Source organism: Mytilus trossulus, unplaced genomic scaffold (assembly GCF_036588685.1).
Source record: "Mytilus trossulus isolate FHL-02 unplaced genomic scaffold, PNRI_Mtr1.1.1.hap1 h1tg000122l__unscaffolded, whole genome shotgun sequence".
NCBI lineage: Eukaryota > Metazoa > Mollusca > Bivalvia > Mytilida > Mytilidae > Mytilus > Mytilus trossulus.
In genome coordinates, this window is record NW_026963298.1 from 1,193,255 (window position 1) to 1,337,433 (window position 144,179).

At 32.4% G+C, this 144,179-nt stretch overlaps 5 protein-coding genes across 10 annotated transcripts; 2 read left to right on the forward strand and 3 right to left on the reverse strand.

Annotated features, from left to right (window-relative positions):
* Positions 1 to 5,239: 5,239 nt before the first annotated feature.
* LOC134700098 (uncharacterized) lies at positions 5,240 to 23,526 on the reverse strand. Of its 2 annotated transcripts, XM_063561466.1 has the most exons (14): positions 23,418 to 23,526; positions 19,848 to 20,008; positions 17,569 to 17,744; positions 16,325 to 16,505; positions 15,845 to 15,956; positions 14,891 to 15,077; positions 14,086 to 14,266; positions 11,158 to 11,440; positions 10,510 to 10,699; positions 9,417 to 9,585; positions 8,001 to 8,076; positions 7,666 to 7,727; positions 6,588 to 6,693; positions 5,241 to 5,944 (listed from the first exon to the last, which is right to left on the reverse strand). In XM_063561466.1, exons 2-14 carry the CDS (start codon positions 20,005 to 20,007, stop codon positions 5,674 to 5,676), a joined length of 2,154 nt encoding a protein of 717 aa, XP_063417536.1. In that variant the 5' UTR covers position 20,008; positions 23,418 to 23,526; the 3' UTR covers positions 5,241 to 5,673. The 2 variants fall into 2 exon arrangements, with proteins under 2 accessions (XP_063417537.1, XP_063417536.1); XM_063561467.1 differs by lacking the exon at positions 19,848 to 20,008 and having other exon boundaries at positions 5,240 to 5,944; positions 23,418 to 23,510.
* Positions 23,527 to 33,129: 9,603 nt separating this feature from the next.
* Positions 33,130 to 87,729, reverse strand: LOC134700147 (cingulin-like protein 1). Of its 4 annotated transcripts, none has more exons than XM_063561511.1 (17): positions 87,652 to 87,729; positions 79,070 to 79,220; positions 58,186 to 58,287; positions 55,297 to 55,405; positions 54,548 to 54,663; positions 51,921 to 51,932; positions 49,161 to 49,181; positions 48,502 to 48,595; positions 48,004 to 48,065; positions 46,202 to 46,299; positions 43,451 to 43,603; positions 42,545 to 42,648; positions 40,531 to 40,602; positions 39,690 to 39,779; positions 38,974 to 39,083; positions 37,512 to 37,611; positions 33,130 to 34,495 (listed from the first exon to the last, which is right to left on the reverse strand). In XM_063561511.1, exons 2-17 carry the CDS (start codon positions 79,189 to 79,191, stop codon positions 34,187 to 34,189), a joined length of 1,674 nt encoding a protein of 557 aa, XP_063417581.1. In that variant the 5' UTR covers positions 79,192 to 79,220; positions 87,652 to 87,729; the 3' UTR covers positions 33,130 to 34,186. The 4 variants fall into 4 exon arrangements, with proteins under 4 accessions (XP_063417581.1, XP_063417580.1, XP_063417582.1 ...); XM_063561510.1 differs by lacking the exon at positions 87,652 to 87,729 and adding an exon at positions 87,405 to 87,520; XM_063561512.1 differs by lacking the exons at positions 51,921 to 51,932; positions 87,652 to 87,729 and adding an exon at positions 87,405 to 87,520.
* On the forward strand, positions 87,524 to 91,757 carry LOC134700148 (N(6)-adenine-specific methyltransferase METTL4-like). Its single transcript, XM_063561514.1, has 2 exons — positions 87,524 to 87,603; positions 90,093 to 91,757. Exon 2 carries the CDS (start codon positions 90,224 to 90,226, stop codon positions 91,625 to 91,627), a length of 1,404 nt encoding a protein of 467 aa, XP_063417584.1. The 5' UTR covers positions 87,524 to 87,603; positions 90,093 to 90,223; the 3' UTR covers positions 91,628 to 91,757.
* Positions 91,758 to 101,546: 9,789 nt separating this feature from the next.
* LOC134700110 (uncharacterized) lies at positions 101,547 to 118,903 on the forward strand. Of its 2 annotated transcripts, none has more exons than XM_063561482.1 (4): positions 101,547 to 101,665; positions 105,393 to 105,476; positions 115,367 to 116,265; positions 118,525 to 118,901. In XM_063561482.1, exons 2-4 carry the CDS (start codon positions 105,451 to 105,453, stop codon positions 118,704 to 118,706), a joined length of 1,107 nt encoding a protein of 368 aa, XP_063417552.1. In that variant the 5' UTR covers positions 101,547 to 101,665; positions 105,393 to 105,450; the 3' UTR covers positions 118,707 to 118,901. The 2 variants fall into 2 exon arrangements, with proteins under 2 accessions (XP_063417552.1, XP_063417553.1); XM_063561483.1 differs by lacking the exon at positions 101,547 to 101,665 and adding an exon at positions 103,937 to 103,980 and having other exon boundaries at positions 118,525 to 118,903.
* Positions 118,904 to 131,396: 12,493 nt separating this feature from the next.
* Positions 131,397 to 142,260, reverse strand: LOC134700080 (uncharacterized). The gene is made up of 8 exons (XM_063561451.1): positions 142,257 to 142,260; positions 139,965 to 141,110; positions 137,702 to 137,808; positions 135,415 to 136,659; positions 134,804 to 134,834; positions 133,545 to 133,813; positions 132,657 to 132,684; positions 131,397 to 131,707 (listed from the first exon to the last, which is right to left on the reverse strand). Exons 1-8 carry the CDS (start codon positions 142,258 to 142,260, stop codon positions 131,397 to 131,399), a joined length of 3,141 nt encoding a protein of 1,046 aa, XP_063417521.1.
* Positions 142,261 to 144,179: the final 1,919 nt, after the last annotated feature.

Here is a 144,179-nt window from a genome sequence, read left to right on the forward strand (position 1 = left end):
TGAGGAGGAATAAAACCATTTAAAAGAGGACTAATATTGTAAGTGACAGTAAAGGGAAAGCCGAACTTCTACTAGAACAATTCAAGTCCGTATTCACATTAACATCAGACACTAACCTACCAACAACAAGAATACAAGTTAAAATCAACACAACACCAATAACGATCGACCAAAAGGGACTGGAAAAACTATTAAAAAACACAAACCCAAACAAAGCCTCTGGACCAGACAATATTTCAAACTGCATATTAAAGGAATGTGCTGAACAGCTATCACCCATCCTTCAAATTATAATACAATGCTCGCTAGACACAGGTGAACTACCAAAAGATTGGAGAGGCGCGAATATATCCAGTATCTTCAAAAAATGAGACAAACATCTAGCAGAAAACTATAGATCTGTATCCTTAACACCTGTCATAAGCAAAATTCTAGAACATATCGTATGCAGACACATTCTAAAATATCTGAAGAAAGCAAGATCCTAACCATTTTCAACCACGGCTTCAGGTCAGGATACTCATGTGTAACCCAACTCATAACCACCATCAACGACTTCCTACAGGAACATGACCAGGGACATCAAATCGACGTTTGCATATTAGATTTCTCAAAAGGTTTCGACACAGTACCACACAACAAATTATTACATAAGTTAGATCAATATGGAATTAATTAAGGAAACACAGACAAATGGTTTCAAAACTTCCTAACTGCAAGATCAATGCGAACCATCGTGGAAAGCGAATCATCTAGCGAAACAACAGGTGACTCTGGGTCCCCCAGGGTACAGTCTTAGGACCAATCATGTTACTGTGCCACATAAAAGACCTATCAGACAGCGTAACATCATCAGTAAGACTTTTTGCGGACGATTGCCTACTGTACAGGACAATTAAAGATAGTCAAGACCAACACAAACTACAAACAGATTTGGAACAACTAGAAATCTGGGCCTACAAATGGGGGATGCGATTCAATGTCAAAAAGTGCCATGTCTTATCCATAAATAAAAAAGCAGACACATTCTATACGCTTATTAACACATCATGCAAGAGGTACAAGCGAACCCATACTTAGGACTCCAAATATCAAACGATCTAAGATGGAGTATCCATATAAACTTTGGGCTTTCTTAGAAGGAACTTGAGGTACGTACCAGAGACGTGTAACGAAAGTAGCATACATATCCCTAGTAAGATCGACAATAGAATATGGCACAACAATTAATTTTGAACCCATAATATATGAAAGGGGATATTGACAAACTAGAACGTATACAAAACAGAGGCACATGAGTCATTAAATTTTTTTTACAGGAGTCAAGAAACAGGGTCCATAACTAATATGAGACGCCAGCTTGAAATGGACACGCTAGAGGAAAGAAGATGACACAGCCTTGTATTATCCTGATTTACAAAGTGGTTGAGGGTCTGGTGCCGGTTCTACCAGCCGACAATTTTGTCATACCAGCACGACCTAAAAGAACTATCAAAGCCAAAACATATTCAAACTGTGAAACTGACAATACCAGAACGTCAAGTAATCAATAACACCAGAGAACTTAAAGTACCAAATAGCAAAAAACTACAGTACAAACATTCATTTGTTGTGGAAACAACTATTCACTGCAACCAATTACCAGATAAAAGTTGTGCATGCAAGTTCCGTAGAGGAATTTAAGACCGCTCTACAAGAATACTGCTAATACCAACGGCGCTCTTCTCCGCCGTGTATAAAAGCCTAAACAGGATTCGTCACGTACCACTACAGATACAGACAGATGTACACCTTACAGTCAATCAATGTACATATATAGTTGACCTATTGCTTATAATATATAAGAAACAATTTTAACCATGAAAACTTAATCTTTAACCAATGAACCATGAAAATAGGTCAAATCTAGATGATACTTACCAGCCAAGACTTATACACCATACAATCATTCAATACAACAATTAGACCTTATAATTTAATAAAACAGACCAAAATACAGCAAGAGTGCACACGCTGAAATGTCTCACCTTCTTTACTTATCATTGATATTATGTTGATAGACCTAAATATAAAGCTTTATCACAACTGTCACATAAACTAAACATTAACCAAGAAAAAGAAACATTGATCGATGAATCATGAAAATGAGGTCAAGGTCAGATGAACCATGCCAGGCAGACATGTACAGCTAACAATTCTTCAATACAACAAATACAGTTTACCTATTCCTTATAAATTAAGAAAAACAGACCAAAACACACACTCAACACTTACCAATGGACCGTGAAAATGAGGTTATGGTCATATAAAACCTGCGTAACAGACATATAGATCATAAAATATTTCCATTTCTCAAAAACTTAACTTTGACCACTGAACCATGAAAATGAGGTCAAGGTCAGATGACACCTATCAGCTAGACATGTACACCTTACAATCATTCCATACACCAAATATAGTAAACCTATTGCATATAGTATAAGAAAAACAGACCAAAACACAAAAAATTAACTATAACCACTGAACCATGAAAACGAGGTCAAGGTCAGATGACACCTGCCAGTTGGACATGTACACCTTACAGTCTTAAAGACATATATTGCTTATAGTAACTGAAATATGGACTTGACCACCAAAACTTAATCTTGTTCACTGATCCATGAAATGAGGTCGAGGTCAAGTGAAAACTGTCTGACGGACATGAGGTTCTTGCAAGGTACGCACATACCAAATATAGTTATCCTATTAAGTACTTATATTGAGAGAATTTAACATTACAAATAATCTTAACTTTTGTTTCAAGTATTCACTGAACCATGAAAATGAGGTCAATGACAATGGACATGTGACTGACGGAAACTTCGTAACATGAGGCATTTATATACAAAGTTTGAAGCATCCAGGTCTTCAACCTTCTTAAATATAATATGCGTTTAAGAAGTTAGCTGCTGCGGGATCACCATCCCTATGTCGAACTTTCTGCAACAAAAGTCGCAGGCTGAACAAAAATTAGAACTGAACCCCAAAAACTTTTTGAATCGATATCCCCTCCTTGGATCGATTACCCCCACACTCGATCTCAGCCTTCCTTTGTAGCATGAAACATTGTAGTACCATTTCAGAGAGATCCACAGACTTGCACAGAAGTTATTGTCTGGAAACTTTGTTTAACAGTAGTTTTAATTAAGGTTTGTTACAAAATCAAAATGGGGTGCATAAGGGGCACTTTATTTTTTAGATCTGTAACACCCTTTTTAATATTTTTTTAATTTGACTTGTTATAATTCTTGCAAAGTTTTGAGGAAAATGAAACTGATCTCCCCACCAAGCTCCATCTGATTAGCAATCATACCACACCGTCTTATTACTCTTATATGGAGTTGTCTAACAATTGGGTCCATTTTGAATTACCTGTTGATGTCTTGTTTTGCTGATAACTTTTTGCACTGTTCAAAATTTTGGCAACTAGAAGATGGGTTGCTGTCACAAAGACAAAAACTAAACGTTTGTCTATACTTGAATTTTTTATTTTGTCCTGACAGTCACTGTTTAAAAGCATTGAATTTTTGGCTACTTTCAAAATTACAGACATAAATCATATCTATATGTTAAACTTATATAAATACACCTGTACATCACGAGAAGAAAATTGCAAAAAAACAAAATTTCCACAAACTTGATTAATAGACCAATCAAGAAATATAGTATCCTCAAAAAAAAGTTGTTTTTACAGTGACTATAATGTTTTTAATTATAAGACTAGAAAAGTAAACTGACATATTGAATTCTAATCTTACTTGTCTTTGGTCACATTTCATTCAGCTATACTGGTATATTTTATACATACTTTAAGGTGGTACCTAACACTACAGGGAGATAACTCTGTAATATCAGCTAAACGTTTTAATTACGTTGCGTTGTGAATGCAATAAAAAGCTTCTCAATGATCAAAATAAGTGTTTGTCAAACTGGTCTATAACCAGTATAATTTTTCTGATAAAACGCTTGGTTCAAATTTTTTGAATTTTTTATATTTTTGTAAAAGGGTCAAAGTATATACTTTGTCAAAATTTTATGAAAATTAAACGAGCCAAATCAATTTTAGTGAAAGTGTTGGATACCACCTTAATATAGAATGATTAAATCAAACAAGAATGTGTCTGCAGTACACAGATGCCCCACTATTACTTTAATTTTAATATGTTAAGTGCACAGTGATATTAAGGGTAAAAAATATAATTTGGCATCTAAATTACAAAGATCTTATCATAGGGAACATATTTTTTACATATTTATAGAATAACTAAATTGAAAAATTTAATATAGAAACAAATGACAAAACAACACATTGGTTCAAGAACATAATAAATGTGTGTAATGCTTGAATCAATTATTAGTGTTTAGTTACGAGTTGAACATCTTTTTATATCTAGTTATTTACTCTTTTTATTAAAATGGCTATGGGCTTTTAAATTGAACTTAAAATTAAAACACAAGGTACTACATCTTATCTACATGTTCCCATTTTGTTTCAATGTAACATCACTGACAAAGTCTTTCATTGGATTACGTCAAGCGTTAAATTATGTGTTATTATTTCTAATCTGGGAAATCACAATAATTTTTTTTATAAATGAAATACAGTATAACCTTCCTAATCTGACATCTGAATATTCCAACATCCTGTTTTAACCGAAACATTTTCATGGTCCCAAAATAGACCTATCCTTGCAATAAAACCTGAATATTCCAACATCCTTTTTTATCCAACATTTTTTTCTGGTCACATAGTGTGTTGGATTAGGCAAGTTCCACTGAAACAATATTTAAGTCAATATATACACTTTTTACTATTTTACTAATTCCTATCATGCAAGTTATATTTTATTCAACATTAAATCATACCCTAAGATCTACTACTTTGTGTCTGCTCATATGTCTAACAGAGAACCATGTCTGGTTTGTATTATGCAACAAACTTTTATCAATATCTTTACTATTGCGCCAAAAATAAAGTCTTCCATTTGTGCCAATATTATATGTAAATACAGGTAAATAATAAAGTTAGGAATTAAAACAGAATCTTCTAAAAGTATTATCAAACACTGAGCACTATAAAATCCTTGCATATCTGGTAAAACGTCATGTTGTAGGAACATCTTGCGCAACATTATTATAAAAGTAAAAGTTGTAGAAACATCTTGCGCAACATTATTATGAAAAAAAGATATTTTTTTTTAGTTCTTGATTGCCTCAGAAATTAGTCATCATAAAATCATAAAAGTAATGCTTAAAATTAATAAAACAGTTCGGACAAATTAATGTGATCATAAAACCTTATAATAAAACTCAAACCAAAGCACTATAAGAATTTCACTTGTGAGATGTGAGTTCTGAGCACTATACACAACAGTAAAGTTATACTCTCTCCATATCAGCTGTAATTGTGGATTTGCAATTTTATTTATGGTACACATAGTTGACTTGTCTCTATTTTCATTTGAAACCAACTAATTTGTTTATTCTTTATCATATGACAATCCGTTTTGATCCAATGGCCATGGTTAGGCTATATCATGCATCACTTATGACCAATGAATCAACTTTTCCTTGAACCAAGGAATTTGCTTATCCTATATCATGTGACAATCAGCTGTTAACCAATAGCCTTGCTTATGCTATATCATGTGACACTTTTGACCAATGAATCAATCTTCCATCCCTGATAATATAAATATCTCTCTCAGATAAACACTGTAAAATCCCAAGTGTGAATCCAACATTAAAATCAGCCGTAAGTTCAAGGTCATCTGCAGCTAGTAAGATAGTTTTATGTAAATCCTGTTTGGCAAGATATTCAGCAAATGTTACCACTTTAGCAGTCCTATGTGTTACAAGTATTTTATTATGTTTACAGTTTCTACACACATCAGCAATGTTCTTCCTGAAATTAAACAATATATAAAATCAGGTAAATATCAAAATAACATATAAATTTGGAAAAATGAGTATGTTGGAAGTAACCTCAAAATTATTGCAGATATTATGACAACTTTTTCTAATGTACTGTCAAACTTCTATTGAGCCTTGGTTAAATTTCCATTTGTTTAATGCATTCCCAACTGTGATGGGTCAAACTAAGTTGATTGAAGACCTTGGTTAACTTGACCATATATACTGGAGGTGGGTAAAATAATGTTAGTTTTTGTTGTAGTTTTTTTAAATATATATACTTAAAATGTTCCCTTTCAGATTTTTGACATATGTGAGTAATAACACTAATGTTAACTTTTCTTGGAAGAGACACATTATCAATTACAAATATTAGTTCAAATATTGAAATCTTTCTTTTTAATCATGAAAGAAAAAAAGTTTTCCTGATAATCGTGGGTTAATTTAAAACTGTTCATATATATAACAATTGGAACGGAAAATATTCGTCAGCAAGATCATAGGGAATATGTATCAATTGGCGATAAACACAGATTATTGGATTTATTCAACTTAGAACACTAAATTATTCAATTCTAAAGTCTAAACCTCAGCTAGTATTATACGATTTGGACATCAGGAAATTAAAAACTTACATATCATCTTCGTTTAAGTCCTGAGCATTCTGACTGCAAGCTTGGATTATTGTTGGTTTTGTGGCGGCTCTTTCAAGAACTTTGATCAATTCGTCATTCAGTGTTGCTAAAATAAAAAAAAACAAGTGAAACTGCAAGCTACTGCTCACTGATGATACCCCCGCCGCAAGTGGATAATATTAATAGTGTAAAAATATGCAAGTGTTCGGTAAACAGGAAGTTGTCGAGTGATGAATCTGAAAACGCATCACACGGTATAGCTGACTTATATAAATCCTGAAACCAAATTTCAGAAATCCTTATATTGTAGTTCCTGAGAAAAATGAGAAAAATGTGACGAAAATTTTCAACTTGGCTATCAAGTGTAAAATCATACAAGTGTTTGGTAAACAGGAAGTTGTCAAGTGATCAATCTGAAAACACATCACACGGTATAGCTGACTTAGATAAAACCTGAAATCAAATTTCAGAAATCCTTGTATTGTAGTTCCTGAGAAAAATGCGACGAAAAATATTCATGGGACGGACAAACTGACTGTTGGACAGAAGGACGGACAGACAGAGCTAAAACAGTATACCCCCCCTTTTTTAAAGCGGGGGTATAAAAAGTGTTATCTGCTTTACTGCTTTACTGTCGCCACATTCTTTATACATCTGATGCTTTTTAAGTTAAATATATGCATGTTTTTTTGCTTATTGTAGAAGGTTGTACAGTGACCTAAAACTGCTTACATCCACTGTGTTTGAAGTCTGTTTAATGTTGTCTAATTAGAAATGATACCACATCTTTTTTTTTTATATGTATGTGTAAAAATAAGAAGAGGTGGCAATAAGACAACTCTCCACAAGAAGCAAAGTGACAAAAAAATAAACAGTGGTTTATTTTTAAGGGAGCTGGAATATATAGATTCATCATTACATGAAATAAATTTTCATACAACTGAATGGTCAAGTTATCATCTATAATATGTAGTACAGTATTATGGTATTATAAGTCTATTTTTGTCTTTTAATCTTTTACTCCATAGAAGCACAGGCACATGTTGAATTTCCCCTAAATAATAAAGTAGATGTTTACCTCCGGCTTGAATTACTGTCAGGCCCTCACTTGTATCAGGCAAAATTTTCATTCTTTTCCCACTGAAAGTAAATTAATATACAATGTAGGTCTTAATAATTTATAAAATAAAGATATTTTTCTTAAGATGTATCAAATTAGAAACAAATATAATTACTTAACTTGGTTTAAAAAAAAATAAAGCCTCTTGTAAAAGTTTCAAAAATCGTTATACATTGATTTTTTAATTTCCCTGGAACCCATTTTCATGGATGGAGGAAAACTTGCTTCTTTGACATTTGATTTTGAGGTTTACACTTAACCCGCTTTCATTCGTCACAATTTTATAACTTTACCTGGTGTCCTCTCTTGATTCTTGATGTGAAAGATCAGAGACAGATCTTTTATTACTAGTCACTGGCTGGTTCACTTCTGAAAAATAGGGGACATTAAAATAGTATAAAGACAAAGACTCATTATTTACATAACTCATTACAGAAAAGTTGACTTTAGTATAATGTAGCAAAAATTTTAATCAGAAAATGAATAGTTCTCAATATTGTTTAGGAAGTTTTTCGCCATCTTGGTTTACAATGATTTTATAGTAGATTTTAATTTTTGTTTTTATTTGGTCGGGTTGTTGTTTCTTTGACACATTCCTCATTTCCATTCTCAATTTTATTCATTGTTTTGCCATGGCATTGTCAGTATGTTTTCATTCTATTGCCATGACATTGTCAGTATGTTTTCATTGTTTTGCCATGGCATTGTCAGTATGTTTTCATTATTTTGCCATGGCATTGTCAGTATGTTTTCATTGTTTTGACATGGCATTGTCAGTATGTTTTCATTGTTTTGCCATGGCATAGTCAGTATGTTTTCATTCTATTGCCATGGCATTGTCAGTATGTTTTCATTGTTTTGCCATGGCATTGTCAGTATGTTTTCATTGTTTTGCCATGGCATTGTCAGTATGTTTTCATTCTATTGCCATGGCATTGTCAGTATGTTTTCATTGTTTTGCCATGGCATTGTCAGTAAGTTTTCATTCTAGCCACGGCATTGTCAGTATTTTTTCATTGTTTTGCCATGGCATTGTCAGTATGTTTTCATTGTTTTGCCATGGCATTGTCAGTATATCTTCATTGTTTTGCCATGGCATTGTCAGTATGTTTTCATTGTTTTGCCATGGCATTGTCAGTATGTGTTCATTCTATTTCCATGGCATTGTCAGTATGTTTTCATTGTTTTGCCATGGCATTGTCAGTATGTTTTCATTGTTTTGCCATGGCATTGTCAGTATGTTTTCATTCTATTGCCATGGCATTGTCAGTATGTTTTCATTCTATTGCCATGGCATTGTCAGTATGTTTTCATTGTTTTGCCATGGCATTGTCAGTATGTTTTCATTGTTTTGCCATGGCATTGTCAGTATGTTTTCTTTGTTTTGCCATGGCATTGTCAGTATGTTTTTTTTTTTTTTTTGCCATGGCAGTGTCAGTATGTTTTCATTGTTTTGCCATGGCATTGTCAGTATGTTTTTATTGTTTTGCCATGGAATTGTCAGTATGTTTTCATTATTTTGCCATGGCATTGTCAGTATGTTTTCATTGTTTTGCCATGGCATTGTCAGTAACGTTTTCGTCTTATGATTTTGAATGACCCTTTGTTATCTTTAACCTCTACTAAATAAAGAGTTTTCTCTTATTCCTGTTTTGAAATTTATCAATTTTTTTCCTTGGATCAGACACCAAATTCCCATTTAAACTTACCCTCATTCCTCTGAATCTCCCGTAGTTTATGAAACACTTTGATCATATTATTTCTGTCATTGACTGTATAAGGTCTCAGATGAACTACAACAGGCAGGCTGTCAGCAGGTTTAAACTGAACTGTCAGTTGACTTTTACATGTTACTTTTATAATAATTCCTGTAGAAATCTGAAAAGAAACAATGCTCCATTACTATTATTGATTAAAATGCTACATTACTATAACAAATTATCTACCGTTTTGAAAACGAGAAGGATTTTCTCAGATTGTCATCCTTTGAAATCATAATTTGAACTGTATTTGAGACAATGACCTTTTTCAGATGCCATACACTATCTATCACCTTTTTTCTCTGCACCATGAAAGTCTTATGGTAAGGATTGACCTCTCTGATGTCAACTTTTTCTTACAAATAACACTGTGGTATCAATATTTTGTTAATGGTCTATCACTTCTCTGTTTATTTTTAACAAAACCTGATTTTAAAAATTTGTGAACAATTTCAACTGTTGAATTGGGGATTTGAAGAATCATATCTCCAATATGACAGTCTCAATTTTACTATTTCCTCAATCAACGTAATATATATGTTAATTTTTAAATCACACATACATAGATATAAGAAGATGTGGCATAAGTGCCAATGAGACAACTCTTCATTAAAGTCACAATTTGTAATAGTTAACCATTGTAGGTATAAGAACAGTCTAGTTCACACCAAACAACAAGTTATAAAGGGTACCAAAATGACAACTGTTTAAACATTCAAACAGGTAACCAACAGTAGAATCTATATAAAACAAGAATGTGTCCAAAGTACACGGATGCCCCACTTGCTTTATCATTTTCCATATTCAGTGGACTGTGGAATTGGGGTCAAAACTTTAATTTGGCATTAAAACTAGAAAGATCATATCATGTACTAAGTTTCAAGTAGATTGGACTTCAACTTCATCAAAAACTACCTTGACTAAAAACTTTAACCTGAAGTGGGACAAACTGACGGACGGAGGCACAGACCAGAAAACATAATGCCCCTCTACTATGGTAGGCAACATAAAAAACAACATGGTACACTTTTGAACCACCTACATTATATTTCATTATTATCATTCCATCTCCTATAACATAGTAATTTAAATCCATTTTCCATGATCCATCTACACACTTCATTTTTAGCGTTCCATCATCCCTCCATTTAGGCAAACATAACTCTTCTCCAACCAGCTTCATCTTTCCACTACATTTCAGTTGGGTTTTCTGTGTAAGGGGCACCTTGCTACTGTAGTGAAAATGAAAATTTCAAATGTAGAATTAAACGTCAATGTAAATCCAAATTTACCGTAATGAACATGCGAGATGACCACAATTTCATGGTTAGTGTTACTATTGATTGCCTGCAATTTTCTTAAAGCGTAACTCATAAAACTTAAATGATATTACTATTGTCAATTCTTAGGTTTTCTACACATTGATATCTTAAAAATAACAGCTGAGAGCCACTATGTGCACCTTTTTGGCTAGTGACACAGCAACAAAGCTTCACATTGTATCAAGCGGCTGATATTTTACACCTTTACCAATAAAACCTAATTATCTGTTTACTGGAAATTCAGAAACTATTGCGATGTTTGGTATGTAGTTGTATTAGCATTGGCACATCTCATTACCATGGAGATTATTTGTCCGTTGAAATGAGATTTTGGCATGTTCTTTACTACATATATAAATATATAATACCTAGAGTCTGTGTCCGTTGAAATGAGATTTTGGCATGCTGGGATATTAGATATCTCTGTGTCAGCTGTTATCTCAGTTTCATATGGCGAAATTTCAACGTGTTCTAGCGCTTCTTTATCAAGATTCTGATTTAATGTAATTTCCATTGGAGATGTTCTTTCTGGCATTGTTGTAACTTTTGGTTGTCTTGGAGATATTCTACCTGGCTGAACTTTATTCTTGGTTGGTTCAATTTCATATTCCTTAAAATTCTCATCTTCAGAATCAGACATATTCTTTATTACTAAAAATGAAAACATAGGATTATCAAATACATCAGATTTAAAAGACTGTTTCTTAAACAATGCAGAATGCTATATAGTACTTAACATTTGAATATTTAAAAAAAAACTTCCCAAGTCTGGAAAAATCAGAAATAAATCCTCAAACTATTCCAAAATAGAAGGTGCATGTCTTAATCAGCATGTGTGCAATTGTCTTGTCAAGTTTCAAGATAGAAAACTTCAGAGGAGTTGATTACACAAACAAGTTACCCACTTGTATCTGCCCATTGTCAAAATGTCTTCAAATGTACAGTCACAACTTGTTTTACCCTGTATTCATATTCTCTATAATGTTTAGGCCAAAATAAAAACTATTCTACTTAAGGGGGTTCCCATATAAAAATTAAAGAAGAATGTGTCTCAGGACATCATTGCCCCCACTCAAGCTTTGAAATTTTTGAAGTAAACATACATGTGATGGACTGTGAAACTCAGATCAGGAGATTTGGATATTTTGGTCAGGAGATTAGGACTCAGATCAGGAGGTTTTTTATCGACATAAATGTTGTCGTTAATGTAACCATATGAAGTAGAAATTGTGTTTTTTCTACAAATTGTAATATGTTTAAAGTACCCTTATTGCCTTTCTATTTGAATAAAATAAAATATTAAGAAGAATCTGTTTCCTTTTTAGTTTTGTTTTGTTTTTGATAAATGTTTGTTAACTGCTTGCAAATAAATCATTTTATCTATCTATGTTATCTGTATAGATTTTTATTCATGTCTCCATCTCCTTATCATTGGTAAATGTATAGACAAATAAGAAAGAAATAAGCTCTACATGTTTGTTTGCAACATCATAAATTAATTTAAAAAATAACAAACACTAACAGTAGTACTGCATGGCTTTTCAGCATTATGAAAGTCATATTTGTAGAACACTTAAAAAGATTTATTTACAATTCTCAAACCTAAGGTTTTATAAACTAACTGAAACTTTTAATAGTCTAAATGTACATGTAGTATGTTCCACTCACTTAAATGTCTTATTCTTATTCTTAATAATATATGGAAGTGTTTAACGACCTTGACTGGCTTTTCAGCCCTCGCACGGTCGGCTCGGTGCCCGAAGGCGTTTGGTGAGCTTTAAATGATTTGATGCCATGGGTCAGGAACAAGTAGTGGAGGTCGCAATATGGAGGCCGCCATCTTGGTTTTGGTTTTTTACTATTTTGGTCTTTATTCTTCACAACGGCTGCTTTCAGGGCCAGTTTGGTCAGCTTGGCAGCCCGCTACCCTCGATGAAGGAGTACTGGTAGATGATCTCGGACGTAGTTCAGAAGATGACAGGAAGCGTTATCAGGACCAAAGCCGTGAGGCAGTGAAATGTAGGTCGTATCACCCAACAGCCTAGGATACAGCCCTCGGACGTTAATCGGCATGACACTCCCCATAATAGACAATGGTTTTGGAGGCATGTTAACGCGGGTACGCCAACTACTACGTCTCTCTGTACGGCATGGATTGGTTTCTGTCATCTTAAGTAGTAAGTCGTTGAACATCTAACTGTATACCCTCATCGAAGATAGCGGGTAAAGGAGAGCTGACCCAGCACGTCCGTTCAGCTGTAAGGACTGAGACGTGACTGATGGATGCTTATTCTTAAATGAGATTCAGAAACAGATTTAAGATATAAACTTCAATTTAATCCTTGAAAGGAGGTCTAGATTGCTTAAATAATTTGTAAATTTATATTTTTTTATTTGTCCCAAAACATTTAAATTCATTTAATCAATATCCTTTTATGATTATTTGATTAAAATATTAATCATTTATAGTCTTTTCACAATTTACATTTTTAAAAGCAAAATAACTGAAAACCGGATAAAACAAAGGGAAGTAACAAAAATGTATTTCAATATTCCCAATACACATCGTTTTTATAACACAACGGCAGTTAGCCAGAGGTAATCATCGTTGATTATCAGATATGTTTGACACCCCAGCTGTCAAGTGAAGCCAATTAATTATACATCTTCTTTTGATGTACAGGTAAAATTTAACACAGGTGTCAATTACACCCGTACAGTAGTAAGAAATGATTAAATATGGCGTCTGAAAATTTTCATTCAAGAAATATTTCATACACGGGAGTTTTTTCTCCTAAACGGGAGGACGGGAGGAGACCCCTGAAAACGGGAGTTTTGTACTCCCGTCGGGAGGTTCACATGTATGAGTAAAAAAGGGGCATAACTCTTGAACAGTAACTCATAACACAAATTTGAACTCACTCTGTGTGTTGCGGTTCTTATATTTTGTATGAATTCATATTCTATTCCTGAGGCAACAGAAAGTTGAGCAGGGAACCAAAATTCAGAAAGAAAGACAGTTAAGGGTAATATTTAATGTCCCCATAGGCTCCAGTAGGGAGATATAAATTCTGCGTACCTACTGTAAATTCAGAAATTATTACGTGAATTTTTTTAGAATCATTTAAAGACTAAAAAGCAGTCTTAATTTTTGCAATGTTGAGAAAAATACTGTTTAATTCATAAAAAAAAGAAGAATAAAGCGAGTTTTAATCATTGCAAATATAACCCTGTCACATTTTTGGCAAAAATAAAAACATCCTACTTATTCAAGTAAACATTGAAAGTGACTTTACCTGTAGGAACAGCGTTCATCTTCTGAATTTCCAACAACTTTTCATAAATATTCTTCATTTTCTCTTCCTCAACAGATTTCATTGGAATAAGATGGAAATATAAAAAACTCTTTTGACCAAGTTCTAAGGTTAATCTTAGTTGTGTTAAACAGTCAACGGTTTTAACAGTATCTGGTCTGAGCTAAGGGAGAAGAAAAATAACATTAGTGTAAACATATTATATTATTAAAATAAATTAAAGTTAAATCATGTACACAATTTACCTTTTCAAAATCTAACCTAAAGGACTAATCCATTGTTCGTACACCAAAATGGAAATAACATTATTTCATTGGTTGAATTATCATTGGTTTTTTTAATTAGTTGTTAGTGGCTTTGAAGTAGCTGTCAGATAACTGTGAGTACTCTCAGATCTGTACCTAGTGTCTTTTCATTATTGGGATGTACAGGAACCTGGCCACATCCAATCTGTGTTTTTGTTAGATGTATTAAATTTCTATTTGTATCCATCTGAAGAGTTTAACCTTTTTCAACTGATTTATATTGTACGGTTACAACACTTTCCCAGGTTTAGGGGAGGGTTGAGATCACACATACATGTTTATCCTTGACACTGTCTATATCTATGTGCATGTATTTCAGTGATTGTCATTTGTTACTTATAACTTTGTTTTTTATTCATTTTTTTGTTTGTAAATTAATAAGGCATTATTTTTTCTCGTTTGGAATGATTTTAACAACTGGTTGATAGATTAATGTATGACTAATGGCAAATATTTCTATTAAAGCAAAATATTAAAATTACCTCGTAACATTTCTGTGTGACACTTTGTCTGATGTCATAGTCCAAGGTCAAGGTCCATTTGCCTTGATAAAGTTCTACACTGAGTGACCCACTTCTCCATGGTAACTTGGTCGGGTCACTTCTAAAACATTTAATTTTGCCTCTACAAGCCAATGGTGATAGATTGTTTTGGGGTTTTTGCATTTGGCTGAAGAAGAAAAAAGTTATAATTAGTATCTAAAACAAGAATGTGTTTATCGTACACAATGATCATCATCAGTCAATAACTCTATAAAAGTTTACCTTTTCTCCAGGTGCAGGAATTTCTCGCTATATTCAAGACCTGTTGGTGACCCTCTGCTGTTGTTTTTTCTATGGTCGGTTTGTTGTCTCTTTTACACATTCCCCATTTCCATTCTCAATTTTATAATTTACATTTTTTAGTTATGTTGATAATAATAAAAAAATCATGTCCAGCCAATAATTTTTACTTTTTTGAGTTTTTATCTAAAAGTTCTAAAATTATAGTTTCAAGATAATGGCCAAAACATGGTTAAAAATTCATCAATTGGGCAATAGCTTTTTAAATAGTATTTCCAATGTGGTACTATTTTTGGGACAAATCATATCAAAACTATCAAAAGTTCATGAGCTCTTTACACATATTGGCCAAATTTGTGTTAAAGAGGGTCTCAAATTCAGTATGACAGCTTCAAACATACTATTTTTTTTACCTTTTTGAAATCTTTTCTTTTACTTCATTGTACTTTGAATTTCATGAATCAAATTTTGTTATAATAATTTCTTAAACCTATCTTACAGTTTTTAGGCTTAACATGGCATAATATATTGTGAAGTGTTATAACCAAAATTTGCAAGTACTACTCTGTCAACACTAGGGACTATATTTGTAGACAACAAAAATGAAAATGATTTACCAGCACAATAAACACCCGTGTACATTTGCCATTTTACCTTGTACTTGTTGGTTGTTGTTTACTTTGAATGTCTCGTGGTTTATCACGGTTTTCATCAATCTGTTTAAATGGTGGTCTGTTGGTCAGTGTTATATTTTTAGCTGGCTGTACTAAAAAAATAAAAGAAGAGTGTTGATTAAACAATAAATTCAATATCTGTTTGTATTCAGCCTGTAATTCAAGGGTTGTCGTTTGTTGCTATGTTACATATTTATTTATGTTCATTTTTATATATATATACATTTATAAGGATGTTAGTTTTCTCGATTAGATTGTTTAGCTTGTAATTTCAAAGTCTTTTATAGCTGACTATGCAGTTTTGTCTTTGATCATTGTTGAAGGTCTTACAGTGACTTTTATCTGTTGATTTCTGTCATGTTGTCTGTGTAATGTAGTCTCTTGAAGATAGTTGTCTCCTTGGCAATCATACCACATCTTCTTATTTTCTTGTGAATTGATATTCATCCTTCGAACCTACCACCCTTCTTCTTTTGTATCTGTAACAGTTTCTTATACACCTTCCTCATATCACCTTCCCCTTTATTGGCGTGTGGTTTAAAGTCGAACGTCATACAATGTTGTGTAGAGCCTCCATTTGGACGTAACTGTATCTTTAGTTCAGAGTTACAGGAGAGGTCACATATAATGTTTGAAGATAGCTAAAACAAAAACAGTGTAATTCAGTAAAGATTATGTACTGAACAAAATCGCCAAAATAAATTCCTCCAATATAAAATGGCACATGCAAAGGGATTGATAAAAGTTTTGAATTCGCCAAAATAATAACTGCCAAAATATTTTGTATACATTATTTACTGAAAATTGCAAAATTTTACATCCACGAAAATAACACTCTATAACATGTATATGCATGGCATGACATAATTTTTTTCAAAGATGTTTAACATTTCACAGCATTTTTATATTTCTAGTTTTACTCTAATAATTCATCGCTTATTTTTAAAACAAAATTCATTCGTTCATTGTCATGAGTGTGTGTTTATTTGTGTCACTTTGTTTTTTGAACGAGTTAAGTCATTCCAATTGATATTTTATAGTGTGTCTTTCTATGTTGTGATGTTATACTACTGTTTCCATACCCGTAGCCAGGGGGGTTCGGACAACCCCCCCCCCCCCCCCCTTGAAAACAAATAAGCACTGTTAAAGCCTATGTACTGTTCGATTTGTGAGTTTGTGAGTCCAATGAACCCCCCTTTGGAAATTCCTGGCTACGGGCCTGGTTTCAGAAAAGGGAGAATGTTTGGAACCATTACAGTGAGTTGACTATGGGTGGTACTGTAAAACTTTAGCTCAACTTGTTTTTATCTTTATATAGATCTAGACCGTTGGTTTTTATCTTTATATAGATCTAGACCGTTGGTTTTTATCTTTATATAGATCTAGACCGTTGGTTTTTATCTTTATATAGATCTAGACCGTTGGTTTTTATCTTTATATAGATCTAGACCGTTGGTTTTTATCTTTATATAGATCTAGACCATTGGTTTTTATCTTTATATAGATCTAGACCGTTGGTTTTTATCTTTATATAGATCTAGACCGTTGGTTTTTCCCATTTAAATGGTTTTACACTAGTCTTTTTTGGGGCCCTTTATAGCTTACTGTATGATGTGAGCCAAGTGACTTGGATGGAGAGTTGTCTCATTGCCACTCATAACACATCTTCTTATATCTATAGTATAAGCCATAAAATCTACCTACTGCTACATATTTCTGTATAGCTTCATATTCTACGCTGATTGTCCATGATCCATTTACAAGCTGGAGTATAATTCTACCATTCTTCCAAGTGTATTCTCCATCCTCATTACAGAGTCCGCTATCATTGACTTTACCTCTGCACATCAGACGTGTTGGATAATTTAAAGGCATCTCATCTGAAAAAGTCAAATAATCATTAATTTCTGAAGTTCTGAACATTAAGTGGAAGTTAACCCTTATAGAGTTATCTCCCATGTGAGTCACAGTGACTTACACTCCCCATTTAATATGATTAAGGTGGCTCGGGCTTATTTGAAGTTTCTATCATAAGTGCTGTATTTTTTGTTATTTTATTCTTTACACAAAGTGAATCACATTGGTCGAAAAAAAAAAAATAGGGGTCAAGGACCATTTAAGCACATAATTTTACTTTTAAACAGGTATGTAAAAGGGACCATTTTTCAATGAAATGATAGGAAAAATAGAGGTGTTGACATATTTTTATCGAAATATCAAAAGAACTTTCTATGACACTTGGTCCAAAACTGCAATATAAAAAGCTGAAATATAGCTTCAAAGAATGAGCAAATAAAAAACATACGTCACAGATAAGGAAAAATAAATGTTTTGCCTTTAAACCCAAATTTTGCGAGAAAATGGTTAAAATGGGTGAAATGTCATATTGACCCTTAAAAAAATATGGATAACAACAAAAACATTTTATTAGTCACATAACTACAATGATTTAACATTTATAATCAATCAAAATATTTTAAAAATTATATCCAATTTACGACAAATACTTTTGTAATTCAAGCTTGAAATTATGCGCAGTCAAATAGTCCCAAGCCACCTTATGAATATCAGGAATAAGAGCGGGAACACAGATGAGGTGAGATCAGTTTCACAGCTTCTAAATTTTATATTAGGTCCTCAACTAACATACTAAGAAAATCAATCATTATTAATAACCTCATTTTGCACATGTTGATTTGGACTGTTCATTTGTATAAATTCTTGATACTGAATATTATCTACTACTGTGAAAGTACTTTAATTCGTGGGTATCAAATTTCGTGGTTTGAGCAATTTTTACATGTTCGTGGGTTTTTAAATTCGTGGATTTTAGTTTTCTTTAAAAAAATTTAAAAAATTAAAGCCTTTAGACACGAAGTATACAAATAATGATAAATCTTGATTGAAGGAAATAATTGCAAAGTAAACATTGACCCGTGTAAATCGCAGTGACAACACTTATTAACCCAAGATAAAGTGATCAACAGATTAAAGACCATGAAAGGTGTTAATTAGGCCATAAACATGTCACCTAAAGGAAACAGCAACATAAACAAATGCTATATACGTATTTTGAATTGTCAAATAATTCTTATTGAAATTAAGTCCAGCATGAAATTATTATTTCCCATGTGTACGAGAACTATAGGGATATAAAATGAACACTTTATCATACTGGCATATCAATACCGGAAATCTGACTTTCATCGTTTAAAAATATTTTTATTAGAATTAAAAGATCAAAAGTTGTACAGTTTATGTTATTAACGATAAAACTGTATAAACTGCATGCAGGTGTAGTTCTGTGACTGCTGTTGAAATATTCTCAGATTTGGCGATATTAAAAACATGCTCTTGATCATATCAGTAGTCAAACATACATGGGGATCATTCCATGTCTTGATTTGGACAATGGTTGTTTTATTTCGTTGGACACTTAAATTCGTGCATAAAGTCATCCATGAAAACCACGAAAATTGGTACCCCACGAATAAAAGTACTTTCACAGTATACAATGTATACATGTATTACATTTATTAACAGATGGTGTTAAGCCACTTATGTCATTGCCAACTTTACATTTGGGCCAGGTGAGCTAAAAATCATAAATTCATATATCGAAAAGATTAAAACAAATACATTGACCCATTTTTAGTTCTAAAATTCGAAAAGCATCTCCATATGTGAAGCAGGATCTGTTTACCCTAATTGTCTTGTTTAGTCTTTACTTTTTTATTTTCTATTTTGTGCGCCAGTGAATTATCTTTTCATTGTATTTTGTTTTTTTGTCATGTCATTGTTAAAAATAAAATTGAGAATGAAAATGGGAAATGTGTCAAAGAGACAACAACCCGACCATATAACAGACAAAACAAGTGAAACTGCGAGCTACTGCTCACGGATGATACCCCCGCCGCAAGTGGATAATATTAATAGTGGAAAAATATGCAAGTGTTCGGTAAACAGGAAGTTGCCAACTTTACCTTCACTCTCAGATAACCTCTCATTCCCTTTATGATGTTTATTAACTGCTGGTTTGGAGCAAGAAAGTTGGTTTTCTTTGATTATATCTAGCTTTTGTTGGTTCATGTAAGAGTACTTCTTTGTTTGGCAAACAGTCGGCTTTCTTCTTTTTCTTGCCATTCTGAAAGCAAAAGGCAGACTGACACTATACATATACTTAATTTAACATATAAACAAACTTTAAATCTATATGTTAAATAGTATTTATATGCATAACTCGATTACATCACTATCAGTAGCAGTGCCTTATTGAGGTACATGTACATTTGTACCTTTAAAGTGTACATGTAGTCATCTTACCATAACCTAAGAGTGCCTCTTCAAGTACTGCCAATCACATGTACAGGTCTTTAAAATGTACCTGGAGTCATGTTACTCGAGGGTGCCTCTTCAAGTACTGCCAATCACAGGTCTTTAAAATGTACCTGGAGTCATGTTACTCGAGGGTGCCTCTTCAAGTACTGCCAATCACAGGTCTTTAAAGTGTACCTGGAGTCATTTTACTCGAGGGTGCCTCTTCAAGTGCTGCCAATCACACCTTTAAAATGTACCTGGAGTCATCTTACTCGAGGGTGCCTCTTCAAGTGCTGCCAATCACACCTTTAAAATGTACCTGGAGTCATTTTACTCGAGGGTGCCTCTTCAAGTACTGCCAATCACACCTTTAAAGTGTACCTGGAGTCATCTTACTCGAGGGTGCCTCTTCAAGTGCTGCCAATCACACCTTTAAAGTGTACCTGGAGTCATCTTACTCGAGGGTGCCTCTTCAAGTGCTGCCAATCACACCTTTAAAATGTACCTGGAGTCATCTTACTCGAGGGTGCCTCTTCAAGTGCTGCCAATCACACCTTTAAAATGTACCTGGAGTCATCTTACTCGAGGGTGCCTCTTCAAGTGCTGCCAATCACACCTTTAAAATGTACCTGGAGTCATCTTACTCGAGGGTGCCTCTTCAAGTACTGCCAATCACAGGTCTTTAAAATGTACCTGGAGTCATGTTACTCGAGGGTGCCTCTTCAAGTACTGCCAATCACAGGTCTTTAAAATGTACCTGGAGTCATGTTACTCGAGGGTGCCTCTTCAAGTACTGCCAATCACAGGTCTTCAAAATGTACCTGGAGTCATGTTACTCGAGGGTGCCTCTTCAAGTACTGCCAATCACAGGTCTTTAAAATGTACCTGGAGTCATGTTACTCGAGGGTGCCTCTTCAAGTACTGCCAATCACAGGTCTTTAAAATGTACCTGGAGTCATGTTACTCGAGGGTGCCTCTTCAAGTACTGCCAATCACAGGTCTTTAAAATGTACCTGGAGTCATGTTACTCGAGGGTGCCTCTTCAAGTACTGCCAATCACAGGTCTTCAAAATGTACCTGGAGTCATCTTACTCGAGGGTGCCTCTTCAAGTACTGCCAATCACAGGTCTTTAAAATGTACCTGGAGTCATCTTACTCGAGGGTGACTCTTCAATCACAGGTCTTTAAAATGTACCTAGAGTCATCTTACTCGAGGGTGCCTCTTCAAGTGCTGCCAATTGCTCCTTTAGTTTAAAGTGTACATGGAGTTATCTTACCTAAGGATGCCTCTTCAAGTGCTGCCAGCATGGCCAATTGCACTAAGAGTGCCCTCTGAGAAAATCAAAGTGCTTGTAGATGTTAGCACTAAAGGGTAAAGATTACTTTAATTTATCAGAAGTAAAATTAAATATTGTATTGGTTGAAGTTGATTCATTTACAATTCTGAACAAAGAAAGATAACTCTAAATTTTAAAGATGACATCTGTAGATTAATTTCGGTTGAATTGTGTACTGTGATTGTAAGTTTGACTAAGGCGTTATAATAATAGATAAATAAAATGTATGTCTTGCATTACACCTTTCTTTTCAATAAATGTAATGGTATCACAATAGCGCAATGTCACACCATAAAAAGGGTATATTTAATGTATGTGCATTTCTTAACATTCTGGGGCCGCAGAAAATGATATTTAATTCAAATGTGAAATATAATTTGACCAGGTGACATTTAAAAAAAATTTGAGTTGCGGACTATAATTATGTTCTGGTTATCCTTGTCTCGTGGGTTTTCAATCTGTTAATTAAGAATGCATCGTGCATGTCATGGGGGTCTCATTGGGGGGTTCTGATCCCGGATCAGGCTTACTGATTGAGATGGTCGCGCCCTGCAGCACGCTTTATCAAAAGCAACTACTCAAGAGAGTCTGGAACAGTTACAACTCTTCTAGAAGAATTGAACCTGACACCTTTAGAAACCAGAAGAAAAATAGCACATATAACACTCTTTCATAAAGCCATCCATAGAAAGGTTGTTATTCAAATTCCATCGCACATTTTAAAACCAAGAAGAACTTTGACTCAAAAAAACTTAAACAACAATAAAACATCATTTCTATCATTGTCTATTCTAAAAGTGTTAGAAATATACATTCCCACACTGCAACAAGTGTATTACGATATTTCTCCACTCTAGACCTTTTAATACCAAGAGGAACTTCAAGACTCCATCAACTGAATACTTAAAGATATGTACAAATCAGGCCAAACAAAGATATTTACAGCTTTTTTCCTTGGACCAATAGAGACTGGAATAAACTACCAGACAAGCTATTAGAGATTGAGAGCAGTGAGGATTTCAAGACGAAACTAACCAAGCTCCTCTGTAGTGGCTTACCAACACAATCAAAAGATAGATGATGTTTTAACCAGCACCTGTACATAAATTATGAGCACAATTTGGAACTGTTTTTATTAAATGTTATTAACAAAGTTTTGTCATGTTGTAGCATGTTGGAAGATGTCAAAGTAAAATTTTATACTTGAGTGATAGGTAGAAGTACCCTTTTCCAGTGACGACATAGCTCTATGTTGTTACGTAGATGTACTGTTTTGTCAGATTCCAGTATCAAGTATGTAAGCAATTCTTTTTTTTTTGTAATTTATTGTGTCCCGCTAGACTTCATTTCTCGTTTTCACAGCAACATAATTTGACTTTCACGTGTCATGCTTACAAAAATATCGGCAAGCCCGCTTAAAGCTTAGACCCCACTGAGACCCACTAATGGCACTATCATCATGATTATGACATTCCTATTTCCTTGGAAAAGTATGCATAGAACGAATTCATATGAAGTATAAAAATATATGATCTGACCATTTTAATATTCATACGAATTCATATGATTTGACCATATATATTCATGTCATAAAATGATAAAAATGACAATTTATTTTAAACAAAAATAAAACATCATTTCTATTCTTAAAGTGTTAGAAACATATTTTTTCAACTGTAAAAAGATACAAAATATACAATAAAGAAAAAATACATCAAAAAGACTTTTAATTCAAATTTATTATGTAAATGTACATGGCCAAAACTAGTGAGAGATTACTCCGTCTGTGAGGACCATCGGCCGTTTTGCCAGACAAACTGGGGCCGTGGGGCAAAGCTTGAAAGACTTCTACATAAGAAATGATACAGCCTGACTACATAAGAAAAAGAAAATACTTACGTGTGCTGTTTAAAATCGGAAAAAAACAATCGGGGTCCGTGATAAAAATTCTTGTTTACGTTTCAATTTGGCGGGGAATTAATTTGGGTTACCCTAAAGCCCTGACCAATCCCCTGACTACAAATCCCGACCGATAGGAAAACTTTTTTTTATTCGAGATGGATTTTCTTTGAATTTGAAATAAGCAACATGCTAAAATTTTGAAAGATATTAGAAAAAAATGTAAAATTCAATTGCAAGGGTTTAAAAACTTTCCCTGACTTTATTCTGACCAGTATTTTTAAGTTAAATACTCTAAACTTGAAGGAGGATTTTGAAAATAAATAACTCAGCCTTGATAATCACAAAAATAAATTGTTGTTCTTTGGTAGTTTGAAAATAAATTACCTGACTTGCAATGTATTGTCAAGTAATATAGCTGTAATGTCAGAGCTTGGTAGATTTCCTATGTATTTTACTATAATTTTATCAATGTTAAAATATTGTCAAAGACTGGAACGTTTGAAATAAGGATTATTATTTGATGCATTTATATGTTGTGAACAGTTATACAGCTCTAATGTAAATACATGGTATTCTAGTATAGATTATATTCAGAGAGAAATTGAATTACCAAATTTTGACCAATCAATTGGTTCTTTAGGCAGCAACCATTTGATTTTTTTTTTTTGGGGGGGGGGGGCTATGGTTATTTTCTGTGCAAACTTTTATTTTCTCGCATTTTTAGCATTACATATAGTGGCAGCTGAGGGTGAAACAAACATTTTTTTTTCTCAGGGTCCAAAACAAATTATTTTTTTCACCAAAACCTGGAAACAAACTTTTTTTTCCAAAAAAAAAACATAGCCCCGGGGCCCCCTAGAAAATCAAATGGTTGCTGCCTTATGTCAGTATGTTAAAAATAAACTATGTAAAAGTTATGTCACATTTTGGAATAAACTGAAGTATCAAACAATTAACTCCGAAAAAGGGAAGCTTGGTACTTATTTTTCTATAAAAAATTGTTTTAAAAAAGAAAAATATTTAGAATTGCAGGACTTCAAAAAAAGGCAGTCAATTTGTAAATTAAGAATAAGTGCTCACTCTTTAAAAATTGAGACAGACAGATATTCAAACTAGAGGCTCTCAAGAGCCTGTATCGCTCACCTGAAACAACCTGGGTTTTAGAATTCATAAAAAAAAGTTAAAATTTGGCTACAACTTAACAACACTTGGACAGAACCTCACAAGGAAAGGAACATTTATGCTATGTTTGGTTTCATTCAACTCAGTGGTTCTCTAAAAGAAGAAATTTGTATGTATTTCTCATAGGGTCCTATGTTAAATTAAGTCCCCCCTATGGCGACCATCTAGGAAGTTGGATTGGCGACAAAGTAACAACACTTGGTCGGCATCTCATTAGGAACATTCATGCTATGTTTGGTTTCAATCCATTCAGTGGTTCTCTAGAAGAAGTCATTTATATGCATTTCCCATAGGGTCCTATGTCAAACTAAGTCCCCCGCTGGCGGCCATCTTGGATGATGGATCGGCTACAAAGTAACAAAACTTGGTCAGTACCTCATAAGGAACATTCATGCCATGTTTGGTTTCATTCCATTCAGTGGTTCTCTAGAAGAAGTCATTTGTATGCATTTCCAATAGGGTCCTATGTTAAATTAAATCCCCTGCTGGCGGCCATCTTGGATGATGGAACCGTTACAAAGTAACAACACGTGGTCAGCACCTCATAAGGAACATTCATGCCGTGTTTGATTTCATTCCATTTAGTGGTTCTCTAGAAGAAGTCATTTGTATGCATTTCCCATAGGGTCCTATGTTAAACTAAGTCCCCGCTGGTGGCCATCTTGGATGGTGGATCGGCTAAAAAAAAAACCAGAAGCCACAGACTTAACTGTGTGAATTACATTTTTGCTGTATCATAAAATTGAGAATGGAAATGGGGAATGTGTCAAAGAGACAACAACCCGACCAAATAAAAAACAACAGCAGAAGGTCACCAACAGGTCTTCAATGTAACGAGAAATTCCCGCACCCGGAGGCGTCCTTCAGCTGGCCCCATAACAAATATATACTAGTTCAGTGATAATGAACGCCATACTAATTTCCAAATTGTACACAAGAAACTAAAATTTAAATAATACAAGACTAACAAAGGCCAGAGGCTCCTGACTTGGGACAGGCGCAAAAATGCGGCGGGGTTAAACATGTTTGTGATATCTCAACCCTCCCCCTATACCTCTAACCAATGTAGAAAAGTAAAAGCATAACAATACGCACATTAAAATTCAGTTCAAGAGAAGTCCGAGTCTGATGTCAGAAGATGTAACCAAAGAAAATAAACAAAATGACAATAATACATAAATAATAACAGACTACTAGCAGTTAACTGACATGCCAGCTCCAGACTTCAATTAAACTGACGGAAAGATTATGATTTCATCATATGAACATCAGGCACAATCCTTCCCGTTAGGGGTTTAGTATCATACCATCATAACATATATGAGGAGAACATAACCCGTGTCATGCCAACAACTGTTTTTAGAATAAATGTGTTTAGCTCAGACGCAAAGACCTTATCAGTGACTCAATATTAACGCCAAAATATGCAATCTTTAATGACTTGACAACAGTATCGTAATTATATCCCTTCTTTATAAGTCTATTCAAAGGTTTTGTAAGTTTATGAGTTGAATACTGACACCATTGTGCTTTATAAAGAATATTTCCATAAAAAATTGGATGTGAAATACCTGAACGTATAAGAAGTCTGCATGTTGAGCTATATTTACGAATGATGTCTTTATACCGATGATAAAATTTAGTAAATGTTTTGACTAGTTTGTGATATCGAAAACCCTGGTGTAATAATTTTTCAGTAATACATAAATTTCTCTCGTTAAAATCTAAAATATTGTTACATACACGAGCGAATCGTACAAGTTGAGATATATAAACACCGTAAGATGGTGACAAGGGAACGTCACCATCTAAAAACGGATAATTAACGATAGGAAATGAAAAATCCTCCCTTTTGTCATAAATTTTAGTATTCAGCTTTCCGTTAGTGATATAGATATCAAGATCGAGGAAAGGGCAGTGGTCATTGTTAGTATTAGCTTTATTTAAAGTAAGTTCACCAGGATAAATTTCATTAATATACATACTGAAGTCGTCATTATTGAGAGCCAAAATATCATCCAAATATCTAAAAGTATTATTAAATTTGTTTATCAGATGTTGTTTTGATGGGTCTTTGCTTATTTTTGTCATAAATTGTAACTCATAACAATACAAAAACAGGTCCGCAATAAGTGGTGCACAGTAAGTCCCCATTGGAATTCCGATAATCTGACGATATACGGAATCCCCAAAGCGAACAAAAATGGTATCTAGTAAAAATTCCAGGGCATATATAGTATCAAAGCATGTCCAATTGTTATTTGGATGGAGAGTTGTCTCATTGGCACTCACACCACATCTTCCTATATCTACCAATTAACATAGTTTTTTTGTTTATTGCTACTAAAAAATGACCTAAAAGAGTTTGAACATATATATTCACATTCTGATTTTTTGAATGCCCATTTAATTAGGTGTGTGAATTTTTTCTTAATGAGAATGTGAGGCAATGTGGTATACAGGGTAGAAAAATCAAAACTTTGAACAGATTCAAAATCACCAATATAAGCATGCAATTTATCAAGTACTTCCAACGAGTTCTTGACACTCCAAAAGTAATTTATTCTACTATTTTCGAAGGTCTTATTTGAACAATTTATTATAAGGTTTTTAATTGTACCAAGTGTGCTGGTAAGAATAATAGACAATTTAGTAGTTGAACAATGGCTTAAAGACGAAATAAATCTATATTTGTAAGGGGTTTTGTGTAGCTTCGGAAGCCAATACATAGTTGGAACTTTCATTGTATTTGGCTTTGCTTGTAAAGCGGTGGCTAAAAGTTTAAGTTTGTTACAGATTTCGTTTTCTGAAAATGGAGTCAGTTGGAATGTTGGTGAATTGGTGATTTCCTTTTTCAGAACCTCAATGTAAAATTTACGTCAAACAATAATAATATTATTAGCAGCTTTATTGGCCGGGACAAAAACAAATTCCTTGGCTAGTTCATGCATATTAGTCTTTTGATGTTGTCCCTAAAAGCTTAAGTCTTCCTCTGAATCTATACATTTAAAATGCTTTGAGACCAAAATATTGTCAAAAAATTATTCAAACAGAATTTTCAGATTAAGAAGGGGTCTGGGAAACACCCACAAAACATAATTATGCATCATTTGTTCTATAGCTTCTTGGGGGCTTTAATGGGTCCAAAACCCTTCAAAAAAAATTTGATCGGCGAAAAAAAAAGAAAGTTTCCAATACTTTAAAAAAAGGCTAGATACAACCAAACTTTAATACTTTGTATGTAGCCAATACATATATGCAGTTGGGAATATAGAATGGTACATAATGACTTGACTATACATGAATTATTTATAATAAACAAATAATTTCAAAATTGTATTATAGTTGTGAAAATAAATAAACAGTCCCTTGCTTTAATGAAAATGAAAAATCTTGCTTCAATAGTGCAGAAAATAGATAACCTGTCCTCTTAGTTTACAAAAATAAGTAACCGATCCAAAACAAATCTTCCTGCCCCCCCCCCCCCCCCCCGAATATCAAATGGTTGTCCCCTTATTTCACAGTATGTCTCAGATCAGGACATCCTGGCATTTACATTTTTCAGGGGGTGATGCCAATATGGGAATCCTTTATATTTTTCATCTATTTGAAGGTGATTACTGATTATTTGTATTGCCGATTATTTTTAACCAGAGGTTATAGTATTTAAAAATCAAAATGGAGATATACTATAGTGTCTTTAACAATATTAAAAGAGTAAAATTACTATATTCAACTGGTAACGATATATTCATCAATTAAATTAATTTGCATTAAAGTATATGGAAAATTTAGAGGATTCTTATCCGCATCACCTCTCAACATTGTTTACATAATAACAAAATTCTTCAGCCCATTGTATGAATATTCTCGTATAATTACAGCTTTTTGCCACCATAGGCTGTTCCCGCATATCGACAATTCTGAAGATCATAAACGTCATTTTCTAAAAATTAGATATATAAGCAGAGGTATTGATTTTATCAACTTATCAAGTATATTTAATGACTCTACCGTTCAAAACTTCATACCTCCCTATTTTGATAATATAGAACCACCTATAATTTCATACACATACAAAAAAAATCAGCAGAAGTTTAATTTTTAATTATACGTCGGTTACATCAGACGTGAATATAGATATCAATACCCCCTTAACTTGAAACTGTGAATCGTCGAAGTTAAGATATGTTCCTTTATAATGGCCATTTTATTACAGGGGACCTCAATATCGACATTTTTAGACATATAAACCAAACTTAGGTCGCCACTTCTAGACAGATACACCAAACTTAGATCCACATTTCTAGACATATACACCAAACTTAGATCCACATTCCTAGACATATACACCAAACTAACATCCACATTTCTAGACATACAAACCAAACTTAGGTCAACCTATTCCTAGACATATACACCAAACTTAGGTCAACCTATTCCTAGACATATACACCAAACTTAAGTCGACATTCCTAGACATATACACCAAACTTAGATCCACATTTCTAGACATATACACCAAACTGTTATCCACATTCCTAGACATATACACCAAACTTAGATCCACATTCCTTAGACATATACAGCAAACTTAAATCCACATTCCTAGACATATACACCAAACTTAGATCCACCTTCCTAGACATTTTAATTTTAATGTGCGTATTGTTATGCATTTATTTTTCTACATTGGTTAGAGGTATAGGGGGAGGGTTGAGATCTCACAAACATATTTAACCCCGCCGCATTTTTGCGCCTGTCCCAAGTCAGGAGCCTCCGGCCTTTGTTAGTCTTGTATTATTTTTATATTAGTTTCTTGTGTACAATTTGGAAATTAGTATGGCGTTCATTATCACTGAACTAGTATATATTTGTTTAGGGGCCAGCTGAAGGACGCCTCCGGGTGCGGGAATTTCTCGCTACATTGAAGACCTGTTGGTGACCTTCTGCTGTTGTTTTGGTCGGGTTGTTGTCTCTTTGACACATTCCCCATTTCCATTCTCAATTTTATATACACCAAACTTAGGTCAACATTTCGAGACATACACACCAAAGTTAGATCCACATTCCTAGACATATACACCAAACTTAGATCCAATTTCCTAGACATATACACCAAAGTTAAATTCACATTCCTAGACAGATACACCAAACTTAGATCCACATTTCTAGACACATACACCAAACTTAGGTCGACATTTCTAGACATACACACCAAAGTTAGATCCACCTTCCTAGACACATACACCAAAGTTAGATCCACATTTCTAGAAATATCCACCAAACTTAGGTCAAAATTACTAGACATATACACCAAACTTAGATCCACATTTCTAGACATACACACAAAAGTTAGATCAACATTTCTAGACATATACACCAAACTTAGATCCACATTTCTAGACATACACACCAAAGTTAGATCCACATTCCTAGACATATACACCAAACTTAGGTCGACATTTCTAGACATACACACCAAAGTTAGATCCACATTCCTAGACATATACACCAAACTTAGATCAACATTCCTAGACATATACACCAAACTTAAGTCAACATTTCTAGACATATATACACCAAACTTAGGTCAACATTTCTAGACATACAGTCCAAACTTCGGTCGACATTTCTAGACATATACACCAAACTTAGATCCACATTTCTAGACATATACAACAAACTTAGATTCACATGTCTAGACATACACACCAAACTTAGATCCACATTCCTAGACATATACACCAAACTTAGATCCACATTTCTAGACATATACACCAAACTTAGGTCAAAATTACTAGACATATACACCAAAGTTAGATCCACATTCCTAGACATATACACCAAACTTAGATCAACATTCCTAGACATATACACCAAACTTAAGTCAACATTTCTAGACATATATACACCAAACTTAGGTCAACATTTCTAGACATACAGTCCAAACTTCGGTCGACATTTCTAGACATATACACCAAACTTTGATCCACATTTCTAGACATATACAACAAACTTAGATTCACATTTCTAGACATACACACCAAACTTAGATCCACATTCCTAGACATATACACCAAACTTAGATCCACATTTCTAGACATATACACCAAATCTAGATCGACATTTCTAGACATACACACCAAAGTTAGATCCACATTCCTAGACATTTACACCAAACTTAGATCCACATTCTTGACATATACACCAAACTTAGATCCACATTTTTAGACATATGCACCAAACTTAGGTCAAAATTCCTAGACATATACTAGTATACACCAAACTTAGGTCAAAATTTCTAGACATACAGTCCAAACTTAGGTCAACATTTCTAGACATTTACACCAAAGTTAGATCCACATTCCTAGACATATACACCAAACTTAGATCCACATTCCTAGACATAAACACCAAACTTTGATCCACATTTGTAGACACATACACCAAACTTAGATCCACATTTCTAGACATTTACACCAAACTTAGGTCAAAATTACTAGACATATACACCAAACTTAGATCCACATTTCTAGACATATACACCAAACTTAGGTCGACATTATAGACATACACACCAAAGTTAGATCCACATTCCTAAACATAAACACCAAACTAAGGTCAACATTTCTAGACATATATACACCAAACTTAGGTCAACATTTCTAGACATACAGTCCAAACTTAGGTCAACATTTCTAGACACACAGTCCAAACTTAGGTCGACATTATAGACATACACACCAAAGTTAGATCCACATTCCTAAACATAAACACCAAACTTAGGTCAACATTTCTAGACATATACACCAAACTTAGATCCACATTCCTAGACATATATACCAAATTTAAGTCGACATTTCTAGACATACACACCAAACTTAGATCCACATTTTTAGACATTACATCAAACTTAGGTCAACATTTCTAAACATACAGTCCAAACTTAGGTCGACATTTCTATACATATACACCAAACTTAGATCCACATTTCTAGACATATTCACCAAACTTAAGTCAAAATTACTAGACATATTCACCAAACTTAGGTCATCATTTCTAAACATATCAACATCAAACTTAGGTCACCATTACTAGACATATACACTAAACTTAGGTCAACATATCTAGACATCCACACCAAACTTAGGTCAACATATCTAGACATTTAGACCAAACTTAGGTCGACATTTCTAGACATATACACCAAACTTTGGTCGACATTTCTAGACATATACACCAAACTTAGGTCAACATATCTAGACATATAGACCAAACTTAGGTTGACATTTCTAAACATATTCACCAAACTCAGGTCGCCACTTCTAGACAGTGGTCAACTCAGTCACAGAATTGATGACAGAAAAGACAATTTTGAAAAATAAAAAACATAAATAATAAAATACCAAGTCCCTTATCAAATGGCAAATCAAAAGACCAAAAACATATCAAACAAATAGATAACAACTGTCATATATTTTTCTCACCATAGCAGCATAATACCAATTTCATTGCATATGAAGTATACATTTCTTAACTCATACAATATTCAAGAACTTTCAGCTGCAACTAGACTTTGTAAAACATTATTGAAGTTGGAGCACAAAATTAGTGAGTAAAAGAAAGTCTTGTTCTTCTTCTCTGCAATTTATTTGGAAAGTAACAAGATCTAATTAATATAAATATTGTGTCTTCTTCTTAAACAATGCAAGATGGGCTAACTATATTGTATGGGCTTTGCTCATTGTTGAAGGCCATATGGTGACCTATAGATTTTAATTTCTGTGTCATTTAGGCTCTTGTTGATAGGTGTCTCAATGGTAATCATACCACATCTTCTTTTTTATATTAAGTTATAGATTCTAAGTGCTGAAGATGTGTATTTTTTTAGTTTTGCTCTTATTAGTGTTTGTGCTATGATGTTCCTTGACGATTCTTGACATAACTCAATATTTACACACATCATGTTTTTGGCTTTGGGCCTTCCTCAAGTACAAATTCCAACACATCAGGTTTTTACAGTGTTTTTTTCATTTCCTTTACCGTACCCTTTTATTTATATGTATTTTACTTGTATTTACTTGTATTTTACAGAAAATATATACTGTACACTGTATCTACTATCAAATATTTTGCATCTTTGTCGGATTTTTTTGTATGAATTTTTAAGTCAGTTGTGTTTTATGTCTGTGATGTATATTACATGTATTTGGCTGCTGGATCTAAATTACTGTCGCAATAATCACTTATGTCTGTTTGGGTTACTCACCCAATCTTGTTAATATAACAGAACTATAAACAAATGTCATACAAGTGGGAGGTTTCATTAGATATAAAATCAGAATTAACCTGCTATTTTCTACCATATAATCCTGTACAAAGCCAGGAATAATTTGTTCTAACGGTTGATTATTTAAAGTCCAACATTTAATTTTGATAGTTTTTATGTACTTTCGTTTTTTTTTATATACCTTGGAGTTCTGTTCTTTTGTAAAGATTTTTTATAATTAAAAATGAACAAATATAAGTTTCATATTCTTTTATATTAAGACATAAAATGACATATAAAAATAAAATTGTCAAAAATTATTATCACAGTTGAATTACAATAAATCTAAAATGCAAAAATATCTATGTAAAACTGATTCCTTAAATAAAATCTATAAAAAATGGAATGTTAATGTTAAATCGGAAGGTTTTCAAAGTTAATTGCCATGACAGTTTCTAAGGCAACCAGTACATATATTACTATTACTATCACAATTGTAATAACTGTTATAAGGCAACTGTAATAACTGTTACTAAGGCAACTGTAATAACTGATACTAAGGCAACTGTAATAACTGTTACTAAGGCAACACTGATATATAACTGTTACATGTACTAAGGCAACACAGATCACTCTTGTTGGAATATTTTTCTTAATAACAACATAAATTAGAACAGTAAGTGAATTAGAATGTCTAAATGAGAAAACCATTGGGCACAAAAAAAATATTATTAAATACATTTATCATTATTTCAAATACTGTGGATTCATTAATATTCGTTGCCGTTGGAAACCATTTTTGCGTGGCTTTCGTGGGCACAGGAGAACTACGAATTCAAATGTTCAATGAATTACATATTTTCTAAAGGAATGAGTGTAGACTTTGCCAAAACCACAAAATCAAATATCCACAAATAACTAAGTTTTCCTCAAACCACAAAAATTGATACCAACGAAAATAAATGAATCCAGAGTAAGGAAAAATACGCCAATTTAGAAAGACTAGTATTTCATAAATACTCTTCAAAGATTTCCTCCAAATGCCATAAAACAGACAAATTTCTGTATCACTTTGTTCAAGATGTGGTATGATTGCAAATATGACAACTCTCCACAAGTTACCAAATGACAAAGAAATTAACAACTATAGGTCACCTTACAGCCTTCAACAATGAGCAAAGCCCATACCGCATAGTCAGCTATAAGAGCCCCTTAAGAGACACTTATAAACATTACATCTAAACCACATTGTATTCAATAAACTAGACAGCTAAACCGCATTGTATTCAATAAACAAACATTAAAAACTTTACTAAAACAATTCGTCTTCGTCATTCTCATCTAATACTGTCTGTTCTATTTCTCCTAACAATTCCTTCCTCATTTCTTCTATTTCCTGTCTTGACTCTGGAATTATGGGATCAGCGAGAATAAAATCGTCCTCATCGTCAACATGATAATCTAGTTTCCCGGACCCTTGATATGCCAGTTCAGCCTCTTCTTGAGTGATTGGTGCACTAGAGCGTCTATATTTTAATGTCTTGATTGATTTTTCTTCTGGCGTCAGAATTTCTCCTGGTGTGAAACTGACGTCAGCTTTATGCTTAGATTTTAACATGCTCTGTAAAATGTTTAAAAGTAAGATATAAGACCATGGTTTTGTTCAGTTTTTTAAATCAAAAGAGGTAGAATATACCAAAAACAAAAACAAACTGACCACACCATAGAAAAAAAAAGAAAGAAAACTATAGATTTTAAAAAACAATATATATAACATATGATAAAAATAATGTCAATGGTAATAAATTAAGATTTTATAGATTGTTTAAAACTTGTATTGGTACGGAGCCTTATGTAAAGGTAGTTAATAATAGATGCCACCGACGTATTTTGTCACTATTCAGAGCTGGTTCGTTACAAATTAAAGTTGAAACAGGTCGATATGCTAGACCACACGAACCTCTACAAGACCGTTTATGTATTTTTTGTGATAGTAGCCAAATTGAAGATGAAAAACACTTTCTTTTTAATTGTTGTTTTTACTCTGATATCAGACATGAATTATATGCCAAAGCCTGTCTTTTAAATGTTGATTTTGAGAATTTATGTGATGTTGAAAAACTTCGTTATCTTATGTGTAATGAGAATATGGTTCCTCTTTTAGCTAGTTCCCTTTATCATATGTTTTATCGACGAAAACATGTCATCTAGAAATTATATATGTTTTGTTATTTTTTATTTATTTTTTTAATTTACGAAATACATTTTAAATGTATCAAAGCTGTCCTTTTATGTATGTATTAGATGTTTGTTTTAATGATAGTGTCTCAGAAGTCGTTTTCGGCTAGCATCCTTTTACATAAATGTTGGGTTCTTATGACTTTATGTGTATATATATATATATTGATATTGTAATGGATGGTGACACTTTAATAAAAAATCTCTTATCTTATATAACATACAACAACTGAACAACATGAACCCCATTAAAAACCATGAGTTATCTCTGGTAAACAGATCTAGCTCCACATGTGGCAGCAGTAAATTTGCTGATGGTAGCAACATTGGGTACTAAATTTTTTATTCAGTAATAAAATAATATATTGTCAAAGTAGTGAAAAACAGGACATCAATTAGCTAGTACCATAACTGCCAATGACCTTCAGATGTCTTGTGGACTTGTTTTGTGTATTTACTTTCCTGTTTTATCCATGTATACTCAGCATCTTCTTTCATTAAAACAAAACATTGTTTGAAATTAATATTTAACCAAGGGAGACAACTACTTATTTTGTATAATCTATAAATCTCTTGTTTTTTAAAAGATATTAATGCATTTATAATAAAAATTTATCTTGTGAAGAGTTGGTTCATTGGCAAACATTTAATTCATAATACTTTTTGTTGATTTTTTAAATTTTTTGTAAATTTCAATAGGCTTGTTTACAAATCTTTGTAAAACCACAAGATCAAATATCAAGGATACAATTTTTCCTCTACACATGAAAATTAGTACCCACGAGAATAAATGAATCCAATGTAATCCATAGACTTTACTTACATGCATGACTTCTTTAGCAGACCACACCCTGATAACTCTCTAGACTTCACTTTCATGCATGACTTCTTTAGCAGACGACACCCTGACAACTCTCTAGACTTTACTTACATGCATGATTTCTTTAGCAGACGACACCTTGACAACTCTCTAGACTTTACTTACATGCATGACTTCTTTAGCAGAAGACACCCTGACAACTCTCTAGACTTCACTTTCATGCATGACTTCTTTAGCAGACGACACCCTGACAACTCTCTAGACTTTACTTACATGCATGATTTCTTTAGCAGACGACACCCTGACAACTCTCTAGACTTCACTTACATGCATGACTCCTTTAGCAGACAACACCCTGACAACTCTCTAGACTTCACTTACATGCATGACTTCTTTAGCAGACGACACCCTGACAAATCTCTAGACTTTACTTACATGCATGACTTCTTTAGCAGACAACACCCTGACAACTCTCTAGACTTTACTTACATGCATGACTTCTTTAGCAGACGACACCCTGACAACTCTCTAGACTTTACTTACATGCATGACTTCTTTAGCAGACAACCCCCTGACAACTCTCTAGACTTTACTTACATGCATGACTCCTTTAGCAGACGACACCCTGACAACTCTCTAGACTTTACTTACATGCATGACTTCTTTAGCAGACGACACCCTGACAACTCTCTAGACTTTACTTACATGCATGACTTCTTTAGCAGACGACACCCTGACAACTCTCTAGACCTTACTTTAAGTTACTTACAAGCATGACTTCTTTAGCAGACGACACCCTGACAACTCTCTAGACTTTACTCACATGCATGACTCCTTTAGCAGACGACACCCTGAAAAATCTCTAGACTTTACTTACATGCATGACTTCTTTAGCAGACGACACCCTGACAACTCTCTAGACTTTACTTACATGCATGACTTCTTTAGCAGAAGACACCCTGACAACTCTCTAGACTTTACTTACATGCATGACTTCTTTAGCAGATGACCCCCTGACAACTCTCTAGACTTTACTTACATGCATGACTCCTTTAGCAGACGACACTCTGACAACTCTCTAGACTTTACTAACATGCATGACTTCTTTAGCAGACGACACCCTGACAACTCTCTAGACTTTACTTACATGCATGATTTCTTTAGCAGACGACACCCTGACAAATCTCTAGACTTTACTTACATGCATGACTTCTTTAGCAGTCAACACCCTGACAACTCTCTAGACTTTACTTACATGCATGACTTCTTTAGCAGACGACACCCTGACAACTCTCTAGACTTTACTTACATGCATGACTTCTTTAGCAGACGACACCCTGACAAATCTCTAGACTTTACTTACATGCATGACTTCTTTAGCAGACGACACCCTGACAACTCTCTAGACTTTACTTACATGCATGACTTCTTTAGCAGACGACACCCTGACAAATCTCTAGACTTTACTTACATGCATGACTTCTTTAGCAGACGACACCCTGACAACTCTCTAGACTTTACTTACATGCATGACTTCTTTAGCAGACAACACCCTGACAACTCTCTAGACTTTACTTACATGCATGACTTCTTTAGCAGATGACACTCTGACAACTCTCTCCTCATCAGCTGATACTTTTTCGTCGTATAATTCTCCACATTTCTTAACGTATAATCTCCTGTAAAACATTGTAAATCAATTATACACATATGGCCAACGATACATTTTTATCTGCAAAAAAGAATGTGTCCATAGTACACAGATGGCCCACTCGCACTTTCATTTTCTATGTTCAGTGGACTGTGAAATTTAGGTCAAAAATCTAATTTGACATTAAAATTAGAAATACCATATCATAGGGAACATTTGTATGAAGTTTCAAGTTGATTGAATTTCAACTTCATAAAAAAATAACTTGACCATAAAACTTTAACCTGAAGCGGGATAGACAGACAAACAAACAAATGGATGGACGCAAACCAGAAAACACAATTCTCTATATATCTATAAACCTAAAAAATGTTTTTTCAAATGACGATACACTCTCACTATCTATGAAATCATCCAATCTATCTAATCCATGTATGAACTTAAACCTGACAACAAATATGCTGTCAGGACTCATCCAGAAAGGCATTACAAGGTGTCTTAATTGAATGTTTAACTCTATTTTCAGGCCTATTGGCTATCTCGTGGCAGACAGTTTTTATTAGTAGATGTTACTGGAGGGCCAAAGACCTTTGACAAACTGACAATCATATTAAATTCAGATTGGACTTAAACACACCTGCGTAGTTTGAACTCACAACCTTACTGTAGACCGGCCACAAATATAGAAGGTGAACTACTTAGACCACTCTGCCACCAGAGCCCTAGGTGTCTTTAAATGCCATTCTATAAAAATGTCTAATGGTTATTGGTCTGTGTTATCTTTTAGTCATTTGGTACTTATTATTCTAATTAACGTCAGTAGTTTCAACATTAATTGTTAAAATTATCAGATTACCTAACAGAAAATAAATTGTAAGCCATTTTCAGTCATAAATAATTACATTAGATGTAGGTTTCATTATAATACTTAATTCTGATTGGCTACACTGCAATCTCGCGTTATTCCTAAATCAACTTCATTACACAATAAAAATTATCTTTCATGATGACATGAGGTCCCACAAAAAAGTGCACAGGTAAATTAAATAAAAACTAGATAAAATCATGTTTTCAAGATCCAAGCTAAAAAATGTAATTATAAGTATTGAATGCTTCTTTTTGTAACTTCATAGGGTTGTAAAAGCATTGACTGTGCACACTTTTTTAGAATGAAGTGATTTCGTGCTTCATACAAAATGTACTTTGGTCAACGCTTTTACACCCAAATAAAGTACAAAAAGAAGCATTCAATTCTTAAATATAATACAGACATGAATATGTGACATTGGTGCACTTATATTCTATTTCCTAATATTTTATCATCAGGGCCTGTCAATGATAAAGATTGCAGATTATTTTATTGATTGGTACTGTCTTAAATATTACCTACCTTAATTCCACATTTTTAGTCATTAGACTGTTGATTTGATCTTTATATTTGTCGTCGACTTGTTGAACTTTTTCTTCAAACTGTTCTTCAAAAGACATTAGTTTAACTTTCTGAAATAAAAAAAACCCCAAAATGTTATGTTTGCATGTTTTTGGATAAGAAGCAAACTTTATTGAACCTTTAAATGATACAAAACAAATTTCTGATTATAATCTTATTTTCTAACTTTAATATTTGTGCATTCCCTTTGTTTAATAAGGAGATATTTGTTTATAAAGTAAAGCAACAAGAAGATACAATTCAAGATAACAAACAAAACTGAGGGAATTTAACAATCTCCTGATGGGTCCAAATCTTCCATACCAAACTCTCTATATATTTTTTCCGGCCACATGTAAAACATAAAATGCTTACACTTCCTCCCCTAGCTATCTTTTTTTATTCTTATATTTGTGGTTTTACTTTTAAATACTGGTAAGTGAAATAAAAAAAAACTGTGTACTAGCTGGTCATTATGTGTATGTGACTTTGACACACCTATATATATATTTATGATTTTATTTAGAAGTACAGCAAATATAGCGTAAAACTTGGGTTGAGTTGTAAACTTGTAATATAACTGTATATATGTAGTTTTGAGAATACAAAATAATGACAGAGATATCGTTTTAAATTTTTAATAATCCAAGCCAGCATTACACAGATCTATTACTTACCGTATCGGCTAAATCTCTAGTTGTTGTTGCTAATAATTTACAGGTCTCATTATAACTGTTCTTAACTTCTTCCAATTCCGTTTTTACTTCCTGAATAAAATGAAAGATGAAAAATTAACTTTAGAATCAACAGTTTGTTGATAAAGTCTTAAAATTGTGATTTTATGTATTTGGATGTTTTTACAAGGTTCAGGCTACATATACCATGTCATAAAAAAGATGAATGTGAATAAATAAAATGTTCTTAACATAATTGAGGTAACAATGTAAAATAAAATGCATTCAACCCTTAATGTGTTTTCCTGTTTGAATTGTTTTACCTTTTTCATAGCATGGCCTTTTGTAGCAGACTGTTGGTATGTTTTTTTTCTCACATTGTTGAGGCTATATTAGACATAAATAAGGTCGTCAGTTTTCTCGTTTGAACTGTTTTACATTGACATTTTGGGGACTTTTATAGCTGACTATGCAGTATGAGCTTTGCTTATTGTTGAAGGCTGTACGGTGAACTTTAGTCGTAAATTTCTATGTCATTTGGTCTTTTGTGGAGAGTTGTCTCATTGGCAATCATACCACATCTTCTTTTTTATATTTATTTAAACCTGTTCATTGCTTGACTTTTTATACCTTATACCATATTATCATTTATGGATTTGGTGTTGAAAGGTTGTTAAATATTTGCTTTTCTGGGCTTTTTATTATGGTGGAATGTTGTTTCACTGACCTTTATCCTTTAAATACTTTGATTCTTATTTTTAATATGGCTTCGTTTTTCTGACCTATTTATTTTTACCTTGTCTGTAACCTTCTTTCAGCTCAGCCATTAAGGAGCAAAACTTACCTTTAACTCGGCTGTTGTTCTTTTTAACCTTTCTAGATCAGCAGCAACATTAGAAAATCTTCTGACTAGTGCCTACAAAGATATCAATCTTGAATTAATATTCTATACACATGTGTTTCTAAGTATAATAATCCTAGAACCTATCTTATTTAAAAAGAAAGGGGAAATATAGAAAAAAATTTGTAAGGGTTCCGCGGAACCCAGTGTCTCGCCTACTTTTGCTGAAATTCACAGGCTCAACAAAATGAGGAAAAAAATCAATAAAAATATTCCTCTTGATACTATCTTTTGATTTTAAGTAGCTTCTGTCCAAGTTTAGTAAAAATCCAGGATAGTTTATGAATCTAATAAATGTTTAAAAACTTTAACTGCAGACTGTATGTAATGTTAACTGGAAGAAAACTTAGTCCATTTATCATGTTTATAAGTAAAATACAGGTACACAGGTACAAAATATTATCAAAATTTCCTTCTAAATACTAGCTTATGATCTTAAACAAGCTTCTGTCTAAGTTTGGTACAAATTAAAAGTAGCAAAAGAAAGTTTTGGTTTTTTTAAAATTTAACCACAGAGTGAACATGTTATTTCCTGGCAGAAAATCTAAGTCCATTTAAAAGTAAAATACGGAAAAAATGGATTTATTTTTTTACAAAATTTCCTTATGCATATTATCTTTTGATCATAAACTAGCTTCTGTCTAAGTTTGGTACAAACCCAGGATAGTTTAAGAAAGTTATTAAAATTTTTAAAACTTGAACCACAGAGTGAATGTAATGTTTCCCCGCAGAAAAACTAAGTCCATTTATAAGTAAAATACGGAAAAAAATGGAATTTCATTTTTACAAAATTAACATTTGGATACTATCTTATGATCATAAACAAGCTTCTGTCCATGTTTGGAAGTAATCCAGTATAGTTTAAGAAAGTTATTAAAATTTCAAAAACTTTAACCACAGAGTGAATATTTGTGGACGCCGCCGCAGCCGACGGAATGTAGGATCGCTTAGTCTCGCTTTTTTGACAAAAGTCGAAGGCTCGACAAAAATGGGGTTGTTAAACTCATGTCAAAAACAAACTGATTTAATGGGAGAATTCAAGTATATAATCTCTGCCAGTTTTAGCAATAAGTTATGATATAAAAATTAATAATAGAGTCCCCCTTTTCCATGATAATCAAAATTTATTCTGAGATTTGGCTGAGGACTGACAGCCTTGTTGGAGATTTGTAGGGGTCAAGGGTCAACTAAGCACAGTCCTTAAAGAAAGCATGGCAATTGTTAATGACAAATGACTCAACAGATAAACCATACATCATTTGGGGGATGGAGGAGGATGTTGAGGGTTAAGTTAAGTCCTTGTCATAATCTTTTTTTCTCCTCTTAACTAGCTTAATCATTGAACTTACGATTGGAATCATCCTTTGGTTGTTATGTTTATTAGTGTTGTTTGACCCTTTTTATACTTTAATCTAGCACCTTTTATAAGTGAAAATGCTATATTTTATTATCTATGAGAAAAATGTTTTTTTTTTATAATTCATACTTCTGATTTTTGTTGCATGCATAAACACCTATTGATTTTGTGACAGATTGATAATTATTGTCATATAAAAATAAGACAAAAATAAATTACGTAGATTCACAGCCTAGATTGTCTTTATTCATTATTATTATAATCATTGATTTTGTGCAGACTTCTAATTCTTTTATCTAATTATAATAAATTATGTTACATACATCAAGTTCTTTTTTATGATCTTTGCGTAGAATGTATAATAAATTATGTTACATACATCAAGTTCTTTTTTATGATCTTTGCGTAGATTGTCTATATTTTATGTTACATACATCAAGTTCTTTTTTATGATCTTTGCGTAGATTGTCTATATTTTATGTTACATACATCAAGTTCTTTTTTATGATCTTTGCGTAGATTGTCTATATTTTATGTTACATACATCAAGTTCTTTTTTATGATCTTTGCGTAGAATGTATAATAAATTATGTTACATACATCAAGTTCTTTTTTATGATCTTTGCGTAGAGTGTCTATATTTTTCTGATGATCTTTCTGGACATTTATCCTCTCAGAATTTTTCTCTTGAATAAACTTTGTTCCTGAAAAAATACAATTGCATAAATAGTTATTTGAAACAAATACCATATGAATTTTTATGTTAAGTAAAGAATTCACCAAAGTTTCAGCTAAAATGTTCGAAACATTTTTGAATTGTAGTCAGAAAACATGAAAATCATCCATTTGGTATGAGTAAAATCTCATGTAACTCAGAAACATAAAATCCTAAACCCATAAATTATGAAAAAATAGCTTATGTCAACAGATATAAATGATTCATCAATGTTTCATGAAAAAAAAAAGAAGATTTTGTGAGTTATTGTCAAAAGCTTTGACCATGGATGAATGGACAACGGTATACCTTAATTTGTCCTGTAAACAGGTGTATAACAATATCTTATAACAGGAAACAGGTGTCTTAACAGATCTGAGAAGTGATCACATATTACAATTTATCTCTGTTTATCTGCTGACTGAATAGGGTTCAGTGGTGTCTGAGAAGAGTATGATAAAAATATCTGTTTGACCACAAACAGTGTAACGGACAATTGGCAAGTCAAGGGAATTAAAATATAGCCCTAAGTCCTAGCATGCAAAAGGTTGGGTCAAAAGTTTGCAAAATTCAAGCTATTTTTTAATTATGTTAAAATGACAGTCTCCCTAAAGAAAGCCTTGAAAACAAAAAGTAGATTTCTGTTTCATGCTTTTTCCAGCCAGACAATGTCCAGTTTATTTATAATTGTCCTGAATATTTGACCATTTTGGAAGCCATGAGTCCTACTAGAGTTGGGGAATAATAATATTCTTATTCAGTCCTAGAGTTGGATATAATAGTATTCTTACTGATTTCATGCATTGCTGTCTGTTTATTCTCCTCCATCAACATGGTCATGTCATGTTCCCGTTTTTTCCATTTTTCATCCTGGTCAAGATGGACGGTGGTTTTATATGAGGCAAATGAACCTTGCAAAAATTCAATTTCTTTTCTCATTTTTTCTGAAAATAAAAATAAAACTTAAAATTACAACAAGCTATAAAGGCTAGAAAATGAGTAGTGTAAAACAATTCAAACAGGAAAATATATAAGTATTTTTGTATAGGTTATCATCCTTATTGATTTCTATATACTGTAAATTCAGAAATTATTGCATGCATTTATTATTGCGATTTTTAGAAAAATCCTGTTTAATTCCTATAAAACATATCAAAATGCGAGTTTGAATTATTGCGTTTACAACTCTGTCGCTTTTTTCGCAATAATTAAAACCTCGCATTAATTTCTGAATTTACAGTAATTTAATTTTGGATGTTACATGTTTTCTGATTGGCTAACATTGTTTTGTTTAACAGCTCATAGACATAATTTAGTTTATATGTGACAGTGATTAAAATATTGAATGCCAAATATGGAGCAATTAATGTTTTTATTTTTATAAACTTGATTGTATTTTCATTTTACGCCCTGAAATTGCCAGTTATTTTGACTTAGTTTTGAATATCAAATTGGTATCTTCATGGTTTATAAACTTCAGTAGTAAAGGTGGCACTGAACCAAAAGGGATATTTATGGGATCCACCTGGGAAACATTGACCATTAACAGTTATTTGTTCAAAAAATAAAATCAGTCTACCAATTTCCTATCTTTCTATTTTGCATTTCTAAAAGTCATTCCCTAATTGCAATGACTTTCAAATTTTGCATTTGCATACTTATAGTTATCTCTCCTATCACAATAATATTATTTTTTCTTTACTTTATGTTAATGAAGATCACAATTTTTTTTCCCCTACAACAAGGTTCATTTAAGGTGGTATGGGAGTCTAAAATAAAAATGATAAAATTTGTTCATACTTTGCTAAAACGTAGTATCTATTGATATATGTTGAAAAATATAGTAAAAATGATAGGTCACCGTGCATTTTCTCAAGCTACAGGACATGACAAAATGACATATACAGGAAAAAACACCATATTGTGATTAAAAACTATGATAGAATTGTTAAAAACTTAAGGAAAAGATAGTTTTCAGATAATGCTTTGAGAATATCAAAAGAAAAGATAGGGTCACCATACATTTTTTCAAGCTAAAAAACAAAATAGGAAAATTTCATGTAGAATCCTTCAGAAAATGCACTGTTTTAGAGTGACATCCTTCCCCTTGAAATGCCAATTTAATTTTTTTTTATAAACAACTAAAACTAATCAACATTGACAAAAATATGAATATTTGTAAGTTATATTCTAATAAATTAGTTTTTTTAATTCAAAATCACATTAAATATCTGCATTCCTGCATCACATTTTGCTAACTTGATAGAAAATATGGACATTTGGTTCTGTTTTTTACAATCCAAGATGGAGGAAGACACCCATACCACCTTATCAGTTTTTGTTTTTTTAATTTTCTAAAAGTTATCTCCCCCTATTCCTTAAGGTTTACCTATATCTTTATCTTAAGCAGTTTGCATTTGGGTTTTGTCAGCTTCCAGCTGATTTCTTAGTTTGTCCCTCTATTACTAAAACTTTACCTATATCTTTATCTTTTGCAGTTTGCATTTGTGTTTTGTCAGCTTCCAGCTGATTTCTTAGTTTGTCCCCATATTACTAAAACTTTACCTATATCTTTATCTTTTGCAGCTTGCATTTGAGTTTTGTCAGCTTCCAGCTGATTTCTTAGTTTGTCCCTCTATTACTAAAACTTTACCTATATCTTTATCTTTTGCAGTTTGCATTTGTGTTTTGTCAGCTTCCAGCTGATTTCTTAGTTTGTCCCCCTATAACTAAAACTTTACCTATATCTTTATCTTTTGCAGTTTGCATTTGAGTTTTGTCAACTTCCAGCTGATTTCTTAGTTTGTCCCCCTATTACTAAAACTTTACCTATATCTTTATCTTTGGCAGTTTGCATTTGGGTTTTGTCAGCTTCCAGCTGATTTCTTAGTTTGTCCCCCTATTACTAAAAAACTTTACCTATATCTTTATCTTTAGCAGTTTGCATTTGTGTTTTCACTTTTGTCAGCTTCCAGCTGATTTCTTAGTTTGTCCCCCTATTACTAAAACTTTACCTATATCTTTATCTTTAGCAGTTTGCATTTGGGTTTTGTCAGCTTCCAGCTGATTTCTTAGTTTGTCCCCCTATTACTAAAACTTTACCTATATCTTTATCTTTGGCAGTTTGCATTTGAGTTTTGTCAGCTTTCAGCTGATTTCTTAGTTTGTCCCCCTATTACTAAAACTTTACCTATATCTTTATCTTTAGCAGTTTGCATTTGTGTTTTGTCAGCTTCCAGCTGATTTCTTAGTTTGTCCCCCTATTACTAAAACTTTACCTATATCTTTATCTTTAGCAGTTTGCATTTGTGTTTTGTCAGATTCCAGCTGATTTCTTAGTTTGTCCCCCTATTACTAAAACTTAACCTATATCTTTATCTTTAGCAGTTTGCATTTGAGTTTTGTCAGCTTCCAGCTGATTTCTTAGTTTGTCCCCCTATTACTAAAACTTTACCTATATCTTTATCTTTAGCAGTTTGCATTTGTGTTTTGTCAGCTTCCAGCTGATTTCTTAGTTTGTCTTCCTATTACTAAAACTTTACCTATATCTTTATCTTTAGCAGTTTGCATTTGGGTTTTGTCAGCTTCCAGCTGATTTCTTAGTTTGTCCATCTCCTCTTCATGATCCTCCTCTGAGTCTCTGTAATTATAAAACAAGAGTGCACACACTGAGTCTCTGTAATTATAAAACAAGAGTGCACACACTGAAATGTCTCGCCTTCTTTACTAATCATTGATTTTATGTTGATAGTCAAACTAACTAGCTTTATTACAACTGTCACATAAACTTAACATTAACCAAGATAGCTAAACAAAGACAAATGAACCATGAAAATGAGGTCAATGTCAGATGAACCATGCCAGGCAAACATGTACAGCTAGCAATGCTTCCACACATTAAATATAGTTGACCTATTACTTATAGTTAAAAAAAAATAGATCAAAACACAAAACTTAACATTGTGCAATGAACCGTGAAATTAAGGTCATGGTCAAATAAAATGTGCGGGACTGACATAAAGATCATAAAATATTTCCATACACCAAATCTAGTTGACCTTTGGCATATAGTATGAGATAAAAAGACCAAAACTCCAAAACTTAACTATAACCACTGAACCATGAAAATGAGGTCAAGGTCAAATGACATCTACCCGCCGGACATATACACCTCTGACAATCATTCCATACAACAAATATAGTCGACCTATTGCATAAAGTATAAGAAAAACAGACCAAAACACAAAAACATTACTATAACCACTGATTCATGAAAATGAGGTCAAGGTCAAATGACATCTGCCCTCTAGACATGTACAACTAACAAGCATTCCATACAACAAATATAGTAGACCAATTGCATAAAGTATAAGAGAAACAGACCAAAACACAAAAACTTAGCTATAACCACTGAACCATGAAAACGAGGTCAAGGTCAGATGACACCTGTCAGTTGGACATGTACACCTTACAGTTCTTCCATACGGCGAATATACTAGCCCTATTGCTTATAGTATCTGACATATGGACTTGACCACCAAAACTTAACCTTGATCACTGATCCATGAAGTGAGGTCGAGGTCAAGTGAAAACTGTCTGAGGGGCATGAGGACTTTGCAAGGTACGCACATACCAAATATAATAATCCTATTACTTATAATAAAAGAGAATTCAACATTACAAAAAATCTGAACTTTTTTTTCAAGTGGTCACTGAACCATGAAAATGAGGTCAAGGACATTGGACATGTGACTGATGGAAACTTCGTAACATGAGGCATCCATATACAAAGTATGAAGCATCTAGGTCTTCCAGCTTCTAAAATATAAAGCTTTTAAGAAGTTAACTAACACCGCTGCTGTAGCCGCCGCCGACGGATCACTATCCCTATGTCGAGATTTATGCAACAAAAGTTGCAGGCTCGACAAAAACATGACAATATATAAAAATGTATTTCTCAGAAAAAAATGTAAATATATCTCTGGTATACTGTATTGTATTTTTTTCTCATAATTGGATGGAGAGTTTTCTTATTGGCACTCAAACCAAAATTAAAGTAAGCGCTGTCTCTTATTGGTTGGTGTGGGGCTATTTGCTGGGTTGCTATCATCAGTACTGGTACAGGCAAACTAGGAAATGCAGCTTCTCTATAAGAACTAAAGGAGTTGTAGACTTGTGTAGTAGTAATTGTGTTTGGAAAGGTGATCTACCATGGTTAATGCAGGCATGTCAGTTGTAAGAAGTATGCCACTCATCATAAGGCATTATAACGAAAGGAAAGGTATGCTACTAGGAAAGGCAGACAAAGATAGCAAAAAAATAAATAAATAAGATCAAAGTATACCTTGTCTGTTCTCTTTGTCTCTTGTGTAATTCATCAATCTGGTCCCTCAAAAATTCTTCTGCCTAAAAAATAGTAAGAAAAATTGGCTCATTTAATTTTACAATTTAAATTTGTAAAAGTTGAAAGCACATATATATTTAAATAGACTATATATTCAGTAGTTGTCTCATTGATACTCATACCAAAACTTCTAATATAGAAGACTAACGCAGTTTCCTGAAAGGACAAATCTATCAAAGCTTTTAACTAGGGATCGAATGATTCCTTATCATTTTGATTTCTTAAGTCTTCAATGATATATCAAAGATTTGTAGCTGCAAATGCAGAGAGAAAGACTCATATTTTACATTTAGGTGCAAAAATATAAAAATATAAAGATTTTCATAAGCACTATGTACTTTTAAGCTAACACTTCTAGGCACCCATCCAAAAATTAAGTAGTGTCTCTATTTTTCTCTCCCCCCTTTTAAAATGACTTCTTTAGAGATAACCCATTACCCTTTGTTTTGTCTGTTTATGGTTTAGTCTCTCCTCCTCTAAGTACAATGTTAAATCAGAAATCTGTTGCTGTAACTGTGATATCAAAGAATCTCTGAAAATAACAGAACAGTAAAATATTAATAAACATTTTTCAAGGATGGTGAAATTGTATTGATCTGGCATATGTCATAACTATGATAAACAATCACCAAAAAAAACCCAAATTATTTGGCAGCAACACTTTTTTAACATCCTCCAGACCATGTAGGTTGCCATGGTGGGTAAGGACCACAGATAAGCAAGTTAAGGTTATTATGTGGTTGTTGGGTGGCAATCTTGTCTGTTGATATATACCCCATATTTCCTTTAATTCTATAAACATGACTGTAGGATAGAATTTTCTACAAATACGGAAGGAACGCTAATCAGTATAGATCTGATAGCACCAACAGGTTAACAAAGTAAAGGGGTCTCATGTGAGCTTTTCAGATTAACTGGTCCTGGATTTAAGGTGAGGAAACAGTTGATTTCATTTTTACAGTTTTCTATAAGCATGATTTTTCCAAGTTGAAATTTCTTCTAAATAATATAAATGCATTTTTCAGATAAGGTCAATTAGATTAAGAATAATTGTATTTTCATCAGAGAAAAAATATGACATTGTAATGTATAATTACCTTTCATTGTCAAGCTTCTTTCTGAAAAAAAGAGAAAGAGTCACATTTAGTAACCAGCATAAATAATGTACTGCTTTAGATATAGTCCTCACATTTTGCTTGTTAAATAAGTCATTTCTATAGTTGAAAATCTTAAGCTGACTCTAAATGTGTTTTGTAGTTTCATTGACATATATCCAATGTTTCTACCCCTCTCCTTATATTCATATTTAATTGAGAAACAAATCCCATCTAACTTCCATTGGCTTTCTTTACAATCCAAGGTACCAGTACTCCCAATATCTGGTTGATTGTTTATAGAATGTTAGATTAATGTCCAGTGGCAAATATTTAATGCATGTCAGGATATTTTATATAAATAGAAGAATGACATACATGTTTTATCAGTTGTCACGATTACTTATATATTATTTAAAATCTTTAATGAAGTCAACCTTTTTTTACAGAATGGACAAGCAGAAAAATAAATAAAGCTTTGGATTGGATTTTTATATAGACATTTTTGTGCCTGTCCCAAGTCAGGAGCCTCTGGCCTTTGTTAGTCTTGTATTATTTTAATTTTAGTTTCTTGTGTACAATTTGGAAATTAGTATGGCGTTCATTATCACTGAACTAGTATATATTTGTTTAGGGGCCAGCTGAAGGAAGCCTCCGGGTGCGGGAATTTCTCGCTACATAGAAGACCTGTTGGTGACCTTCTGCTGTTGTTTTTTTATTTGGTCGGGTTGTTGTCTCTTTGACACATTCCCCTTTTCCATTCTAAATTTTATTCATTTGTCTATTGTTGAGGACCATATACATGTATATGCTCACTCTGGATGACATAAGATTAATTTTTTTATGTTTATATTATAATGCTCTGTCTCATTGAATTATTCCTAAACATAATTTCTGTAATAATTAACAGTGTTCATGCAAAATTGTTTATGTGTGTTAAAATGATACCAAAGGCAATTCATGGTTCTATTTTTAGAAATGATGTTTGAGAACGAATCTTCAAAAAACAAAAGACCTCATAAAGATCGGCATGCAAAGATAGAGAATATGATCAAAAGCTCAAGTGAATTATCTTGGTTAAAATTGTCTGTGAAAATAAAACAAAGCAAAGCAGTTTAAGATTTAGCTTTCATAAAAAGCTGACAAATAAAAAAACACAATTTTAATAATAAACCCATTAGGCCTTTCATAAAATAAAATTTGTTTGCTGTATATTACAAGTTACTGGTCAATATTTTTAAATGTTTTTCATCACTCAAACTTTACTTTCCTGTGATATGTTTTGAGAGCTATGTTTTTTTCTGAAATAGTTCTTTAAATAACATTTTTGGGGTATCTCCTTTAAAATTTGAGGATTAACAAGAACATGTCCCAAGTACACAGATGCCCAATCCGCACAATAACTTTCTATGTTCATTCATGGAAATTGAAAAAAATTAAAAAAGATCATATCATAGGGAACATGTGTTCTAAGTTTTAAGTTGATTGGACTTCAACTTCATCAAAAACCTACCTTGACCAAAAACTTTAACCTGAAGTGGGACAGTGGGACAGATGAACGAACAAATGGACAGACCAGCAAACATAATGCCCATAAATGGAGTATAAAAATCAAACTAAAATATTCCAAGTCTTATCTTTACTATAGGGGCCAGATGAAGCATGCCTCTAGGTGCAGTATTTTCTTGCAGTAACAGCAAACAAAGATTATTTTAAGCTTGGCCTAAGATATTTCATTTATTATGTATTTATTATACACACTAACTAAATCACCTTTCAGATTAACAACAGTAGGCTATAAGCAAAATTGTTTTCTGATTAAATAAGATTCATAATAAAGAAAGTTTCCATTTTAAAAGTATATGTATATTTAAAAATAGAAATACATCTAACGTCATTAAAGTCATAACCACACATCAGGATTTTTCTTATTGTTGAAGGCTGATGCTGTCTATAATTGTTTACATCAGGGTTTTTCTCATTGTTGAAGGCTGGATGGCTGTCTATAGTTGTTTACATCCACTTCGTTTGTACTTTGGTGGATAGTTGTCTCATTAGCAATCATTATAATGAATAATACCACTTTTTTTTTAATATTATATGCCAGATTAAATTGGCACTGGTTGAGTATGTGTGGCAAAATTTTCCAAAAAAGATGTAAGAAATGTTAAAATATACAATGATCACTTTAATCTAAATCAAATACCAAGTATATGACATTTGTTTACCATTTGTTTTCGATTAGTTTGAGATTTTAATTTTGCCATTTAATAAAGGACCTTCTGTTCTAAATTTTCCTTGGATTTTTTTTTGTTTGTTTTACTTTTCACTGATCTACTAAAATAGTTTTACTAAAGAATTATATGCTTTCGGCTTTAGGATTATTTTCATGTTTCTTTTCTTTGCTATTTACTTAATTTATTTGAAAATAAACTCATTATAGATACCAGGATAAAATTTTGTACGCTGATGCACATATGGTAGAAAAAAAGACACATCATTGATGCTCCAATCACAAGAGTTAAAAAGACGAAACAAAGTATGAAGTTGAAGAACAGTAAGGACTAAACAGATCCTTGTAACTCATATAAATGTTTTCTTAAACAATGTAATACATAATATAAAGTAATAGAGAAAAGTATACTTTATATATCTATTTGTCATATATGTCATATAGTATAGACTGGTGCGAGGGCATGTGTTATCATCGTTTGTGAAGAATTTGTTATAGTAAAAGAAAACATCAACATTTCTATCACTTACCTGGGCCCTGGACTGCATTAAAGGAAAATTACACAAAATAATTAAACATGTAAAAGGGTAGATAACTCCTCTAAGAAATTAATAATGTCTGTGATATTGTTAGTGTCTGTTTTTGACAAATATTATCTGGTAAGTATATGTAATCAAAAACAGGCTGGGTAACTATAACCATTTTTAAATGTTATATTTGCATGATGGGATTCACCAAAAAACTTGTGAAAATTTTCAATGCCCTAAATTTCATTTTAGGGTTAAAACCATAGAATTTTAACTAAAGTTGTATTGCATTGTATTTTAAGCTTGGCCCCACTAAATACATGTACACTGTCACTAATTTAAAAGTTTTTCTAGCAATGATTTTCTAAAGTAATAAAGATGATAAATAAATTAGGAAGTTATCTAACATATCACAGGCAAAAGTGCATCACATGATTTACGCATGAAGGCCATTACATGCGTATATCATAGGTGAATCATGAGAAATATGAAGTATGCTTAAATCGCATGATTTTCGCACGATAATCATGAGTGGCACATTTACTAGTGTATAACATGTATAATATGCATAACAGACCCCCATAAAAATAAAATTGTTTCTTCCATGATTTACATAAGACATTTTGAGAAAATGACATTAAAAACAACAACACCTATAAAATTCTGTGTAGCAATTGTTCATTTATGTTAAAATGTTGTGCTAGCAAGCCTTGGTCAGGCAACTTCAGGAAAATAATTTCTAAAGACACTGGAGTTAAAGAGTAGAGATAACAAACTCTGAACTGGTACTGTATCTTATATATAACAATACATATAGACAAATACAGCATGAAAAAGTCACACACCATATCAGACAAGCCATAAACATATTTTTCCACTGAAACATTATTGGAATTTTGTTTGTTTGATTGTTGAGTAAAACTGTAAAACTATACAAACTAATAATTTATCAAATAATTTTTGTTAATTCTAAAGTAAATGTTTATTTCTATTTTCTAAGGAATCTAATCTGGAATTTTAATACACTAAAGAGCCTGTGTCACACACCCAGGTCTTAGTTAAATTTGAACCAGTAGTTTCAGACTATAACTGAAGACTATGACAGACAACAGACGCCAAGTGGTAAGAATTGCTCACATGGCCAGATGAGCTAAGAAAGGAGAAGAGCTAAGGAACAGAGGCCAAATTCAAGGACATTACAATTACAATATGATGATAACTCACCGAACAAGTGTTTTACGCTTAGTACCAATATATGTGTATCTACTATGTAAAATAAAATACTGGTCTAGTTGGCTGAAGCAGATTATCTATTGATATATTCTTTATAGCTTAAAGTCATAAGAAACGAGTGACCGGTGAAAAATAATGTTCTTCCAATTCTTGAACCAATGCATACAAACATCATAAACTTAGTCTTTTGTGCTCGAATTTATCATTTTTTTCGTGTAAATTTCGTATAATCGTCAATTTTTTTTTCAATCGGTCAGTGTTGTTGTGAAAATATGGCAGGTAATTAAAGTTCGTGTTTTGAAGCTGAAGTTTAACGATTGTCACCTGTATGTCAACAATTGACGAAAAATAAACAAAAAAGCATGGAAATTGAGCACGTGTTTAACCTGTAAATTCAGATAATAGTTTATTTTAAGGACATCCATGCGTATTGTGGTCACCGGATTTTTACGAGATGGGTCACACTGAGGTCACCTTGCATACGGAAAATATTTCGGGGGAATTGCTTGCTGGAAGGAAGCAATTCAAATAAAGTAAACTTCTTCTGAATATGAATAAATTAAAGAATTTTCTTCAGAAAAAAGTATATGTACATAAGTTTTATAATGAAAACTATCCATTGAGTTATAAAAAACATATGCATTATTTTTTTTTATTTGAGGTTTCTTATGACTTTAATAAAAGTATTTTTTCTGGGATGTAAAAATATGTTGTTTGTGGTCAAGAAGTAGAGGTAAGTATACAGTGGTGGATCAAGTGGACAGTCTAAGGGGGGGGCCCGCTCCAGACATGCTTCAGTGATTTCTCATATAATTAACCAAATTAATCCTAGAAAAGGGGGGACCCGCTCTAAATCCACCTCTGGTTCAATATATGCAAAAATGACCACATGCACTTAACTTTAGAAAAATATATTATGAACTGATCAAAATTCTTTAGACATTAGACAAGGACAAATTGTCAGAGTTGAAGCTGTGTATATAAGTCTGGGTAAGGTATGTGTGCTATATATATCTGCTGACAATGATACCTTAAAGGGGGTTACTTACACGGGTGTAAAATTTCACAATGTACATTGAATTAGGTATACAAAATATTTTGGCGGATTCAAAAATTATATCAATTCTTTTGCATGTGCACTTTTGAATTGGCGGAATTCCTTTTGGCAATTTTTTGTTCTATCTGCTAAAATAAGTGAAAATTTACACCCCTCGAAAATAACCTGCTATACAGTTACTTCAATCGTTATAATCCACACACATACAATGTGTTCTGAAGTGCTCCAATTTTTACTGATGAAAATATATCAAAATACAAAATCTTATAAACAGTCAATATTTGATACTAAATCTTAACAAAAGGTAAATAATACAAGATGGCACTGTTGTTATGGTTACCTGGCACTTTCTTCTTCTGGAGGTTCAAAGAACTCATCTTTGATTGTCATGGCAAACTTTGTTTTACTTCTGGACAAGATATATCCTGGACCACAAACAAATGGTACCATGGGAGGCTACAAGTAGATAAGGAATATAATCAGCCAATTGCAGAACTATCCGGTATTCAGATCATAAATAACCACATAATAATTTATAAGAGTGGAAAAAAAATGGTATGATTGTCAATGAGACAACACTCTACAAGAGACCAAATGATAGAGAAATAAACAACTATAGGTCACTGTACGGAGCCTGTTGTTCAGTGTTTGTTGTTTGTTGAATCAGATATGGTTCATAATGTTTCTCGTTTTGAGTTTTTTATATAGATTAGACTGTTGGTTTCCCCGTTTGAATGGTATTTACACTAGTTATTTTTTGGGGCGCTTAATATCTTGCTGTTTGGTGTGAACAAAGGCTCTGTGTTGAAGACCCTACCTTGACCTATAATGGTTTACTTTAACAAATTGTGACTTTGATGGAAAGTTCTCTCATTAGCACTCATACCACATCGTGTATCTATAAATGCTTGAATCATTATTGTGGTTTAAAATTTTAAAGCTGGTGTTCTTAATGAGATAATTGGTCATGTCTCTGTGGTCATTTTATAAAACATCAAATTAAATCTAAATGTTCCCATCATTGCAAAGATATTTATAGGTTGAGTTGTTTGTGGGTTTTTTTTTGTCGAGTTAAAATATTATACCAACATCTAAGTTTTTCTGCCATGGTGGAGGTCTTGCTCTCTTAAGAGGCATGTGGTTCTCTAAGTTGTGTCTTCTGGTCGGTTCATGTTCTACCTGGGAAACTCGGTCACACCTGAAACACAATTAACATGATAAAGAAGATGTGGTATAATTTTCAACAAGACAACTCTCCACCAATGAAACAGAAATTAATAACTATAGGTCACTGTACTGCCTTCAACAATGTTTGTTTAAATGCTATTCACATGTACTTGTCATTAAAATCATTATAAAAATTAAGAGCGTGTGTTGGACAACAAAGATATACACGAGGGGGAGGGGGGATAGGACCTAATTTTAGACTTTGGGATCTGGTGTTTTTAAGCTCGGGATTTCGGGATTGACTCTTTCGTGATCTGGGAATTCTTTTTTCGGAATTTCGGGATGTCAGGATTTAAATTCATTTAAATTTCGGGACCTATAGATTTTGTGTTTTTAAGCCCAGATTTCAGGATCAGGATCCCTCCCACCCCCCTACTTAATCAAACCTTTCACACTTTTTATAATGGTTCCATGACAAACCAATGTTTTGCATGATTTGGATTCTCAAATGGGCTTGTTCCTTGTATAACATGTATAATATCTTTAATTTATTTGCATTAAAACTTAAACATTTTCTTTCAACTATCTTTTAATATCCTTAAGCTTTTGTATATCTACTTCTTAAATTAGATTTTTTGATAGCTATAAACATTATAAACAGTAATATTCTGCTCAGACTGTTTGAATCAAAATATTTATTCATGAAAATACATCAAATAATGAAATCCAATCTGATCAAATATGTAAAATTTCAAAAGTTTTATAATAGCTTATAAATCTGTTCTTTTATACAAAATCATTGTTCCAACTCATTGGGTAGTAAAATGAACTGCCATTTTTGAATTTATATTGAAGATTACACTTTAAAAGACTGTTTAACAGAGAGTTTAATGAGGTAGAGATATAATCATATTATGTATTGTCATGTGACTGTAGAGATATAATCATATCAATGCATTGTCATGTGACTGTAGAGATATAATCATATCAATGCATTGTCATGTGACTGTAGAGATATAATCATATTATGCATTGTCATGTGACTGTAGAGATATAATCATATCAATGCATTGTTATGTGTGTTATAGAGATATAATCATATCAATGTATTGTCATGTGTGTTATAGAGATAAACTTGATTGAAAAAATACATACATGAGAGTGAACAATAAGTATGTTATAACTTTTAATTGTCATTGGATATGTTCATTGACTGATTCTTAGTTATATAATCTAAAATGGGGCTTCCTTCCCCTTTTCGTTATCTCTAAATTTTTCGATCATTTAATTATAATTTGAATTTCGACTAAATATTGAATAAAACTATATGTGTGGTATATGTCAATGAGAAAACAATCCACAAAACATCATACACTGGGATGATTATTTATTTTGTAGTTTAACAACTGGCATTATATGAATAATTCATGGGCGGATTTAGGGGGGGGGGTGAGGCCCCCCTTTTGGTGAAAAAAAATTGGTTGCTTATATAGGGAATCACTGAAGCGTGCCCCCTCTTAGATCAGTCAGTGAGCCCCCACTTATGAAAATTTCTGGATCCGCCACTGTAATTAGAATGATATGGGCCATTTATGGAGTAATTAATGTCTAAGAAAACAAAAATCAATGACACAGCCTTTACACATAGGTACGTATCTGTATATTTTAAGAGCCAAGGTGAATCCCTCCTCACAATGCATGATTTCCTTGAAGATATATACTTTTTGTACTAAAGATTTAATATGAATAACTGTAAAGAATCAGATATACACAATGCCATGCATACTAAAAGAAATGTAGAACAAGTTAACTTTGACTTAGATCATCTAGTTTAAACTGTTACCCTTGTCCTGAGTTAATCTTTTAATCAGATAAAACTGGTTACAATAACTCTCTCACGGATTTAACTCTGTTATAAAAATTAATAAGTATAACCATATAATCCGTATAAATTTTTAATCTTGTAGACATAACGTTACTGCTTTAAAAAAACTGGGTCAGAAGTCTCTCTAGTTAATAATAATAATATAAATCAGTAGAATTAAACATTAGAATTTCAGGCAGTGAGTTTTAACTAATAAGTGTGAATGTTGTGGAGAACAAATTTTAATGTAGTAGTATAACATGCTAGGCATGCTAAGTGAACTCATATTTGATATTAGATACATATTACTGTATACAGAATTTCCTGAAATCCCAATAAGCAATCTTCCATTTATGATTTAGAATCCATTCAATTCATTGTAAAAGTAAAGTGACAAAAAAGGCTGATAAATGGACGGACAAGGGGATTACATTCTAGCCCTTAAACTTTAAGAGTTGGAGTCTATTATTGTATATCACCCCCAGTTTTTGGTAGGCTTCAAGTTGCTCAGTGTTTAGTTTTTATATGGTGTTGTACGTACTGGTGTTTGTTTTAGCCATTGTTTTCAGTTAATTTTCCAATTGGATGTCATATGAGGCTATGGTATCCTATACCTGTCTTTTAGTAACTTAACAACATATTCTAGCGAATTAAGACTATGTACCGGGATTGTAATAACATGAGCAACATGACGGGAGCTACATTTGAAGCAAGATCTGCTTTACCTTCCAGAGCACCTGGGATAACCCCAGGTTTTTGGTGGGGTTTGTGTTGCATAGTGTTTAATTTTTATATTGAATTGTGTTTACTGCTGTTTTTGTTTGCCTTTTTTAGCCATGTTTCCAGGTTATTTTCTATTTTGAATTTCCCTTTGGTATCCTTTGGTATCCTTTGCCTTTTTTTTTTACACACTACTGAGTTATTTCCCTGTAGTGGTATGTACATACTCATTATTAGTTAAAACTGCAGCTGCTGTTCTTGGTCTGTTAATTCTTGATGAGGTCCCTAAACTACTGCGGGAAGATCTGTTGTAACTTGATGGAGTGGATCTGAAATAAAGAACAAAAAGTAGAGATAACCTTGCAGTTATATCAGATCTGAAATGATAAAAGGGAGGTAATCTTCTGATTCTCATTTGACAAAAATAGCTTTTACCATTCCTGTAGCAGTTGCATTGGATTTGAAATGATAAAAGGGGAGGTAATCTTCTTTACTGATTCTCATTTGTCAAATACCATTTCTCTTGCACATGTTGCAGTTGCATTGGATTTGAAATGATAAAAGTGGAGATAATCTACTATACTGATTTTCATTTGTCAAATTACCATTTCTCTTGCAAATGCATGTTGCAGTTGAATGGATTTGAAATGATAAAAGGGGAGATAAGCTACTATACTCAGGGGCGGATCCAGGATTTTGGAAAGGGGGGGGCGAAGATTTTAAAGTTCGCCGAGCGGAGAGAGGCGAAAAAAATTTGGGACCTTTTTTGGGCTAAAAAACATAACAATAAATGTTATATGCACTATTTAAACGGTTCCTGGCGTGGGGCATGTACATTTTATAGTTGCTGTAAAGTGTAAGGGTTTGACATTTTGTATGCTGTATTCTCCCTATTTTAAAATTGTCTATCATAAAATGATAGTATTGATCTAAAGCTATGTACTGATATATTTGAGGTAGGACTTGTCAGTAAAAAATAGACATGGAAATTCGATGAAATTTACAATACGACCGACACGAGTTAAAAAAGACAAACAAGCAGTTTTTATCAAAATGTCTGATTAATTATGTTTCACCCAACAAAACTAAGGGAACCGAAGTGAGGGGTTCCAAATCCACCAAAGACTACGAAAGTGTCTGAAATGACAACAAAGTTATGATTGATGGTCGACAAATGGAGACATAAAGGTCACACCCGCCAGGCAGGTTACAGTCTGGTCTTGAAAAAAAGTATTCAATATATATAAGTCCGGCGAAACAGACATTCCGGTCAGACATGCAAACCCGGCAACAAAAAAATACGTCCGTTTTTATTCATCATGTTCATTTAATGCTAAATAATTTTGTTGGAAATTTTTATTTTTAGTAGCAAAAAAGTGGACAAGACTATTGTTTTCAATCCAGGTACGGCCAGAGTTTTTGTTTAAGGCAAGAATCAGGGTCAATTTTTTTTCTCTCAAATATCTCAGACTGCCTCCTCAAATCAAATGCTTCGTACCTGAGACTTGAAATCTTTCTAGATACTCATTGGTCCAAAATTGCTTCTACCATTTCTCTTGTCACGCTTGTAGTTGTCTCACATTGGTAATCATACCACATCTCATTATTTTATACTGTTTAAAGTTATAAATACCCTACATATTCAACTTATACTTTAACAAGCATTCTGAGAGCGTTGCATGGCCATACACTCACTCACTCACTCACAGCTACCAGTTCGAGAATAATTGTCCTCAAAACAATATACTGACTTGATCAGTATAACTTGTCATGGTGCAAACTATATAACAAATATTAAGACTTGATCTCTTATAAGCATGATGAAAAGTGTGGAAAACTGATTATTTTAGAGAATTTTCTTGGTCCACAATCCATGATATTTCTGCACAAAATTATCAGACTGAACCAAATTCAAATTTCCTCAATGACTTATCATAATAAATCTATTTACCAATTATCAAATCAACATCTTCATGTATGAAACAAATAAATGTGGAAAACTAATTATTTGAGTGAATTTTCGAAGACCAAAGACCATAGTTGGACAAAATAGTCAGACCAGAACAAAATTTAGGCCACACTTAAAAATATTTTGGTTTGCCCAAACCCTACCCGAAGGTTGAGACAGTGAGTAGGTAGGTAGGCAGTTTCTTTTTTTTTTCAAAAAAAGAAATTGAAGTATCAGATGTTTATTAGTCTTCATGCATATTTGATTAAAAAAAAACTTCTTCAAATCAGGACAATAAAAGAATTTGAGTAGGCAGCTTTTTTCTGGGTAGGTAGCGTTTGGGCAAACAAACCTATTATTTATTATGGCCTTAGACTTGATCTATAACTTGTTGTGATAGAACAATATACCAATTATTAAATCAATCTCTTTAAGCACAACGTTAACCGAATAAGTATGGAAAACTGAATATTTGAATGATTTTTTAAAGTCCAAGGACTGTAACTCTGCACAAAATTATCAGATTGGATCAAAAATGAACTTGATCTGTATTTTGTCATGATAAAACAATGTACTTAATATCAAAACAATATCTTCAAGCACAAAGAAAAAAGTGTGGATAACTTATAAGACAGACTGAATCTATGTAAAACACAGTAATTGGAACCTCCTTAAATTATTGGAGGTGACCTTGAATGCTAGGTAGCAGCACTCAGGGTCCATCATGATACTTACATATGAACTCCAGTAACGTATTGTAATACTGTATGTCTGTTACTGCTCTCATACATAGTATGGGACCTCCCTAAATTATGGAGGTGACTACTAGGTGGCAGCACTCAGGGTCCATCATGATACTTACATATGAACTCCAGTAACATATTGTAATACTGTATGTCTGTTACTGCTCTCATACATAGTATGGGACCTCCCTAAATTATGGAGGTGACTACTAGGTGGCAGCACTCAGGGTCCATCATGATACTTACATATGAACTCCAGTAACGTATTGTAATACTGTATGTCTGTTACTGCTCTCATACATAGTATGGGACCTCCCTAAATTATGGAGGTGAATAGGTGGCAGCACTGCAGCAGAAGTCATTTTTATAATTGCACTTTAACTTAGAACTACTGCTATATTCCAGTTTATAAATGTTAATCTTTGTAACATGTTATGTCAGACTTCATTATAAAGGGGTATCACACAGTTTATTTGAGTTAACAACAGAACATATTGCAGGGGTAACACTGAACTTAGATACAGAAATCCGACAACAAAAATCTTTCTTTCCTCAAAGTAGCTCTATCAAAATCTCATACAGAATAAGAGCAAGCAAATCTATTATGATATGTATACGGAAAAAGTTATTTGCTTTTCAAGATGAAAAAAATCATTTGCTTGCTTTTTAACATGAATAAATTTATCTCATTTCAAATAGTTTCACATCCATTGAATTCCTTTTACACACGTTCACCATTATAAATTTTTAAAAGATCAACTTAAACATCCTCCAAATCCTTGAATAGAATTTTAAACTTGTTTTTTCTTCTTCCTATAAATCATAACATATTTGACTTCTAATGATTTAATCCTTGAACAAACTGTCAAAACATAAATATTTATGTCCATTAATCTACAAGTAGTATTTGAATTCAAAACTTATATCCATAAAAAATGTGTAGAGTATAACACTTCAACATGTTCAATGTTACTAAAAGCAGTATTTTGTGTCAACATCATTCATGCATTTTATACATGATATAAACACTTTTATAAATATTTATGCCAATTAAACTACATTAGTATCATTTGAATTCAAAACTTATATCCACAAAAAACTTGTAGAGTATATCACTTAAATGCAAAGTTTTACATAAACATCAAATATTGTTTCCAAAACTTAGAAATACACAAAAACTTGTAGAGTTTTGAGTAGATCACTTCAATGTTATTAAATGCAGTATTTTGTGTAAACATCATTTGTGCATTTTAAATGCTTTATACATGATATATAAACTGACTTTTAGTTAATACTATATATTTCTGATTTGAATATTCAATATATTGATCATGATCACAGTTGACGGTTTTAAGTCTCTCTATGTCAAAGATATTATCTAAAATATTGTTTCCAAAACTTAAATATCCATGTAAACTTGTAGAGTTCTGAGTATATCACTTAGATGTTACAATATGCAATGTTTCTTGTTAACATCGATCATCCATGCATTTTCTACATGATATATAAACACTTTTAGTTAATACAATATATTTGTGATTTAAATATGTATTGATCTCGACGTCTCTCTATGTCACAGATATAATCTAAAATATTGTTTCCAATCTATGTTGACACAATCGTCACTTTTTAAATTCATTTATTAATTTCAATACGACTCTCTGACCTAAAACACTAAATTTAAATTCCACTGAATACTTTATCATAAATAAATAAAACGGAAAAATTATATACAAGTAGTTTGAACTGTATTTTAAATGTCAATAGTTATTGAGGTATTGGTTTTCATTTATATAATCTTAAATAAAACTTAAAGTTCCTATTAGAAATCTGTGAACTTAAAGTTCCTGTTACAGATCTGTGAACTTAAAGTTCCTGTTACAAATCTGTGAACTTAAAGTTCCTATTACAAATCTGTGAACTTAAAGTTCCTATTAGAAATCTGTGAACTTAAAGTTCCTATTAGAAATCTGTGAACTTAAAGTTCCTGTTACAAATCTGTGAACTTAAAGTTCCTGTTACAAATCTGTGAACTTAAAGTTCCTATTACAAATCTGTGAACTTAAAGTTCCTATTAGAAATCTGTGAACTTAAAGTTCCTATTAGAAATCTGTGAACTTAAAGTTCCTGTTACAAATCTGTGAACTTAAAGTTCCTGTTACAAATCTGTGAACTTAAAGTTCCTATTACAAATCTGTGAACGTAAAGTTCCTATTAGAAATCTGTGAACTTAAAGTTCCTGTTACAAATCTGTGAACTTAAAGTTCCTGTTACAAATCTGTGAACTTAAAGTTCCTATTACAAATCTGTGAACTTAAAGTTCCTATTAGAAATCTGTGAACTTAAAGTTCCTGTTACAAATCTGTGAACTTAAAGTTCCTGTTACAAATCTGTGAACTTAAAGTTCCTATTACAAATCTGTGAACTTAAAGTTCCTAATAGAAATCTGTGAACTTAAAGTTCCTATTACAAATCTGTGAACTTAAAGTTCCTGTTACAAATCTGTGAACTTAAAGTTCCTATTACAAATCTGTGAACTTAAAGTTCCTGTTACAAATCTTTGAACTTAAAGTTCCTATTACAAATCTGTGAACTTAAAGTTCCTATTAGAAATCTGTGAACTTAAAGTTCCTATTACAAATCTGTGAACTTAAAGTTCCTATTAGAAATCTGTGAACTTAAAGTTCCTATTAGAAATCTGTGAACTTAAAGTTCCTACTAGAAATCTGTGTTGAATACTAAACCTCTACATCCTACGACCTACATCCACATGCTCAATGTTGTTATCCAGTGTATGTAACAACTCCATCAAATAGTCAAACAGATAAATATACACTGAAAAGTTCTTAGTAAGTCCATATTTGTATATTATTGAAAGTAGACACCCATGGGATTGCAAAAAAAATATATGAAAAAAAGTTCATTACTTTAAAAATCACAAGCTAGCTTCCTTAATATACACTGAAAGATTCTGAGTGAGTATATATTGTTCAAAAGAATTATTACACGAATGTCACTATTCCATCAAATAAAGTAAAAAGAGTGAGTTCTGAGTAAGCCTTAAGCACAATTTTTCAAATTTGTTAAGATTCCACATAATCACTGAACGTATAATTTTTTTAGCTGTCAGTAATGTTACAGATTCTCTTATAAAAATGAGATCATGTGACTATATCAAACTAGATTAAAGAGGCAATTTAATGAACAATCAATTTTTTAACCATGTCTGTGTCAATCGTGATGTCAAATCAGCAAAAAAGAATAAAACTAAATAATTCATGAAACAGTTTAATCAACTTTAGAAGTGATCCTGTAAAATTCTGTTAAAGCTCAGACTGACTAGAGTTAAAATCAATAAAAGAAAGCTTTAAAAACAAGAGGCTCTCAAGAGCCTGAATCGCTCACCTTAATTCTTTTGGTTAAATCTCTCATCAATGATTATTTTGGCTTTTCAATTTATCTAAATGTTTTTTGGATCGTCCTATTTTCTTCAAAAGCTAAAAAAAATAATCATTTTCTCCTATGTTCTATTTTAGCCATAGGAGCTATGTTTCTTGACATACAAGGAAATAAAATATAAAATTTATACTAGATACTCTGAAACTCATTTAGCCTAAGTTTGGCTGAAATTGATAAAGCAGTTTCAAAGGAGAAGATTTTTTAAAGTAAGTCAACATGATGAACAAATTGTGAAAAAAGTCTTTAAAGGGCAATAACTCCTTAAGGGGTCAATTGACAATTTTGGTCAAATTGACTTAATTGAAGATCTTACTTTGCTGAACATTATTGCTGTTTACAGTTTATTTCTATCTATAATTATATTCAAGATAATAAACAAAAACAGCAAAATTTCCTTAAAATTATCAATTCAGGGGCAGCAACCCAACAACAGGTTGTCTGATTCATCTGAAAATTTCAGGGCAGATAGATCTTGACCTGATAAACAATATTATTCAATGTCAGATTTGCTCTAAATGCTTTGGTTTTTGAGTTATAAGCCAAAAACTGCATTTGACCCCTATGTTCTATTTTTAGCAATGGCGACCATGTTTGTTGATAGATCACAACTTCAGATACAATTTACAAACTAGATACCCTAAGGAACATTCAGTGAAAGTTTGGAAGTAATTGGCCCAGTAGTTTCAGAGAAGAAGATTTTTGTAAAAGATTACTAAGATTTACGAAAAATGGTTAAAAATTGACTATAAAGGGCAATAACTCCTAAAGGGGTCAACTGACCATTTCCGTCATATTGACTTATTTGTAAATCTTACTTTGCTGAACATTATTCCTGTTTACAGTTTATCTCTATCTATAATAATATTCAAGATAATAACCAAAAACAGCAAAATTTCCTTAAAATTACAAATTCAGGGGCAGCAACCCAACAACGTGTTGTCTGATTCATCTGAAAATTTCAGGGCAGATAGATCTTGACCTGATAAACAACGGTAACCCGTGTCAGATTTGCTCTAAATGCTTTGGTTTTTGAGTTATAAGCCAAAAACTGCATTTGACCCCTATGATCTATTTTTAGCAATGGCGACCATGTTTGTTGATAGATCATAACTTCGGATACAATTTACAAACAAGATACCCTAAGGAACATTCAGTTAAAGTTTGGAAGTATTTGGCCAAGTAGTTTCAGAGGAGAAGATTTTTGTAAAAGATTACTAAGATTTACGAAAAATGGTTAAAAATTGACTATAAAGGGCAATAACTCCTAAAGGTGTCAACTGACCATTTCCGTCATGTTGACTTATTTGTAATTCTTACTTTGCTGAACATTATTCCAGTTTACAGTTTATCTCTATCTATAATAATATTCAAGATAATAACCAAAAACAGCAAAATTTCCTTAAAATTATCAATTCAGGGGCAGCAACCCAACAACGGGTTGTCTGATTTATCTGAAAATTTCAGGGCAGATAGATCTTGACCTGATAAACAATATTACCCCATGTCAGATTTGCTATAAATGCTTTGGTTTTTGAGTTATAAGCCAAAAACTGCATTAGACCCCTATGTTCTATTTTTAGCAATGGCAACCATGTTTGTTGATGGATCAAAACTTCGGATACAATTTATAAATTAGATACCCTAAGAAACATTCAGTTAAAGTTTGAAAGTATTTGGCCCAGTAGTTTCAGAGGAGAAGATTCTTGAAATAGTTTACGACGACAGACGACGACGGACGATGACAGACGACAGACGCCAAGTTATGGCATAAGCTCACTTGTCCCTTCGGGACAGGTGAGCTAAAAAAAGAGGCTCTCAAGAGCCTGCAGAATCGCTCACCTTCATTTTTTGGCATTTATCTTTGGTTTTAAGAGTCTAAGTGTCCAATTAACTCGTAGTCTGTTTTTTAAACAAATTGTGTAAAATTGTCCTTAAAGGACAATAACTCTTTAAGGGGTCAATTGACAATTTTAGTCATATTAACTAACTGCTTCGGTTTTTGAAATATAAGCCAAAAATTACATTGTACCCCTATGTTCTATTTTTAGTCATGACAGCCATGTTTTTTGACGAAACAGAAAATAAAACACAAACTATATTCTAGATACCCTATTAAGGATCATTCAGCTTAAGTTTTGTTGGAATTGGTTCAGTAGTTTTAGAGGAAAAGATGTTTGAAATAGTTTACACCAGACAGACAATGACGACGATGACAGACACCAACGGAAGCCAAGTGATGGCTTAAGCTCACTATCCTTTGGAACGATGAGCTAAAAAGTGACCTCAATCAATAAAAAAAAATAAGTCCCAAAGAGGTTAAGTTAAGCCTGGTTCCACTGTATTTGCCAAATCTGTAAGAATTTCCACTTGGGAAATCAGATTCTTAAATAACAAATTATGGTTACCGGTTAAATAGCATAACAGTTTATATCTACTATAACAGTCTCATTTAAAACTCTTTATGAAAAGCAATTTGTGAATTGTTATTATAAATTCATTAAAATCAAAATGATCTTTAAAACGCTCCACCAACAAAGTAGCAATTATGAATATAAAATGTATAATGATTTTGATAATGTTCAAACTTGAACAATCTGAAATCTAAAACTTCAAATAACTATAATCATCTTTAATACAATCAATTACTTCTTTGAAAGTTTTTTTTTTATCACTAATATTTCATATAATATCAATATTATATCCATAATTATAATCTCTTTTTTTTTTTAAAAACAATAATTCTTTGGACTATTATTTTGACTGATTATTAAATCAAAATTTTAATATTTTTAATTTATTAAAAAGTACTTGTGAATTTTTCTAGTTCTTGATTATTCGTTAAAAGTATTATGTCAATAACATTGAATAAGTCTGAGTTATGGTTGACATACTGTTCACACTTGTCACTAAGCTGAAACTTAATCTTCAACTGTCACTTGCATGAGAGTTTTATGATTTTTAACAAAATAATAATTTCATAACTTTAATTAAATAAATCATATATCATGTCATTTACAAAACTTCTAAAATTAATATTCTTCTGATTCAATGTCTACATGTTACACATACTTGTACGAGTGTTTAGACAACTATGACTAATAAAAGAAGAGATTTAACTTTTTCAGAATGCATGTTATAGGGGTAAATTCAGAAAATAAATATACGTCATCAGGGATCGCCCATTTAGGGGAGAGCTTTCTGTATAACACTGAAGTTATATGGTCTTCTGATTGGTAGATAATGTTTGTAATAAATATTTGTTGGTAGATGGATCAAAACTAGAGTTGAAAAAAAAAAAAAAATAAATGCTGAATGTACATATTTTTTTCCCTTCAGGGTTGAAAAGTAATGGGGGTCAGTATGGGAATTCAGTGCGAATCTACATTGTTTGTAAACAAGGCCATGTGAATGCCCAAAAATGCCGCATGACCCTTAATGTTTTTATTATTGCAAAAGATAGGGCTACATTTGTACTTTCATGAATGATATATGAAAGATTTTAATTTCGAAAGGTAAATCAGGTATAAATTTATTTCCAAACATAGATTAGCATTTAAGTCAATGGGAGATTTTTTACTGAATTTACCCCTATAGGAAAATATGCACTTTTTCACTGTACTTGTCCAAGGCCACACAATAATCACAAAACTCATTTCCTGTAAATGTTAATGTAAAGGAAGCATTTTGAAACCATTTAAAGCTGTTTTTTACACAAATTTCTATCTTTAACTGCGGCTATCCAGGATGCACTCAGTGAACTGTGAGAGAAGCATGAAGTATATTGTAAAAATCAGTTTTTGTGTCCAGATTGAAAGAAACAATAGAAATTACACTTGAGAGTCATGATATCAATGAAAGGCATGAATATTCTGTCCATTTACATCACATTTTACACATATTTCTTCTCATAATGTATAAAATCATATGAAAAAAATGGATTACCTCCCTTTGACGGAGTGTTTTTTTTAGCTGTGTTCCCCATGTTAAGTTGTAGAATAAGTGGTAAATAAGCACTTTTCTAGTATTTTAACACTCGAATAATCTGACCGCATGAAGATATGCATTTATTTTTATATAACGCTTTGCGTTTCTTTATTTAAAGAATATACTAGACAAGTTTTCATGATTACAGGTCCTTCATCTATGAAACAAGTGTTGAAATGTTTGTAATTGGATTTTTAAGTTAAATTATTGCTTTTACATACTCTAAATTGTTACTTCAATCTCCCAAATGTAAATTTTGGTCATACCTAATCTTATTTTTTCATATTTGGCACTTTTTTCTACTTCAGTTCTAGCTGTCTAGTTTTGGCGAAGAACCCATCCTGATGTTGGGGTAACAGGAATTTCTGCAGAGTGATTGTCAATGACATTTTGTGAAATTTACAAGTAATTAAAACACAGATTTATTATAATGAAACATAATTGTTGTTTTATTTGGTATGAAACTGCTTAAAAAAGCCTTTGAAAAGTCTTTTTGTGGTATTTTCATGGTATTTAACCAAAATCTTCCATATAAGGAAAAAAAATAACTAAGAGTACACCAAGACTTTAGTTTATAGATGTACTTGCAATACTACTCAAAGCAAACACAGAAAACAATTCATATTTATCAAACATAGTATTTTACACCATTCTTTTAAAAACAGTGAATGCCCAACTGTATATACCAAATATACATTGGCCGCAGTATGGGCTGTAGTATAAATTTTGCTCTATCTTTACAAATTCAGCATTTTTGAAGGTTGTATTGAAACTGGAACTTGAAAATTGGATACATTACATGTTTATTACAAAAACAGATGGAAAAGAAGTAAAGAAGTCTCTTATAGGGGTAAATTCAGTAAATAAATATACGTCATCAGGGACCACCCATTTAGGGGAGAGCTTTCTGTATAACACTGAAGTTATATGATCTTCTGATTGGTAGATAATGTTTGTAATAAATATTTGTTGGTAGATGGATCAAAACTAGAGTTGAAAAAAAATAAAAAATAAATGCTGAATGTACATATTTTTTTCCCTTCAGGGTTGAAAAGTAATGGGGGTCAGTATGGGAATTCAGTGAGAATCTACATTGTTTGTAAACAAGGCCATGTGAATGCCCAAAAATGCCGCATGACCCTATGTTTTTATTGTTGCAAAAGATAGGGCTACATTTGTACTTTCATGAATGATATATGAAAGATTTTAATTTCGAAAGGTAAATCAGGTATAAATTTATTTCCAAACATAGATTAGCATTAAAGTCAATGGGAGATTTTTTACTGAATTTACCCCTATAGACACTTATCAAGAGGGGATAACTCTTCTGTTTTTATAAGGGGAGATAACTCTTCTTTTTTCTAATAGGGGAGATAACACCTTTATTTTCATTAGTCATATTTAATATAAATACTTATCACTCTTTTCTGAGAATTAAATTAATTAAAAGCTGTGGAATGATTTTCAATAATACAAGTCTCCACAAGAGACCAAATGACACAGAAACAGCTATATGTGAACAGTCTTCAACACTGAGAAAAGCCTGCATGTTTACCTATAATATATATGCAGCAGATATATTCATTTATAAAAAAAAAAACCTTTAAAATGCAAATCTTATTTTTATTTTATTTTAGGTACAGTATGTACTGTGGATTCATTTAAAAGTTTCTGGTATTCCAATTTTATGGATTTTGTGTTTAGAGGAAATCACAAATTCAAATAGTTTAAGGAATACAAATTTTGGTACCCATGTACACCAGAGCTCTGCATGTGAACATTAAATTGAAATCTTAGCTACAAAATACATGTACAATGTCTTTAGATATAAAACTTTAATATAAATCAATACACTTTCAATCTCAGAGATTTTTAATAAGATTTTCTATTAAGTTTCATTATTTATAGCATGTTTTAAGTAAATTGTTTAAATCAATGCTATTCTTCTTAACCATCTTTAATGATCTTATAGAGAATTTTAAATATTTGCTACAAAGAGGTCTTATACATGCAATTGTGTAATGAATAATAAAATTGGTAAATTTGAAAATGGTGATTAATAAAATTAATAATATAATGGGCACTGTGGGTGCTTGTCTACATAAAATAAACTGTTAAAACAGAGATATCTCTCCCCGGCATGTAATTTCGATAGTATATAATAAGAATGTGTCCATGCATAGTACAATCCTTTTCTATGTTCAATGTTACCCTCAAATTGGGGTCATATCTATAATTGGGCTTTAAAATTAGAGAGATAATAGCAAAGGAAACACAGTGTACTAAGGTTCAAGTTGATTGGGCTTCAACTTCAACTGAAACTTAGTGACCTTGACCAAAAACTTTAACCTGAAGTGGGACAGACATACAAATGGACGAATTGAGCCACAGACCAAGAAACATTATATATGCCCCTTTGTAGGGCATAAACATAGCAATTCTTTAGCCAAACATATCTATACTATAAATTTGTAGAAAATTCACTTAAACTGGTAATTAATGGGGCTGCAGTAATATTTTTCTTCATGTTAAAGATAGTGGCGGATCCAGGGGGAGGGTTCGGGGGGTTGGAACCCCCCTTCTTTTTGGACAATCAATGCATTTGAATGGGGACATATAGTTGGAACCCCCCCTTTTTGTCCTGGGTTGGGAACCCCCCTTTTTTAAAATGGGCTGCATCTGCCCCTGGAAGACCTCACATAGACTTTGAAATGAAGAACAGCAATACAAGCATTGTTGCTCTGCTATTTGTGTTTTCTGTTGTGAATTTACTGATTTTGTGCCATGGAGCAAATATAAATGAAAATCAAAACCCTGACCACATGCACACCTTAATATGCTCATAAGGAATAAAGCAAACACCAATCATTCAATCAATATATATATACATGGGTTGTTGTCTCTTTGATACATTCCCCATTTCCATTTTCAATTTTATGTACAAACCTCCAACAAAGTGAAAACTTTCTAGCATTCAAAATGTAGGGGAGTTATTTGGAATTTAGCTGGGACAGACAAATTTAGGGACAGACAGGGGTAAATCAATGAGCCCCCAAACTTTCAGTTGTATTTCCTAGCTGGCATGGGCCTGATGGGGGCATAAAAATATAGATTTTCATTATCTTAAAAAAAAATCTTTAAATAAGACATCAAACATTATCAATACTTTTTTTTGGGACATTTTTAGAATTCAATTTCTTTAGACTATTATATAACATGCATATCTAATGTTTCCCTTTGAAGGATTTAACATAAATTTCAACATTTATGAGAATAATAAGTAAAAATCATCAATATATAGCATATACTTTTAGGTTTCAATTCTATTAAGAACCAGAAGCAACTTTTTTGTTGACTATAAAAGAAGATGTGGTATGATTGCAAATGGGACAACTCTCCACAAGAGACCAAAATGACACATATACTATTGAAAAAAATAAGATTTTCTCCAAATTTAATAAATTATTACACTTACCTAGAGAATGTTTTAAATGAAATACATGCAGCTGCACTGCCAGATTTTTGAAGGATTAAAATCAATACTCTGTATTTATACCCTTACCAAGATAAAAATCTTCTAACAAACTAAACAAACAGATATTGTTCTTACAAGTTGTATAAACTGAAGAAAACTAAGAATGCTTTGTTTGAAATGCACGTCAACTAAACTGTGAAAAACTTCCAACTTTTACAGAAAAATAATCAATTAGTCATGTTTAAGGGGAAAACTTTATATAAGATTGACCTAAAACATTTTGTAATAAATCATTTTATTTAGGACAAGAAATTTTACAGAAACAAATTATATGTTCTTAACACCACTGGCGCCAAATCAAGTTAGATGGAAGGAGTTCGTCAATGGCCTATGGTTCCCGGAGGAGCCAAGGGCCTAAGTAAGATAGTAAAATTTGGCTGAAACATGATTTTTGATTGTTTGATATTCACTGACTTGAATGCCAGTTAAATCTGGACTCATACCAATTTGGTCTGTAACTTTGTTTTGGTACAAACATTGGTCAATATAATATAATTATGAGACGTTCAGACTTGTAAGAGGTTTATAGCTAGCTATAAAACCAGGTTTAATCCACCATGTTCTGCATTTGAAAATGCTTGTCCCAAGTCAGGAATATGACAGTTTTTATCCAATTGTTTTTTGCCAAATTGATTAGGGACTTTCCATTTTGATTTTTTCCCCCTCTAAGTTCAGTATTTTTGTGATTTTGCTTTCTTTAAACAAATGTTAAGCATTTTTTTTCAATATTGATTGATGAAGTCTCAGGGAGGGTATCTTCAATGTATATAAAACAATGCATATTTAGAGGAAAATAGGACATCATAGTTAATATACATAGAAAAAAAGTTGAATTGCATTTTGTCATAAATTAGGTTTGAATTCACAACCTCAGTGTTGACTAGTGATTACTTAGACCATTCAAAATTTTCATCAGATTCAAAATACTCCTACATAAGAATACTGTGGATTCATTCATAATCGTGGGATACCAACCAATTCTACATAAGAATACTGTGGATTCATTCATAATCGTGGGATACCAATTGTACATAAGAATACTGTGGATTCATTCATAATCGTGGGATACCAATTCTACATAAGAATACTGTGGATTCATTAATATTCGCGGGATACCAATTTTCGTGGATTTTGTGGTAAAAGGTGAACCACAAATTAAAAAGTTCAACGAAGTACAGGTTTTCTGTAGACTTGTATAAAGACTTTGGAAAAGTCACGAATTCAAATATCCACGAATATTAAATGTTTCCTCAATCCACCAAAATTGATACCCACAGTATGCACATCTATATTGTAATTTTGTCCTCAATAACTACAGTTTCATGAAATTCAGTTTTGTGGTTTCCGAATAAGTGGGGTTGCAATAACAAAATGTTTCAGACTTTATTTAGGCCATTATTCTTAATTCACAGGGGCATAACTCCTAGAAAGAAATTTGAATAATTTCCTGTCTAAACTTTAATGTACATCAACATAGTGTATCCTTATTATTAAAATGTTCCATGAAATTCTGATGTGTTCTTTATATATAAATTTGAGTTGTGAGATATTTTCCCCATATTTATCTTAAAATTAAAAAAAAATATAACTAGTTCATACTTACAAATAATTCATTTTGGCAAGATTAGTATAAATAAATCCTCTCTTTTATTGTGAATATTATATAGAATTCATCTTGGTTAGAATTTTAAAACAAGTATCCATATTTCTTTTTGAAATCTAGGTATACTAATCAATGTACTTCAGGTAAAATCCAGGTGAACTTAATTGTTGATATGTTTACATGCAGAGATACTTTGATTACACTGACAAAAAATGTCCCACACTTGGGTCCACAAACTTGAAACGTGTCAGAAAGTGTAAGCTTGTGTCAGAGAACTAATCTCAGATTGTCACTGCAAGAGTGATAACTTCAAGGTCAGTGTTAAAGCACGACTCAATACATCCAAGCTCATTGTCAAAGCCTGAGTGAGATGCAAGCTCTTTTTTGAAAGCCTGAGAGAAACCAAGCTCATATTCAAACTTTTAAAATGAAAAAAATATTCCACAAAATGAGCTCGCAATTAGAATTTAAATTCTTGTTCTTTAGGAGATTGTTTGAATTTAATATGTCCAGAATTATAAATTCAATAAGTTTTTACAATGAATTAAATCAGAAAACATACAAAATATACAAAACTTCAAAGCATTTACACTCTTGGGATTTGTTTACAGTATAATCAAATCATACAAATGTTTCAGCAATTATTAAACTGAGATATTCATTTCCTAACAAAATTCACATAATAATAAATGTCAATATATGTCATTAAATGTGTATAATTGTAGCTGTCAAAAGATTACATGAGTCATTAAAAGTCATTTTATTGACTTATATATGTTCAACCTCTTTATGAAAAATAATTAATTTCCAATTACATAGTTTGCCTTATTATGTTGTGTAAGAGAGGTTTAATTTCCTGCTAACCTCTTCCACCTGATTACTAACAAGGGTCTACACTTTTTAGATTTATAGATTATCGTTGATCATCTCATTGAGATTGATTTTGGAAATTTCTCGCTTGATCCGTTATGGCAAAAGTGTAGAACAGCAATTGAGTTGAGATGACCAATGATAACCTGTGTATTATTAACCTACATGTATGACAATTAATTGTCAATTTCATATCAATGATGTGCCCCCTAAGTTTCTAGCAATAATTTTCATATCACACAACCCAGCTGAGAAAGGAAAGTCATAATGGCAGCAAGATCAAAGGAAAATTTACAAAAAAAAAAGCAATACATTGTAATAGTAAATATCAGATTTAAACCAACTAAGTTTCTCTGTTGACAATGATATCTGATGTTTATAGTAAATTAACAACTTTTGTATATATATATTTTTTTTTTATATAGTAGCAGAATAAAATGGGTACCAGTCATGTTATGAATTATGTCAGAATGGTATTTCAAATTCAATACATCACTTAAAATAGTCAACCATAAGTTTATCAGACACTTAACTTAATCAAGAGATGTGGTACGGCTACCAATAAGACAACTATCCACCAGTCCAAATTAAAGATAGATTTTTGCAACTATATATAGGTTACTGTTCAACTTAATAATGAGGAAAACTTTGGGTGCCAACAATTACAAAATTCCTTTTCTTTTAGAAAGGAAATATATGGTATAAATGTTAAATGTTTCCATTGCTAAATGACTAAGCTTTTTATTCTATTACACAATAAAATTCTCTTAGATGTATTTCAAAAGTAAAGAATTTAAAAGAATAGATAATGCCATGAAACAATGATCAAGGTATACAAAAATGGCTTACACGAAAACTTACAATAAATTGTCAAAAAAATATTGATTTGTGCAGGGGCATACAATTTATAATTCCAGCAGAAAATACTGTTTAAATAAATGCATTAAAACAGAAAGGTTTATAGATTACCTGTTATAAAAAGATATATCAGTGGAGATTAAATATTGACTGAAACTTTCACAAATTGTAAATATTGGCCGAGGTTATCTTATTCCAAACCTTTAGAACATTTGATAAAGATTGATTACTTACAGAAGAATATTTATCATGGCATTCAACTTAAATAACTGTGCAATAGCATGTTTGGTATTAAAGTGTTGTAACAGAAGAATATTTATCATGGCATTCAACTTAAATACTTTGCCAGAGCATGTTTGATATTAAAAGTGTTTTAAAGGTACCAGTACTAGTTCAATATAAATTTAAGTGGTGTTGAGAAGGCAACAAATCTGTGGTTAAAATCAGTAAACTTTCTGTCTGGCTTGAAATGAGATTTTACTGGTTTGAATGGCAAATGAAATTTTATATTTTTGTTTTGAATTGTTATTTTTCGTCCAAATAAATGTTGTTAGACGGGTTTATACAGTTTATTGTCCAAATAATAAACTTTCTCAAATTTTTGTGCTACATGTATTTCACATTTTCTGATCGGTGGGAGAAAAATGTTTATCTAATTCTTGGTCAATTTATCCCTTTCTGCACCCATTGTATAAAAAAATTTAATCAACTTGTGGTTCGATTGATCTCAGTTCTTCATTGGTTAAAATCTGATTATTAAGGGTTGCATGGAAATTGTTGGCAAATTTTTCTTTATAAATCTCTAACTTGAAATTTGTCACAAATTCTACCTATAAATCTATTATAGCGTTTGCATTGATAGGCAAAAGCTCAAAAACATAGTAAGTTTTCTTTTCGTCAGTTGATAAGACTTTCTTTTTATTTTAGATCTTGCATTATTGATCCTTTTTGCTGTATAGTTTTCTTAGCCTATCTCATTTAATCTTTTGAGAAAGTATGCAAAAACTAACAAGAATTATCCATCATTCCAATTGTTCAGCCTTTATGACTTTTTTGTAGATCTTGTGCTATTCATTATTCTAATATTTAAAGTGCCTTATCACCCACCACGGTGACCTACATGTGTATCATATATTATGTCTATTAAAGTTTTTAAGATAAATGATCAAAATTCCATATTCCTAGGCCATCATTAAAAATAATTAAGACATCCCCCACCCCTCCTCTTCCCTATCTCATGGTTGCTACTTTCTTTTACTTTGTCAAAATTTTCCCCAAAAATGGCAGAAAAAATATTAAACAAATTTACCCTCCACAGTCAATGATACTAATATAAGCTTATCAATATATGGCTTTTTTGGAGATTTCTGTAATTAACAGCTCAAGAAATTATCAAAAATCTGTAACACATTTGGACGTGAGAAGTACAAATGTATGTTACAATGTAACAATGGCTAAACAGGTGGACATATTTCTCTCATACAATATGACCTGAATGTTATCAGCCATGTCAACCTGTATTTTATATAGTTTCAAGATGCAGTTCTGTTTCTGTTAAACATGTATGTCTCAGTCATATTTTTGTCATATTTTATTGCCAAGGAAAAAGTGAGCATACAAAATACCAGAACTTTAATTAGCTGCACTGGTCTTCTACATCAAAACACCTGTCACTATAAGAGAATATCTGTAACATTACTAAGGCTACCAGTCTTTCAATTAAAATAGTGTATCATCTTAATATGATTGAAATATTTGCTACTGAACAACGATCTATCTAAAAGAGGGACGAAAGATACCAAAAGGACAGTCAAACTCATAAATCAAACCAGATGCTCCGCAGGGCGCAGCTTTATACGACCGCAGAGGTTGAACCCTGAATGGTTGGGGCAAGTATGGACACAACATTCAAGCTGGATACAGCTCTAAATTTGGATTGTGATTAATTAGTTGACACAGCATAGGTTTCTGAAATAGAATGAATGTGGTCTAATGAACTTAAAATTTTTGTTTTGCCTTAGAGCAATTCACTATGCTGTTGAATATTAATCCTCTCAAAAAAAAATTTGTAGAAATTTCTTTTTATTTATGAAATTTCAAATGAGAAAATTGACCCCCCCCCCCATTTTTTTCCACATCCCCCTATCCTTTATTCCAAAACTGATCTCAATTCAAATTTTTAATGGAGTTTGCGACAATAATTACTCATTTAAATAGTCATCATAAAATATCAAAATGTAAAAATGTGCTTGTTATCACTGAATGGTAAAGATTACATCCTGATTTGGACCAACTTGAAAACTGGGCCCATAATAAAAAATCTAAGAACATGTTTGGATTCAGCATATCAAAGAACCCTAAGAATTCAATTTTTGTTAAAATCAAACTAAGTTTAATTTTGGACCCTTTGGACTTTAATGTAGACCCATTTGAAAACAGGACCAAAAATTAAGAATCTACATACACAGTTAGATTTGGCATATCAAAGAATCCCAATTATTCAATTTTTGATGAAATCAAACAAAGTTTAATTTTGGCCCTTATTCCTAAACTGTTAGAACCAAAACTCCCAAAATCAATACCAACCTTCCTTTTATGGTCATAAACCTTGTGTTTAAATTTCATAGATTTCTATTATAAGTTATATGGTTCGCTACTGACCCCATACGGATCCATAGAGGGTTAGTAAAATCCATAGGGGGTGAGGCCAGAGGCCGAGTCCCCTATGAATTTTATTCACCCTCTATGGATCCGTAGGGGGTCAGTAGTTAACCGTATAACAAATTTATCGGACGCTGGACTTTTTCTGCAGCGTTTTGCTGAAAAATAAACAATGAAACACAACAACATTAATGGATGACGTCGCAATTAACGCGTCATGAACCCCATATGAAACTTACTAACCCCATATGGTCTCATAGGGGGTCACCACGTGACTGCGTTTAACCAATCACAACGTGATAATTCATCTGTGGTCCGATAATAACTTATACTAAAGTTATGGTGCGAAAACCAAAACAAAAAGCTTATTAAGACCCCTTTTTGGCCCCTTATTCCTAAACTATAAGGACCAAAACTCCCAAAATCAATACCAATCTTCCTTTTGTGGTCATACACCTTCTGATTAAATTTCATAGATTTCCATTCACTTATACTAAAGTTATGGTGCAAAAAAGTTGATTCAACTACTATTCTATACAAAGAAAGATAACTCCAATTGATTTCTAATTACTTAAAAACCAAGAAAAATGCTTATTTGGACACCTTTTTGGCCCCTTATTCCTAAACTGTTAGAACCAAAACTCCCAAAATCAATCCCAACCTTCCTTTTGTGGTTATATACCTTGTGTCAAAATTTCATAGATTTCTATTTACTTAAACTAAAGTTACTGTGCGAAAAAAAAGAATATGCTTATTTGGGCCCTTTTTGGCCCCTAATTCCTAAAAAGTTGGTATCAAAACTCCCAAAATCAATCCCAACTTTCCTTTTGTGGTCATAAACCTTGTGTTAAAATTTCATAGATTTCTATACACTTTTACTAAAGTTAGAGTGCGAAAACTAAAAGTATTCGGACGACGACGACGCCAACAGCGACGCCAACGTGATAGCAATATACGACGAAAATTTTTCAAATTTTGCGGTCGTATAAAAATAAACTGACAATGCCATGGCTAAAAATGAAAAAGATATACAGACAAAAAATAGAAAACATGATGTATGTAACATAGAAAACTAAAGAATAAACAACGTGAACACCACCATAAACTAGGGGTGCTCTGGAAGGGTAAGCCGATCCTGCTCCACATGTTGCATCCATCATGTTGCTCATGAGATAACAAATAAATCTTAAGTGCATAAAGGTTTTCTGATATAGATTGAAATTCAGTTGTGTATACTTATAATAATGAGTATAATGCTTACTTTGGTATTGGCCTCTACATGATCTATAATATTACTATGACCCCAGTCTTTTATTTAGTGTACAGTATATATATGTATCATCCTAAATGTGAATGAAATATTTGCCACTGCACAACAATCTATTCACAATGGCATGAAGGTTTTCTTAAAAATGTTAAAATTCATTTTTTTTTATAAAATAATGCTTACTTTGGTCTTGGCCTAGAAGGTCTAAAACCATGATTACTATCCTCCATTTGGTCTGTAGAAGCAGATTTAGGCCTCATATCTGACCACACAACAGATCTCTGTTGTAATATAGCTGTTGTCATGGTAACATGATACACTTCAGCTTAAACTTCTGAAACATTAAAACAAATTTAAATCAGTCTGTCAAATAAATCTAAATAAGAAAGACAGCTAAAGAGAGACAACTCTGATTCAGATGTAAGGTAGAAAAATTCATGAAACCTGAAAACCATATCAGTCAGTGGCGGATCCAGAACTTTTCCTAAAGGGGGGGCCTGCTGAGGCCATGGGAAAATAATTCATGGTTTCCCCTAACCCGACCGGGTCACTGTTTTCCCGCCGGGTCATTCAATTTTTTTTGTGAAAAAAAAAAAAAAAAAATATTAAAAAAATAAAAAAAAAAAAATAAAAAAAATAAATTAAGATAATTTTTTTTTGCAGAGACAACTAAAAGTGAGTTGGAAGTATGCAAGATTAAAGTTCCGCTGTAGAAACAATACATATAGATATAAAATTATGCATGGTTACAAAAAAAAAAAAAAAAAAAAGCCTGCCTGCCGGGTCTTTAAAATTTTCCCATGTTAGGGGAAACCAACAATTAATTTCCCATGGCCTGACTGACCTAAAGGGGGCCTGCTCCAGTCATGCTTCAATGATTCCCTATATAATCAACCAAATTTGTGTCCCACGAAAGGGGGGGGAGGGGAGCGCCTGGACCCCACTTGATCCGCCTATGTCAGTGGTGGTTGCTGAATGCATAATCAATTGTAAGTCACAGAAGATCCCTCATAATATATGATCAGCTGTACGAAACCTACCTCGAAAATGTAGAATAATTACAACAACAAAATTGATGACCTTAGAGAATCAAATTAAATTATTGACACTTAAATATTTTATATGTGAAATGGTCATTTCATAACATATATACATATTACTTTATTAGATACAATACAAAATATTCAGTAATAAAGTGAAATTTTGTTTTTCTGGTAAATGTAATCACTGTACAATGTATTTATCATGTTTATAAGATACATTGTAAGTCAAGAATCAAGGGTGTTAACGTAATGTTTACAAGTAATTACAAATATGATGCTGCCACTGGTCACAAAAATCACACTACAGTGCCTTCTGTATGAGACACCCATTAGCCTAACACACAGCACAAGGAAACACAGTGGACATAGTGAATGCATAAACAAGGCAGCTTAACTTTTTCATAATTTTCTATTGTATTCCATGTTGCTATTAAAGTTTTAATTGAAGTGGGGCGAGTTGGCAGACCTCTATAATAATTAATATACATGTATCCATCTGGGTTTTACCTTTTTCATACATGTTTTGTAAGTAGGATGAGTTGGTAAACTACATGTAGGTGTGGGGAACTTTTTTGTGGGGCAGGTTGGTACACAAGAATGCAAGAGTGGGGCATTTTTTTAGAAAATTGGGAGAGTTGGTGAAAAAGACCCTGAGAAAAAAAATTTGTTTGTTTCACCCTCAGCTGCCACTATATGTAATGCTAAAATTGAAAGAAAAATTTTTTTTTTTGGTTTGTCGCTAAAAAAATAGTTAGTTCTTCGCCGAAAAAAAAGTATTGCACAGTAAAAAAAAACCATAGCCCCCCCCCCAGAAAATCAAATGGTTGCTGCCTAATTTGGTGAATAAACATATTCCATTCAAATTGGGAGAGTTGGTGAAAAAGTTTGGAGATTTGATGTGAGTTGTCTTGCTTTCATTTACATGTACATGCTGTATGTCCTCCCGAGGCCCTATAAATTTGGTGAATTAACATATTCCATTCTATTATATTTATAATATATATAAATAGTTTTCATGGACAATATTTCTAAAAATCCAAACACATTTCACAGTTACATTGTAGTTTACAATATTTAATCTGTTAAATTATCACATTATCGATATGATACAATATTAGACGTCTTTACACTGGTATGCAAATTTGTCCGCCATTACTTAACTTCCCTTAAACTTTGAACATGTTGAAATCAGAATTTGAAAAATTGGATGTCACAATTAAAAAGTGCTTTTTGCTTGATGTAAGCACAGGGGTTTGTTACAATTTGCCAGGTTTACTATATCCTGCTATTCATACGGAGTTTGGAGTTTGTATTACTATAGATGGTAAACCTGGCAAATTGTTACAAACCCCTATGAAGGAAGAAAGTTATTTGAAACATATCTTTAATAGCTCATTCTGAGATATAATTCAGCTATATAGTATTACTAAAAGTGTTAAATGTATGTATTCAAGATTCCGCCAATTTAGATGCACCCCTTGATTGACTGCAAGGGTACAGCGGATCCATGTACACTCCCTAAGGGTTAATGGAGATGTGACCTTTACAATATTATACCACCACCAGAACAATCCCCATCCAACGTCGCTCAAGGGAGCATGCAGGACACCGGGAAGTCTGTTATTATGGTGGAGGAAGCTGAAGTACTTGGAGAGAACCCCCAGGCCACTCAATGGAAACAGACAAACCAGAGAGATATCAGAAGAATTGATCTCCAGGTCAAGTAGGGGACAACTTTGACCAACTGAGGCCCCCTAAGTACCCATTCTAGTTTAAACTCCGGTCTGGGTACCAGAGATGTGCGTGAGAGGGTGAAAATTACCCTTCTGATGTACTGATATTTTTAGCACCCCGAGTGAGAATCGAACTCAGGACCTTCAGACTGAAGCCATCGGTCTTAACCACTAGACCACAAACTCACACAAAAAATGTTTATTGATACATGTACATGTATATATCTATGTTTAATGATGCATTTCATTTAACTAAGGATTAAGAATTTGTTTATAAAAATCTGTCTCCTCACAGTTGATAGGGAAATTGACATATATACATCAAGTGTATTTCAAAGTAAAACATTCTTACTGACAGCATTTCACATACACAGCTCGAAATAACTTGTCCAGTTTAACAATGATTAAAACAAATAATCAAATACATCTCTTTTATCTTGTAACAGTATTAAAACATTTGACTTTTCTACTCTTTACACAAGTATTCCACATTCCAAACTAAAAGACAAATTGAAAGAGTTGGTATTGCTTTGCTTCATAAAAAAGAATGGCCAACGTAGATACAAGTATCTTGTCTTAGAGAGGAATAAATCCTACTTTGTAAAGGACCTCTCCGATTCAAACAAAAAATTCTCTGAAACTGATATTATCAAGATGCTCGATTTCTTGATTGACAACATATTTGTTACGTTCGGAGGACATGTTTTTCAACACTGGGCAACAGACTGTCGGCATTCCAATGGGAACAAACTGTGCACCTCTACTTGCCGACTTATTTCTTTATCATTATGAGGCTGACTTCATGCAGGAACTTCTTAGGAAGAAAGATAAGAAGTTAGCAATATCCTTTAACTCTACTTTCTGCTATATAAATGATGTTCTTTCACTAAATAATTCAAAATGTGGTGACTATGTGGAACACATCTATCCCATTGAACTTGAGATAAAGGATACTACAGATACAGTTAAGTCGGCTTCATATCTTGACTAAAATACATCTAGAAATTGACAATGAGGGTCGATTGAAAACAAAGCTTTACGACAAAAGAGATGATTTCAGCTTTCCAATTGTGAACTTTCGATTTCTAAGTAGCAACATTCCAGCAGCACCTGCATACAGGGTATATATATCTCCCAATTGATACGATATTCCTGTTCTAATAGTAGTAAAATCACTAATTCTTCCAAATTTAACTTATATTGCATCAAATATGTACATCCCAAAGGAAATAATACAAAAGTTTAAAACTCTAGTATATAAATTTATATGGAATGGAAAAAAAGATAAAATTAAACGTGCAACCCTTTGTAAAGACTATTTAGAAGGAGGGTTAAAAATGATCGATATAGATTTGTATCTAAAAGCACTTCAATTACGCTGGATTTTAAAACTTAAACAAAATTCTGGTGAAAATTGGTCAATCTTACCTCAAGTTTACTTAAACAAATTTGGTAAAAACCTTTTGATATTTCAAATGAACATTAAAAATGTTAATATGTTAGACAAAAAAATATTTAAATCCCTTCCTGAGTTCTATCAGCAATTGATTAAAACTTGGATTAATGTTAAGGGGGGACAGACAAAGACCCCGCAAACATTTCTAGACATAAGAAAGCAGATTTTATGGGGTAATCATAACATACAAACAAAAGGAAAACCCTTATTATTTACTAAATGGATTGAACAGAATATTCTGTATGTAAATGATATACTTGACGAAAAAGGTTATATATCAGAAAATAGAATATTAACCAAAATAATAGATAAACGTGATTGGATTCGAGAATTATCCTTATTAAAGAAAGCTATTCCAAAACATTGGCAGAATATTTTAAAGCAAGAAAGCTCATATAAAACAACAGTAAATATAAATAATTCAAAAAATCTGCAAATACTACTCAATCACAACATTCATCCAGAAATGAGTAATAAAGAAATATATTCAATACTATTTGTCCCCCATAAGCAAGAAAAACCTGTAGGTTTTCTAAAGTGGGAAAGAATCTTTGAAGAAAATATAAATATAAAATTTAAAAGCACTCTTGATTTTATTTTTAATTACCTAGATAACAACAAATTTAAAATGTTTAAATGGAAATTGCTTCACTTCATCCTTCCATGCAATGAACTGCTAGTTCAGTGGAAAGTATTAGAAAACAATACTTGTAATTTTTGCAAAGAAATTGACAACTATAAACATTTTTTTATTACATGCCAGTATAATAATACTTACTGGCAAGAAATAAATAAGCTTTTACTTTATCTTCAAATAGATAGACACATTCTAAAGATAGAAAATTTAATAACTGGCTATAAAATTGCAGACAAAAAATATTCTGATATAAACACCCTGATAACAGTTATATTTTTCTCAATATATAAGGCACATTTTGTCTCAAACAAAAAAGAAACAAAGATAGAAATCTTTAAAATTTTTAAAAAAGAAATAAACGACATAATAAAATTAAATGCGATAAGAAACATTGAAACCGGAAAAATGTTAATAAAGACGTCAACATATTGTAACCTGTAAGTAAAAGTATTACTGGTTGACAAATTAACATATGCTAATTACCTTGGCCTAGTCTAAATATTATACCACGAGGTGCCACAAACAAACAAAATAAAGCTACGCAAATAACCTTTTGATTTGAGTTAACATAATTATTCACTTACCTATATGTGTATTTTCCTAAATAAACATGATCAAGAATGTAAGCTAGGAAAAATAAATCCATAATATCACAATATAAAAGAATATTAAAAAGTTAGGCTAACTCCAATACACTATTCTCGAGACACTCCTACACACGTTACCTGTACATGTAAGAAAGTAAATACACATAATATAATAACAAAACGGCACGGCGTAGAACCGTAAATTTTTTCCAGATTTATAAACAGAAACACACAATTTGATTTTTAAATGAATGAATCTATTTGTATTGATGTTTATTTATATAATGTATTATGCTTCATTGTAAAACACTAACATTAATATAATATTTTATTATATATTCTCCCTGGATGTATAATAATTGATATACAGGGATACTTAGCCTAAAGCTGTAAGCTAGGTAAATTGTTAAACAGCATTTAGTGCAATAAAGATGATCTAATTGTTTCAAAAAAAAAAAAAAAAACGATATTCCTGTGCTTGCATTTCCTATCATGATTTTCTTGATAGAGGGTTGCTGCTCACAAGGAAGCTATTAAACCAAGAGTTCCAAATGGTGAGGTTGAAATCATCCCTTCTTAAATTTTATGGACACCATCACGAGTTGGTTGACCATTATGGAATAACCATTGCACAAATGATATTGGATATGGACCATAATTTGGTATTCGGCCTTTGGTTTCTTTTCGTATCCTTTTTTATAAGTTCTAAAATTTTAACTTTTATTTTGTGGGTTGTGTTAGTGTTAGAATAGTATGAATGGAACAATTGAGTTTTTCGAGAAAAAATTAATACATTTTGATTCACTGTTTACGTGACATGAAACCAAACAGGAAACCAATCTTTATTTTCTTTATTTTGCACAATATAATTCAAAAGGCATAAATAAACACCATTACTAGTGTTACTTGCTTCATGTTAATGTTTAAAATCTATTTTCAATGTTATATTAAAGTTTTTTTTTAAACCTGACAGGAAACCATAAGAAACCGAAAGCATTTTTTTAGTTTTATTTTATTGCAAAATCTGCTTAAAATAATCTGAACAGTATACTTTTTCTTAAAATCCATCTTAAATGTAACTGAGTATTATAAAACTCCTAAATATGTGCTTGTTTTGAAAACAACTAGTACAATTTATTCAGAATTTTCCATATTTTCTCCATTGATACAGGATACTATAATCGTTGTATCTTGATGTTTAAGCAAAAAAAATGTATTTATATTTGGTTTTGATATTCCAGTTATAAACAATTTATTCCAAATCATTGGCAATGTAACATTCTTTAAATCCAGTAAAGAAAAAAACTTTTAACTTGGAATTAAAATCTTTAAAATAGGCACACTGTGATACTTGTGACCTGTACACCATCTACATGGTTTCAACATTTTAACCTACTTTAGTGGGCTAAAATCAATAAAGAATTTCCTTTCAAGTCATGCATGGTAAACGTTTACTTCTCCTTTGACAAGTTTATTGCGTTTCTGATAAGTGTTTGCAGAACATGAATAAAAAATATTAATTAAAAACTGTGACAGGATTCCAACTTTGTACATTCTAAGTGTAACGGTATATTAACGTCATGTATTTGTTATTAAATTATATTTATTCACCTAAAATATCCAGTAATATTTACTGCTGATGTTAAATGAATCCAACGAGCATTGGTACAATGATAAGAGACGTAATTTGATTGATTTTTCCAAGGACTCTTCACGTCATTATCGGGAAACGAAGTGTGTTCTAATGTCTGTCAAATATGAAATCGATTTTGTCAAGTCATTGGGCATTTATTTTCACACAGGATCGTATGTAACATTATGCACTTAGGAAAAATAACAGACCACCGGCGCAATCTCTTTGACAATTGTATTTTCCTCTTTTAAACAAGACGAAACAAGTCTACAGATTATGTTTGCTAACATCCCGTTGGAAACAAAAACAATGTTTAGACCTAGTATTTCGTACATCCGGCTGTAATGGCGTTATCACATGTTAGTCATATGTTTCACGTATGACCGGAAATGGTAAGAACTTAAGGACAAAAACAATTTTAATAAATAACTGGACTTCTGCTTCTGATTTACCTGTTTGAACATCTCGCGAGAGTTCATATTTGCATATTGTTTTTAAGAATTCTATTACAACAAAGCAGATTACATCATCTAAAAATTGCGTTACGAAATCGGACACAAAAATCACGCCACTGTTCTTACATCTGCTACATAAATTATACTTATAGTTCTCAGCATTTTCTTCTCACTATTCTTATTGGTCGATGTTCTTTGTTATTTGAAAGCAAAAGTTACGAATTTGCTGGTGACGATTATCTATAAATCAGTCAGCGTTATGCTCTTCGGAAGCAATAAGTAACGCGAGAAACGACAAAAAAATACGGTTGTAGAATCTTTGAAATTCGTATATTTTAATTTTTTTTCTAGGGAAGAGTAGCATACACTTGTATGTTGATAAAAAATAATGGCATCTTTAGATGTAGTTGCAACTTTTCTTACAGTAATTCACATTTTATCACTTTTCTATAGTTATAGGAAACGGAGCCCAATAGCAAATTATGGTCCATATGCTCCTTACGTCGTAACTACAATCCCCTTCCCTTTCATAATTCTGACCTACTGAATTAGACTACATTTATTGTATTGATCAGATGTGTTATCACATAAGCAACACAACGGGTGCCACATTAGTCCGAGATTACTCTGACGTCAAATGACTTGTCTGGCAAAACGGAATAGTGCCACATGTGTATGTGGAGCAGGATCTGCTTACCCTTCCGGAGCACTTGGTGGGTTCGTGTTGTTTATTCTTAGGTTTTCTATGTTGTGTCATGTGTACTATTGTTTGTCTTTTTCATTTTTAGCCAAGGCATTGTCAGTTTGTTTTAGATTTATGAGTTTGACTGTCCCTTTGGTATCTTTCGTCCCTCTTTTACAATATTTCATAACAAAAAATTTTTGTCATTCATTAGTGTGTGATAAAAAACTTATCTCAAATTAACTTAAAAACAAAATAATTGTCAGAATAATACATAAACTCATTTTCTTACGGTGGGGTCTTCTAATCGTAAAAAAATCTTAGTCCGCCATATTGTTTCTATGAACGCAAAACATCTTGGTCACAACTGGGTTTGAACAAAGCCGCTGTATAGTAAGGGCAAAAACCTTTAAAGACTCGGACTAACAGGTGCCCTACGATGTCCACCAGCTGTCCACTGGCATACTGACCCTCATAAATTTAAAATGCATGTATGATTCGTATAGTTTTCGTAATTTATAGAAACACTATCTTCATACTCTAAGTTGTCGACTCTTGTCAATGAGTTAACTCCATGAGAGCTAAAATGCACGTCATTCACAGTTGGGGGCGAGACACCTTACACTTTTGCACATTACCCGTTCGCCCTCAAAACACTTTTGTACTTGAACGTTCGCCCCATTGGTCCGTTCGACCCCTATTTTAATCCAAATTCCATTTATATTGATAGATATTTTTATGTGCATATGAATATATATATGTATTCCTGAATAAAAATTTGGCGATTAAAAATCAGTCTTAAATATGATATATTTTTTAATTTATTTAATGATTAATTATTAAATGTTAATTATGTATGATTTAACCGTTTAAATTGGTATATATGTGTTTGAAAATCATGATTGTTGTTATAACTAGCTTTAATGTATATATATATGTAGGACTCTAAAGTGTGATGGTACTTTAAAGTATGATGGTCACGCCAAAGTGCGATGGTCTACGCCAAAGTGCGATGGTGTCAGACGCTATAGTGCGATGGTTGTTTGTTTTTTTAAATGCAATCAGATGACACGATAAAGTGCAATGGTAGGACATTGGTTTACACGCTAAAGTGCGATGGTGTAACGGGAATGGTGTTCAGGCAATGTGTTTTGTTTTTAACTGCTGTGTTATTAATACAGAAACTTATATAATACAATTGTTTATAGGTGAATAAATGTTTCATTAATTGACTCCGTTATTTTTCTCGTATCAATTGTTTTTCAATGGTCCTTCTGATAACCTTTAGCATGTTTAGTCATAAAACATAACTATCTGCTGGGTTAACCATGCAATAAACTATAGGTTCCAGTCTTATTTTGAGAATTGTCTCTTGGGCAATCATATGATGATACTACACAACTGCTTGGTATGTCCAGAGACATATTTCTCTGATATGTCTCTGGTATTTCACTAACTTGTTGACGAATATATCCATTTCTTTCACAGACATGACAATACATATTAACTTAAATGGAAAGTTAAAAAGTAGCTTTTATTTCAATCAAGTTAATAACATTCGATTAAAAACATAGAAGGAGTTTCTAAATTAAATTTGGATGAATTTAAATACTTTGACACTTGGTGTAGTTTGACTTTTTCGCTCTCTTTTACGGTTATATAATGCACTTTCCCCTTACTGTCGTCAGTTTTCTATGTTGATTTTAAGTCCTTTTATATCCACTATTCTGACACAAACATGTTTGTCCGCACCGTCAAAGCGAGTTAAAAGGTTTTGTACCGTGGGTAATTTTGTTTGAAAAAACTCCTCCGCATACAGTCTTCTATATCACTGACTAAAATGTTTGTTTCATTTGTATCGCTTTTCTTGTCTTTTAAAAATCCTTCATCTCCACAAATATTCTCGTTTACCGGCATGTTAATTTTTGTATGCTCAAACGGCTTGAAGCGTCATAATGCATACGTCCACACTTTTGCAAACAAACCGTATTCGTGGAAAAATGCACTTAAGCATATACCATCGCACTTTAGTGTGATCATCACATTAGGGTCCCCATTGCACTTTAGAGTCCTACATATATATACTGCATGTAGTTTGCTTAGTACATGTGGTGAGTAAACCGGTAAACTGGTAAAGACTTTAAATGAAAAACATAACAGATATGTTTATTGATTTAAACAAAACAAAAAACATTTTCAGAATGCAAACAAACATGTTTTTTTGCAAACAGACCTGCATTCCTAGACAAATCATCCCAAAGAAAACTCAGACCATCTTAAACATCAATAAACATGTTAGTGTTAAACAGGTACTTTGACCTATAATGGTTTGATACTTTTACAAATTGTCTTGGATGGGGAGTTGTTACATTGGCATCATACCACATCATGTTTATATATCTTATTAGTAAACAGATTTTTCTTCTCATTTAAGACTGGAAAAAGTCAAATAACTTCCAATGAGAACCCACAATATTCTGAGTTTTGAATAAATGTATTATCACCGATAGACATTCTTTCAATTAGCTTGTACTGTGAAGTGATCAGTGATCATAAGCCAATTTTCCCCTTGGCATCATATTATTAGCAGGGCCCTCAGGATTGTTCTAAATCCCAATTTTTTTGTTTAGGACAAATAGCTTTCAATTTAGGATTTGACTGGCAAACATAATGGCAAATGTGACTGTTTTGGACCCTTGCTTGGTATGTGTTTTCCATGCTTACAACCAAATACTTTATTTGTCTATCAAGTAGACCAAAATGAGAAGAATAAGTACAATTATAATTTTCAAACATATATCATGTATATAGATATAAAAAAAAAAGAAGAAAATAATGCATTATTTTTTTCCCTCTGTATTTACAATTAACTTATCTATAAAATCAGACAGACACTCTGACATGTATGACAGATATATATCACTGTATATGTTAACTAAATAGATTTTAACTCATATTATTTTGTTTTATTTATTTCCAGATATGGTTGTCATTCTGATGTTAAAACACATGCAATGACTTTCATGTGCACAATTTGATAAAGAAATCTGATAGTGAAGTGAAGTTTCAGTAATCAATGTAAAGGACTCACATGGTGTAATAGTTCAAAAGATGGCCGTTATATATCAGAATATGTATGGCTGGATACTTGATCATCGGCAAATGATTGCAGAGGCTTTTAAAGATGTTAATTCTGAAGACGGTACTATGACAGATTTCTCATACAAAAGGGACATGTTTGAAATAAATAGCCAATTTATCATGGATAGCCAGTTTGAAAGTAAAATCAGAGTACAGGAAAGGGATGAAGATATATTTGCCAATCGTAAAAAGAGAAAAAGAAAAAGAAAATCTGATTTAAATAAAGGAGAAATTAAAGCTAAAACATATCATGATAAAATTATAGAAGTGATTTTACGTGCCTATAAATCTTTACTCGATGGTTCCAAAGATATCAAGCTTTTTAGAGATCTTGGTAAATCATTAGATAATAATGTTTCTGCAAGGAAAATTGCTACCAACTCTGGACCAGGAGACAAATTAAGGGAATTGTGTTATACTGATATCAACGACCTTGACATTAAAACTGTGACTTTGAAACCGCAAGGTGTTTATGATAATTTGTGTAATAAACTTGTGAAAAATTGCAGCAACTCTCCCATAAAAGTTAAAATTAAGGATGACTTTTACCTTTTACCTGCTGAATGTTCTTTCATTATGGGTGACACTGTTAATTTAAACTATTTTTCTACAATTTTAGGCAGAAATGAATTTGACTTTATTTTACTTGATCCCCCATGGGAGAATAAGTCTGTTAAAAGAAAGAAACAATATTGGACTTTGGATAACGAAGAATTGTTTAAAATCCCAGTTCCTGAGTTATCTTCCCCTGGTTGTGTTATTGGTGTGTGGGTTACAAACAAAATGAAACATAAGGATTTTGTTATACAAGAGTTATTCCCCTTTTGGAATGTAGATTTTATAACAACATGGTATTGGATTAAAGTCACAAAGACTGGCAGCACAGTATTAGACATAATGTCCGAACATAAAAAACCATATGAAATTCTTATATTAGGAAAATGTAAACACACAGAAATGAAGGATGTATCCGATGAAAAGATAGACTCTAACACAGAAGAAGAACATACTAAAAATGACATTTGTAAAAATATGAAATGCAAAGAAAACTTAAGTGAAAAGATAAGTTCTAAATCTTTAGATGGCATTTGTAATGAGAGAACTATCTTACCTGCTTCGTTAAACAATGACAATCTACCATTAGACATGACAATGATGAGCGTGCCTAGCAGTATTCATTCTATGAAAATTCCATTACAAGATATTATGAAACCTTATCTTCCAGAAACTCCAAATTGTTTGGAAATATTTGCGAGGAACTTGACGCCAGGTTGGTGTTGCTATGGCAATGAGGTGTTTAAACATCAGCATATGGATTATTTTGAAGTTTTTACCAAAGATACTAGAATTCCATTATACTCTGATGTGAAATAAATAAATGTTTAAAGCATGCATCCGACTCATTTTAAATATTTTAGGTGCATTGTTCATGCTTTTGTGCACACATTTAAGTACCAATTCCAAAAATATTTGTACACATTGTATAACCATCATTGTTGAAATATTATATATTACTACTACTAGAAATGGTGTTACATATATTGATAATTTTTGTCTGTCATTGAAACCAGTTGAAACTGTGATATATATGATGTTCAGTAGTTTTTCAGGAATCGAATGTTAAGTAGTTGTCGTTTGTTGATGTGGTTTATAATTAAGTGTTTATGTTTCAAGTAATTATATAGATTCATTTTTTTTTTCCATTTGAATTGTTTAACAATAGTCATTTTTAGGGTTCTTTATAGCTTGCTGTTGTGAACTCAGGCTCTGTGTTGAAGGCTGCGATTTGACCTATAATTGTTTACTTTTATAAATTCAGTGGCGGATCCAGGGGGGGGGGGGTCTGGGGGTTGGCCTTTTTTTGGCCGATCAATGCATTTGAATGGGAGCATATACATGCAGTTGCAACCTACCTTTTACTCTGGTTTGGGACCTCCCTCCCTTTTTAAAATGGCTGGATCCGCCCTGTAAATTATGACTTGGATGGAGTGTTGTCTCATTGGCACTCATATCACATCTTCTTATATCTGGGCAGGAATTCGCTAATGCTCCTTTAGTGTGACATTGTAAGAAAAAAATAAAAATCATTATAAGCTTCTAAATTTTTTACAAATTATTGCTACAAATGGTGTCCTTCTATTTGTAACCAAAAAAAATCATTTTTAAACTTGCGTCAGTTTGGAACCAAAGCAAATAATGAATTTGGAGCATGTAACATGGACACTTTTTCCAAATTGAGATTAATGATTCCTTAACTTATTCAACATTCAATATCATATATATTGATCACAAAACATTGTCTATCATCAAAACTCTAAAATGTATATTTTCATTTCTTTCAGAAATTTTGTGAAAACAAGTTTCTTCTACTTTTCTGTCAATGTTACATGCAATGTTTAAGAGAAAAAATACAGTAAGAATCATTTTCTTTCTGAACATGTAAAGGCTCTTTTTCATTGTGTTACCCTCACATTAAAAAATTGTATTAATATTTTTGCCATTATCTCATTTCTGTCATAAAATAGTGACTTAAATGTTGCATGTAACGTGGACACAAAAAATATGAATAATGAACCATGCCAGAATTGACCTTAAAAGATATAAAAAGCCTCCAAACAACCATCTGAATGTAAATTAAACAATAATACTGCCACATTTCTCATATATGATAGTATTTAAATAGTGGTTTTAATACCAAAACCATTCACCTAAATTTCAGACAGCAGACATTATATTTTTTAACTATACCAGAAGTTATGCTTGTTCATGGTGGTACACTATGGAAGGCTAAATTAAAAGATATTCAAATGTCAAAATAACCAGAAAAATAAAATTAAGACCAAAGATAGATCAATTGATGAAGGAGTCATCCAAAATTTCCACAACATGAAACATTTTTATATCAGTAAGTAAGCAACCGGTTTTTTTTATGCACAGGGATGAGATTGATAAGAAGACAACCACACAACCATCAGCATCCACAAGTTTCTCACTCAATAACTAATACTGACAAAGTAAGGGTACAAAATGATTACATGTATCCCTCATTCATGTGACACAGTTACACTTAAAACTAATAGTATGAAAAACCAAGACAAAACATGGACAAATCTACAAGAGGTTGATACAGCTGCATTTATTGAGAATCTTATTTTCAATCGTTTACATAACTTCTATAAAGAACAATTTGGGTTTCATCTTTGAGGTTGTTGTCTGATAGACATATTACCCCATATCTCGTTTTATTTCTGCTGGTTAATCTTACATTTATGATAACTTTTTAAGGTTTAAACAATAATTTTATTTCAAACATTCAAAACAAGTTTCTTGTTTCTTGTTTTCTGTCTCCAACATCTTCAACTATCTATCTGAAAAAAGAAAAAAACAAAACAACAATTAATCTACCGTCAAACAGAACCAAAATCCATGCATAGATTATAAAATTTACAATAATATAGAAACTCTCAAATATCTTGTTTCAATTTTTCAATGCCATTTCATCTTGAAAACTTGTTACCTAAACTACAGGAAGCCACAATTTAAAGGGCCCCATAATGACCAGTGTAAAACAATTCAGAAGAGAAAACCAACACCCACTAGACCATAGTCCTGCTTTCAACTTTATTTGGCCTTCTTTTACTTTTTTGTTTCCTTGGCGTCACTGAAGAGTCTTTTGTAAACGAAAAGCGTTTCTGGCCTACAAAATTTCAATTCTGGTATCCATGATGAGTTTATTATTATTATTTTGAAATCAGAAGGAGCCTGAACCTCTTATAATGCAAAAGATATTCTGGAATGTCAATTATTGGCATAACAATTTAAAAAAAAATGTTACAAATTGAATTCCTCATGATTTCTATAATGAGCATCAGTAAATACACATGATACATGTGTTGACTGGTGATTGAAAAGGGATAAATAAACAAGATTTTGAAATAACTATCTTCTACACTGCTGTAGAATAGTTAAATTGGAGATCACTAGTATGTCTGCATGCACAGTCACCATCATCTGGTTTTCTGACACAGAAAAACACTACTATCTGACTGGCTGAAAGGACCGTCACCACCTGACTCACTAATAGGGACCTTATCAGACTGGCTTACACAGACATCATAATCTGCCAGGCTGATAGGGTTATCACCATCTGACAGGCTGAAAGGGATATCACCATCTGACTGGCTGACAGGGACATCACCATCTGACTGGCTGACAGGGACATCACCATCTGATTGGCTGGCAGGAACATCACCATATGACTGACTGGCAGGAACATCACCAACTGACTGACTAATATGAACATCACCATCTGCCAGGTTGACTAGGACATCACCATCTGTTGGCTGACAGGGATATTACCCTCTGACTGGCTTACAAGAACATCACAGACTGACTGACTGACAGGAACATCACCAACTAACTGATTGACTGATATGTACATCACCATCTTCCAGGCTGACAGGGACATCACCATCTGTCTGGCTGCCAGGGACATCACCATCTGACTGGTTGTCAGGGACAGTATCTTTTTGCAGCATCTTCCTGAGAGTTTTCTTCATCACATTTATTGCTGATCATCTTTTTCTTTCTTTGGTTTATATTGCCTGTAGATTTTTTTTATTGAAAAAAGCATGTAAATTTTCAAGACCGACACCAATTTTGTTGTCAATGAAGAAAATACACTTCTATAAAGAATATTTATATTTAGAAATAAAGATGAAGTTTGATGGTGGTTAAACAAGTTAAATTATCAATAATCTCTTTATAGAGCAAAGGATTTAGTAAATGTTATCAGTTCTGTTCATGCGTGTAACATTGACAGAAAAGTAAAAGGTTGTATGTCAATGTTACATACATGAAGACCAGAAGATATAAGTGGTGTGCTTAATAGTCAACTTTGGAGAAATAATAGAATTGCTGCCCAGTAATATCTAATTAATCATTTAGGTTATAAATGTTATATAAATGTCTGACTTTAAGGAAGTAATACCTTTGCATGTAACATAAAATAATCTTGACACAAAATATTGTTGTCAATGTTACTAACTAGTGTTAAAAGACAAATTAAACAGGAAAACATGAAAACGCTTTAATTTTGTAAAATAAAAATAAGATAATAGCTCCATATGGCAGTAAGTTTTGTTTACGCATGTAACACTGGCCTGAACATGTAAAAGTCTAAATAATAGACTCTGTCAATGTTACATACACAATTTCTTAATGAAAAAAAAGTTAAATTTGGGTTTACTTTATACATTATTTTTTAAAATAAGTATCATAATAATAACTTTGAATATTAAAAATTAGATAAAGTGTTGATTTTAACACAGTAAAATCTTCTCATGTAACACAAAAAAGACCTGATACAAAAATCGTAGTCCATGTTACTCATAAAGTTATCATAGGAGCATCAAAGAAATTGTGTGATGACAATATTTCAGATGTTAGTCATTTATAAACTCAGATAAACTCATTTTAAAGCTCACAACAGAGGTTTGGAAATCAATGCTTTTAAAACATTATAATTCTGGGTTATGTATGTCACATTGACAGGAACACCAACAAATGATGAGAAAAATTGCTGGTCAATCAGGAAAAAAATAAACACAAATAATTAAAACTCATTTATTTCTTTAATATCATTTTAATGAAGCAAATTTAAATTTCAACAAGATTTTATTGATTGAATAATTGTATGCACATTTATTAGGTTGTAGCATGTAACCTGGACGCAGAAGATGTGTCAATGTTACATGCCTTTAAACAATAAGAATTACAAGTAAATATTGTAAAGTCTAGAAATCAAGAAAGATCAACAACTTCTCTGTTTAGAATTCAGCATAAATTTACATTTGATTTAATATTATGCACTGGCCAATTATGCTTTAAGTGTAATAAAGTAATATTGTTTTTATTCTGGTGTCAATGTTACATTTTATGTTTTCAAATTAAGTGGCCAGTTATCTTTATAATGCTGAGAATGAATACAAGTACTAGTTAATCAAATTGGCAATTAATCTGTGGTATTTCATGTAATAAATTAGATTGATAAGGCAAACCGTACAAAAAAAAGCTTTTGCATGTATCATAGACACCTTTCCTTGGTAAATATTTTTGTGTCAATGTTATGTACAGAAATCTCTCCAGCAATAAAATGGATATCGTAAGGGTCAAACCTGTTTAAATACAAGATAAACTTATATTTTTTGACAAAATTGCAAAGCAAGTCACACATCATTATCAAAGAACCTAATTTACACAGAAAGTGCATGTAACACTTCATTGTGAGGCCAAATTAACCTGGTCCCACTCTCTTATCATCTGCTTGATCACTGGTAGATGCCAAGTGTGAAAGATGGCAAAGCCACATTTTAATGTAATTGTCAGTGGGTTGAAATGTGAAAAAAATAATTATGGTAATGCTTACTATAAAAAGTATGCAACTGTTATAAAAAGATGAGTATTATTGGGCAGTATTGACACGAAAATGAAATAAATTTTCTTACCTTCTATATTTTTCAAACTTCAGTTGATTGATAAAAATCATGAAATCCAAATTGTACCCATTGTTGACAGCTTTCAAAATTTGCCATGCTGGACCAATAACTTGTTTCCAAAGCTAATCAGCTTATGAAAAGGTGCATGTAACATTTGTTGACCCGAAAAGTTACATGCACTTGTCCATTTTCAAACGTATTTTATTTGCAGCAATAATCGGATTCTGTACAAAATGGGGTTTCTAAATGATAGACCGATCATTTTGCAGTTGATTTTCAACTATTATAGTAGAACAATTCTTCAGGCATATTCTAAATATGGCTAGGGGTTTTGCCACTGCAGAAATGTCACACTTTTTGTCTACAGTTTTCAACTGCCAGCACTTAACAAGTGCTGATTTTTTGTTGATTTTTTCAATTGGATCCAATTTTTTTGCATTTGGCAATACAGACTAACCCACTTTGATATTTAAACAATGTTTATTCTCCAAATTTGCATGATTTCTTTATTTTTTAATTAGATAAACACTATTGACCCTAAAATTTCACTAGCGAATTCCTGCCCATCTATATAAATTGTGAGTTTAGTTGGACCTATAGGTACATTTTGTCCTAATGCTTTTCAAACCCCTACTTGACAGAAGAAATATGAAGGGAATACTTTATTGTAAATAATATTCTATATCATATGTGATTTTTTTTGTTCGAACTTTTTGAACAGTTGAGCAAAGATGGACACAACATTTTAGCCTAAAACAGCTCACGCTCTAAATTTGATTTGTGATTGAATATTTGATACAGCATGTAGATTTGTTACCCAAAATGAATATGGTCAAACAACAGTAAACATTGAAATCTTACATTTACCTATTATGGTTTAAAATCCAAAATCTTTTAAAATACATTGTTAGAATCAGCATGTCAAAGAACCCCCAATTTTTATGCCCTACCTACAATAGTAGAGGGGCATTATGTTTTCTGGTCTGTGGCTCCATTCGTCCGTCCGTCCGTCTGTTCATTCTTCCGCAGGTTAAAGTTTTTGGTCAAGGTAGTTTTTGATGAAGCTAAAGTCCAATCCACTTGAAACTTAGTACACTTGTTGCTTATGATATGATCTTTCTAATTTTAAAGCCAAATTAGACTTTGACCCCAATTTCACGGTCCATGGAAAATGGAAAATGATAGTGCCAGTGGGGCATCCGTGTACTTTGGACACATTCTTGTTGTTTCTCAGTTCAGTTCAGTTTCTTGTATATTCCTCCATTAAATGTGGAGCACTACCCAAAGGGTATAGTTTGAGCAACTATGTACACTCTAAAACATAGGGAAACAATAAATTATATTATATACAGACAGAGACATATAATACAAGGGTGTATTATATGTCTCTGATACAGATGACTGCATTTGGTTATAATGATCACTAAATAATAGATATCATAATTAATTCATAGGATTGTCATAAAGTTTTTAAAAATATATAATAATTTATATGTGCTAGGATATAGGAAAATGTTAAGAAACAAACTGCATATACATGTATTTACAAGAATTAAAATGGTCAAATTTAAAATTACTTATAATCATTAGTTGAGAGTGCTATACATAAATCAGGAATAATAATGGAATTTTTCCTTGTAAGACTTATGTAGAATGGTTGGGATTAGGACAAAATTTAAGCCATAATATGTACAAAAATTTTCTTTACAGTTTAATTTCTATATCTGGAGATCTTGTCATTACTCTTTTCAAATTATAACTGATATCTTACAATTTTAAAGGGAAGATTTATTTTTAAAAACTTATAAGTCGTAAAATAGTTGGATTGTATACTATTTGTAAGGAACAATTTTATTTTAAAAAGTTTACTTATACTGTACTAGTGATCAGATTTTTTATCCTTTTTGTGCGCAGCAAGTGCATCTCATAACACATATTTCTAGCCAGAGTTTCTAAATTAAACTATTTTTGTTCAAAGGGAAATAACTCTAACTTATTTACCTGAACCAGTTATGTGACGAAACCACTTCTCTAAATATTAGATAATTATGATATTTACAAATTATAATCAAACAAAATTAACAGTTCACAATATTTTTCTTTCAATTATCACAAACTAATTTAGATCTGCAACTTATCTATCAATGTCAACAACTTTATCTACACAATGTACATCAGTGGCAGATCTAGAACTTTTCCTAAGGGGGGCCCGCTGACTGACCTAAGGGGGACCCGCTCCAGTCATGCTTCAATGATTCCCTATATAATCAACCAAATTTTTCCCACGAAAGGGGGGGCTGGAACCCCCAGGGCCCCCTGGGATCCGCCTATGGTACTGTTATGAAATATATATCCTTTAATAAAAATAGAAAAATAGATTATTACCTTATGAAAATGATTTTTGCAAATCTGAACCCACAAACAGGATCAAGTAAAAATGAATATCAACCAACACAACATAAATACAGTACAAAATAACAACTATGACACAATCTTCAAAACACAATTGACTTAAAAAAAAACAGTTAGTGACAGTACTTTGACCAATAATGGTTTACTTTTACAAATTATGACTTGGATTGTTGGAGAGTTGTCTCATTGGCACTCATACCACATCTTGTTATATCTATTTTTTTGACAACTCCTGACTAATCAATAAAAGAGAAATAATCTATCTATACAAAAACTTATTACTTTCTGCTCAAAAAGTAATAACTCAATCACGCATAAATTATAGTAGGAAATCAAGAATTTGAATAACTTATTATTCCGAAAGGGTCTAAATTTCAAGAACGGGAAAAGGCAAAAAAACTCGCAAGTTACACATAAAAATCTACATTTCATCAAAGTTTAACTTTTAAATTATTACATTCTACATGAGGTAAACTAAATTTGCGACAATAAAACTACAGATGGACATCCTTAAAACAAGTACAATACAGTTATCTCTTAATTGATCTTCGTTAATTGTAGTCACAGGAAACAGTATTTCTAAATTAAAAAAAAAATCGTTTTCATGTAAATGACCAGGTTTGCCAACTCATCACCAGTATTTCCCCTTAATCAATTACTGATCATGTCCGTTAAAAATAATTGATTTAAAGTCTTGTTTAAAAAGGATATCACTTAAATTAGGGATGAAGAAGATACAAAGGGAGCAATTAAAAAACGAAAATCAAACGGAACGTGCATTTTGACATTTATTTTCTGCAGAATTTTGGATGAGACCCCCCCCCCCCTCCCCCCGCCCCTTTTCCTCACTTTATTCCTACCTATTTGTTACCAGCATCATCGGGTAGTATGCATTCATAAACAGACATAAATGAGACGCTGCATTTCCTCTGACTGATGCTTCGTGATAAAAATCAAGCTGAATTAAGAATATTGTACTGCCTTTTCCTTTTTTCGCAAATGTATCATGTTTAATCAAAATCTGTGCTACATGTAAAGGGGCTAAAATCCCACTCATACCAGTTTTTCAAATGGAACTCCTTAGATATTTCAGATTAAAGAAGACCTGGCTGATTTATACCTTGTATGCATATATCTAATTTTACAAATACATTTTTTTTGCCAGTCTGTCATATGATATTTCCATTGCCCTTGACCTCATTGTAATGGTTCGGAATTGCTTTAAAAAGTTAGTTTTTCATTGTCTTCTGATATACTCACTTTTTATGAGTGATAGCTATATTTTGTATAAATGAGAACATTTGCAAGGTCTACATGTCTGTAAGTTGGGTTTATCTAACATTGGTCCTTTTCATTGGTAAATGATGCAATAGGTCATATACATGTATATGTGATCAGAGACATGATACACTACTGGTTAAATGTGTGGAATCGGAAAGATTGACCACGTGTTCATGGTGTCTGGCAGGATTCACCTGACCTTGACTTTATATGGTTCTCAGATACTATACGCAATAGGTCATCTGTAATTGACCAGAGACATATGATACAATACTGGTTCGATGTGTGGAATGATTGCACATGTTTTCGTGGTGTCTGGCAGGATTCATCTGTCCTTGAACTTATTCATTGGTAAATGTAAAATAGTATAAGCAATATGTCATCTATATTTGATCAGAGACATATGCTACACTACTGGTTCGATGTGTAGGGTCCGAAAGATTGCACATGACTGTGCTCATGGTGTCTGGCAGGATTCATCTGAACTTGAACTTATTCATTGGTAGATGTAAGATACTATAAGCAATAGGTCATGGTCTGTTCATGGTGTCTGGCAGGATTCATCTGACCTTGACCTCTGCTTCTACGCCAACTGAATCTGCCACTTGTAGAACTGCAGCAATATTCCTTTAGTTTGTTTTTGATATTCCCCGTGACGATTTAGTTTCTTGGCTGCAGTTAAAAAATTAATTGATATAGAAAACTTTTTTTATCCAATGGAAACATGTATTTTTTATTCATTTTTCTGTATTTTAATTTTAGACCGACAGACAGTGTGCACTAGACCTTAATAATTTACACTTTTACACTAACAACGAGTTGTCGCAGCGAGACACATTACTTCGCGGAACTCAAATATTTTTGTTAAAGGGTAAATTTATGGATTTTAACACAACATTGAACCTACTGACACATGCAGCTTCAAAAATCACTCTCAAAAATATGTCGCTTAAAAACTTAAAAAAAATATATCGGAAGAGAGATAAAAACTTAAAATAGGATGTGAAGCTAAGTATATAAGATATTTTATAAATATCGGAAACATCAATAATTGTGTTTACATCCTTGTTTTGTAGGATTAAATATTTTAAATCATTTTACAACTGACTGCGCTCAAGTAACTTTACAAACTTAAAATCAATACATAGATATCTTCTATTCAATAATATTAAATATCGAGATAAAACATACGTAACAGATCAATAGTGACGTACTAAAGAAGGTAAGTAAGATTTATTTTGTTTGATTTTTTTCTACAAAAGATCGAGTGTCGTGTCTAGACATGGCCACCATTCTCAGGGTGTACTTTTACAGAGATTATTTTTAGAAATATTGTCAGCCTTTTTATACCTTTTTATATCTTTTATTGTGTGTGTATTGCACATGTTATTGTTTATAATATTATTGTATTCTATATTCTATTCTATACCGTACTTAGCATGTACACAGTCTGTTCATAATCTGTTCAATACCCTTAGACCGTACTTATACGCTGTCTACAGAGACGGATCCAGTCATTCTTACCCTTAGCACGTACTTATACGCTGTCGGCAGGGACGGATCCAGTCATTCTTACCCTTAGCACGTACTTATACGCTGTCGGCAGGGACGGATCCAGCCATTCTTACCCTTAGCACGTACTTATACGCTGTCGGCAGGGACGGATCCAGCCATTCTTACCCTTAGCACGTACTTATACGCTGTCTGCACGGACAGATCAAGCCATTCTTACCCTTAGCACGTACTTATACGCTGTCTACAGAGACGAATACAGCCATTCTTACCCTTAGCACGTACTTATACGCTGTCTGCATAGACGAATACAGCCATTCTTACCCTTAGCACGTACTTATACGCTGTCTACAGAGACGAATACAGCCATTCGTACCCTTAGCACGTACTTATACGCTGTCTGCAGGGACGAATACAGCCATTCTTACTCTTAGACCGTACTTAGACGCTGTCTACAGAGACGGATCCAGCCATTCTTACTCTTAGCCCGTACTTATACACTGTCTGCAGGGACGAATACAGCCATTCTTACTCTTAGACCGTACTTATACGCTGTTTGCAGGGACGGATCCAGCTATTCTTACTCTTAGACCGTATTTATACGCTGTCTGCACTCATACGCTGTCTGGATGGACGGATCCAGCCATTCTTACTCTTAGACCGTACTTATACGCTGTCTGTAGGGACGGATCCAGTCATTTTTACTCTTAGACCGTACTTATACGCTGTCTGTGGGGACAGATCTAGCCATTCTTACCCTTAGACCGTACTTAATACGCTGTCTGCAGGGACGGATCCAGTCATTCTTACTCTTAGACCGTACTTATACGCTGTCTGCAGGGATGGATCCAGCCATTCTTAATCTTAGACCGTACTTATACGCTGTCTGTAGGGACGGATCCAGCCATTCTTACTCTTAGCCCGTACTTAAAGCTGTATGTAGGGACGGACACAGTCATTCTTACTCTGAGTCCGTACTTATACGCTGTCTGTAGGGACGGCTCCATCCATTCCTAACTTTTGACCGTACTTATACGCTGTCTGCAGGGACGGATTACGAGCGGGCCCAACCTAGGAGAAAGAGGGATTTCAACTAACGTACACCCCCCCCCCCCCACTCACACACACAACTGGATCCGCCACTTTAGAAATCCGGCCAGTATTCTCAAACCGTACTTGTTAAAACTCTGTAAGAAATTAGGCCAGTATTCTCAAACCGTACGCATACACCAGTTTGTAAAAGATCTTGTCCGTATTCTCAAACGGTACTTATACACCAGTCTGTTCATAATCGGACCAATACCCCGTACGTATGCTGTCTGTTACTGAGAAATCTGATTAGTATGTTATTCTAATACCGTACTTATACAAGTCTTTAACCGTATAGTATACACAGTATGTTCGAAATATGGTCTGTATATATATATAGTCTGTTCAAAATCTGGTCATTATTTTCTGACCATATACTTATTTACAGTCTGTTAGAAATATAGCCTGTCAGTTTTTTCAGACTGTGTTAAAAAAGATAAGTCGTGAATATTGCAAGTTGTTGTCATCCATCCCCCTTTTTGTCTTTCTCTCCCTTCCTCTCTCTTTCATTGACAAATATCTTTTGGTTTGAAGATGAACTTTTTCAAGGCAAATTTCTGTCCCTATCATTTTTACAGTGCCAGTTTTTTCCTTCGAATGGTTTTAAAATGAAACAACACATAAGTATAGACGACTCACAATATTTCTATTTAGAGTTTTAAAAACCAACAAACTTCGACTAACTTGATCTGCCCCTGATATAGATATCATATTAGATATTTAGAATAATTAAAAAAAAAAAGAAGATTTAAACAACAGATTTCGATCGATTGATTTTTCTTTAAAGATGATCATCAATCTTTTGTAAATAAATCATGACGAAAGTCACGTGACATAGATTGACGTCTTCATCATCTGTTACAGTGACATCAGATAATATTTCACGATTATTTGTGTTTGTCATGGATAAATACGTGTAAGATTCGATTATAACATGTGAGTAATTTTAAACTACTGTTTTTCTTAAGTAAGGCACCGTCGAGCTATTTTTTTTTTTTATTGGTCTTGTCCGTTATTGAAAAGATTTTTTTTTTTTAAGTTAAAGTTAATATGTTTGTTTTGTTCGGAGAAAATATTTCATCCTTTCACCCTCCGCATCCCACAAGAAAGGAAGATCGGTGCATTTTATGCGTCCTGACGAATAAGGACGTTAAAATAACAAGTTGATCTCCTGGCTTACCCCGTAAGAATACTGTCTTTATAGTACGAGGCTTCAGACGAGATCGTATAACTTGTTGAAACACAAAAGTTATTCGTTTTCTTTTTTTTTGTAAGAGCGCTGCTACTCAGTGACCGAGGAATTGGTCTGGTCTGTACTATCCATATCCATGTTTTTTCACAATAAAACGGTATCACATGGAGCTGCTCTCCCTGCACTCCAAGGCAAATCCCCCCCCCCCCCCCCCCGGTCCCACCGCCTCAAAACATGCATTCACCGTCATTTTCAGTAGCAGTTAACATTTCCGAACTTCCTTTATCTCTGTCACTGCAACCTTACTTATGCAATGGCTGTAGTGTTTAGTTAGCGGCGACAGCAGAAATAGGGTATTACTTTTAGTCATTTTTTCTTTAATGAAGCATGTTTTTGTTAATAGTTACTCAGTTGCAAGGGTTTTCTATACCATTACATCATATTTGAATCGTAACAGTGCACTATAATTGTCTATGTGCCTAGAAAATTGCCGTCGAAAAATTCGGAATGATAATCGTAACTACAAAAAATGATTATCGTATTTTCGATAATAAAAACTGAGAAGATAATCGTAACGATAGTGGTTGATTGATATTGACACTGAACACTTTCTATCTAATACATGTAATAGCATATGTTGAAAATATGGTGATGAACTAATTACGGAAACGTTCTAAATCTTTTTGTGCATATGATATATATGCTTTATAGTTCTAATGTAAACAGCTACATATACTTATGATGATACTAGTATATCATAATTTTGGAATGGGAAAGGGGAGACAAGCTTCAAGATATTTGGAAATGGGGAAACACGAATTATATTAAAATACAGAAAACTCTAGGACCTAGGAATGATTGAAAATATGGGAATGAGCTAAACTTTTAAAGATTTGTATCCGTAATTTTGTTGATACTTGTAAAATGTCATAAGAGTTTTATTTGGTTAATGTATGGTATAAATAGATGTTATGTCCAAATCAAGTTTAAATCCGTGAATCCATTAAATAAATTACATGTAAATCTGTTGTAATGTTTAAAGAAAATAAAATAAAATAGTTAAAACCTTGTTTAACCAAAGGCATTGATCTTTATTATAATATCCACCATTTTTGTTGATAACTATACGTCAATGTATGTATTTTATTTATTGTAGATATATGAGATCAATGGGTTTAAGCATTAATCATTTTTGTGGAAAATAAGGGAACGGTATGAAACAAGAACCAACGTTTATCATGTAAGTATTAAATTATAAACGATATCGTATTCATTCGCAGCTTTAGAGAAATGTATGGAGGGCTGATATTAGTTAACTATTTTCGAGGCCCGGAGTGATGCAAATATCAAATTATAAACGATATCGTATGCATATGCGGCTTTAGATAAATGTATGGAGGGCTGATATTAGTTAACTATTTTCGAGGCCCGGAGTGATGCAAGTATCAAACTATAAACGTATTCATTCGCGGCTTTAGATAGCGTATACATTCGAGAATTACATTTGTATACAGAGGGCTGATATTGGTCAGCAATATGATAGTGGTGAAAGTATTGATTTATTATAGTGGATTTGAAGGTTGACTTTATTGAACACTTTTGCAAATTCGTGATATGAGAATGATATGTGGTAGCTATAGTCATTTGGTACAATAACCATTTGGTACCATTGCCATTTTGAACCTAAAAATAACAATATCGCACCAGGAACTTGCAATTTCCTTCCATGACCATAGATTATTTCGTAGCGTAAGAAACTATTGCGTACCATAAGGACCAATTTCGTACCGTATGGAAAAAATGGCTGTAGCATTTCGTACCAACAAGTATAATTAATTTCAAAAATAGCTTACAATGTTCAACATTATTATCCTACATATGCAACGAAATGATAAATTCTCCAAATGATATGAAAGAGTAAACATTATAATGTTCCATAAGCATGGTACGAAATAGTATATATTTTAATTCTTCAATATGGAACGAAATGGTATACATTTTAATTCTTCCATATGTATGGTACGAAATGGTATACATTTTGATATTCCATATGGTACGAAAGGGTAAACATTATAATGTTCCATATACATGATACGAAATGGTATACATTAAAATCTCAAAATGATACGAAAGAGTAAACATTATAATGTTCCATATGCATGGTATGAAATGGTATATATTTTATTTTTTTCATATGGTACGAAAGAGTAAACATAATAATGTTCCATTTTACATATGCATGGTACGAAATGGTATATAGTTATATTTTAATTTTTCCATATGGTACGAAAGAGTAAACATTATAATGTTCCATCTTTGAAGGAACTTATCATTATTTACCTGGGAGGGGGGCTGGTCATTTTGAAATCAAACATATACAATTTATTGATCCCCCCATAATATTTCACTATTTTTATTTGATCCCCCCTCTGTTTACATACAAAAATTTTAACACAAAAACACTTGTAATTTCACGAAAATATTGAAAATGAAACCATATTTGAGGGAAAATTGGCTTGAAATAGGGCTCTCCCATATGACTTTTCCATGAATATAAGTAGGTAGAGCAAGCCAGTGCTTTTAGTATTTTTTTCTGACTTTTTTTTCTTATTTCCAATATTGTGCTGTAAAAGAAAACTTGATCCTAAGTAACTTCGAATTAACTTTTTGAAACAGTAACAACACATTATTTATTAAGAGAAATCTATTATATGAAAGCTGCTTAAACTTAAGCTTTACGTAAGGCCTTATTGAAACCGCAATTGAGTCGCAAAACTTTTATATGGATAGTTCATGCTTTCAGCTTGAACAATTCAATAACTCATTTATTGTCACATTTCATTCACAAATGGGTGATAGTAACCTTAAAATTTTGATCTATTAGCCTAAAAAGTACAAATTTTGAGGGAGTTATAGGTATAAATGGACCCAAAGGGATCTTGTTATGAAAACAAAAGGATACATTGTGGTGTTCTTCATCTCAGAATCATTATCAATGTGTATCAATATTTAAATGTAGAGTAGATAAATATTTTATCATTCTTTACAGGAGAATTTATTGCTGTACACTGTGTTTTTTCATAATGTGGCGTGATTTGTATGTTTGGACAAAATTTTGCACAAATCGCTGTAGATTTCATTTTAATTTATACTTGATTTCTGTCAAACTAATAAGCTGATTAAAACAAAGCTTGGCAGTAAGGCTTATTAATTCTAATAGTGATCAAAGTGAGTGCTATCATATAATGGAGATATTTTCTGATTTTATAAAATTTAAAAATTAAATGTTTATCGTTTAATAATTCCCGAAATGTTTGTATTTGAATTGCATGTTGAAGAAAACCCCCAATACATGTTCTTTGCCTTTTGTACATCTTGGTTTGTTTGGTAGTCGTATTTCAGTGTTTACAAAAATCCATGTGTCTATCCATCCGTCCATGTGTCCGTTAAGTAATCCGTCCGTCCGTCTGTCATTCAATCCGTCATCACATGTGTTTTCTACCTTTCAAACTCCTTGGAGTTCGAATATGAAACTTGATAATTATGAATTAAGAATGGAAATAGTGAATATGCAAAAGAGACAACAACCCGACAAAAGAGAAGATGTATTTTGGCATGAATATATAAAAATGAAGATGTGGTATGATTGCCAATGAGACAACTATCCACAAAAGACCAAAATGACACAGACATTAACAACTATAGGTCACCATACGGCCTTCAACAATGAGCAAAGCCCATACCGCATAGTCAGCTATAAAAGGTCCCGATAAGACAATGTAAAACAATTCAAACGAGAAAACTAACGGCCTTATTTATGTAAAAAAATGAACGAAAAACAAATATGTAACACATAAACAAACGACAACCACTGAATTACAGGCTCCTGACTTGGGACAGGCACATACCTAAATAATGTGGCGGGCTTAAACATGTTAGAGGGATCCCAACCCTCCCCCTCATCACTGTTACATATGTTAGAGGTAGTATCGCAAAAACTGTGTTTAACTTAGTCATTTAGTCACCATTTTTCAAACATTGTTTCTGGATCCTTACTGTCAAACTAATTTTGGTTTGGTAATAACACTTTACATGTTTATTTACCAAATCGAGCAATACTACAATTTGTATCGTGCACAGAAGAAATAAAAACTTACAGTGGCAGTAAAGGTAAAAACTTGATTCAACTAAAAAATATAAATCACCACAAAAAATGCTTATAGCTTGCCGTTTTGTTTGATATAAGCCAAGGCTCCCTGTTGAAGGCCGTACTTTGACCTATAATGGAATTAAGAGATTGTGACTTGGATGGAGAGTTGTCTCATTTGCACTCATACTACATCTTCTTACGTCTATATACATTGAAAGTCATGGTCTTCTTACGTCTATATACATTGAAAGTCATGGTCAATTTTAGGTTACACTTACTACCATTATTGATTCTGTGCAGACATTGTTCCACTCGCTTACATCAAAACCAGCTTGTCAGGATATACGAAAAAGTTAAGTAAAGTCCGTATGCTGGTAGCCGATATAAGAAAATTATTAAAAGATAATAACGGTTTCAATGCATCACTTTTTTACTGGTACTTTCACTGCTTCTGCAGATCTTCAGGTAATGTGACTTGTATATAAATAAAACAAGATATATACATTTTTTGCCGATGTATTAAATCATGTCCCTATATCTGTTATACTGAAATGTGATATATATCACACAGAACATATAAGTCATAAAAACGTTATTCAGATAGGAGTGAAATATAGAAGGGAGAATACACCAAGAGACAAAATGATTGAAGTACTAGGGGAAAATTTTATTAAACAACAAATTAGAGATTTTGAAGACTCACAGTTTGAACAAACTTTTTCAGGAATTGACAAGACAACTTCTAATATAAAAAAATATTTTTGAGAGCCTAGCAAATAAATCATGAAAAATTGTAAGATATAAAAAAGTTAAACAAAAAATACTAAACAGAAAACCATGGGTTGACCATGAAGTACGTGATCTTAAAAAAACTATTAAAGCAAAAGGAGCTAAACTGAGACGAGAACCATTTAATTTAGAGCTAAAATGTATTTTTTTTACACATGCTAAAAAAGTAAAAAATTAGTAAAGAGAAAGAAAATTGTATTTAAAAAGAACTTATATGAAACATTAACAAATTTGCAAGAAAATGACCCAAAAAAATATTGGGAACTCCTAAAAAAAAATAAAAAAATGAAGACACTAAACAGGATGATTGTTCAAATATTAAAATAAATAACTATGAAGAACATTTTCAAAATCTCGGTCAGGCTGAAAAATATGATAACTCTTTTAAAGAAAAAGTTAAAAAAGATTTAAATATGCTTGAGAGTACTTTAGAACATAATATTTGTACTGATAGTCCATTTTCAATATCAGATGTAAAGAACTATATAAAAGAATTAAAATCAGGGAAAAGTGCTGGACCTGACTTAATATCTAATGAAATTATAAAATATAGTAGCATTGTTACAGTTACAGCCATAGTTAAACTTTTTAATCTTATTTTATCATCTGGTATTTACCCCACCAGCTGGAGAAAAGCATTTATTGTTTTAATTCATAAGTCTGGAGATAAAGAAGACATGTGTAACTATAGAGGCATTTCGATTTTAAACTGTCTAGCAAAATTATATAGCTCTATTTTGAATAAAAGACTAGTAAAGCATTATGAAAATAAGTTCTCCTGAGTCATCAATTTGGATTTCGTTCAAATCACAGAACATCTGATAGCATATTTATTTTAAAAACTCTTGTCACTAAATATTTGAAAAAAAGAAAGAAAAAGCTGTTTGCTTGTTTTGTAGATTTGCGTGGTGCTTTTGACTCTGTTTGGCATAATGGCCTGTTGTATAAATTGATACATGATGGTGTTGGTGTGAAATTTTATACTACTTTGAAAAATATGTATAGTTTATCCCAGTCTGCACTGAAGATTGGCAATGAACACGCTTTGTTTTTTCCAATAATTAGAGGTGTAAGACAAGGGGACAGTTTAAGTCCTACTTTGTTTAATCGTTATATAAATGATTTACATTAAATTTTTGATGTAAATTGTAACCCTCCAGTTCTTGATACTTCAAGTATCCAAACTCTCAGCTATGCAGATGATTTAGTGTTACTGTCCGAGACACACCAGGGGCTCCAAAACGCATTAGATAAACTAAATAAATATTGCACTAAATGGCAGTTGAGTGTTAATACAAACAAGACTAAAATTCTAGTTTTTCAGAATATTTATAAACAATCCCCATCCCTCTTGTTTAATAATAAATTTTTGACTGAAGGTAAGGACTTTAAATTTCTAGGGAATATTATTAACTATAGGGGAAATTTTACAAAAACTACTGAAGAGCTGTCTAAAAAAGGCATTAAAGTTTTATTGTTATTGAGTAAATATATGTCCAATTTTAATTTTGTTCCCACTAATTTGTCATGTAAATTATTTGATACTCTTATAAGACCTATTTTGACATACAACTCTGAAATTTGGTTTATGGATAATTTTCAGTCAGCTTATAGGGCATCTAATAAAGCTGAAGTAAATAATACATTTTGTGATACTCTTGCATTAGCAGAAAAATATCCCTTTGAGAAGGTTCATTCTAAATTTTGTAAAGCAGTATTAGGACTGAAAAAGACAGCCACTAACATAGGTGCTGGATCAGAATTAGGTAGATTTACTTTGGACTCTTATATAAAAACTCAAACACTCATGTATTTTTATAGAATAAATTGTATTGATATTAATCCCCTGGTTAAAGAATCTCTACAAACAAACATAAATTTACATTCAGAAGGAATTTATTCTTGGTACTCATTTGCAGATAAAAAAATTAAAGAAATGAAAAAAACCCCATAAAATTACTCTAATAATAATGTACCTTTTAAACAATCAAAAAACATGTTAAAATGTAATTTTTATGACGTTACGCACGATATTGCGTCCCAATTGGTAACGTCAAAATTTGACGCTTTACGTCGGTAATCGAGTATACTTTGTTCGTTTTGATTGTAATCGATCGATATGGATACTTCAAAGTCTTGAATATGTATGAAATATTTGCTACTGGTAGATACGCAATCAAATGAACTTTTCGGACTTCTGATTCGGCTTGTGTTGTATTTTTCTTTATATTTATTGTAACTTTTCTTTATCTCTTTACAATATTTAATTCTCTCTGTCTCGGATATGAAATTCTTCTTTTCTGTAATTAATATTCAACCTATTTATTGACAAATTACCAAATTTTTTTTTTTACATTTTAGATGATTATTCATTTTCTTTTTGATTATAACTTCTTTTATATATTGCAGATCTTATCGTGGTTTCTATGATTCTATCTATTTTCGAAATTTGTAATTTGGTTATTTTGTTTTGTCCTCTGATCTTAAAACATAAAATCGAACCCTACTTGTTATTTAAAAACAATGAAATATCGTTCATATATCATATGATAATACGAACTGCTTTCAAATTCGATGGCCTAGGACAAATGTAGAAGGATGATTGGCCTAATTATTCAGTTCATATAAAGTGATAAAAAGCATGGTAATTTTAAGATACGCTCGTGGCGAGATTTGTTCGACTCCGATCCTAATCGACAGTTATTGCAACTATTTTAACTTAAGGTCGCCTGATGTCCGGCTTCTCCTACCTTTGATGACAGGTCAATAAAATACAACAAATGTCGCTTATACATGATGTGGTGTTTTACACCAAAACAAAGAACAAACTTTTAGAAATATTTGAAACACATAAATATGTATAGCGTCCCGAATCGAAAACGTTCAAAACGTAAAAAAATTGCTCAGTGGACAAACTTGCAAGACATTTGATTTGTTAAAAAACGAAGTCATTTCGACTTAACAGCTTATCAAAAAGTATGTTATCGTATTGTGGGGTGAAAGCACAATTACGAAAAGCACTGTTTTATATGCTACAAATTGAATATTTAAAAAAATGACGTTGAAACTGACAGTGTTTATGTAAAAAGCTGCGAAATTCGACATTGGACAATCTTGCAAGACATTTTCCCAAGGCCAATACGTTTTTATTTGTGGTGCGAGTGCTGTAAAATTCCGGATTTGAAATGGTCTATCTAAGCACATTTGTAGGAATAATTTATAAAAACAAAATTTTATATCATCTGATATTTTAAAAAGCGATAAATTTTGATAACTTACCATTTTCAGAAACCTGACCATGGCGAGGAATATTCAGTTTTGAAAAAATGAATTTTTACCGTTCGATCGACACAAAAAAACCAGCAATGGTGTCATAAATTATATTAGACGTTTATCATTCATGCGAATTTTCGCGGATTTTAAACTTTTTATTAGACCACAAAATTCCCGCAAAAGTTATTTTGCGAATAATTTGTTACGTCTGACACGCATATTTTTGAAGTTTTCGTAATATTTGTAACATTATTTGAAACTATTATGAAAAGTTAAAGAATATTTTTAATATTTTTGGAAACAGTAATACCTGCCTAATCTATGGATATAAATTTCATAAAGCTGAACTAGTTAGTTTTCATAGAAGAGCTGTTTATCAAATTGCTCTGTCGCATTTCACGGCATTGACGCAATAACAAGGGGTACAATCAAAATCACGTGATGGATATACACACACCGGAAGTTACAGTCGAACTCGCCGCTTGAAAGATTAGTAGTTGCATTTTCTTGTTTATATCAATTAAATTTTGAATAATAAGTTGGCACACCGAATGTCGGATAGTATGTAGTTTTAAAATACACAATTGTTTTTGCTAGAAAGCGTGTAGTTATTGCAAACACTTCGATACAGTTCCAAATTTTCGACGGATAACACACACACTCAATATTTTTTCAACGGATAACCACACACTTTGAATATTTTTAATCAAAATTTCATAAAATTGTTTTCTTTATGATTTGTTTGGCAAAATAAATGCATGTCTCAATTCAACACCGTTACTATTGATTTATACAATATTTTTTTTTACGATAAACGCTTGGTTTATTGTTGAAAATCCAATTTTCAAAAATGATACCACACACACCGAAAAAAACAACGGATAACACACACACATTATTTAAGCTAATCGCAAAGAACGTAAAAACAAACAATCATCATGATCATGCATGTTCGTACTAAGCGGTTGTCTCCATGAGTTTATAGTCTAAACCTTTCATTATTTAAGTTTATCTCGCATACATAATGAAATTTTGGCTAGTATTTGCGGCAACATTTGTGCGACTTGTGATTGTAATTCGACCTTTAAATTCTTTCCACAGTGCTTGCACAAATGTGACATATTCTATAAATAAATAGAAAGAAAGTTGATTTTTTTTAAATGAATATAAGAAAAATATAAATAATCTAACAATAGATATAATCTATTTAAAAACTTCTTTCATCGCTTCTGTTTTAAGATATGTTCGTGTCATGCGTGAGTTACTACTACGGGAGATGTTAACGACTATGACTGGCTATAAAGCCCTTTTAAGGTAGGAAAACTGAAATTTATGTATGTATATTGATATGCAAATGAGATGATTTCGGTTCTGTATGTTAATCAAACCTGTTCGACCTTCGTTATACAAATGCGTTAAGTCCCTTCGATAAACATTCGATAAACAATCAAGGTCGTGAAAGCTGCAAAATGATTTGTCGAACAGAACACCATTCCGAGTTCACTTGTATAAATTTTTAAGACCTCTAACCAGGTTTTGTAAGATACACCACGCGACATATAAGAAAATTAAAGCGATGAGAGATTGCTTTTCAATTAAAATGTTATATAGGTTAAGGCTTATATTAAATTGTTCTTATGTTTTTAGTATAATGTAATAAAATACATCATTGACTTTGCTTGAAACTTTGTACATACCTTCAGTTTCGGTTTGTGTGTGTGTGTGTGTGTTATCCGTTAAATTAATGGGATGTGTGTGGTATCATTTGTGAAAATCGGCCATTCTCCTGTCAAACGACCATTTATCGTAATTATTTGATTGATAAAATCAAAATTAACGATGATGAATTAAAAAATGCAATCTTTTTCCACTAAAGACTCCCATAACATTGACTTTTCAGAAATTTTGTTATAAAAACATATGAGGTGTGTGTGTTATCTGGTGAAATTTTGGAACTGTGTCGAAGTGTTAGCATTAACTGCACGATTTCCAGCAAGGATAATTGTGTATTTCAAAACTAGATAGCATCCGACATTCGGTGCACTACCTTATCTATTACATTTTATTGATATAAACAAGTAAATACGACTACTTACCTTTCAAGCGGTCTGCTCGACTGTTACTTCCGGTGTGTGTATATCCATCACGTGATTTTGATTGTACCCCTTGAATAACGTGCTTAACGTCAATATAAAAAAGTGTGTTCCAGAGGAATATGAAAAAAATACTTTAATTAAACTTTCAAAAATGGATTCCTCATCCAAACTTTGTCTTTATGGGAAATTCAAAAATAATTGTCAGTCTGAGGAATATTTAAATTGCAATAATTTTATACATAGGCAGTTACTCTCAAAATTTAGACTAAGTGACCATTCCCTAGGCATTGAATTAGGAAGGTACAGAAACATTTCAAGAGCACAAAGATTATGTTAACAATGTGAAGTCCTACATGATGAATTTCATTTCTTTTTGTATTGTGACATTAACATATCTTTGCGTTCTAATCTTTTTGCTTATCTAAAAGACTATGTACCATTATTTCAACATCTTGATGCATTCAATAAACTTAAACACATTCTAAACCCCATTCCTGAACTTGTTTGTCATATTGGAGTCTTCATTAAACAGTCTTTAGAACTGAGGGAGTCAGACCCGTGTCAGGCAAGGTTATGCTGGTGTGGTGTTTTACATACATTTATAATTGAACTCTACTGTTCTATTATTCCATATATTGTATTGTATTATTTTGTATTTCATTGTATTACATTGTATTTCATTGTATTGCATTATGAATTATAAAATTATTGTTTGATTGTATTGCTTGACCCTAATGGGTGTAATTTTGCAATATAGATATTTATTAAAAGTGTTATTTATCCAAATTAATGAATCTATATTTCTTTACAATCGTTTTTCAGGAAGTTGGAACCGAAATTGAAACAACTTGCAATAATCGGACTAATATTTGGGAGTTTATTTTTACAATGGAACGGTACTAAATGTTTGACAGAAGGAGAGGATCTGTTTAAAAACAAATGGACCATAAAAAGTCTCCTTGCTTCAGCAGCCATTGAACTGGTATTCATTCTAGTAGCGTTCAAAACCGAGGAGTTCCGAATGATTGTTGACAATTCCGAAGCGATTACAATTTTCTTTTTCCTCCATGTACTATCAAGTGGTCTGTTGAAATATTACGACAATGTACCTCTTGTAGACAGAGGGACGAACATATATCCACCTTTTATACCAATCATTGTACTGATCTGTCTTGTTATTTGTAAAGGAGCTCGAATACAGCATATCACCATGGTTACCACTGGTCTGCTGTCTCTAGGCGCATTGTTTGTATCGCTTGGTGTAAATAAAGATTTCACCATGCATAGAATAGATTACTTATCGTTTTCCTCTGTTTTTGCAACTGTGTTAAAGCTGATATGCCTTAAACATTTTAAAGATCAAAATATTAAGGTCACACTACGTTTGAGAGCTATTGGTATATTCTTTGCCGGAACTATTGTTGTGGTTGTACCCGTTTTAGAATTTACGAACAAGTCTAACTTGGGGACGTTTATGCTAGTGTCATCTATGTCTGGTTTAGCTTCTTTGACAGTGTTATACTTATTATATAATCACGTGATGTGTACAAAAACAGTTTTAGAGACATCCGGGTATCTTATGATGGGACACTTATTGCATCAAATACTAGAAAGTGAATCTATTAACATTCTTCCTGTTTTATTTGGTACTTGTGTTTTGATTGCTACATATATCTGGCACGTGAAGAAGCAACAAGACGATTCAAAAGCACCATTTAAAGGTAAGAAACGGCACTTGTCCTGCCACAATAAAAATAGAATAAAACCTTTGAAATTCAAATTGATTGTCATACCAAGATAAAGAAATCGGAAATATTTCGATATAAATCAAAATATCAAGGAATCGTTTGCTTACGTCTAACGTCTAACGTCCAAAATATAAAAAAATACTAAATTATTGATTGCTAAATTTCCAAAAAAAAATCAATTCATGTTGTATTCTTGTTAGTTTTTGTATGCTTGTTTATTGGATTTCTTGTGTGTTTTTTTCGGTTACAACTAAAAAAAACTAAAAAGATATCGCAACATTCAGGGAACTATAATTCAGGTTTATCACCGTTGATCGGAAACACTATTTTTTAATACATTTTCTTGACTGGAACATTATTCTTATGTAGTACTTTACGCACTTTGATTCACTTTCTTTGAGTTACTTCTCTCTAATATCAGTCTATGATTTATGAAAAACCAATATATATTTTGTATCATTATTCATATGGAATACAAATAAACACGCTGCTTCTTAATTGTCATTCTAATTATCGCCATTTGGCCCTAGAGAATATTATCAGTGAATATACTACTGTATTTGGACTTTTATTACTTTTTTAATTCGAGCATTACTGGTGAGTATTTTGTAGACAGTCGCTCGTCTGGTCCAAATACAGAATGTCAATACTGGTATCTATAATTAGTTTATATTCGTTGATTTAACATAATTGAGAGCCTCTAGTTGGTTATTATCTTGAATACCATTATAGATAGAGATAAACTGTAAACAGCAATAATGTTCAGCAAATTAAGATCTACAAATAAGTCAACATTACCAAAATGGCCAGTTCCTTTTAGAGTTATTGCCCTTTAAGGAATGTATCTCCCTCATGCAAAGCTCTGATATCTTTCACGGATTTGGCTATACTTTTTGGACCTTTTGTGTTATTAGCTCTTCGTCTTTTATATAAGCTTTGGATTTCAAATATTTTGGCCACGAGCATCACTGAAGAGACATGTATTGTCGAAATGCGCATCTGGTGCAAGACAATTAGTACCGTTTATTGTATAACTACCACTGGGTCGATGCCTCTGCTGGTGAACTTTACGTCCCCGAATGTATCACCAGCCCAGTAGCCAGTACTTCGGTACTGACATGAAAATACGGGTTTTTGTGTTATTAAAATTTGCTGTTACAAAATATAAGAAATTATTATAAATTAAGGAATGTATCTCCCTAATGCAAAGCTCTGATTCCTTTCACGGATTTGGCTATACTTTTTGGACCTTTTGGATTATAAGCTCTTCATCTTTAATATAAGCTTTGGATTTCAAATATTTTGGCCACGAACATCACTGAGAAGACATGTCGAAATGCGCATCTGGTGCAAGACAATTAATACCGTTAATTGTATTAATACCACTGGGTCGATGCCTCTGCTGGTGGACTATAAGTCCCCGAGGGTATCACCAGCCGAGTAGCCAGTACTTCGGTACTGACATGAAATACGGGTTTTTGTGTTATTAAAATTTTCTGTTACAAAATACAATAAATTATTATAAATTATGGAATGTATCTCCCTTATGCAAAGCTCTGATTCCTTTCACGGATTTGGCTATACGTTTTGGACCTTTTGGATTATTAGCTCTTCATCTTTAATATAAGCTTTGGATTTCAAATATTTTGGCCACGAGCATCTCTGAAGAGACATGTATTGTCGAAATGCGCATCTGGTGCAAGAAAATTAGTACCGTTATTTGTATTATAGTAAATTTTTAACAATTTTCAGTATTTGGTAAATTTTGTTTTTACAAAATGTTTTCCTCTGTAACTAAAGGTCCAAGTTCATTACAGATAGAGAAAATTGTAAGAAGCAAAAATAATCAGTAAGATATGATCTACAAACATATCACCATCACCAAAACTTAATTTTGTCTTGAATTCTTCTGTTTCCTTTGTTTAATATGCACATAGACAAAAGTGAGCGACACATGCTTTTAAGAGCCTCTATTTTTCAATAGATCTTCAAAAAGATGTGTTCTTTTTATGTAAAGTCATCAGACATGGTCGCCTTTTTATCATGCCGTCAAAATAGTAAATTCAGAGGAAAGCAAGAAAATTCGACGTCATATTCGGATGCTACCCAATAAAGAGCTGAGATCAAACGAATCACACCGTGATAATTTTTGTTATACAATGGGCCCAGAAAGGGATAAATTGATGAAGAATTAGTGAAAATTATCAAATATGTTTTATGTTATAATTTCAGATATATCGTCCACGAGTCATGAGATGTTTACCCGGATGGAGTTCATAATATTTATGGGAGGTGTATTAGCCGTGTTGTTTTACGTGTTACAACCACGTGTTAGTAGTAGGGATATAAATAATCTTAGTTATGTTGGACTGGACAAAATTGTAAGAAAACTATTACAGAACAAAGCCAGTTGATAATATTTTAAGGGATTTTGTTAATTTTAACGGTTTTAAGTAAAGTTTTTTTTAGAGGGAGATTTTATGAATTAAACATAGTTTATTTTGTTTTATGAATTATTTCATATCTTGTTTTTGTTAACTGTCAAGTGACAAATATTTCACACCTATTTAGGAGGAGAGCAAATCAAACTAGAAGTCATTGTGAGCAACAGCGGATGTCACCTGGTCTGCCATTTGCCACTTAACGGCAGCCATTTTGAAATTTGTATATATTGAATGAAAATAATATGATATGCATCGACACAAAATTTCGCATTTAAACTGCTTCTATGCTTCTATGACAACGGCGGTCACAACTGTGTTTACCCTCTTTAAATAAAGAATTTATTATTATTATTATTATTATTATTATTATTTTGAAAATTAAAAAAATCGATGTCATGTCTTCACATACTTATTAATACTTACACAAAGTTTGATTCAATTTGAAGGACTTTCCGATTTTTCACATTCTATCTGTTTCAATGACAACGTCAGCCATCTTTGAAATGCAAACCCTCGATTACACATTTCTACAATGGGTGTTAACATTACGGTAAAGTTTAATCATCATTGGTTCATACAATTCCGAGAAATTTTCTGGACAAAAAACTGTGAAACAATAAGAAAGATTACTAGGTTTGTCATTGCAAGCAATAGCAGATGGCACCCAAACCACATTGTCACTAAACTTCAACCATTTTGAGAATTTTTAAATAGTCAAAACACAAAAAAAAACATCTCAACCTATCTGTCTGTAAATTTTCTGAAGTTAAGGGCATTTTTCAATGTTTCACATTGTTGAAGTTTCCATGCCAACGGCGGCCATTTTGCAAATTCTAAGTTCAAAAGTCCAATCGTTACTTAGATATAGGAAGATGTGAAACTTGTCTGTTTAAACTTATATCAATTTTCAATAAGTTTTGAGCATTTTAAAATTTTTGATATTTTTGCTGTTTCCATGGTAAATGTGTCAATTTCAAAAATTCCAACAACAGTTTTAACATTTAGTTATGCCATGTCACATATTCATGAAATTTCTTTGAGTTTTATCTAATATTCCTTAAGAAAATGCTGCTTTGATGTTTTTTCCCAATGTTTACATTATCTTTAGGTTTCATGGCAATGACAGCCATTTTTCAATTGCTAAGTACTGTTAGTACCTCAGGGCACTACTTCCAACATTTGTATAAACTTTCATTATGTTGGCTCTTATAATAAACTATTCAGAATTTTAATTTATTTTATATATTTTCTCAATTTTCATTGTAACAGAAGCCATTTTTAACCATTCCATTCCATTGCATAACTTCACTAAGTGGTCTGTATTATGGTACCTAAAATTTTCTAGAACACGTGTTATTAAAAAGTGACAGAAACAATGTTTAAGTCTGTCCTTCTAATTTAATTCTACAAAGCAGTCAATAATGATACAAACGTTGATGACGTCGAGGTCCAATGACAAACATATGTCAATGAGCTGATAGACAGAACACTTTCAGCCAATCAGAAAGGGTGTTTTATAAATTAACTGTTTGCAAAAGTACGAATTATCCGAAATACTAACGGATTTTCTTATCCCAGGCAAGGTTAGTTAACCTAAGCACAACTTTTTGGAAATTTAGGTCATCAATGTACTTCGACTTTATACTTGTTTGGCTTAATTACTATTTTGATCAGAGCGTCACTGGTGAGTCTAATGTAGACAAAAAAACGTATGGTGTATTGAATTACCTATTAACTTTGATGACTATCAGCATATGGAAATATCTCATTGTAATGACTATTTGTGAATTTCTCTGTCCTGAATGTTCTTGCATTTATTTGTACTGTAGTCTTGTCATGTAATGTTGTCATTTTAGTGTTATATTTAACATTAGTTTGTAAACCGGATTTGTTTTTTCTCTATCGATTTATGAACTTCGAATAGCGGTATACTACGGTTGCCTTTATTTATATTTAACTGCCATAAAAGCGCGAGGTTTGGCTAGCTGCAAAACCAGTTTCAACCCATCATTTTTCCTTAAATGTCCTGTACCAAGTCAAAATTACAGTTGTTATCTTATAGTTCGTTTCTGTTTGTGTTGCTTAATGTGAAAACAGCTACTTTTTTATTTAAGGAATGACTGTAATATTTTTTCTGTCTATGAAGAAATAAAATAAAAAAAAAATGGTTCACACCGAATAGCGCGTAGCGGGTAATTTAACAGTGTGCACCACATTTTTTATGTTATTTCGAATAGACAGAAAAAATACTAGTCATTTCTTATAATTTAATTCTAAATTCCATTTTAAACCGTAGAACACCATGAAAAACGTTGATGACGTCACGGTCACATGACTAAATTATGTCTATGGGCTCATAACAAAATAACGTCAGCCAATCAGAAGACGCGTTACATCATAAATTAAATTATAAAGTAATATCCGTATTTTGTGGCAGTCAAAAACTACTGGCTACTGTTCAAATCGTAACATACAAGGCTCCTTAACTGGAATACGCTTGTATTACGCTACACTCGAATAACTGGTTAGGGCTAATATTGTAGGGCAAAATGTTATCCTGGAGATTTAAACGAGATTGAACGTTACTTTGTTTACATAGCAACGTACAATGCCAGAACATGTTAACAAACAGAACAGTGTGTGTCCCTATGCATAGAAAAGCATTTATTTAATTAATGCTTGAAATCTATTCCTATTCTAAATTCAAATAATATATTACATTTCTAAAAGGAAAAAATATCGAAAAACTTATCAATTAGACATAACACAAATTACGCTTAACTTATGAATGATATTGATACATAAACGTGACGTCATACAAAATGGAAACTTTTGAACTGATCGTTATGGTTTTGATAATACATTTTAACCTGTAAAATAGAATTGTTCCATAACAATGCTGGGATGGAAAAAAATATATTCCTTCTTATTTGCGATAACATTTCATGGATTGTTGCATTAAATAAAACTTCATGTTTATAATGTGAAGTAAAGTTTAATACAAGTAATTTGATTGGACGACTAATCAGATTGTACAATCAATCAGATTTCACCGGCTGTCTATGAACAAAGTGTAGTAGTCAGCCGCGAACCAGCTTAACAAGGCTCCGTGTTGAAGACTGTTATTGAACCTATACTCGTTTACTTTTACAAATTGTGACTTGTATAGATAGTTGTTTCATTTGCACGCATTTGCACTCATACCACATTTTCATATATCTAAATAGAAATATCAAAATTAACGTACTACTATTATTGTTGTAAAAAAACATTTATTGCTTTGGATATTTTCTGATTTTCAAAATGTTATATTTATCTCTGATTTTGTATGTTTTCTTAAAATAAAAATGGCGGAAGATAACAAAGGGACATGTGAACGACAAACTAACCTTTTAACTTATAAAAATCTAGATTTATAAAACCTGACATTTTCGTACTAACACACGAGGTAAAGGTGACAATATCTATTGAATCAAATGTGTTCCACATAATGAAATGTCTGTATCAAGGCCGGAACATGACCTTTGTTTTTTATTCGTTTGATGTGTTTGATCTTTTGCCTTTGTTAATTGATAAGAGAGTTTCAGTTTAGAATAGTTTTTGGAGTATTTTTTTATATTCTACTTTTTACAAAAGTTAATATTTGGTTTATGGATTAGGGAGAGACCATTCAAGCCCCGTTCTTGTAATTAACAAACAGGGAAATATCATCAGCAGGAATACTGGTTGTGTTAGTGTTTCTTACTATGCATGTATCATCAGCAGGAATACTGGTTGTGTTGGTGTTTCTTGCTATGCATGTATCATCAGCAGGAGTACTGGTTGTGTCGGTGTTTCTTACTATGCATGTATCATCAGCAGGACTACTGGTTGTGTCGGTGTTTCTTACTATGCATGTATCATCAGCAGGAATATTGGTTGTGACGGTGTTTCTTGCTATGCATGTACCATCAGCAAGAAAGCTGTCTGTGTCGGCATATCATCAGCCGGAATACTGGTTGTGTCGGTGTATCATCAGCAGAAATACTGATTGTGTCGGTATATCATCAGTAGGAATACTGGTTGTGTCGGTATTTCTATCATCAGCAGAAATAATGGTTGTGTCAGTGGGAAATATCATCAGCAGGAATACTGGTGGTGTCGGTATATCATCAGCAGGAATACTGGTTGTGTCGGTGTATCTTCAGCAGGAATACTGGTTGTGTCTATGTATCATCAGCAGGAATACTGGCTGTGTCGATGTATCATCAGCAGGAATACTGGTTGTGTCAGTGTATCATCAGCAAGAATACTGGTTGCGTCGTTATTTCTATCATCAGCAGGAATACTGGTTGTGTCAGTTGGAAATATTATCAGCAGTAATATTGATTGTGATGGTATATCAACAGCAGGAATACTAGTCGTGTCCGACTATACTGGTATATAAAGTAAAGGTTCTAAAGAGCCTGTGTCGCTCACCGTGTTCGATGTACTGCAGTGCATCCTCCGGGCACCTATACTGGTATATAAAGTAAAAGTTCTAAAGAGCCTGTGTCGCTCACCGTGTTCGATATGCTGCAGTGCATCCTCCGGGCGACTATACTGGTATATAAAGTAAAGGTTCTAAAGAGCCTTTGTCGCTCACCGTGTTCGATGTACTGCAGTGCATCCTCCGGGAGACTATACTGGTATATAAAGTAAAGGTTCTAAATAGCCTGTGTCGCTGAACGTGTTCGATATGCTGCAGTGCATACTCCAGCAGACTATACTGGTATATAAAGTAAAGGTTCTAAATAGCCTGTGTCGCTGAACGTGTTCGATATGCTGCAGTAGATACTCTGATTATATAGGTATATAAAGTAAAGGTTCTAAAGAGCCTGTGTCTCTCATCGTGTTCGATATGCTGCAGTGCATACTCCGGGAGACTATACTGGTATATACAGTAAAGGTTCTAAAGAGCCTGTGTCGCTGACCGTGTTCGATGTACTGCAGTGCATCCTCCGGGAGACTATACTGGTATATAAAGTAAAGGTTCTAAATAGCCTGTGTCGCTGAACGTGTTCGATGTGCTGCAGTGCATACTCCAATTATACTGGTATATAGAGTAGAGGCTCTAAAGAGCATGTGTTGCTCACCTTGGTCTATGTGCTGCAGTGCATAGTAAACACTCTACAGCATCAAAGACAAGGGTATAGTTCACCACACAACTCTCTGTTTTATTGATGGTGACTTATTTGTACATCTTACTTTACTGGACATTCTACAACATTAAAGACAAGAGTATAGTTCACGACACAATTCTCTGTTTTATTGATGGTGACCTGTTTGTACATCTTACTTTACTGAACACTCTACAACATTAAAAACAAGAGTACACTTCACCACACAACTCTCTGTTTTATTGATGGTGACTTGTTTATACATCTTACTTTACTGGACATTCTTACCGTTATCTCTATGTATAATTAACTTGGTACAGTAGTTTCAGACAAGAGTATAGTTCACCACATTACTCTCTGTTTTATTGATGGTGACTTGTTTGTAGATCTTACTTTACTGAACACTCTACAACATTAAAGACAAGAGTATAGTTCACCACACAACTCTCTGTTTTATTGATGGTGACTTGTTTGTACATCTTACTTTACTGGACACTCTACAACGTTAAAGACAAGAGTATAGTTCACCACACAACTCTCTGTTTTATTGATGGTGACTTATTTGTACATCTTACTTTACTGGACATTCTACAACATTAAAGACAAGAGTATAGTTCACGACACAACTCTTTGTTTTATTGATAGTGACCTGTTTGTACATCTTACTTTACTGAACACTCTACAACATTAAAGACAAGAGTATAGTTCACCACACAACTCTCTGTTTTATTGATGGTGACGTGTTTGTACATCTTACTTTACTGGACATTCTACAACATTAAAGACAAGAGTATAGTTCACGACACAACTCTCTGTTTTATTGATGGTGACTTGTTTGTACATCTTACTTTACTGGACATTCTTGCTGTTTACAGTTATCTCTAACTTGAGAGAGGAAATGATTTTTGAAAACAGATTACAATAATTTACGAAAAATTGTGAAAAAATGATTTTAAAGGCCAATTACTCCTGGAGGGATCAATTGACATTTTGATCAGTTTGATTTATTTGTAGTTCTTAATTTTGCTAAACATTTGCTGTTTATATTGTATCTCTATCTATTATAATATTCAAACTGATAACGAAAACTGCAAACGATTCTTAAAAATACCAATTTAGGGGCAACAAACAATATATCTTTGTGATTTAACTTTTTACTGTTTTTGTTATTTTTATTTAGAGCTTTTATTGACATTACATTTTTGCTCGTGATTATTCAAGATAATCCCGTTTATTTATCATCTTCAAAAACTATAACAAAACATAGATACTTATTAAAGGGTGGTCCATTAATCATAATGAAATGATTTGTTCTCAATTCAGGACAAGATATGTCAGCCAAGCATTGCTCCTTCAATAACCATTATTGCATAAATGCTAATGTTAGGATAGATATACCTCAAAATGAGAACATTCATAAAACATCACAACAAGCCAAAGAGATTGTGATGTAAAAATAACATCTTAAAGGAAAACCAAGTGTATCTCCATTTTCCTTTTTTTATTGGCTTTGTCTATTTACCACTGTTGGGCGCCCATCCTTTATTTACGAAATCATAAATACCCACAAGCCAGAAATTAAAGAAACACCAATATTTAATTCAAAGTTTTTATTATAAAGCAAATGGATATATATGATATTAATACAAGCTATATTTATATAATAAGTCAAATAATATAAAATTACAGGTATTGAGTTATAGTTCTTTATATTTCGACAGAAAAAAAAAGGCACACAACTGCCTAAACAATTATACAAAAACCTTATCATGAGGTCCAGGGGTTGATCTTGCCATTTTGAAAGGGGGTCCTAACCCAGGACAAAAAGGGGTGTGTGGTCCAACTACATGTCCCCACTCAAATGCATTGATCATCCAACACCCGGAACCACCCCCTCGATCCGCCTCTGAGGTCTGTTACACAATGATAATACACGTACTATTCGATGACTGATTAACATTCATTTAACTATTAATAGAATTTACGCTATCCAGCTACTAAATTTCTGCAATGGCTCAATTTGCTGTATTATGATATGATGTTTAAAAATGTGTTTTTCAATTTTAGATATAAAAAATGTAAATCACTAATTAAAAACCAATTCTTCAGAGAACAATTGAAGGTCTTTCCACCTCGATAATTAGAATGAAATTTAGAAAAAAAAGTTAGAAAGGGTCAATCCTTGTTGATGTAAAAAGTAAAATCACAAAAATACTGAACTCAGAGGAAAATCAATTTGGAAAGTCCATAATCACATGGCAAAATCAAAAAACAAAACGCATAAAAAACGAATGGACAAGAACTGTCATATTCCTGACTTGGTACAGGCATTTTCAAATGTAGAAAATGGTGGATTAAACCTGGTTCTATAGCGCTAACCCTCTCACTTTAATAACAGTCTCATCAAATTCCGTTACATTTACATGATGCGCTAAATAAACAGTCACAATCAATAAAATAGTCAAAACATGGGAACATCAGTCATCATCGTATAACAATTTAACAGGACACAAAAACATCTACTATCTACGAACACATGGATTGATTTGAGTGTCTGACGTCAGAAAAATTATATACGTCACATAAATTTGTCGTTCAATGTGCATACAATAGTTATCAAAAGTACCTGGATTATAAACAATTTTAAATTTTACATAGGCAATGAGCGCAGACAGGGTTAAAAAATCAAAAGTATGTAAGAATAAATTACAGAAATCAAACTAGTCCAAAAGTTATACATAGAATTTATGAGAATCCAAAACTTTTAAAAGGAACAATTTAACAGGACACAAAAACCTATCCACGAACACATGGATCTACTTGAGTGTCCGACGTCAGAAAAAATATATACGTCACATAAATTTGTCGTTCAATGTGTTTACAAACAATTTGGTACAATCTGATATAGAAAAAAAAAGATTAATAGGTATATACAGAAGATTTAATTGTTTTATAATGAACAAAAACAAATTTAAAGCAAAGGTCAAACTCTAGAACGTCAAGTTGACCTTTGACCTTGACCTCAATTTCAAGGTCATAGGTCAGTGATCTCAAATCAAAAGACCCCAGGTCAATCACTTGTATGGTTGTAGAGAAATATCGATTTCAAAAACAAAAGGGGAGAAAACTCCTAAAAGGGTTGACCAAAACACTTCGACTTAAGGTGGTACCTAACACTACAGGGAGATAACTCTATAAAAGCAGCTAAACGTTTTAATTACGTTATGTTGTTAATAGAATATTAAGCTTCTCAATGATCAAAATAAGTGTTTGTCAAACTGCTATATAACCAGTGTAATTTTTCTGATAAAACGGTTGGTTCAAATTTTTTGAAATTTTTATATTTTTGTCAAAGGGTCAAAGTAAGTATTTTGTAAAAAAATTATGAAATTTAACGAGCCAAAAAAATTTTAGTCAAGGTGTTGGGTACCACCTTTAATGGGTTGAAGTTGCCCCTTGTTGTATACAGTAATTAGGCAAACACATCGTATCATTAACTGTTACAGTTTCTTTTGAATAACGATAACAAGCAAACTTCAATATTTATAACATGACCTTGACGTTTGACCTTGACCTCAATTTCAAGGTCATGGGTCAGTGAACTCAAATTAGAAGGTCCGAGGTCAATCACTTGTATGATTGTGGAGAAATAACGATTTCAAGTACATACATGTAAGGGGAGAAAACTCATATAAGGGTTAACCAAAACACTTCGACTGAATAAGTTGAAATTGCGCCTTATTGAAAACAGTGATTTTGCAAACATATCATATCATCAACTGTTACAGTTTCTTTTGAATAACGATAACAAGCAAAATTCAAAATTTATAACATGACCTTGACCTTTGACCTTGACCTCAATTTCCGTTATATGGACCAAGCACTTCATATCAAAAGACTGGAGGCCTCAACAACTTAAACTGTATGAATTAACCCAACATATCGTTTATTTTAAATTTTCAAAGGGAAATAACTCCCATAAGATGTCTTCTGATCACCCCAGTTAAAGTAAAACAAATCATTCTTAAGAGTAGACAAACAATTTGGTGAAAACATTTTGTAAAAATCTTATACGGTTTTTGAGATATAGCGATAACAAGAAAAAGGGGACGCGGGGAGATAACTCCTATAAGAATAAGTGTTCGGTCACACAGGGTGAGTTTTGAAACCTCCATTACTGAACAACACCATTGGCCAAACATCCAATCGATATGTTGTAAAACAAAAAAGCATCTTAGACGGCAGAAGAAAAAAAAAATAATCAGAAGAAAAACAAAAGGTCTTTCCACGAAAAGTTGAAAGACCTAATTATGATATTGTCATGGCATCTTAACTTGGTTGACTGCATTGATTAGTTTTGCAACAGATGAGTTAAAATATATAATTCAAATTTCGTATTCAAAATCTTTTTTATCTCTTCTCTCTGTATCATCACTTAGGTACTGACGCTTATCATCACCTAGGTACTGACGCTTATCATGGTGAAATAGCAGAAACACAAGGGCAATTTCTACTAGCACTAGTAAAAAAAGGTAAGTCTGGAAAAGTCATATGTTTGTAATACTATATATACAGTTGTTTGTATTTTCGTTTTTCTGTTTGTTTTTGTCATAATGTTTTCTATGTTTACGCTTTGTCTTTTGTGTTAGATAGGATAATTTTTTCGACAAATTTGTTAACAATGAGAGTAATTAAAGCAATATGCTTAAAGTGATTACTCTGAAACTTTATATTTGGTTGGCTTTCTTACTATTTTGAAATGAGCGTCACTAAAGCATAATGAGTCTAATGAAGACAAAATGCGAGTCTGACGTATCAAATTATCAGACTGTTATCTTTGATAACTATTATCCCGTCAAATATACAAAAGGAGAATTACAAGGATAATTTCCCTTAGTTTGTTTCATATCACAACGTAACTCTTTTCCTTTATCATCACTTTTGACTTGTCCGTCAGTTCTGTTACTGTCACCAAAACTTCTCTCTCACACTAGATTGTCATGCAACCTTGTAGTTAATTATGAAATACATTTTAGATGATCATATCTGTTTCATTATTTTCATTTATGAGTTATGCCCATATATTGATTGGCCTAAACATACTACTGTAACAGCTAATCATCGCCATTCATCGGAAACGACACACAAGAGTTTCACGAGACTTGCAGATATTAAGTAGTTTGTAAATGTGAATATCCTGAAATAAGTTTTGGACTAGACGACTCTTCTAGGAGTTATGAGTCTTTTAACATAGGAATCTGATGATATGTTGTTTGCCAGGTGAAAACGTTGGATAATCATTACGTATTGTGACCTTGATTTGTTATCTTCAACTATTTATGGTATTTCATTTGAACATTACAGTTGAGAATAGAAAAGGGGAATGTGCAAAAGAGACAACAACCCGATCACAGAGCAGACAACAGCAGAAGATCACCAACAGGTCTTCAATGTAACGAGAAATTTCCGCACCCGGAGGCGTCCTTCAGCTGGCCCCTAAACAAATATATACTTATTCAGTGATAATGAACGACATACTAAACTCCAAATTGTACACAAGAAACTAAAAGTAAAAAGAATACAAGACTAACAAAGGCCAGAGTCTCCTGACTTGGGACAGGCGCAAAGATTATTGTCGCAATCTTGAGACCAGCAATCTATCTTTCGTTTAGAACTTTTACCAGTGTTAAAATGTTCCAGAAAAAGGTATATAAATATGTACCCCCAAAACAACGATACATGGATTGTTTGCTGCCTGGTAAACCATATATTTCCGTAACACAATTAGAGCTTATTGATAAGAAGATCAAATAATAGATATACGGATGTAACACTCAATCATGTCAATAATGAAAACAAGAGCTACTACATGAGAACCAATCATTGACAAATTAACTAACAAAATACAAAGCAAAATATAAAAAAAACTATATTGTACACAACATTATATAATCCTTTGCAATAAAAACATCTCAATATGCATATACATTTACATTGCTGAATTATTGTTTCTATCATTTAAATATTCCATAGTTCTAATAATAAGCAACACAAACCCATAAAAACAAGATCATCAAAGACAAATAAGGATGTCTTGTGTTTATGTTTCAAAGCTTGTTTTGGTATACTAACATAAAGTTACTTTGTACATGTAAGGATGCAAAGAACACGAAAAGTATAGCACAAATACTTTGGAAATTATACAAAAGTGTTGGTTGTAATTCCGTCTAAAATCTGAGTTACCTGCATGGTCATTGCTTTTTTGCGTCACGTGTACATGGACGTCTTTTATGTGCGTTTTCTTTTGAACTTTACAGAGGGACAAGTTTAGGACCAGAATAAACGCATACCATTCCACTCTCTCATTGCGTCTAGGACACATTGATTGACAAAACACATTACAAGTGAAATGAGAATGGCCATAGTTCATTTTGATTAAGTTATTAATGAGCATATATCATATAATATATCAATGATGATAAGTAAATTAGTATTTCAAAAGTAAAGAAAATAATAAAAAGGCTTTAAGTATATATACAAGATGAACATAATATAACAAGTAGAAAAAATGATAAACAAGGCCAATTCCAAAATTATTTACCAAACAAAAAAACTGTTATGTTAATAAAACGAAATCTATGTAAAAGAATTTTCAAATAAAAGATGAACAAAATGTTTTATAGAAACTATTTTGAACTGAGCATCACTGATGATTGTTATGTAAACGAAACGCGCGTTTGGTGTATCAAATTATAATATTGGTACAAATGATAACTAATTATAGTAAACGTTAAGAAGTTAATAAGAAAAACATGGTGCCACCGAACTTGTTTTCTTACTTGAAGTAAACAATGCATTTTTCTTTCATTCATTTAAAAATTGAATATGTCTTTTTCTAACTTCATTGGGGGTGTGAAAGCGTTGACCAAAGTACATTTTGTATGTGTGCACGGTCAACGCATTTACAACCCTATGAAGGTACAAAAAGCACACAATACTTATAATTACATTTTTAGCTGGGACCATGATAACACGATTTTTATCAAGTTTTTATTTTATTTACCTATGAACTTTATTGTGGGACATGGCTAAATCGTGAATGATAATTTTTATTGTGAAATGAAGTTGGTTAAGGAATAACGCGAGACTGCAGTGTGGCCAATCAGAAAAACGTATTATAATGAAACATACATCTAATGTAATTATTACTGTTTATGTTAACTCCGCTTAAATGGGTAAGTTGAAAATTGATTTAAAGAAACAAAAATATTTGGCATTTGTTGAAACAAAAATGAAATATATCACTCAATGTTTTTACATTGGTTTCAAATCTGTCTTAAAATTCAAAACGGACTAGACCGATTACGTACTGTTTTTTTTTATATATAATCCAAGATGGCGGTAAACTGCATGCAGCTAATCTAAATTATCCATACTCAGATGATTTCTATACAATGTTTTGAAAAGCGTGTTTTTAGATGCATTCAAGAGAAAATCAAGCTAAATACAAAATCAAAAAATGTTAAAATAAATCTGATAATGTGTTGTCAACGATTTTTACATTTTTTCCAATGTTACTGAATGCACGTGCGATTTCTCGCAAGGTTGGTTTCAGATTGTGCATCCTACAAAACTTGAATCTCCAATCTTCTAAGATCTCCCGGTTCAGTCTAACCAAATCTTTTTCATTTTGTCTGTGGCTGATCTGTTCCCAGATATTAAAGTCCATTCCAAGCTCTATTAGGAACGGGAGGGAGTTATTTCCTACCAATGGAGCCAATCGGTCAATGTGTTCTGCTGTAGGTACCTGATCCCACTTCTCAGGTTCCATGTCTGTGTTGGTCAAAGAAAAATAAAAACATACGTGCTACATGTTAAGAATTTGAGTAGAATATTTCGAATATTTCGACAAAATAAAAAACTATTGATGTAAACACGAATATAAGCTACTGGTCTTATTTTTGAAACAGCAATGTGTATAATAAATTGTAACGTATGACTGTTGTTTCAACTCTAAGACCAAAACAACTCTAAACGAGATTTATTTATTTTGAAAGTCTTATAGAAGCAAAGTACACAAATGCATTACATGTGATTCTATAGAAGACTTAAATTGTAAATTATATCACCGATCAAATACCAACAGACATACCATGGCCATTTTTTAAACATATCTCTATTGACCAAAGCTAATAATGTTGTTTGTGTAGCAGCTTGTTAATTGTATATTATGTAATTTAGAATATTATTATTTTTTATAGGAAATCACTGATTACTTAAAAACAAATGTGACGAAACATCACGTCTTTTAAAAAATCTTCAATTTTTCGCATTTATCAAAACATTGTATAAATTTACAATACTGCTTGCCAAATGTTCCATTTAGTAGAATGTAATATATTTCCGCTTGCTTATTGAACCTTTTTAAATGCCTTTTTTGCATCGTTGTACATGTAATGAAGGTGCAATAAAATACACGTATACATGTATCTTAACATTGATTCTAAATACAAGGGAAACTCCATACCTACAATCATGTTACATAAAAGTTAAAGGTTAAGTTAGTTATAGAACCTGGTTTATGAACCATTTCATATATAAGAAAATGTCGTTGCTTATTCAGAAATATGGCAGTTCTTATCCATTTGTTTGATGTGGTAACGCTTTTAATATTTCCATTTAATTAGGGACACTCCGTTTTGAATCTTCCCCTCAGTTCAGTATTTTTGTGTTCTTTCTGTTTATTACACTTATAGGATAATGTTGTATTCACATTACTTACCAAAATAAATAGGCTTGCCTTTCACAAGCTGGAATAATAAAAAAAGATACCGTCTACACAACTTTCATTATATGATTAAACACATTTTGATGCACAAAACAGTAAAAGTGTATGTGATATAAGCATGCTTAGTACTAATTAAAAAACATAAAAGTCAGAATAGAGACGAACACATTCTTATAAATACTTTGATGTTATATATACATATTTGTTTATGCTGTCTATTAGCAAGATGTGTTTCAAATTATACTTTAGTTCTGGAAATTTACATATCAAATTATACTTGTTTGTCTAAAAGGTGTAATTCTTTTTTTTTCTTTTCAGGGGAAAAAAGTCTAGATTTTTTTTTCCAAAAAAATATTTATGTTTCTGCTTGTTATCTCTGTAATGTTTTACTTTAGAAAACCCTTTATATCCTAAATGCATCTATGCAGATTTATCAATCAATTTGATATCTGTTCATATGTGAGCCAAGGCTCCGTGTTGAAGGCCGTACTTTAACCTATAATGGTTTAATTTTTAAATTGTTATTTGGATGGAGAGTTGTCTCATTGGCACTCACACCACATCTTCCTATATCTATATCATATTGAATTGATTAATCTTGTCTAATTTGAAAGCCTTAATATGAATTTAATAGGATGCATACTATTATAATCTTAAATTTACATTCATATTTATAATATTGACTTCAGTACCGTCAGTATGCGTAATATATGCGATATCAGAATTTATTTCGATTTTTTTATGGTCATAGGTAAATATATCTTTTTTTATCATTAATAATATATCAGGCTAAAATCGTTATAAAATATATCACTTAAAACAAAGTGCACTGATTAAACAAACACTGTCACTATATATTGTGATAAATTATAAAAGATGTACCTTGCAAAGTATGTGGATACTTCTTTTTCCTATTTTCTGTAACGCTGATTTGACGTCTTCAAATGTCACCACCAAGCTATCTCGACATTGTCTTAATATTTCAAAGCATGCAGTCTTTGGATCTTCAGTTTCCAATATGGTTTCAACTTCCATGTTCGACAATCCAAGATGTATTGCCATCTCTTTAGCATCAAATGGACTGAAGAATAACGACAGGCGACGTAAGTGTAAGTCTGAGGGTGTCGCTCTCATGAAGTCTTCTTTAGTAACTGTATCAAAATACTGCATATTTATAAATACCAACACAAAATAGCCCTTGAATTTTCAAAAGAGATGCATCTTACCAAAACACCAAAAGGATACACAGATACATACCAGTATTATTCAAAAACTGAACATAATGTATAAAAACAACATTAAACTGGGAAACTGGTACATACTTGTACCACATAATTGCTTTCGAACTTAAACTAAAATGGTATATATTATCTTCCAACTAGGCAAAGACATACGAGACGGAAAATGTTCACATATTCTTTTAACTAATCTTCACTAGTCAATCCCTTTCAGATTGACAGAAGGCTAATTTAATGTTGGTGTTCATAGATTTCTTATAGATATTTCTCTCATTGGCATACATATCACATCGTCTTGTTTATATATTTTTGCACCTGTTCCAAGTCCCATGTATTTGTTAGATAACACTTGATGAATTACAGCCTACTACACGCCACATGATTTAACTTCATTTTGAATATTTAACTCAAACTTTGTTGGCCAAGGGGACCTTAGTGTCCAAACATTTGACAAGCTATATGACCAGTAATGTTACACAAAAACATAGTATTTACAAAATAAGGTTAACTTTGCTAACTGGAGTTAAGCAAAGTTTATTTAAACTTTATCATTGTTTCCAATACGAAAGTATGACTAGTTTTTTTCATTTAATGGCGTCAATAATGATGCAGAAGTTACTTAGAAAATGCAAGTCAAAATCTTCGACATTAAAGATGCTTTATATCTTGTCACCAGCAAACAAATGTTGTGCTATCAAACAAATGTTGTATTTTTTTAATAAGTAATATGTTCATCGATAAATTCAGAAGTCATATCAAACTATTTTTTTGGACTTACAACTATAAAAATGTAAATAGTTGAGAGGTTCTTAATGTACGTAAATCAATTGTTCTGAAAAAAAATTAATGACATCAAACTAGAAAACAAGATATCCAACAATCTAAATAAAACATGTACAATACCTGTGCACCCTGGTTTACACTTCACTTCATCCTGAGAAGAAAATGAAATTAAGTTGAATTGCATTATAACTATTGTTTACATCATTTTGGTACATACGTATAAACAAATGGATGGGATTTAACCTCAAATGGATGGGATTAAAATTAAAAAAACGATCGTCAAATTTAAAAAAAAACTTGTTTTGTATTAGCATATATCAGTGTATATACCGTTTGAAATTAAGAATTAATCCTTTCCGTATTTTAATTCGTTTTCGGGGAAAATACATTTAAACTTTTTATTTTTAAATTTGCATCTATTTACAAGGCATGACATATAAAGTCAAACTTGAAGAAAACCATGTCTAGCATTTTAGCCAAACAAATGTGTTTACATTGATCCTCGTCATTATCATTAAGTTATTGTTTCCTTTTGGTTAGCTGACAAACATATCATTGTTTCTCTGGCAAGACAATTTCACTCGGAGTGTAATGTTTAATAATATATAATTCTTAACAATAAGCAAGTTTGTCGGAATCAAATTTAAATGTCTTATAGAACTATGAGTGTATTTATATAAGTGTGTTGCCTGTAGTTCACACTAATCGAAACTTTGAATAACATGTACTACCTTTTCTGCAATCCATGACATGATTGTGTGTATGCTATGTTCAATATCATGCGAAGGACATATCCACAATTGGTCTTTGTCAGTAAGATCGTTAACTTGCAGGAAGCATGGTTTATATGGTGAGTTACAACATATTCTTGTCACAAAAGATGTATCATTGATTTGAGTCTGATCGCTACTTGTTCTAATATAGAGATCACTTATTTTCTCTAAGGCTGATGCAAGACATTCACAGATGCTGGAAGCTACATCTCTCGCTATTAGTGTGTTTGAAGTGGCATGAACAAGACGAGCAATGATTATCTCATCTTCACAGGCAATATACATATCCAGACATGGATCAATGGTGAATACCCCCGATCTATGGAATAACATGTCCTTGTTGGACTGCCCGTATGTTTTCACTGCCCAGACATAAAGGCAGTAGCTTATAAATCTGAAGGATAATGCAGGAGGTATCATAAATGATGATGTTTGAAAAGCTAGGGCAATACTCCTGTGCGTGAAGCCAGCTGACTGCAGGTATCCAGAATCATCTTTAGCTCGTACCATACTAGCAACATAGTAAAAATCAGCAGGGATACGCATTCGGTTAGAATTGTATCTCATCGGTTCAACCAATATATCGAGATGGGTCATAACATTTAATAGATAATCTTTGTCTTGGTAAAATTTTACATATTTCTTTCCCTTCCAAACGCCTTCTATTGCTTGTTTTGATACCACCCCTGACTTGCCCATTGCATCCCATATTTCTTCTCTTTTCTTGTCGCCTTCACAAAATTGCCTATCTGTAACAATTGATTTAAATGCTTCGATGAGAAGAGTGGGAGACAAAATAATTCGGTCGTCCAATTTATGTTCATCGAAGTACAACAACTTGCCAATTGAATGTTGAAATTTCAGAAACACCTTCAACTCAACTTCTGACAACGGCCTAATAGGTTGCAATGAGTTTATTTTCTCTAGATGCTCTAGTGTAATTAGATGGATGTTGCGTTTGATCAACGATGCAAATTCTAACTCTAAAGGGATAAAGCATTTTGGAAGGGGTTCACCCCATGTTGGTTGTCTCTCTGATTCCCTGATGATAGCGACCTTTATCTTCGCCATTTCAGGGTCATGTTTGTCTTTAGCATTTACAAATATTTTATCACTGATAACCAATTGTTGAATTAATGGATCTTCGTTGAACATCTTGTAGATTTCTTCAAATATGTCATTTCGTCTTTGTTCAACTTCATTCTAAACATACAATACAATATGTTCTAACCTTTATTTATAACTTTATTATCATAAAACTATTCATTGAAGGTATGCATGTATCATATGTATATAAAAGTTCCATTATAGCAAAGTTATAAAGTTACATTTTGAATTAAACGTTATGCTTTTTTGAAGGACACCTACATGGAAAAGAATTGCATTGACAATATGCAGTACGATACGTAATGAAAAAAACACCATGTATCCTGCAATTGTGTGTGTCATTATACTCTAACAACCCAACAAATATCGCTAGATTGTATATGTATACTTTACAGATACCGCTTAAAATGTCCGTCAACTGCCCGACTACCTTGTGTGTTGTTGTTGAGTGTTGTATTAACATCTATGGCCTCAGAATATGCGCATTACAGTTGCATTCCAATGACATATCGCTTCTCCCTCTTGTGTTACTGAAAATCTGAATCAATTTACGTTTTGTTTTGTTTTTCTAGCAAATCAGTAATTCGAATTGTCTGACAAACATGAGCAGCAGGATGCACTCCATTTTCTACGGCGCCAATCTAAACTTGGATATGTATATGTAATTAACCATAAAACAATGACAATACATCATGTGCTAGTTATGTTACGTTAGCTCATAGCTCTGAAGTGAAAGACAAGAAAAATACTTTTGTTTTTAATATTATTTGTTTTTATTGTTGAAATTATTTGTTATGTTAAAATAAATAATTATCAACTTGAGCGTGTAATATTTTTGCCCATTCAAGATTTTTTTCTGTGTACAACGAAAATGAATTCTATAAAAACGTGGGTTTTTGTTTTTGTTTCTAAGCTAACACATGGAAAACATTTATAGCAGGATCAAGACAATATCTGTTTAGTACTTTGCTTACTGAAATCGCGTGACTTCTGTTTCTTAGCCTCGTACAATAACAGGTGATATTTAAAGACACTAAACAGTTATTGTCTATTGATTCTTCCCTTTTATATTAGATTTATAAACATTCTGAAAGAGTCCATCGTTTTAATCGTAAGAAAATGTTTACATCATACTTACAGCGTTTACCTGATCTTTGTGCGTTAAAACCACCAGAATTTTAGGAAACCCCTGGATACTTCCTTTACAGTACGTTACAATGGTGTTGATCCAGAATAGGAGATAATCTGTAATGTTTAAAAACAAATAAACCCGAAAATACACAAGGGAAAAGTATTTAAATCATTTGAATGTAAACGTTTTCCGAAATATACTTTTAATACTATTGTTATATACCACAATTGATTTCCCCTAAAAGTCTTTGTTAAATTTGCACTTTTGAAAAAAAGTATGCAAAATTTTCTCATTGACTCAAATACAAAAACACTTGGCATGAGCAACGTTACATGAGCAAATATCTGAAAAATGTATAATTTCCATGTTCCATTTTTCACCAGCATTTTCTTTTTTTATTAAGGCACCTTTATAAAAAATGTATGTTTCAGTATTAACTATAGTATATAATGCACTAAATATTGCCAATTAAACACCATTTCTTATATTTCTTCTAATAAGTTTTATATTTTAAATGTTCAACCCCCAAGCGTTCTCCAACCTCCAAACAAAATCATGGTGTCCGGTGTAGTTTTCTGACAACTTTATCATTCAAAAGATATCTAAATTAAGTAAACAGGCGTCCGATTGTTTCACAAATATGACATATTATATAGAAAACTTGTCCCTTACTGGTCTGATTTTATAATAACTAATACATGTGATATGTAAGGGTCTTGTAAATTGTGTGACAAGAGTTAATTTTCCTTCTGTCACTTCTTGTTTTCACCTGTTGGTACGTTTGGAAAAACAGCAATTGATTTCTTGTAATGCAATGAGAAGATAATTTCCTGAATGTATGACTCCATATGTATAGGTGAAAGGCAGCCATTTTGAAAAATCCGAACTCCTCTGAGATCAGAATTTAGAGAAGAACAGTTGTGTTGTTCTCTCCTGTTAACACCTTTTGGTGTACCTTCTGAGAATATTGCATTGTCAGCACTATAACAGTAAATGTGTTTTATAGAATCTTATTGAATCGATATGTAAATGGAACTAAACTTCTACACAATTTGAAAATAATGATAAAAAGGACTGTGTATTTCCTTTCTGTTTCGTTCTGTCATGTTACCTGATAAATAGTAACAGCATAGCCCTATTCAGCAACAGGAAGGAAGTTTAAGACAATTTCACCGATCAATCACAATGTTAATCTACGCCAACCATTTCATTTAATATAAATTATGATCATTATATTAAAATAATCTTAACATAAAATGCACTATATTGAATTAAAAGACAGGTATTTTTTACTTGAGAATTGTTCATTAACTGGGCACATTTTTCTTCTTGCAATTAAAGTTTAAAAAGATAAATGACATTACTTGCTGTTATCTTCCAAAGATGACCAATTTGAAATGTTGTATTTAACTATATGAGGCAATTGTTTTGAAAAATAATTCCTTCCTGTTACCTGTTACTTGTCCTGTTACACATCATGCTTTCATGCTACCGACATATCGGACTACATTTTAGTATATTACTTAACCTTCTATATTGAAAATGCTAAAATAAATAATTGGCATTTGAAAAAAAATATAGTAAGATTTACTAGATATAGTATTTTTGTCTTATTATTTATTCCCATTAGAAACTATTTTAAATTGATTCACTGTGGTAACAGGAAAGAGCCGGAATTTGTTTGTACAATTTTTAAGATTGCAATTATTATCAAATTGAACAATTGTTTGAATTACTGAAAAACGTTCCCAGATCATCGTTGTCCGTTCTTCCATTTGTGCTATTAAATTACCGATTCTAAAGACATTTCTGTTTGGTTATTTCTATTGTCAGAAATTAAACATGTTCAGACATTGTCTCATATCCCGTTCAGTTCTACAGACAGACATGACATATCATTACACATTTTCTCTTTTTTATTTGTATAGAAGGTCAAGTAACCATTTTACCTCAAATTTGCAAAATATTTCATAGAAACTACAAATAAAACAAAATAACGGTGCGTTGAATTTCCCAAGATGTGTGTTTATGACCCAGAATTATCTTACTGCAATGAAATGTCATTATCATGAGCATATTTTTTCAACCCCTTTTTCTATGCAACTTTGATTTCACTTGGTGATATCAACAGTTACTTGACTGCTAACCTCAACAATAATTGCCAAATTGTGTTGATGTTTAATTTGATAAGGCCTTTTTTAAACATTTACAATATATATATATATATAGGTAAAAATTGTTTTAAAAGCTAATGTCAGTTTATAAATACCTCTTGAGGTTTTATGTCCACTTTTCCCTGGAAGGTATTGTTCATACGGACAGGGATCATCAAGTTGTCTACTCCCATCCAATACAAGTATGTAAATAGCTCTGTATGTTAGAAATGTCTGATGAGTTGAATAGAAAACATCCTGCCCTCCAAAATCCCATATAATTATAGGTGCTATCTTTCTGTAGTGTAGCTTTTTTTTTCCAACTTTAGAAGACTTCTCTAAGAAGCTTTCCTTTGTGATTGACACTTTAACTTCTTTGACTTGTTTGGTAATGCCAAACACACGTTTCAGATGTGCTATAATTCCAGGTTTAGTAACAGTTTCAATATGCAAATCACCAGTGAACCCTGATTTCAGAGAAGCATCAAGAGAATCTTCCATTGGTTTGTATTCATCAAACGAAGCTTCATGGATTTCTCTGTATTTTGTTACATCCGAAGTTTGGTTTTCAGGTGTATAATCTAGGTCGAGTAGATCGTTCCTTGTGTCTGAACTTTCCCCATCAAAATCAAATATAACTGATTGCCTTTCTGAACTACGGAGTACGCCTTGTTCATTTGCCTCGTATAAGTAATCGGTGTCTACTCTTTCTGATTTCTGTCCTGCAACATGACCTGGTAGTTTCTTTTCCATACTTATTGCCAAACTATTAGCACAACCAGGTACGGTTTGAAACTGAGGCTCGGGCAGCGTTTTTGCTTTCACAGATTCTGTCACGAATCGTTCAGTAGATGATGTGTCGTCGCATGATTGTGATTCATTCGATTTATGTTTCAGCTCTTCTTTGCTTGTCGACAATGATGCGTCCTGTGTCTCATCTGATATATTTGGTTTGGTTGATGTGGCATCGCATGTTTGTGATTCATTCGATTTATGTTTCAGCTCTTCTTTGCTGGTCGACAATGCTGCGTACTTTGTCTCATCAGATATATTTGGTTTGGTTGATGTGGCATCGCATGTTTGTGATTCATTCGATTTATGTTTCAACTCTTCTTTGCTGGTCGACAATGATGCGTCCTTTGTCTCATCAGATATATTTGGTTTGGTTGATATAGTATCTGCTAAAGGAACATTTTGTTTTTGTTTTGTTTTGTCTCCTCGTAAAAGGGATCTACAAACTGTGATGTCTTCCAGGGAAAAATCTAAATAAGAGATTATCTAAAACTATGCATACTACATAAAATGATTTTGGCAAATTTCAATATACAAGAACCATTTGATTTTTTAAATGTTGGATATGCATATTTGTATAATTATAAAAGTATTTTTTTTAAGCGACTATTTTTCCATTTTTCGGCATATTGTATAGCTTTCGTTACTTTTAATTTCAATAATAAACAATTTTGATACTAGTATCGGAAATCTTAAAAAAGATCATGTAGAGAGATGAAGATAATAGCTTTGTTTTTACGACAAACACATGATTTAAGCTTCCTTAAAAAAGGAAAATAACAAAAATACCGAACTCTAAGGACAATACTAAGAACAATCAAAAATTGAAAATCTCTTACCAAAAGACCAAAACCCATACATATAAACCAATGACAAACAACTGTCATATTCATGACTTGGTACCATTATTGGGGTAATTGTAATTGTAATCGTTATTCAGCTGTAATTGATTACAATTTTTCAAGTAATCAATTTAATCATAAATCAGCAACAAATCTGATTCAAGTAATTTAATTTTATCAATTCCTTTTTAAATTAGCATGTAATCCTGATTACTTTTTGATTACATTCTGGTTACAATGAAGTGTGTATGGTCAATAAATTAACTTTAACAAAAGTCTGTATAAATATCATATTTATTACCGCCAATACTAGACTCAAATTTGCTGATAATATACTAGAGATGACATGCCTTTTGGTGTTACTTCGAAAACTTGTTTATTGCTTGTATTTTTTCTATGTGCTCTGTCTATATATAGTAATCAAAGGTTCCAGTATTATAATTTAAAACACTAGACGGGCAATTCGTCTACAGCGACGCTCAGATTGAAATAGTTTTAAAGTCAAACAACAACAAAGTCGAAGAGCATTGAGGACCCAAAATTCTAACAAGTTGTGCCAAATACGACTAAGGTAATCTATGACTGGGCTAAGAAAATCCTTAGTGTTTTCGAAATGTTTTGTTAACAGGAAATTTGTGAAAATGACCATATAATATATATTTATGTCAAAACCAAGATGCTGACTACTGGGCTGGTGATGATCTCGGGGACGTATGATGCATTTATGCCTTTTTATGTTTCTTTGTTACATATATGACGTGGCTTTGTACTTACACATTCCGTCATTGTGTAATTGTAATCTAGTAAACCTGTATTTTCTTGTCTTACATTTTTGCTAATATGATTGATCTGTATGCCATTTCGTGCTTCTTTGCTTCATATGTGTAAGTCGTTTGGTGATCAAGATCATAACACAATGTTGACTGTTATATTTTTGAAAATTGTACCTATTATATTTATGTGCTTTGTGTATGCATCCTTGTCAGTATAATGGGATTTGTCAAACAAGTGAGAGTTATAGCTAGCTATTAAACCAAGTCCAATACACCATTTTCTACATAAGAAAAAGCTGTACCAAGTCAAGAATATGACCGTAGTTATCCATTTGTTACCTTAGCCGTATTTGGCACAACTTTTTGGAATTTTGGATCCTCAATGCTCTTCAACTTTGTATTTATTTGGCTTTTTAACTATTTCGATCTGAGCGTCACTGATGAGTCTTATGTAGACGAAACGCGCGTCTGGCGTATAAAATTATAATCCTGGTACTTTTGATAACTATTTACACCACTGGGTCGATGCCACTGCTGGTGGACGTTTCGTCCGCGAGGGTATCACCAGCCCAGTAGTCAGCACTTCGGGGTTGACATGAATATCAATTATATGGTCATTTTTATAAATTTTCTGTTTACAAAACTTTGAATTTTTCGAAAAACTAAGGATTTTCTTACCCCAGGAGTAGATTACCTTAGCCGTATTTGGCACAACTTTTTGGAATTTTGGATCCTCAATGCTCTTCAACTTTGTATTTATTTGGCTTTTTAACTATTTCGATTTGAGCGTCACTGATGAGTCTTATGTAGACGAAACGCGCGTCTGGCGTATAAAATTATAATCCTGGTACTTTTGATAACTATTTTCACCACTGGGTCGATGCCACTGCTGGTGGACGTTTCGTTCCCGAGGGTATCACCAGCCCAGTAGTCAGCACTTCGGTGTTGACATGAATATCAATTATATGGTCATTTTTATAAATTTTTGATATGCATCTATATTTTTTATATTTTTTTGGGGCTGATTAACTTAGTCTATATGCCTTGTAATACCATTCAGGCGCGTATCTACGATTACGTAAAAACGCCCGGGCGTACACTTGAATTTTGATCCAAAAACATATTTAAATACGAATAAAATAATCTGCATAGTGCTACGTAGATTTTTAAATCTTGATAGCAGCTAGGTTAGCTACACGTTCAGGAGTCGAAAATCTATGTAGCCCTAATATGTAGCTGCTGCAAAATTGAACGCAACCCTGATGAGATTCGATAGTTTATGTGGTTTGCATTTTTGTCAAGCCTATGATTTATGTCGCGAAAATGAAAATTAGCGTCGTCAGCTTCAGTTTCGGTTCAGTATGTGGGTAACGTTTTTTTAAATTCAAATAATAACTTTGTCAAATCTTTGTGAATGCTTACGGAAGTTTCACAGAATCTGTTTATGATTAAAAGATTATCCAGAGCTTAATTATGAATTAAATGTTTAATTTTACCGTATTTTATTGAGTAAAAGAATTTCTTTTTGCAGGGAAAAAGTAGTTACATTTTCGGGTTAATTTTTGTTATACATCAATTACTTCGTCAACTTTTTTATGATTAATATTAAAGGCCAAAATAAAAAAAAAATCGTACATTTTTCAGTACAAAACTAACAGACTTATCTTTACGCAATTAACAAACGCTCTCGGATTTTTTATACGGAGCTACCCTTTTGTTTTTAGGGGGAAGAGGGGTCTAGGATAAACAATTATGTCCTGTATTTTTTTTTAGTTGTAATCTCTATCCTGCCTTTGTTTTTTTCACTTTTTTCGGTCCTGCCTTTTTTATTAGTATATCCGACTTTTTTGGGGTTTTTACATAAATTGTCATTCTGCCTTCTTACTTTTTTGCCGCAAGTTGATCATCCTGCCTTTTTGTTAAT

Excerpts from the sequence above, each read along its gene's own strand:
- LOC134700080 (XM_063561451.1), bottom strand. Across the intron at positions 137,809-139,964 it reads TGGACATAAAACCTCAAGAG|ATTATCTCCTATTCTGGATC; the intron begins GTATTTATAAAC and ends TAAACATTACAG. Across the intron at positions 134,835-135,414 it reads TGTCATGGATTGCAGAAAAG|GATGAAGTGAAGTGTAAACC; the intron begins GTAGTACATGTT and ends TTTTCTTCTCAG.
- LOC134700147 (XM_063561511.1), bottom strand. The coding sequence starts at position 79,191 with ATGACAACAGCTATATTACAACAGAGATCTGTTGTGTGGTCAGATATG. Across the intron at positions 43,604-46,201 it reads TGCTAAAGATAAAGATATAG|AAAAAATGAGAAAAGAAATT; the intron begins GTAAAGTTTTAG and ends TTTTATTTTCAG. Across the intron at positions 39,084-39,689 it reads CTAGAGATTTAGCCGATACG|AAAGTTAAACTAATGTCTTT; the intron begins GTAAGTAATAGA and ends TTTTTATTTCAG.
- LOC134700110 (XM_063561482.1), top strand. The coding sequence starts at position 105,451 with ATGAAACAAGAACCAACGTTTATCAT. Across the intron at positions 105,477-115,366 it reads CAAGAACCAACGTTTATCAT|GAAGTTGGAACCGAAATTGA; the intron begins GTAAGTATTAAA and ends ATCGTTTTTCAG. Across the intron at positions 116,266-118,524 it reads TTCAAAAGCACCATTTAAAG|ATATATCGTCCACGAGTCAT; the intron begins GTAAGAAACGGC and ends TTATAATTTCAG.
- LOC134700098 (XM_063561466.1), bottom strand. The coding sequence starts at position 20,007 with ATGGCAAGAAAAAGAAGAAAGCCGACTGTTTGCCAAACAAAGAAGTAC. Across the intron at positions 17,745-19,847 it reads GAGGTTATCTGAGAGTGAAG|ATGAGATGCCTTTAAATTAT; the intron begins GTAAAGTTGGCA and ends TGACTTTTTCAG. Across the intron at positions 6,694-7,665 it reads GACAGTAATTCAAGCCGGAG|CAACACTGAATGACGAATTG; the intron begins GTAAACATCTAC and ends TTTTTATTTTAG.
- LOC134700148 (XM_063561514.1), top strand. The coding sequence starts at position 90,224 with ATGGCCGTTATATATCAGAATATGTATGGCTGGATACTTGATCATCGG.